The sequence below is a fragment of the Stegodyphus dumicola genome, chromosome 6, assembly GCF_044657685.1.
Source record: "Stegodyphus dumicola isolate Sdum_Otavi_A_Nest chromosome 6, ASM4465768v1".
In the NCBI taxonomy this organism is placed as follows: domain Eukaryota; kingdom Metazoa; phylum Arthropoda; class Arachnida; order Araneae; family Eresidae; genus Stegodyphus; species Stegodyphus dumicola.
In genome coordinates, this window is record NC_140773.1 from 135,721,628 (window position 1) to 135,847,115 (window position 125,488).

General features: G+C 33.9%; 1 protein-coding gene across 2 annotated transcripts; it reads left to right on the forward strand.

The window, feature by feature from the left end:
- Nucleotides 1–4,511: 4,511 nt before the first annotated feature.
- Nucleotides 4,512–112,791, forward strand: Tsen54 (tRNA splicing endonuclease subunit 54). Of its 2 annotated transcripts, XM_085818908.1 has the most exons (9): nucleotides 4,512–4,699; nucleotides 37,849–38,013; nucleotides 64,125–64,188; nucleotides 81,338–81,421; nucleotides 82,055–82,197; nucleotides 99,462–101,584; nucleotides 106,928–106,997; nucleotides 107,279–107,389; nucleotides 112,543–112,791. In XM_085818908.1, exons 1-9 carry the CDS (start codon nucleotides 4,638–4,640, stop codon nucleotides 112,703–112,705), a joined length of 2,985 nt encoding a protein of 994 aa, XP_085675034.1. In that variant the 5' UTR covers nucleotides 4,512–4,637; the 3' UTR covers nucleotides 112,706–112,791. The 2 variants fall into 2 exon arrangements, with proteins under 2 accessions (XP_085675034.1, XP_085675035.1); XM_085818909.1 differs by lacking the exon at nucleotides 37,849–38,013.
- The last annotated feature ends 12,697 nt before the right edge of the window (nucleotides 112,792–125,488 follow it).

Sequence of the window (125,488 nt, forward strand, 5' to 3'; positions counted from 1 at the left end):
ATTTTAGATGAAAGAAAAGTACTTATCTTAAAATTCCAGGCTTTTGGAGTATATCCTTACATTGTCCGCTGTTTTATCTCGTCAACATCGGAGCCGAAATTCTTAAGAATGATATAGGTATTGTAGAAAAAACACTATTTCAGAGTAATTTAATTGATAATCACCAAGGGAAAAGGAAATTTTTTTCACTTTTTTACGGAGCGTTGCGAACGTGCAACCGCTTGCCTCGGTGATCGCAGCGTCCTCGGTTGTCAGAAGAACTCAATTTTTTAGTTTGAAAACTAACAGTCTCTTAAGAAAAAGTTACAGAAATTATAATTACTTATGTCAAAGTAAGAAAAGATATATTTATAATTCATTTAAATCTTTTATTAAAGGGATAGTAATAATCAATTACTCAAGTATATGTTAAAATCTAAAATAAACCTAAAACTTATAAATGTAATAATTACTTAACATGATTAAATTTCAAAATATAATACCTAACTATGTTACTTCTGATTAACATTTCTTACATGATAAAATATTTCTCAGATTGAATTTTTCTTTAAAACTTAAATACATATTTTGAATATAATGCCGCTCATGATATGTTCCCATATACAGTGGCTCCCAAAAGTGTTCGTACACTTGCGATTTTCATTAAAATAAGGCTCTATCAATTAATTAAAAGTAAACTTTCTGAATGAGATTTTAATAATAAGATCTATAATCTATTCGCACAAAATTATATGAAACATTTTAAAAATATAGCGAAACTTTATTTTTAAATAATTAATATTCAAAATATGACAAACATATTATTTCACAAAAATCTTCGTACACTTCTAAAAAATCTTGACATAATAGTAAATATTTTCATTTTTCATTAAATTAACATTAAGTAGGATAACCTTTAGCATCCACAACAGCTTTTAAACGTCTGGGAATAGATTTTACCAGTTTTTTTGTAACTTCTGTATAAATGTTCATTTATTCTTCCATTATGACTGTTTTGAAAAGCTTTTCGTTTTGATGTCGTGTTTCCGTACTCTAACCTCCAGTTCTTTCCAAATTTGTTCTATGGGGTTTAAATCTGGCGACTGAGTTTGTGTTTTCAAAACCTGTGGACAATTATAGAGACACCACAGGCGAACGTTGAGCTTAGGATCGTTATCATGATTAAAAATAAAGTTGTTTCCAATACCCAAATTTTGGGCTGATAATTTTAAATTGTCTCTTAAAATATTTAAATAAAGAGAATGATTAATTATGCCATCAAGAAATACCAAATTAGATAGTCCTGATGCTGCCATGCACCCCCACACAAGAACACCTCCACCACCATGCTTAAATGTTCCAATTAAGTTATTAGAATGAAGTTCCTCATTTTTTCTTCTCCATACAGTTATTCGACCATCAGAACCAAAAATACTAAATCGTCAGCAAATAGAGCATTATTCCAGTACGTTTCGGGTGTATTTATCATTGACTTTTCGAATGAAAGCCTAAGCTTTCTGTTTTTCTCACTAACAAAAAAATTTTTGCGGGCAGAACGGCCATGTAATCCAGCTTTTCTGAGAACTCGTCGAACAGTTTCAAGTGAAATAGAAGTAGAAAACTTTGCATTAAATTCTGCAGAAACTTTTACAGCGCTTAAACGTGGGTTACCACTAGTATGCTTACCACTAACTAGTATGGTGAAAAATTATCAGTTTTCGAGTGCTGTTTGTAATTTCTTTACGACTGCGACTCCTTTTTCAATAATAAATAGAATATTATGAAGTAAACAATAAAAAATTAAAGCAAATGATTTTTTAAATGCCACCACAATGCAAAAATTTTAAAAAAGCGGCGAACGATAATTCTGATTTTGATTTTATCTAAAAATATTTCAGTGTACGAAGACTTTTGTGAGATAAAATGTTTGCCATTTTTTGATTATTAATTTCTTAAAAATAAAATTTCGCTATATTTAAAAAATATTTCATGTAATTTTGTTACGAATAGATTATAGATCTTATTATTAAAATCTCATTCAGAAAGTTTACTTTTAATTAATGGATAGAGCCCTATTTCAATAAAAATCATAAGTGTAGGAACACTTTTCGGAGCCACTGTATATATATATATATATAAAGGAAAATATATCTCATTTAGTAAGTGTCTGTATATGTTACAAACTAGACAACAGAAGCAAAGGAAGATGAAAATGAGTTAAATAAAAACTGTTAAAATGAATAAATTATTAACTTTTATACATCCACTTGATGCTTTATAAGAAACAATACATATCTTAACAGAATTATTTAATAGGTAAATATATACATGTTATAGTTACAGAGTTATTAATACTGAACTATATAGGGTAAACTAAGAATAGTCATTATTAAATTAGGAAAAAATTATTATTATTTTATTGTTCACTTTCAACCAGATATTATCATTATTAAATATCATGGTTTACTAAATCGCAAAAATGTTCAGGAAAGATGTAATAACACAGGTGCTGAGACATGAGCATTCCATAAGTCGAAAAAAAAAAAGCACTTCTGCCTATATTGCTATCATATCATATAAGCTCATGTTCAGCTGAAGGAGATTTTTTCCCCCGTATATACTTAATATATATCTTTATTATAATGCGACCACGCTAACCATATGCAGTGCTAGTAACTGCCAATAGCTCGACACCATAAAAAAAGCACCATAAGTACACTCTGTTGAAAAATAAACCGCCATTTTTCTGTATTTAATACCCCCACTAATCACATATAAAGTTTACTGCTTGAGTAATTATGTTTGACACATGCACAATTACATATAAGCCGCCATTACGAAATATCGGCGATCAAGTATCACGCTAGTAAATACGACATATCATCACGATAGTTCGTCCATCTCTGCGCAAGCGCTAGCCACACAATTTCGCCAAGACCTGATAAATCGCCAAATTTAGTCGCGAGTTGCGTTTCCTACGAAGGAAGTAAAAATACGCTTCCCGGCGAGTTTTAGCTGCCCGTTGAAAATCGTCTTGACCTGATGTTGAATTTATTTAGGCTGTGACTATTCATCCGACGTTTCATATTCGACTTTAGCCGATCTCATGTTCTTAAAATGTGCTCTCCTATCACAACACCTTCTGTTAGTCTGTTACTTTTGAGTAACAACTCAGAGGTCACTTTCCGCCCGATTTGAATCGCAACCATCATAACAGCTGAGTGAAAAATATCCAAGTCGTTTAAATGTTTTCCTCCACTTTTTCCGATTAGCATGTTTCACTTCATGAAAAGCCCGCGACTTGAACTACATTCTGAAATGACATGGAGAAACTAAATGCTGTGCGTTGATAAAGACGCGAGTTGTAGTCCGAAATAATAATGGTTTTCAAGTGTCTATTTTAATGTAACAGAGTATAGATAGTTGCCACCTACATATTCTTCGAGATGATATAGGCTCTAGCCTTTTTCTTCGAGAGGGTGAGGTCGATTAGGATTAGACAGCAATCGCTACCCTGATCGCACATCAGAAGTGGGAAAATGGCTTTGAAGTATCTATTCAAAAGTAACATGTTATAATGCAGTCTCATGATACAGTAAGAAAAGAAGGTTAGCACTTTCTTCACAAGATATTTTTCTGATAAAGGTATTATTTATATAGTGATCTACAGGGAAATGTTTCCAGGACAGCGAACACCGACCTGAATTTCCCATAATAGAATATACCATTTTATCATCCCAAAAAACATTATGTTGTGAGTATTTTTTCGAAATCGAAATCGAGTCAAAGGCTAGGCGGCAATTAGTAGCCAACCGCTACTTTAACCGTCTCTGTTGGTAAATTGCCCTAAGGCGTTAGTACTTAAGTTTTTAATTAAGGCGATTTACGCCGCGTCAACTAGGCGAAACTTGTCAAATTTTGTGAAATGTAGGTGGGGTTGAGGGAGATGATTGGCAGGAGCCTGTCACGTGGGTGGTCACCCACCCAAGTTCAGACTCCGAGCAAAGCAGCTTATGCGTGCAATGAGAAATATTGGATATATTAATAATTATCACGTTTTGAAACAGGTTATCCAGATTGGAATAATTAAACTAATATCGCGATCTAAATGAAGACAAATGGCACAACTAAGTGCAACAGATTAGCTAAACAAAATATTCAAATTCATCCTTGCTGTAAAACACAGATTGGACAGTGGTAGTCACCCTCCCGTGAACTGCCCACAGCCAATGCATCTTGAAATAAGAGTATTTTTTAAAAACTATACATTTTAAATATCAGACTGGCTTGCTTTAAATCCTAGTAGATGAAGTGTTTATTTATTTAGCTGGAATAATGCAAACGATTCTATATTTACAGAAATTAAAAATAATGTTTATATATTCATATCTCATTCTTTTTCTCATCAGTAAATTACATTCAATTAATAAAAATTGCATGTTATTTCCAATTTTTTCTTGTACTTTCTTTCTTGCAATCATTTGACAATATCAATAATGAAAGCATTGCTATTTACTCTCTTCATATGGCAACTAGGCCTTTTACGCCATTCTGCAATTGCGAGTTGTTTATTGTTATTAGTAAAGGCCAAAATTTTTTTAACGTTTAGTTAAGTGTTACGAAGTACAGTTTAAAACTTCAGATATTTGAAGGTAGATATGGAACCTGTCAAAGAGAATCAAGATGAATCTGGTATTAGAATTGTTGCACCGTACCTAACGTAAGTTTTTAAAGAAGTTAAACGAAAACCAGTGTAAAAATATAGTAAATGTTATAATGTTTCTTCTTAAACTTTGAGTAAACGGAACGAATTATGACTTTCTAAGTAGGAAGCTTTGATTTCTGTTCGTTGATACTTATAGCAGTTTTTCTTTTGTGATTTTCCTTATCAACTGTATGCCGAAATAGTACTATGTCGAACTGCAAATAAACCTTAAAAAGTATACGGTGCAGCCTTGGCGCGACTTTAAAAATTATCGCCAACACCAAAAATGATCCAAAAAACGTCTATATATATATTATACACACATAGTATATATACTATGTTTAACTGTATATTTTCTTTGAATGACCCGTTAACTACTCATCGTATATGTCCCGTTTTTACTGCTCATCATAAAGTCGCCAAAAGTAGCCAAATCCTGTGTGCACCGGATACTAGGATTAAACCAAAATTTATAAACAATTCGATATTACTTAAATTGGTGCTTATGAGAGTTATATTGCGTTAGATTTCTATTTATTAAACATTTTGTTGTGGGTTTTACGGTTTCAGCTACTGTCATTTTTATTTCAGTTGCTTTGTGTTATAATCTGTGTCATTGTTTCCGAAACTTTCGCTGCTTACAGGAAATGTATTCAGATTTAAGATAGATTTTTGAATTTTTAATTAATTCATAATCAATTTTAACTGCTCTAGAGTAGGTAATGTTAATTAATATCTCAACTATTTGAAATTTGATTTTGGTAATATATTGATAAATATTTTTATATGGTATATACTGGCTTTTTTTTATAATCTGAGTATTCTGATGTCGGGACTGGATTCCTATATTCATATATGCATGTAGACCCACACATATATGCATGTGCATACATACATATATGAATCCCATACCAATAGTAGAAGAGTACAGTCCATTGGTTTGTCATGAATTTTAATTTACTAAAATATTCTAGATAATGGGCACTTTCTGATTAAGCCCAGCCTTCCATAAAGAATTGACTGTCGTAAGTAACTAATTTTTCGCCAGCCTGAGATGCGAAAGACAAGAATCATTTTCAAAAATGGTGGCACAATAAAAATTACTTAAAACAGAAAAAAAAAAAAAAAAACTAAAATTACTTAAATAATAAAACACTTTTCTTTTTGTACTCTTTTCATCATGTACACACCAATATGTTTTAGCTTCAGAGAACAACAGAGAATTGCAGAAGCTTGGCAAACCTAAGTTGCAAAAGATAACTGCCATTTTTAAAAATGGTGTCAAACTAAGAATTACTGAATATTCCACGGTATAATCTGCACTTTTAATGTAAAAAATAAGATTGAAATTTGTGGATGTGCGTTGTAAACCAGATTTTAAAATGATTAAAAATAAGTATAAAATCAGCATACAAAAGTTAGATTTTTACATGTACTTAAATGCTGTTTTAAAAGAAATGACATATACCTTATGAACTTAAAAATTTTTCTTTATCGGATAAGGTATAAAACTCTTCATGTTCATTCATCTTCCATTTTATCTTCAGGTACATCATCGAATTCTGTTTTGTCTTCACCAGCTCTGTTACTCTGATCCATAAATAAAGAATTATCATCTGTTCTATCTTTCACCAACACCTAACATCCACACTGCAGCACGATTTTCATTTTCTTTCACAAACTGAATGACTTTGCATTTGAAACCAGCACTGTGCTTTTTCATTTGACAGGAGCCACATTTACTTTTAAAAGTGCACTACAACTAGATCAACTGTATTGCAGTTAAAGGAAATGTGAATTGCTAAAGCTTTCAATGTTCACTTCAGAATCACAACTTCAAATGACTACAGAATGACTTTATCCATGTACACATCAACTGATTTTTCACTAAAAAGTCAAAGAAAATTGCCCAAAATCCAGTTCTTACTCTTGTTAAAAGTGCCAAACAAATAAGTGGGTGATTCTGCACTTTACTGGGCGAAAATATAGAAAAGACAAAGTCAAGGGTTAAATTCATCAATTCTAATGAGAATGCACTAGCGAAGTAAAGCTCTGCGGTTTATACGATTTCTGAGTAAGCTATTCGTACGAATTGAAATATTTCTTGCATTTAAACTTGCATTCCAAATTAAGATTTAACTTGAAATTAATGTAGATAATTACTGAGAGAATTAGATTTTTGTAGCATAGTTTACGCGAGATGAGATCACTTGGGATCACGTGATGTGAAATGGCGAATCAGGATGTTGTACCATGAAAGCAAAATAAATTCTTAAATTAATGTCTTTTTACAAATTTATCGTCTTTATCTATTGTCTTTCTACAAAATATTAAAATGTTTATGCCTTCGAAATAAAAATTTCTTAGAACTAACATTATTAACATTTTTTATGTGTATACTGTGTGTTGCAGCCAACAAAGTCTGCTTCCTGAGATTTGCGCCGGCGAAACAGAAAAGTAACAATGAAAGTTTAAAAAAATAAAATATGCATATATTTCCACAATAATATTGTATCTTCGAAATCTATTGCAGGCTATTTAATCATCCGGTCAGTTTTATATTTTATTTTCCGGATTCTTTTATGCACATAATTTCTACTAATAAGTTTAAGAGGTTATTTTTATTCTTTTTCTCTTGTTTAAGTGCAAAAAAAGTTTTCATGTAGGTAACCAAAGAAATGTAATTCTGAATTACATAACTGCAGGGAAACAAGATTTGTAACAAGCGCTTCTATGGCTTTGTAGCCTTGGCTACTAATTTTTAAAATTAATTTATGATTAGGAACAGCATGAATTATAAACAAATAGCTAAGTTTATTGCATTTTATTTTCCATCTATCGAAATACGACGCTACGAGCAACGTTTTGAAACCAAAACCTAGCAATCATAAATCAGAACTAGTCGCCATTCAGCATAAAAGAAATATAAATATAAATATGAACTACTTGTTGCCATTCAGCATAAAAGAAATATAAATATGAATATTAGCAAAATATTAAAGTTAATTTTATAAAATAATTAAACACATGAACAAATATATGAAATAAAAAATAATTATTTCTCATGCGATAACTGGGCCACTACACTACTCCCCCACCAGTAACTAAGTTACATTACGAAGATGGTGAAATAGCTAGTAACTAGTATTGCAGTGTTAACCACTATCAGAATAATTTAGAGTCAATCCTGGAATCTAACAGGTAAACGTATAGTTCTGCCTGTGCGAGAATGTTTTTGATTCACATCCGAATTTGGGTCCGGTGTCTGCAAATTAGTGTAGTCAGGTTGTATCATCTGAGAATTTTCCTCAGCTAAAATATATGCTGGTTTCAAGCGATCCAGGGATACATTAACATGTTTTCCTTTTATGCTAATAGCAAAATATTTGTCCTTGCGATCAATAACAAGAAATGGTCCTTCATGAGGAGGTTTCAGAGGTTTTTTTACCCAGTCTATTCGCTGAAACACATGAGAACAATTTTTTTATTTAAATTTATGTACAAAAATCCGTTCAGATGAATTTTCACAAGTGAGTCTCGGTCCAAGAACTTCCATCTGTTTCTGGAGTTTTAGCAAAAGTCTCTGATGCTGTTTGGCTACTTGGTTTGCTTAAAAACTCTCCAGGAAGTCTTAGACTCTTGACCATAAACTACTTGCGCAATAGAATGATTTGTATCTTCTTGAACAGCAGTACGCAAACCCAAAAGTACTGTTGGTAATGTGTCCGTCCAACATATGTTGTTGTGGGCTTTTAATGCTGTTTTTAATGTTCGATGAATGCGCTCAACTTTGGCATTACACGAAGGGTGGTAGGCAGTAGTGTGTTGTAAATTGATGCCACAGATTTTGGACAAAGCTCGTAATGTATCACTTTTAAATTGGGATCCACGATCACTAATGAATTTACTTGGCGTTCCGAAACGCGCAATCCAGTGGCTATAAAAGGCTCTTGCGACGTTCTCAGCAGAAATATTTTCTTAAGGAATTGCTTCCATAAAATTCGAAAATTTATCTATGCAAGTAAGACAATAAATATTCCCTTTAGATGGGGGAAGGGGTCCAATGAGATCAATATGGATGACACAAAATCTTCCTGGTACTACTTCAAACTCACCTAATTTTGTTTTGGTATGCCGACTGATTTTAGCTTTTTGGCAAGGAATGCAGGTTCTTGTCCACAACTGTACATCGTTTTAATGTTAGGCCAAATGAATTTTGATGTCATTTATTTCATAGTCGATTTTATTCCTGGATGTGATAAACCATGAATTCGCTAAAAGACGTGTTTTCTGAAAGCTTGAGGAATATACGGCCGAATATGTTTAGTTGATGTATCACACCACAAATATTTCCCTGAAGGTAGAGAACATTGCTTTAAATTTAAGGAAGTAGTGGTTTGCAAACTCTTCAGTTCTTCATCTTGAGTTTGTTCATCAGCTATTTTATCATAATCTATCGATGAAATTTCATTAACTCTAGATAATGTATCCGCCACAATATTATTCTCACCTTTTACATATTTGATATCAGTGGAAAACTGGGAGATTTATTGAAGTTGGCGAGCCTGTCTAGGTGCTGCTTTGTTAAGTTTTTGACGAAAGGCGAATATTAAGGGCTTGTGATCTGTGTAAATTGTAAATACTCTTCCTTCTAGATAATGCTTAAAGTATCTAACTGAAAGATATATGCTTAATAGTTCTGTATCATAGGTGCTATATTTTTGCTGAGTATCATTTAATTTTTTAGAAAAAAATGCTATTGGCTTTCCACGAGGAGTTTTCGTATTGTTGCAACACGGAGCCAATCGCCGTATCTGAAGCATCTGTAAATAACGCCAGAGATGGCTCAGAATTAGGAAAAGACAACAGTGCCGTGTTCACCAGGTCATTCTTGCAATTTTCAAACTGTTTTTCAGCTTCTTCAGTCCATTCGATTTTACGTTTGTCCCTCTTTTTAGCTCCCTTAAGATACGCACACAACAATGCTTGATTCTTTGCTGCTTCCTTTATACATACCTGCCAACCTCTAAAGATAAAAATTCAGAAGATTTCTCCCCCAAATTCAGAAGATTTCTCCAAAATTCAGAAGAACACGAAGAATTAATATCATGCTTTGATATTAAAAAAATAACAATTTATACAAATAGGAAAAAGAAAATTGTACTTGCATTAGTAAATCTCAATTAAGTAGTAACTAAAAAATTTATTAGGAAACATAAAACAAGAACTTAATGTTACACAAAAAAATTATTGCAATGAATTTAGAGTGCATTTTTTGGCTTCAGCCAAAAATTCTTTGGAAAATTTCCTGTCATAACAATTAGTTTCCTCATAACATTTAGCAATTAAAATGTTTTCTAGAGTTTTTGGTGAAATTGAAGAACGAAACATAGTTTTGTTTTTCTTCACAACACTGAAGACTCTCTCGCACTCAGCATTACTGTGTGGAATTACAGCTGCAGCTTTTTCTGCTGCCAAATTATATAAGTGGCATGGGCATCCAATAACAATTAATTCATTTTGTTCTTTTTTGAGGAAAGAGGCTACACCCTTTTTGTCACCCATTATGACATGAGCATTATCTGCACCAAATGAAATGCAGTTTGATATTGGGATGTTAAGTTGTTTCAACTCATTAATTACCAAGGAGGCAATATTTTCCCCCGTAGCGTTGTAAGGATCTTAAGTTTTACTAACGTTTATTTTATTTTAAATCTTTACTATCACTTCTTATTTTCTACTTCCGGCCAGAATTATAAGCGTGAAGGAGTTTATGCAAAGTTGTCTGGCGATCGCCAAGTATTTAAGTGTGGCCTTTTTGCCAAGCAGAAGAGAGGAAGCAGTGAGTTCGAAGCAGGCCGCTTACCTTAGAAGTTACGCAGTTGCTATTTGCCTTCCAGGCCAGAGGTTTTAATCCTCTTGATAAATTAAACGTATTGTAGTGTTCACAGTCTCTGTGCTACATACGCTTCCTGTTATTATAAGGCCAATCTTATTCTAAAGTTAAATTAGAGTTTAGTTTTATTTTGATATCTTTTACGTTAGACCCCGAGTGGAGGGTCATTGTATTCCGAAGTACGAAAGTCATGGTATATAAAGAAAAATAAAGGGTTTTGTATACCCTTCGTCTGTATCCTGTCTACTTACTACAATTAGTGAACATAGCTTTAGTAAGCTCTCTGTTCTAGTCAGGTCATTGTATGTTTCCGAAGAAGGTTAGAAGAAACTTTGAACCTGATAGTGGCGCCCGACGAAGAATAACCATGGCCGAGTTTCAAGAAGAACCTGTGCTGCCTGCAGAAACGGCTCAGAATCCAGAAATGCCAGCTGCCGCCCTGGAAGGATTTGGGTACATCGTCCAGACCATGCGCGCTTCGATGAAACCAGAAGCAACGTTTAATGGAAACTCACAGGTAACCAGTTTTTTGGAAAAAAATTGGATGACCACTTCATGCTCTACCCCGTGCACGAGTTTCAAAAAGTTACCTTAGCTACCAGCGCTTTGAGGGGCCAAGCGCTTAACTGGTTCAAATGTATCGGCAAAAGTCTCTTGGGTCAAGCAGGAAGTCCCACCTATACTTACGAAAATTTCAAGACTGCCCTACTAAAAGCCTTCCCTGTTGTAAGGGATCGTGCGAAATTAGAAACAGAACTTTTCAGTATATATCAACAAAGAATGGAAAACCTCTCGAGCTTTATTTTAAGAAAAATTCACGTTTTCAAGCTCTTGTATGGAAACCGTCCGGATCCTGAAATAATTCAAGTGATTTTGCCGAGGTTACTACCCCAAGTGCAAGACTTTATTGAATTACGAAATCCGACTACACTGGAAAAGTTATTTGAGCTAGCAATGCAGTTTGAAAGTAGAAGAACGGCGGACGTCGAAAGAAGACGCCAATATCAACAGCGAAACCAATTTGGTACGCCAAGACTACAGCAAACTCAAGCACATGGCTACGGAGAAAAAGCGAATCAGTGGGCAAGGAAACCCGAGCATTCAAAAACAGCCGGCGAACGTCGACAGTTCAATAGCAACCCAGGAAAAAAGTCTCAAGGCCAGTGGAGAAAGAAGGAAAGCACCGAAAGGAAAAATAATTTAAACTAAAACGGATTTCTGCTGACGAGAGGGTGCGGAAATCCGAAGGCCACGAAAACCCCTCTTCCTACAAGTTAAATACAGTAATGGTGAAAAATTTAACTCTTCCGAAGATTGAAGTCTTGGTAAATAATATCCCGGCCACCGCACTCCTGGATACCGGCGCGCAGTGTTCCTGTGTGGCAGAAGTCTTTTTTAGAAAGTATTTTCGCAAATACCGCATATATAATGCGGATAATACAACAGTATTAGCGGCGCAAGGAGAACAATGTAAGTGCGTAGGTAAAGTACCTTTGTACATCCGTATCAAGGACGAACAAGTAAAGGTGATGTTTTTTATAGTAAAGAATTTGCAAGCAAATTTAATCCTAGGAATAGACTTTCTTTCAGACGCACAAGCTACACTGGATTTTAATGCAGCGTCCCTTAAGCTGACGATGAAACCAGTGCATGTAGAAAAGGTTGAACCGCCAAGGTTAAATCTTGACCACCTGCCTAATGACGAGCAAGATAGAATCCGACAAGTGGTAAGTGAATTTGCTTCCTTATTTAGTGATATTCCAGGATTTACTCAGGTTACTAACCATAGTATTGACACCGGAGATGCATTGCCGGTTCGTCAAAAACCATACCGGTATGATAAGAATAAGGAAAAAATTATAGAATGGCATATTACCGATATGCTACGTAAAAAGATCATAACGCCTATCTCAAGTAGTTATGCTAGTCCGGTGGTTTTATGTAAGAAAAATAATGATTATCCTTTGGAGCATCCAAAAAGGTGGAGATTCGCTATTGATTACCGTAAATTAAATTCCATAACGAAATATCCGGTATATCCGTTACCGATCATAGAAGAAATTTTAAGGAACATAAAATCAACCAAATTTATGACGACTTTAGACTTAACGAATGGTTATTTTCAAATAGGGGTCAGGCCTGAGGACGTGCCTAAGACTGCTTTTATAACCAAGTCTGGCACTTATGCATTTTTGCGAATGCCGTTTGGCCTTTCAGGCGCCCCAGCAACATTTCAGCGATGCATGGACATTGTGTTAAGACCTGTTCTTGGAAAGTCCACATTTATCTATTTAGATGATATCATTATTACTAGTGGTAATCTCGACCAACATATACAGGATTTAAGACAGGTGTTTTCTTTATTAAATGAGGCCGGTCTAAAAGTTAATGTCGAAAAGTGCAAATTTGCAGCCCCTGAATTAAAATATTTAGGTTACAAAATATCGCAAAAAGGGATCGAGACAGATGAATCAAAAATAATCGCTGTACAAAAGTATCCGACTCCAAACACGGCAAAGAAGCTCTCTTCTTTTCTAGGACTTTGTTCATATTATAGGTCCTTTGTAAAAGATTTTGCGGCTATCGCTGAGCCATTGTTAAAATTAAAAAGGAAAAAGGCAAGATTCTCGTGGACTACCGAAGCCAATAGTGCTTTCGAAAAATTAAAACAAGCATTAACGCAAGCCCCTGTGTTGAAATTTCCTGAAAAGGATGAAAATTTAGAAATTTCAGCAGATGCTTCGGATTATGCGGTAGGAGCGGTACTTTCGCAAAATCAGCAGCCCGTGGCATTTTTTAGCCGAACTTTAAATCAAACACAAAGAAACTATTCCGCGACCGAGAGAGAGGCACTTGCAGTTCTGTTAGCAGTGCAAAAGTTCCGAGTCTATTTTGGAAAGGCGCCGATAACAGTATATTCTGATCATGCGGCGGTAACTAGATTGTACCCAGGGAAAAATTTATGCCCAAGGTTAATAAGATGGGCACTCAAGCTGCAAGAATATAATCTGGTAATCAAGCATACCCCCGGAAAGGAAAATATCGTAGCAGATGCCCTATCACGAATTAAATTAGACGAACAGGGTAATACCGTAAAAGTTGCAATGCTGACAGCGTGTACAATAAATTCCCGAGAAACTGTAATAACCGAACTGGGTAAGGATCCTGAGTTTGGAAGTATTTATGAGTATTTGAAGGATCCTGAAAATTTTAGCCACCAAGATATTGTGGCGATAAGAAATAGGGCGGCCCATTACGAACTAATAGATGGTCTATTATTCTACACAAAAACTACGAATTCCAACAACGAATTTCGACCTGTTATCCCAGCTAGTCTTAGATTAAATATCCTGCAAGAGCTCCATGACAGCCCTTTAGCTTCTCATGCTGGTATTCGAAAAACTATCCAACGCGTACGCGAGGCAGTCTACTTTCCTGAACTGCAAAAGTTAACAAGGGCGTATGTCCAGTCCTGCCCAACATGTCAAGCCGTTAATTATATTAATTTCCGCCCGGCCGGGTTTCTAAATAGTATTAAATCCGAATTTCCAAATGAAATAATCGGCATCGATTTATTGGGCCCTTTCCCAAAAAGTCAGTTAAATAAAAATCGCTATCTCCTTGTTATGGTTGATCATTTTAGTAAATGGACCGAAATTGTTCCCTTAAAACGAGCCTCCGAGAAATTAGTTACTGATTCTATTTTAAATAAATATATTTTAAAATACGGGGCGCCCCTAAAAGTTATATCGGATAATGGTCCTCAATTTGTAAGTAATATATTTGAAGACATGTGTCAAAAACTGGGCATACGTCATTTAAAAATGGTCCCGTATCGGCCGCAATCAAATATAGCGGAACGGGTCAACAGAAATATAGTGAAAATTATCCGTAGTTATGTTAAAAATTTTCATAAAAGCTGGGATAACTATGTCAATGAATTTGCTTTCGCCCTTAGGACCGCAAAACATGATACAACAGGCAAAACTCCTGCTGAGTTATTTCTAGGCAGAAAGGTTATAACACCGTTAGATAAACTATTTTATGTGCAACAAAGAGCCCCAGAATTTAAAATGGGTGATATAGAAAAACTAATAAAAGAAGCAAAAAAGAATACGGAAGTAGCACAAAGAAAACAGAAGTTATACTATGATCTGAAACGACGGGGAGTAACTTATAAAGTAGGGGATGAAGTTTTAAAAATTAAGCATTCACTTTCTTCAGCACCAGAAGATAAAACTGCCAAATTTTTTCCACGCTTTGAAGGACCATATGTTATAGAAAAAGAAATGGTGAAACCTGTTCCACAAATATGGATCAAATTAAACCCTACTTCGATCGTAATAAAATGAAAATCTTTTCAGGTCTTTTGCAGGATCCGGTACGGCAGACACCGCAGGTACAAGTTCCAGAGGTGGGAAAACGACAAGTACAAGGGCAAGCCAATGAGAGACAGAAGCAAGTGAAAAGAAAATTGCCCCGCGGAAAAACTGAAGGTAAAAAAAAAAAGAAGCCGTTCCACCGTCCAGAAAACAGAGTTCACAAATATCCCCAGAATGAAGAAGGGAGAAGGACGACGTATGTGGAAAGGACCAGGAGAAAGGACGGCAACTATAACCCGGCTGTGAAACGGAAGATTGACTCATCCGACAGAACTCTCCACAGCAAAAGTCGCCGAACTGCGGAAGGGCCATCAGCGGCGGAGGAAAAAGTACAAGAAAAATTTGAACGGCCAACAACGAGGTCCAAGCAGGATCACGACAGAAGTTTCCCGGTTCCACCAAGACCAGCTGCCTTCAAACAGCCAAGACCACAAGCAGATGACAGAAGGAAGATGTTCAAGGGTGGCCGTAGTGGTGAAAAACGGAAGCTTCCAGAGGAAAGCACTGAAGGGCGAGCCCGTACAAGAAGGAGGATCAACCAAGCTACTATCAGCTATACCTTTAAAGACTGGGCCCAGAAAAGGATGTCTGAATATTACAAAGATAAGTAAAATTTTATGTTACTTTACAAACTTAAGTTAATCTTTCATTCTTACTGCAAGTGGCAGATTTCAAGAAGTTTTACCTCATGCGAGGTCTACCTTTATCGCCAAAAGGGCGAGAAATGAGTTGTGACCGATTTTCTTATTATGTTTTTCAATTACTCGCGCGTAAAACTAAAGTTGATGTATAATAGCGTTGTGTAAAGACTTAAATATTGTAAAAAGTTATTGTATAAATTTTATTTAAAACATTCTAGCAAGAAAGAAGTTTTAGTCTGAAAGACTTTTTGAAATGTAGTATTATTTCAATGTAGAAAGAATTGGCACTTGCTTTGAAAAGAATAGAAGTTAACAATGTACTACTAATGTATGCTTTCAAATGTGTAAAATTAACGGCATGTTGATATGTTCTTGTATACATGTGAACTGTTATTTTGAATGTTAAGAAATACCGTGATATGGTAAAAGTGAAAGTAATGTTAAAAATTTGTTATTCGTGTGACTGTAAAGATTAAATCATGGTGAATATGTGTTAAAGGTTGAATGATGTAGTTAGGCTCTCTGACGCTACACTTTAGAGTTAGCCACTTTCAGAATAGTACCTCAGGGTCTAGAGTTGAAATTAGGGTGTGTTAAGAGGTCTCGTATGTTGAATTTTAACACGTTAGTGTTTTGATTGTAGGAGGAAGTGTGGCATACGTAGACAGAAACACATTCGTGGTTGGTGTTCTTTTACAACACATGTCAGAGAGCACGGGGAGAGATAATTAAAATAGTCATGAATGAAATAAGAATGTTAAGAAAAGTGTATTCTATATGTTATTTGCAATGTCATTCTGTAACATTTCATTAAACTAGTTTTCCTTCCAGATCTCTGGAAGGAACCAGAATTGAATAAAGCTCCTGTTTAGATGCAGTACAGATGAAAAAGAAAAAAAAGATTGTTGTATATCCCGGGAGCTGCTATTGTAACAAATTTCTTTCTTTTAAATTTTCTAGTTTCTAGCTAAGTTATGATTGTAAAAGGTTGGCCTCGCGTTAGTTTTTAGAGTTAAAAGTTTTCAACAAGGTCGTTTTAGACCTCAGTTTCAAACAAATTAACTCTGGCGGGAAGTATGTAAGGATCTTAAGTTTTACTAACGTTTATTTTATTTTAAATCTTTACTATCACTTCTTATTTTCTACTTCCGGCCACAATTATAAGCGTGAAGGAGTTTATGCAAAGTTGTCTGGCGATCGCCAAGTATTTAAGTGTGGCCTTTTTGCCAAGCAGAAGAGAGGAAGCAGTGAGTTCGAAGCAGGCCGCTTACCTTAGAAGTTACGCAGTTGCTATTTGCCTTCCAGGCCAGAGGTTTTAATCCTCTTGATAAATTAAACGTATTGTAGTGTTCACAGTCTCTGTGCTACATACGCTTCCTGTTATTATAAGGCCAATCTTATTCTAAAGTTAAATTAGAGTTTAGTTTTATTTTGATATCTTTTACGTTAGACCCCGAGTGGAGGGTCATTGTATTCCGAAGTACGGAAGTCATGGTATATAAAGAAAAATAAAGGGTTTTGTATACCCTTCGTCTGTATCCTGTCTACTTACTACAATTAGTGAACATAGCTTTAGTAAGCTCTCTGTTCTAGTCAGGTCATTGTATGTTTCCGAAGAAGGTAAGAAGAAACATTGAACCTGATAGCGTCTCCATTTAACAATGGGAGATGCAAAAGATGAGTTTTCATTTCATTAGAAACATCACAGAAATATGTGACAACGATGGGGTAAAGCTTCCAATCGCTGTCGTTGCTGCCATTGATTGACACCGAAAATGCTGAATTCTGGAGTGCAGCTATCGTTTTACTTTGTGCATCGCAGGCAATTTCGTTCACAATAGAAGATGTTTTCGTGCGAGCACAAGCGTATTTCTGAGCAATCTTGGAGTTGGAAAACATCCGTCTGAAAAGTTGACCGGCGTGATCAGCAGTGCTTAGCGGCACGTTGTGTTCCATGAGGAATGCAGTAAACAAACACTCTGCCAAAATGACATCGGCATCCGAATTCGTAGCCGAATTTGAAAAAAAAATCATACACTTTCTTTGACATTGTCGAAGCCGAAGCATTAACATTATGCTTTTTAGACTTAACATGCTTTACAAAGTCTCTTCTTCCACCGTGACTTATTATGAAGTCACACATGCACACGTTGCAAAATGCATAGTTATTTCCTTTGAAGGATTCTTTAATTGTTGGAAATTCGGCTTGGTAGGCAGGCCGAAAATATTGAGAATACGTTTTTTTTTTTTAACTCATTTCATAACAAATGACTTATTAAGAAAATTCGTAGCATGTGCAAACAAACAAAAAAAAAAAAAAAAACAGAATGCGACAATCCACTGTTACTTGCTGAGTCCGAGCTGAGTAATTCCCTTGCTGCTGAAGCGAACGCGAAAAAAATAATCTGGCGCCCACAAAGAAAAGAGTGGGAGAAACAAGTTCAGCGCATTGGATTGGCTGGTTAAGTGGCGAGTTGGGAGAAACTGCAGGTTATTGGATTCGAAGTAGTTGGTAGTTGGCGGTAAAACACGATGCAATTGCCGAAAATCGCTGAATTGGCAAAAAATTCTAAAATTTCAACAAAAATCACTAAAAACACTTGAAAAAGAAAAAGAATCGTAAAAAATGGATTACGATCCTAAAATCATAAAAACAAACGCATTTTCGTAAAAATTACGAAAAATTCGTAAAAGTTGGCTGGTATGTTTATATAACGACGATAAAAGTTAAGTATTTCAAGAAAAGTTCTAAGTTCATGAATTGTTTCTGGTCGTTTGTAGTTAGTAATAGCTTGAATTCTTTCTGGCAAAGGACGGGAACCCTTAGGTGTAATTTGGTAGCCTAGAAACTCAATTTGTGGAACAGCAAATACAGATTTGGAAACATTAATTCTTAACCGAAATGTATGTAATCTTTCGAAAACTAATTTAAGGTGATTTTCGTGTTCTTCATGGGTACTGGATGCAATGAGTATATCGTCTAAATAGGGAAAAACAAATTCTAATCCTCTAAAGACTTCGTGAATAAATCGTTGGAACGTTGCAGTAGCATTTTTTAAACCGAAACTCATTACATTAAATTCGTATAAGCCGAAAGGAGTGATGATGGCCGTTTTACATTTGTCTTCTTCTGCAATGGGAATTTGAAAATGAGCTTTCAATAAATCAATTTTAGAAAAAATATTTGTACCTCTTAAAATATGATGAAAATCTTCATTGCGAAGAATTGGGTACCGATCGGATATCGTCTGCGCATTCAGTTGTCGGTAGTCCCCGCAAACACGATATGAACCATCCTTTTTCGTAACAAGGTGCAAGAGGCTTGCCCACTGGGAGTTTGATGGACGAATTATTCCATTGTCAAGCATAAATTAAATTCCTCTTTAGCTATAGCTAAGCGTTTTGGATCGAGCTGTCGTGCCTTTGAATAAACGGGTTGACCATCAGTCGTAATAAAATGTGTAACACCATGTTTAATTTGTGTAGGAAAAAGGTTAGGTTTAGAAATTTCGGGATATTTCGACACTAAATCGAAAATTTTTATGGATTTATTTAATGTGGTTACTGAGTAATCAGTGGAAATAGCAGCGATATCACATTGGACACAAAGCTGTGTTACACCATCAATTAATTTGTTCTTATTTACATCGATAAGCAATTTATATTTATGTAGAAATTCAGCTACTAAAATACCTTTCATGACATCGGCAATTATGAATGGAAATTGAAAATCACGACGTAATCCCAAATCAAGAGTTAGCGTTTTTATTCCATATGTGGAAATATCTGTGCCATTAGCTGTATACAGTTTGTATTCAGTTTTACATTTATTCTGTGAAGTAGCAGGAATTATGCTTACGTCAGCTCCGCTATCAATAAGAAAGTGCAAATTTGATCTTCGATCCCGAACGAATAAACGAAATTTGCGACAATCCTTCATATTTTCTGCAGAAGCGTTTGCCGCTGAACCTACTGCAGATTCGAGTTTTCCTGGTTTTTGGAATCGTTTTTTACCCAAGCGCACGGAGGCTGGCATTTCTCTGGAATACATTTTGCTCCAAATCGAAAATGATAATAACAATCTTTGCCAGTAGGGTCATATCGTTTACGAGACCAGCTTCGAGATTGTGAACGTGAATTACGTAAATCCGAGTCCCTGCGTGTTGAGTGAATGGATATTTGATCAATTTTGTGTTCGAGAGAGGTAATTTTTTGCAACAAATTATTTGCGGGAACGGAAGGAGCATTAGCACTAAATACTTCTGGTTTCCGATTCATATCACTAATTTTATCTGCCATAGACGCTAACTTGGTTACATCTTCATCACTAACTAATGATATATTTTTTATTGAGTCAGGTAGCTTCTCCAGCCATAAAGTTTTGATTAGATTTTCAGACACATCTGTAGTAGCAACTGATCTCAACTTCTGCAAAAGTTGGCTTGGTTTCATGTCTCTAAGTTCGATACCAGTAATCAAACGTTTAATCCGTACATTTTCACTTTCTTTGAATAAATGTAATAACCTGATTTTAGCATACGAATATTTTATGGCACTATCGTTCGTTACAATGTCCCAATATTTCCGACGAACTTAGGTTCAAGCTGTGAAACTAAATAATTAAATTTTATTTCTTCTAAAACGATATTTCTAATTCTGAACTGAGCTTCAACTTGAAAAAAACCATATTTGCGGTTTATCAGTCCAAAAAGGAGGTATTTTTACACTCACCTTATGAAGCTCCGATGACTGCATCGTATCTTTCATAGCAGTTTCAGAAGAGTCATTTGTTGACATTTCAAAAATTAATCAGGGTCACCACGATGTAGCCTTGGCCACTAATGTTTAAAATTAATTTATGATTAGGAACAGCATGAATTATAAAAAAATAGCTAAGTTTATTGCATTTTATTTTCCAGCTATCGAATTGCGACGCTACGAGCAACGTTTTGAAACCAAAACCTAGCAATCATGAATCAGAACTAGTTGCCATTCAGCATAAAAGAAATATAAATATGAATATTAACAAAATATTGAAGTTAATTTTATAAAATAATTAAACACGTGAACAAATATATGAAATAAAAAATAATTATTTCTCATGCAATAAGTGGGCCACTACAGCTTTTCACGATGTTATGCAATTGTTTAAATTTCAGAAAGCTACCAATCAAATAGAATAGGATAAGGTTATTTTAATCTGTCTGGATTTGTTCATGAAAAGTTAAATCCTAAAATATTATTTTGGGGCAATTTTAACATTGTCTATAACAGTGGTTTCGAACTGGCGGCCCGCGAAGAAATTTGATGCGGTCGGCGAATGTATTTCAGTTATGCATTTATTGCAAATTCAGAGATGCAAAGATTTCTATGTTTTACTTAATTGAAGTTTTAGTTTATTTTACATTCATTACTATTAAACATGAACATGAATAACACGTCAGAAAATATCTTATTCAACAATTTGAAGATACAACTTTAATAAACTTTTATTTTTATTTATTTATTTATTTTTTTGTGTGAAAAAATAAAGAAATGGTCATGTTTTGGCTAATGGTTTAGATTTTTTACTGATATACCCAACTTTTAATTCACAAAATCCTCTGTATAAAGAAATCAATGAAATATGTTTGACGTAGAAAAACAGCAGTGCAGTCAAAAGTCGTTAATTCGGACACCCATAATCCGGACCTCAAAGCTACAAACTTTCTGCGCATCTCGACGCATGCACATAGGCGTTTACGCATGCGCATAAGACCTTTACGGCCGCACATGTGTGTGTGCGCATAATACGTTTACGCATGCGCGTTTAATGTATAACAGACGGTATAAGCTAAAATTATCTAATTATCAATTTCAGTTAATGTTGCAGATTGCGTTGTTCCTTAATCTTCAAGTTCGACCTGGCTTATTATTTTTTGCAGACTGTTAGAGCAATTTTATAAAAGTAAGCTTGAACTTTTGATTATGTCAAATAGAATTTCCGATGCTAGAGCTCCCAAAGGATCCACAAAGCGAAAGTATGTTTCGATGTCCATCAAACAAAAAGTGGAATTGCTGCAAAAAATGGATAAAGGCATATCCTGTTTCTTTAACCATTCCGAAATCTGTTTATCAATATCACGCTGCTCTGCGGCGGGGGTGGCGGAAGCCGCGGCACACAATGAATTAGAAGTTTATCTGTCAGCACTATCCTTATCTTCAGGGCAGATGTTTTTATTTTATTTGGCTTAGAATTCCTTACTAAATGTAGTATTTCATCTCGATGTACTCCGTCTTTGATATGATTTAAATCAAATTCCTCATTATAATTCGCTTCTGATAGTGAAGAAAGTGACACAGAGGTTATTGAAAACGAAAAAATTTCGATTGACAAATTACTTGGTATTCTCGACACAGCAATTATAGGACTTGAACAGCGGAACTTTGTATCTGAATAAGAAATTATGTCTGTTTATAGGGTACAACTCTGATATACGCCCTAATTTCACCAAATGTGGCGATATGTGTTCTGTGCTGGTTTTTGGTGCGATTGCGTGTTGTATGGCAACCCTGTTGACGTTGAAAAATCTTTCGCTGGAGTTCGTTGGTTCCCGTCATGCTTTGTGTCTGAGAAGCTAGGGGGGAAAGATTTAATGGTAAAAGTTGTTGAATTGAAGTTCGGCATAAGGAAATATCGTCGTGGCCATCCTGTTAAGAGTCAATGGGTATTTGGAGGTGTGGAAAGAAGGTATGGGAGATTATTTTTAGTGGCTGTGAGGATAGAAGTAGGGATTTGTGATTATTTGTTATTTTATTTATGAACCATAGTATGAATTTTCTGGATAGTGTGTCTGGCTGTCATATAAATATGATAGTGATTACGTGGCGGTATGAAATTGGTGTTTCTGCTGTTCGAAAAAGCATTAATGGTAAGTGCATTTTATTTTATTCTTGTTCTTATTTTGTAGAATGTTATGTTCATTGTTTTTTTAGTATGAATTTCTGTCGTTATTGTTGTTCTTTTGAATTGTTTGAAATTTATTTTAGTTATTTTGTTGATTAGTGTGTACCGTCTAAATAGTGCAATTCGTAGATGTTTTTTAAAGTTGAAACAGAATGTTGTGTACATGGTATTCTTTGAAATTTATTGTTATGTTAATTTATTAAAGTGAGGTGTGCAGTTTGTAGATTTGTTCATTGCTTACATTGGGCCATTCGTAGATGTTTTTTTAAGTTAAAACATGTCGCTGTGTACGTGGATTCTTGTCAAATATTTTTGGTTAGAAACTTTACGTTTTTGCTATCTAAATTTTTAGCTTAAATCATGTGTTTAAAACGTAGTTTTTGCCTGTACGAAAACCGCGTTTTTGGAGACATTTTAGGCTTAAAAGTTCGAAATGTAGACAAAAAATTTAGATAGTAATATGGCTGCGTGAAGTTTCTCGCCAAAAATGTTTATCAAGAAATTTGGCAATTTCAGGCCGCATATCAGAGTAGTTCCGTTTATAGAATTAAAGAGAAAGTATTATCACATAAAACGAAGCAACTGAAAGAACTTACATTGAAAGAAATGTTGGTACTTTTCCGTTTCGTCGGCGCAAATCTCGCCAAGCAGACTTTATTGGCGACAACGTACAGTATACACATAAAAAATATTTAAAAAAATGTTAGTTCTAAGAATTTTTTATTTTGAAGGCATAAACATTTTAATATCGCTTAAAATTTTATAAAAAGCCAATAAATGAAGACAATAAATTTGTAAAAAGACATTAATTTAAGAATTTACTATGCTTTCATGGTTCAACATCCCGATTCGCCAGTTCATATCACGTGACCCAAGTGATCTCATCTCATGTAAACTACTCTACAAAAATCTAATGCTCTTAGTAATTATCTACATTAATTTCAAGTTAAATCTTAATTTGGAACACAAGTTTATATGCAAGAAATATTTCAATTCGTACGAATAGCTTACTCAGAAATTATGTAAAACCGCAGTGCTTTACTTCGCTAATGCATTCTCATTAGAATTGATGAATTTAACCCTTGACTTTACCTTTTCTATATTTTCGGCTTCGGGTAAGCGCTGTGATTGCATCCTAATTGACTTAATTATCGAAAATAGCCTTAGACATAAAACTGTACTATCTGATAAAAATCCTATGTAATTATATGCCAGTATTGAAAGAAACAATCAATCTGATAAGAAAAAGCTGCGACTTGTTTCGAAAATGAGGTGTAAAAGGTTACCAACGAGAATATTCCGTTTGGCATCGTTTGTACCATTATTGGCGACTTTATCGCTTGCGCCGGCATAACGGAAAAGTACCGAAATGTTTAATAAAGTAAGCAAATAAATATTAAGCTTTTTTAAAAAAAATTTTGATACCCTTTAGATCATAATTGTTCTTTATTTCATAAATTACAGTTTCATATTTTTAATTTTATAATTTCTGCATGCCATCTTACCAGATTTAAATTGATGATCTATAATCTGGAAAAATCGATAATCCGGAATCGCCGATGTCCCGACGAGTCCGGATTAACGACTTTTGACTGTATAATGTTTGTTTAGTATTTTATATTAACGCATTAGCATTTCAAAGTCCTATTACCTTTTTATTGCATTTTCAATAATTATATTTGAATGAAAATTTGATTATGAGGGGTTAAAAAACTTCTTTTATGATATACTGTGTCTTTCAGTGTTTGAAGGGTAAAATTGTTGTAAACTGGTAGTTCGTCTCAGAGTCAAGCCATGGCTAACAGTCTTCCCTCTCCTTAAGCAAATAGAACAGGAGTGCTTTTGATATTCTGAATAATCCTAATCGTATTTATACGTGTGGACATAATTAGAAAAAAGGCATTTGGTTAGATTAAACAATAAATTAAAAAAATATATATAATTAATAAATTAAATATATATATATATATATATATATATTCATATTAAAAGTACAATTAATTTATTTAGAAATTAATTCTTGTTTATTATGGCTAGACTTCCATATATTTAAATATTAAGTAGATAATTAAAAACATTTTCATTCTAATTAGAAATTATGTCAAAATACGAGCAAAAAGGTAGAAAAAGAGCATATTTTATTCTATAAAAATAAATCATTTTATTCTGATTAGAAGTGTAATTAATTTATTCAAGTCTATAATTAAAAATTTTTAATTAATTTATTTAGAAATTAATTATATGTAAATGCACATGGGATAATGTGAACCATAAGTACGGGAAAGGAACATATTTTCTAATTTTCTTGTATGAAAATAAAATTATCTTATTCTAATTACAAGAGTAATAAATTTATATTTATTTAGAAAATAATTAAACAGCGAATTCAAAACGTCTACTGACAAAGTCATGCGATCATCAACACAAAGATTTAACTGTAAAGTCACGACACCCAACGCAAAGTATCAATCATGTAGAAAAAAAATATCCCTTTGCTTTTTCCCTCCCTATCTTACTTAACATCTGGGCTAGCAACCTAAACACTCTTCCGTTTGGCACCTATCGCCCAAGTTGGCGAACACAATTTCTGGAACCTCGCCAGAGTATCCCCAAACAATAAATAATTGCAGAAATTGGCATTGATGCAAAAATTTTAATCCATAAAATTTTATTATTTACAAATTACAAATTCATGGAATGCAAATTTTAGTGCTGGGTTGCTGCTGCTACAAATGCTACTGTTGAACAAAATTTTGTTTTTCTGAAGAAATGCATTGTTTTCATTTTCATCAGGCACAAACGTCACAGTTCCATTATGATTCCTTGCAAGAAAAAAAGGAAATGCACATGGTGCAACAAAGATTGCAGCTGCTTACTTGCTGTGCATGTGTACATGCAGTGGTTGTCTTGTAAATATATTTTGGTTATCTCGTGAGTTGCCTGTTTTAGTGACATAGTTTGTGTGGATTTGCCTGGTTAATTCTATTCAGGTTTTGCAGATAGTCTGAAAGTTCCAGAACATGTGATTGTGAAGTTAATAAAATAGAAAAAAAAAGCTTGTTGCCAAATTTTTTATATTTTTCTTTTGTAATGACCTTCTCAGAAATGTTTCTGCATTGGCATGAAACACGCAGCTACCTATCAGCACATGGATGAGAAACAAGCAGTTACCTATCTGTGCATGCACAAGAAACAGAGAAAACGCAAGAAAGAAAATGAACGGTTGTTTGAATTGGAGAAATTAAAATTGCAACCTAGTAGTATTGCTAGTAGAGCGAAATGTATTATGGTATTTTCTTCTGTGGATGCAGAAATTCATAAGTTAGAACTGAACAAGTTAGTTTCTAATTTTTATCCTAAAACAGCCAACATGGTTTATTTCCGGACTTGTTTGAAAGGCAGTTAACCTTTCTGAAGCTAACGGTTTCAAAATGGGTAGTCTATTTTGTTGGTCATCTGCCAACTGGTGTTGCAAAACTAAATGCAAAAGAATCTTTTGGCAATGCCCAGGATTACCAGAAAAATAAACAAATTCAGTTAGAGTATATTTAAGCTTGCCCCTTAAATGATCACTTGTTTCATTTATTGCAAGTTGTTGTTTCATTTATGGTAACCTGAGTAGTTGAATGTTATGGAAACCCTATTATGACGTCAGGGGCTAGAGGGGGGCAAGGGGGGACATCTGTCCCCGGGCGCAGAATCCAAGGGGCGCTAAACTGATGTTACGACATTGTAGAATTACATGTTTTCCATCCTTGGCAAGCAGTAGGGGGCACGAAATCTTCAGTTGTCCCTGGGCGCTGAAAACCCTAGCTACGACTCTGTATAACGTAATTGGTTGCATGACTGCAGTGAATTTGAATGATGGGAAAATATTTGTAAGGGCTTGTGTGTTGGATGTTGATTAGGAAGTATATTGGTTATTTTGTGGTTTACACGATAAAATGGCTGAATGTGGTAAGATTAATTAGAATTTCTGTACGATTTGGAACGAAAAGGAAAAAAGCATTAATTGACTGGTGTATAAATGATGGTTTACTTAGTAGCCATTACAAGTGTCTTGTTTGTACAAAGGAAATGTGTATGGTCAAACGTTGGAAGATATCGGCACAACGTAGGTTATTTTTTACTCTTCGTTTTGTGAATTTGTGTGGTGACGCCACTATACAGATTCTAGTTCAGATAATTTTAGGAAGCTTCTGAATGCTGTTAAGGAATTTTGTTTGATTGAAGACATGGGAATTTCTAAATAAGGTAAATAGATATTCCCTTTGTGTAGTGCTAAGATGAATTTTCTTCTTTATGTTATTTCATTGTTTGATTTAAAATGTAGTTTATTGAGATTATATATTTTTTGTTTGGCTGTAGTGTAGAATTGGCTGCTCCTTTGACTTTTAAAGTGAAAATAGTAGATTGTTGTGTACATGGACAAAGTCCAGGGAGTGCGCAATGCCATGTTTGTGCAATTCTCTGAAAATAGGTTGAAGAATTGCACAAACTCAGTGTCCATATACCCCCCCAATCGCCAATTTTCACCAGGGAGCACTTGTAAATGTATTTTTACCACAAATTCTGTTAGAGGACTTCCCCTCAGGGGGCTCACTTTTGTGAGTATGGGTGTGGCAATCCCGAGGTACCCTAGCCCTTCAGGGGATCATCTTCTTGGTGAGACGGGTGTCACGATCCTGGAGCCCCAGTGATCTATCCTCTTTTCCGTCTCCTCTCCTCTTTGCTGGAACTTTTCCCTTCTCTTCTCCCTCGTGGTTTCTCTCTACGGAGTTTGGGGCTCGTCACGAGAGACTGGGACAGCCCTTGTGTCTAGTCTTCGAGTGGCGAGAAAACTGCCCACGTGTTTGCCGTGCGTGGAGACCCGTGTCGCTGGAAAGGAGGGTCCTGGTAGTTGAGGGGTGAGGTACTGTCCCCAACACACTGCTTTGGCCTCTGCTTCAGCTAAACGGGAGGCACCTTAGTCGTCCTCACGGGTGTCAATCGGCTGGTCACTAGTCCTTGTGTCAGTGGCTTGGGGTCAAGCTCTCGGGAGTACCTGCTTTCGGGAAAGCCGACTGTGGGGCTTCAGTTTGCGTATAGGTCCGGCTAGCCCTAACACAGGAATCTGTGTTCCCTTGTTGGGCTCCGTGGTGGGCGGGGCCGTCGGACCCGAATCATTTTTTCTTTCACTATGGCTTCTTCACATATATACCTAATTAAAGATTTCGAGGTCACTCCCGTCACTCAACCTAGTTCTGAAAGGTCTACTACTAAACCAGTAACTCAACCTAGTTCTGAAACGTCTACTGCTAAACCAGTCGCTCAACCTAGTTCTGAAACATCTACTGCTAAACCAGCCACTCAACCTACTTCTGAAAAGTCTACTGCAAAAAAATTACGCACAGATACAAATGAAAAAAATCATAACAATAGCCCCCGTTTCCTAGTCATTTCTAGTCCTTCTGGCGAGCTGCATAAGATGTCTCCTTTCATAATAAATAAATATATTCATTCTTGTATTGGTGAGCCGAGAAATATAAAGCGTCTCCGCTCCGGAGACTTCCTTATTGATACAATCTCAGCCACCCAGTCTGCTTCTTTACTACAAATAACTAAACTTGGGCAAGCGAATGTCACTGTAACAGCACATAAGATACTGAATTATTGTCGTGGCGTAATATCGGAATTCGACCTTCTGTATGTTCCTGAAGAAGAGATCGCTTCCGAGCTATCCGACCAAAATGTCTGCGGTGCTAGGCGGATCAAGATGCGTAAGGAAGGTAAGTTGATCGATATGAAACACGTGATCCTTACCTTCAGCACGCCTGATCTGCCTAAGAATATTAAGGCTGGATATTTAAATTGTCCTGTAAGACCTTATATTCCGAACCCTATGCGATGCTTCCAATGCCAGCATTTCGGCCATTCTAAGACGTCTTGTCGTGGCAGCCTCACATGCGCCCGATGCTCACAGATTGGCCACGATTCTGAAAATTGTACCACTGCGCCTCTTTGTATAAATTGCAAGGGTGAGCACCCAGCATTTTCATGCCTCTGCCCAAAATGGAAATTGGAAAAAGAAGTGCAGACTGCAAAGGTTATGAGGAACATCTCATATGCCGAAGCCAGAAGATTAGTCCAAAGCACACAGCTACGACCAAATACATCTTACGCCAATGCTCTTAAAAGATCTCGCTCTGTTGCTACCCAAACATCAGTTAGTATGCAGACGCCACCAAACAAAACTCAACAGACTACAAACAACAAGAAGAAAGAAAACCCAACCCATACAGTACAAAATAAAGAAATAGTAATTCAAAGCAAACCCAAAACTACCACACGAAAAGAAACAAATAAAAATAGAAGTTCCAGCAATAGCGCTCTTGATGGAATGGTTTCTGAATCTGCGGATTCAGACAGTATGGAAGTAGAAGAGGGTCTGAAAGTTCCCAAGCATCTACTTCCACGAAAAACCAAACAAGAGCACAGAAAGAACAAAAACTATTCATAATGGCCACCCTCGTATCATGGAACTGTCGCGGTTTCCACCGAAATCTGCTCGATATCAAAGCTATAATCAATGTTCATCAACCTTTATGCTTCGCAATACAGGAAACAAATCTAAAACCGGAACAACAAGCAAAACTTCGGAGGTTTTCTTTCGTCAGGAAAGATAACATTGCAGGTGAGCGTGCCAGTGGAGGTGTAGGTCTCCTCACCTCACTGGATTATCAGACAAATGTGCTTTCTTTGACGACATCCCTCCAAGTTGTCGCTACTCAAACAAATTTTGATATTGTTGTTACAGTCGTTTCTCTGTATTTGCCTCCAAATGAGCATATTGATCAGCAAGATTTAAATGGTCTTTTAGAGCAGCTCCCTGAGCCTTTCATCATAATAGGAGATTTTAACGGCCATAGTCCGCTCTGGGGTAGTAAGGATACTAATTGCCGAGGAAGACAAATTGAGCAGATGATCGAAGATCATAGCCTTTGTCTCCTCAATAATGGGCAAGATACTTACTTCCATGAGCCTTCAAAAACATTCCATGCTCTCGACCTTGCCATCTGTTCACCATCTCTGTTGCCTTTTTGCACTTTTAATGTGGGTAAAGATCTTTACAACAGTGATCATTATCCCATTCTTGTGTCTCTTGCACGAAGAGGAGCAAACCCCATGTCGAGATCCCCTCGATTCATACTGGACAGGGCAGACTGGGAAATCTTCTCTTCCATTGCAGAGCTCACAGATGAAATGGTAGAAGATGCGCATATCGATGACGCTGTTGAAGCTGTTACTAATACTATTATTCAGGCAGCTATGCTCTTCATTCCTAGAACATCAGGAAAACTACTAAAATATTCAAAACCATGGTGGAATCGCGACTGTCATGATGCACTGAAAAAACAGAAAAAAGCATGGGGTATTTTTCGTAGATATCCTACTCTGCGAAACCTCATAGCCTTTAAAAGAGCCAAAGCAAATGCACGAAAAGTAAGAAGGCAGAGCCAGAGGGATTCCTGGATTTCATATGTGTCGTCAATAACATCCTCCACGCCTAGCAAGCGGGTTTGGGAAAGAGTTCGAAAAGCATGCGGCATATATAAAGACCACTCACTTTCCTTTTTGGAAAAAGATGGCCGAGTGATTAGCTCCATAGAAGAAATTGCGAATACTATCGGTGAGACATTTGCTGCCGTTTCTTCCAGCAGAAACTATTCACCTGCATTTCTCTCTATCAAGCAGCACTCTGAAATAAATCCCATTGCATTCAACTTGTCCAAATCTGAGACTTACAATAGAGCATTTACTATGCTGGAATTAAAGAGAGCTTTATTGCAGACACATAGGTCTTCTCCTGGTCTTGATGGCGTGAATTACGAAATGCTAAAACATCTGTCCTATAAGTCACTGACTGCCCTCCTCACTCCTTACAATAGAGTGTGGAAGGAGCGTATTTTTCCCAGTGCGTGGAGGAGAGCTGTGGTAATTCCTATTGCTAAGCCAGGGAAAGATCCAAGGAATCCATCGAACTATCGGCCAATTGCCCTTACGAGTTGCGTATGCAAACTGTTTGAAAAGATGGTAAACAGCCGCCTAGTCTACTTCTTGGAAAAGAATGATATTATATCGCCTTATCAGAGCGGTTTTCGAAAGGGAAGAACAACTGTAGATAACATGCTCCTCTTAGAGACATCTATTCGAAAAGCATTTGTCAGAAGAAGCCACCTTGTCTCGATATTCTTCGATATTGAAAAAGCTTATGATAAGGCATGGAGATACGGTATACTCCGGGATCTTCACGAGAGTGGCTTGCGCGGCAACCTACCAATTTTCATTCAAAATTTCTTGAAGACTAGAACTTTTCAAGTAAGAATTGGCTCTGTTTTTTCAGATGTTTTTGAACAGGAAGAGGGTGTGCCACAAGGCTGTGTGCTCAGTGTAACCCTGTTTAGTTTAAAAATAAACTCTGTACTAAAAGAACTTCCTCCCACCATCTTGGGATCTCTATATGTTGATGATCTGCAGATTAGCTGTCGAGGAGCAGACATGAGATACGTACAGAGGCAATTGCAGATGGCTCTGAATAAGATCCAAGAATGGTCAAACAAACAGGGATTTACTTTTTCCAAACAGAAAACTGTGTGTGTTCACTTTTGTAGGAAGCGAGGTCTCCATCCTGAGCCTGAGTTATATCTGAATGGTACAATTATTCCAGTTACGCCCGAAGTAAAATTTCTAGGAGTGACGTTCGACCGAAAATTGACTTTCCTTTCTCATGTTTTAAACATGAGAAAGAAGTGTCTAAGAACACTAAATATTTTAAAAGGTGTTGGCGAACACCTCCTGGGGTGCAGAGCGTTGCTCCATGCTTCGCATTTACAGAGCGCTCGTCCGCTCTAAACTGGACTATGGCTCAGTTGTTTATGGATCCGCTCGGCCATCAGTGTTGTTAAAACTGGATCCTGTTCACCATCAAGCTCTGCGCATTTGTTCAGGAGCTTTCAGGACCTCTCCCGTCCAGAGCCTGTACATTGACTGTAACGAACCGTCACTTTATCTGAGGCGTGAGCAAATGTCCCTCTTGCAATATTTTAATATTCTATCCCAACCTGAACATCCCAATAAACTGTGCTTACTCGATGATGCGTGTAACGTTTTATTTGAAACGCGTCCATCCTGCGTTTCTACTTTTCCTTTAAGAGTTCGCCCTGTCATTGAGGAAATTCCACCTTGGGAAAATCCACGGATTCAGCTTCTTGATGTTTTCAAACATCACGTGAAGGCGAGCACTAACGAGATCGTTTACAGACAACTCTTTGCTGAGCACAGGCAGAAATATAGCAGTTACTATCCGATTTACACAGATGGATCAAAGTCAAATGATCATGTCGGGATGGCTTTTGTATTTGAAGATTACATTGAGGGCAGATGCCTGCACCATGCTTGCTCAGTCATAACATCTGAATTAACTGCAATATATTATGGTCTTTTGTACATATCGAAGCTCTGCCACAAAAAGTTCATAGTTTATACAGACTCGTATAGTGCTCTGAAATCTTTGGAAGCTTTTCCCAACACTCAGAATCCTGTGGTAGTCGATGTTCTCAAAATTCATATAAACTTAACGATTCGAGGATATGAAGTCCTGTACTGCTGGGTTCCTGGACATGCTGGAATAAAGGGAAATGAGCTTGCAGATATCGCAGCCAAATCTACTGTTCAACTGTCTAGTCGCCTTATCCCTTTTAGAGATATCTGCTGTGTCATCAAGGGAAAGGTCCGAAAAAAATGGCAACAAATTTGGGATGTTCAGCTTCAAAACAAGTTAAGACAAGTAAAACCTAGAATTGAGCATTGGGAATCTACCAAAAATCGTAAGGAGGACGTTCTTTTGGCTCGCCTCAGAATTGGTCACACTAGAGTGACACATAGCTACCTTTTAAAAGCTGAGAATGAGCCTGTTTGTTCAAATTGTAATGTTTGTCTATCTGTCCGTCATATTTTAATTGAGTGTCCCTGTTTTAACAGTCTTCGTCAGAAATATTTTAATAGCTGTGACTTACCTCTCGACCGTTTAATCGGAAGAGAGGTCAATTGTAATTTATTTTATTATTTAAAAGAGACTGACTTTTATTACAAAATGTAATTTGTTTTGAAGACTGTATCTTGAATTTTAATGTGTGCTTTTAACTTGTGTTAATATGACTTCATCCTCTGGATTTGATACATTTTCCTACTTGTTTTTATTTATTGAATTTTAATGTCATCAATTGTAATCATCCCATCTTGTGTTTGGCGCGGTATAATCATTTTTGGTTTTTGCGCCATAATCACTCACTCACTCACTCTGTTAGAGGACTTAAAACTGAATGATGAAAAATTTTGACAACTATTTACCCAATGTAGGAAAAATCCAGAAAATACAGAGAGACTATTTTGACTTGCAAAACTGTTTCGATGGGTAGCTTAAATAATAAAAAGTCACAACATTTGACTTGTGGTAAAGTGAAGTATCTTGGTCACTGGATTACTGGTGAAGGTGTAGAAATTGATCCAAGAAAAACCTCTGCTATACAGAAGATGCTGGTTCTAAGAAACATGAAACAAGTACAGTCTTTCTTGTAGACCTGTTCGTGATATAGAAGATTCATACTGAAATTTTCAGAAATAACCAGACGTCTAAATCTTAACTAAGAACATAAGTTGGATATGGGGACCAGAGGAAGAAAATTCATTCTTACATTAAAACTACAACTTGTTAGCCTGTCCATCTTAAAGCAAAATGATGCAACAAAACCTTACATTACATTACATTTGGATGGATGTTAGTAACTATGCTTTGGGTGCTGTGCTATTTTAAGGAAAAGTTTCAGAAGAAAATCTAATAGAATATGCTAGCTGTTTGTTGTCAGCCACTGAAAGAAATTACTCTACAAGAGAACATGAAGCCCTTGATGTTGTATATGCCATGAATAAATTCTCTGGCTATATTGATAGTCAAGAGATTACTATGGCATCTGATCACTAGCTATTGAAATGGATTTTAAGCTTAAAGTCACCAGCTATTGAAGACTTGCTAGGTGGCTATTGGGTAGACTTGCTAGGTAGGCTATGCAGTTACAGTCATATAATTTGAAGATGGAATTGGAAGAGGCCGTTCTGCTGCTGGTTCCTCGTCGAGAGAGAGAGGGTAACTGTAACAAATAAAAAAACTGCATAACTTTTGTATTTATTTTTACATTCCTGTTATATAGTACTACTGTTTTATGTTTGCATGCCTAAGCTGACTTTTATAATTTTTTCTGATTTATCACATTCGCCTCCAAGGCTGATATGATCGATCTGTTCATGCATGTCAAGGTCCTATCTGCAATTTTATATTTTAAAATTATTTTATTATTGTAATAGAGAAGTAAATAAGTGGTAAATAAATAAATTATTATGCCAACTCTAAAAGTATGGTATATGAAATAATATTTTTGCACCTTGGGCTAGTCACAAGAAATCTTGGAACTAGATAAATAATAGAGTATCTGCTACTTATTAAAATCACTTCCATTCCAAACATATTTGAGTTTATTAAGTGACTAAGTTTTAATAGATGGTGATTCATGCAATGCAGACAGTGATATCAGTTTTAAACTTTTCAAGTAAAGTAACAACTAACAGTTAATTTAATAATTAATCCTAAAATAATAATTAAAAATTAGTTCTAAAATTAAGCTGTTTATGCAATTTTGAAAGTCTCTTTTTAATTACTAAATACTTTTATTACTGCATTCTTGAGAAAGTTTTATCTTTTACAAACAACTATTCTATTAGTGTTTGTTTCAGATTGTTCAACAAATTTTTTAATTGAATTTTTTTAGTTTTATAAAACTGCTGGTAACTTTTTTGACCAGCACCTTTCAGTTCAAGAGTTTGTCTTCGAATTTATAGTGCTTTTATAGATTTGATTCATGTTGGTTGATCATAACTTTTTTTCTGTATTACTTTCGTTGTCAGTTTTGCATTTCTTTTAACACTTTCAGTTTTTGCACTATTTTTGTAAATTGACACATAAATGAATCTTCATAACTTTCCTCACTGATGTCTCAAACATTAGCTATAGCTTTCAGCTCCTCTAAGGCTTCTTTTACATTAAAATCACATTTTTTAAAACAGATTTAAATGATTTTTTAAGAGAACTTCCTGCATTGATTATAATATGCATGACTTCGATCAGTCAAAGTGCATTTTCACAAAATTCTATTCTGTGCATCATTTTCTGAACATCTTTTCGGTGATGACATTTGAAAATTTTTATAATACCCTGCTCAAAAGACTGAATGTTAAATGTTATATTTGTGGGAAGTGACACTAATGTTTTTCAAAGAGAGGTCAGAGGTATGTATGCGGCATACTTACCTAATTAGTAAACTTGTATTTACTCAATTTCAGTTTGTTTCTCCATTTCAAGAGAAAAACAGTAAAAATTACTGTCATCCTCGAGTTCTTGCTATGGTAAAATTAGAGGTAAATTTTTGATACTTTTCAAAAATCAAGATTTTATGCTTTTGTCAATAACCACTGCTGCCTTTGTATTTTTTAGGTCCACACTGTGCAATAATAGTACAGCAACTCATTCCTTCCTATTTGGGGAAACTGTGAAACTATGCAAATAATGTAAGTTATTTGAGAGATTTTCGTGGGCTTATTGTTAAGCGCGTAATAGGAAAAGCCTTTGATGTCACCAGTCGACTTTACTCCTCAGAAACTACTCTGAACTGCCTCTCAGCAAGAAGAGAAAGGTCTAACGTATCAATTATACGGCCAATTCTGTAGTACACATCTCTGGCCTGAGCTTCAGCCTCAAGTACAGACTTGCAAAAACAAACTTCAAGTAATATAGAATAAGATTCTGGGAAAAATTGTAAATCCCCATTATCTGATTAGAAACAGACTTATCCATGATAACTTGAAAATCTACTCTTTCTAAACTTAATGAGCATGTCTTCAACACTGAACTTAGCTGGGATTCTGAAATTTTTTCAGAATAATCCCCTTAAATGCCATATTGCGGAAGATAATTTTGGTCAGGCCGTTTACTACCAACATGCTTAGATACCACAGTTTTGTAACTTAGCTTGGATTTCTGACTTGCACTTATTTTCTTGCATGGCATGACTTGTCGCTTATCATTTTGCATATGATTGGCAGTCTTGCAGTACAGGAGACAGTGGTCTCTTCCCTCATTTACCTCACTTTATTGATAATTCTCAGAGTTTCATCTGCTGGCTCATCAAAAGTCATGGGCTGTCAGAGGCTTAATTTTCTTATATAGCTTAGGCCACATAAACAACTTTATAATCCATATCCATGTAACTCACTCCTTCATTTTCTAAACAGCTGCTGCTTCACTTTTAAGTTCTACTGTGTGTTCTTATAATGTTTTGTAACACTGTCCAGTTCCGTCTGTATTTTAAGTTTCATGTAGATTATCCGTTAGCAGTCTAGGTAAGACATCTTTTATCCATTAATCAGCTGCATTATGATTTGCCTCTTCTTTCTCACCATGCAGTTTACAATGAACAATGTTGTATTTTTCTTCCTCTTATTTGTGAGCTATCTGTCAGTTGATACAAAACTCTCTCCTAGCATTTAGCAAATTAATAAAATAAGCTCTAAAAATAGATTAGTTTTATAGTTTTAGTTTCATTGCTTAAAGCTTTTCAAGAAAAGCAGTTTCAGCATCTCTTGATTTTTTATTCTTTCTGCACTTGAGACATTTGCATTTTTTTTAGTAATTCTTCATTAATTACAATTCCTTGTTAAATTAAATTTCACAGTGCTGTTTAAGAAACTCCCTTTTTAAATGTAGCATTTCTTTGACTGCAGTTACTAAGAACATCAACATCTTGTGACAATTTAGCCTTTTCTGTCAGACAAGTTTTTCACTTGGATTTTTGGCATATTGCAAGTTAAGGACACAACAAATTTAAAAAAAAAAAAAAAATGCTTCTTCCAGTGATTCATTCAAATTTCAGAACTTAACATTTCCATATAGCATAAAGAATACCCTTTGTTTGCTTGTTGATTTACTTTCATTACAAGCATGACCAATGCTTTCTTTGGTTTGTTTTCAGCCTGCAGTTATCACTTCCTTTTCACTCAAAGTTAGTTAAGTCCAGTAATGTTAAAAAGCATTTCATGAACTTTTTCTTTAATTCTGTGGAACATAATATATCAATCCCAAAGGGGAAAATTTGAATGTAGAAACATTAAATAAGGGATACAGAAGTTGCATTTCTATCTCCTAGTAGCTGGTATTAGAGAAGGATTCTCCACTCATATACAATGCTTATAGAGAATTGCTTTGTCAGACTTAAGGTAAGAAAATTCATTATTTCCCTTTGAAGTCTAACCTTTTAATGCAAACAAAATGGGAAAACAGTGTTTCATGTGTACAGAAACCTGAGAAGGGCCAAATTAACCATTAATTTTAAATAAGCCCTGTGCTTATGACATCAAAAAAGTGGAACATCATGAAAACATGCTTAGAGACTCAGGGGAGAGAGCACCATAAAAATTCCCTATTGCCATCTTACCATGAAATGTGTGGTGCAACTAAACCAAGACTGAGAGAGAAGGAATGAGTAAAAATGTGTACAGAGGTACCAAATTCTTGTAAGTGCTTAGAGCCTATTAATCTTCATCCGATCCTGGACCAGGAGATAGGAAAATTTTTGTCAAACCCATTTTAATGCAGCATTACATACCTGAATAGTAAAGCCACGTTCCTCAATACATTAACTGGATGACCTATAAAAAGCTTTGATAGTTAAAAGTAGGATATTTTGCTACCGAAGAATCAGTCTTTTGCTAATCTGATGTTTAAAAGTTGTGGAGTTGAATTTAGTGAATGTTAGTATATATTTCATTTTGGTTGCTGGAAAATTAAACATAATAAACAATAAGCTGTATGCACTGTACATCACATGCAATATGTTTTTTTCAATTAGGTCATCAATGAGTCGCTGAAAATGAATTTGAACAGTTCATTTATAACATTTCCTAAGTGAATAAATAAAAAAATTATTGCATTTTAAGTATTTAGTTATTGTTTCAATGTTTTGAGAAATAACATCCATTTCAGTACAAAAGTCTTATTTAATCCTTTCCTGTGCACCAAACACCTAAACATTGCATGCATTTTCTGTGGCAGTACTCGTACCAAACGTGTTAATCAAGTATTTTTATTATTAAGTGTTTTTTTTTTATTTATCTTTATTTATTTTTTATTTTTTTTTTTCTTTCCTCTCCCACAGGGCTTCAGAGCTGGTTTCTCTGAGAACATCTAAAGATGACCAGGTTCAAAATATATGTGGCCAAAAATTTTATGGTCAGACTAAAACGTGGTTAGAAGAAAAAGCATTGCAGTGTGCAGTTGAGAATTATAAAGATGTTTTGGGAAAGAAAAGGGCCTCAAGAATGTAAGTAACTTGTTCATTATTGCAACCACTGTATAAAAAATATGCTTACAGTTTTAAGAAATTCATCTTGAAACTGATACATACAGTTAAGACTAGAAGGTATTTGTATGCGTAAATTTTGCATTGTGACATGCAAATGGTAGAAAAGTATGGAAGAAAGATCTGCTACAATTTGCTTCAAATCATTAGGGACAAATAGTAAATATGGTATACAGCAGATCTGCTTCTCTTCATAAAAATTTAATTGTTGTTTATGCACCTGCAGTGGTTGAAAGATTTAGACTTCCAGGCAAAATATATAAACTAATTGAAGATAAGTGTAGGAAAATAATATTTTTTCTAATTTAAAATATTGAAGTTTTTTTATTGAATTTTCTGTGTAATAGAAAACGTATAGGGAAATTTTTAAAAATGCTTTCTGTTAGTATTGTTGTGGTATGCTGTCAAATGCTAGTTTTTTAATTATTATTTATTTTTAATAAAGAAGTTGTAGAGTCCAGTGAATGAACTTCTGGCTGTATATTGGAGTAGCAGAAAACTACACAGGAGAAGAGTTAACTTACCCTTTATTAACTCTTTAAAATTTACAATGCGTCAATTCGACGCTAAGAAACTTTGCCTCTACATGGGGGGTAAGTCAGATAATTGAAACTAAAAGTTTAAATATTAACAAGTGATAAAACTAGACTACAGGGCTCAGCGAGATCTCGTAACTTCAACCCCCTCCTAAGTTAGTGGCAGCAAAGCAATGCAATTAACCCACTTGAACCAGCAATAACCAAATGTACCACAGTTAGGCTCTAGATGGCAGCTAGAGCCTAACTCTCTCTTTCTCTTACTGAAACTCAGCTTTTAACTACTTCCTTCAAAATAGAAAGTTTGCATTCTTCGCGCACGCTACAGCATTTAACTATTCTGGCACTGACAGTTAGGGGAATGAAGGTTTATGGGAAAGTTTCAAATAAAACTTAAAATTATTAGTTACAATAAATATAAATCCCTACAGTTACCAATGCCAGAATTTAGAAGACTTGGATAAAGTGTCCTTAAAGACCTGTTACAAACTGTTAAATTCTAGAAAAAACAGCCCTGAGCCCCGTTTACATACAAGAACTAAACTTTGATTTAATTACAATACAAATAATTTGTTTTCATCTACATTTTTCGTTGTAGAATCCATCGTTCTTGATCATTAGGGCAATCAGTCTTGTCCTTCCAGTCCCCTGTAAGGAATAGCTATAAATACATGTTTCTAAAAGTATAATAAATAACACTTTATATTTACAAGCTTTGTATCTTTTATCAAGTTTTTAACACTTTATCAAGTTTCTAATCTTTTGTCAAATTTCTAAATTTAATGTAATTTTCTCAAGTTTACCGAACATTGCAGTTTTTAAAGGACCCAAGTATTCACCCACATTCATGCTTAATTTTAGCTTAATCCCTTTTTGGCTCTCCACATTATGTGGTGCAAAAACGCAAGTGCTTTATGTCAAAGTGAACAAACTCTCCACCTAAACACTATTACACATACCAACCTTATAAGACACTCCCTAATTAAAATTCTTAAATTCTCCATGAGCTAATAAATATGAAAATTGACTGGAATGTTAGTGAAGAGCCCTACAAAACACATTCACACAATAGTAAATTTTTCCCACATTCGGGTGTTTGAAACATGCAAGCTTTCGCTCGGAAACATATGATTTAATGTGACTAAAATTTCCTCACTTCAAGATTTTCTTACATTTAACTTTTATACTTCAAGATTTTCTTACATTAACTTCTAATATATTAACTTTTAAACTTATTTCAAAACTTTTCACACTGAATAATTATTCTAATTTCTTTAGAATTTAAACATTCATTTACAGTATAATTTATCTTAGCACAATAGATATTTTCACATTTTACAATCACATACTTTTTTAGCATACTAAGATTAAAATGAGAGAAAGAATGTTACTTGACTTCTTTCTTCCCGCCAAAAGGGCAAACCTAAAACGAATTTTCATTAACAATTACAATTTCATTAACAAGTACTAATATGAAGTTGCTTGTATACGGCCAGAACGTTTGGCGTGTTAATATAACTAGTCTTTCGACAAACAAAACCGGAACTACTCATTCTTTGTATTAACATTACATTTCTACAATACATTTTAGTTTTGTGCTTTCACCAAATAAACTGAACCAGCTTTAGTGCTCCACAGAGGCAATTGACTTGAACATGGAACTTCGTACTAAAAGATTAGCGTGTAATTTTACAGACAGAAAGGATTTATTGAAAATTCACTTATCTTTGTGTTTTATTGACTGGTACTCCATCATGCGCTTCCTGCAGAACTGACTCCATCTTAAGTTTTCACTGTCGCAATTTTCATTCTCTGTTTTCTGTCCAGTGGTTGGAATCGGTCTTGACGTTTTTCTCCCCTATGCATCGGTTTGTTAGTGTGGAATGGTGGTGGCTCCTGCTTTTTTCATTTGTTGGCTGGAACGTTGATTCTTGGAACGTACGTTGTTGACGACTGTTGCATGGACACTCTTCGTTGCTTTGGGCTGTGTTGAGAGCCTCGGCCGGTCTCTTTGTTCTATCCAGCGGAGGTCTTGTCATTCTTTCAGTCAACCTCATCTTCGCTGTATTCTGGTGTTGTCTACTGTGAGAGCTTGTCATGGCATGGCCATCCTTGTTCTTCTCTGGGGTCTTTCTTCTGGAAGATTCTGTATTCTTAAATTTCTCCCTCGCTGGAGCTTCCATCTGTCTTGGCGTTCTTTTCTGGGGTACACTTCGAGTTGTTTCCGGCCTTATCATTTCGTCGGTTCTTTTCTTTTTCTCAGGGGATGGAAGCGCTGCTGGGACCAAAACCGCTGTTGTTACTGCTGCCTCTTCTGTCTTGGAAGCCTGCAAAAAACTATTTAGAATATCAAAATATTTTCTGTCGTAATACTTCTTTAATTGATCTGGACTGGCCTTTATTCTTTTGCCTGAATTTGAAGTAATATAAATTACTGCCCCGATGATCTGTTGCACGGTATAGGCACCTTCAAACTTATGTGCAAACTTAGATACAAAATTTTCTTTAGCGCACTAGACAGGGTGAAATTCCTTTTCAGAACCTTATCCCTCCACTTTGAAATCTGCTTCACAGTGTTTACTATCGTAATATATTTTTTGATGTTCTCTTGCTACATCTGAATTCTTTAACTCTTAATCAATTAGTTTTTGAATGTTCGCCTGCTTAAATTGAGGCTCCCGTTCTTAGATGAAAAATAATTTATCGAGTGGGATCAAAATCTTTCTACCCAGAAATAATTCAGCAGCCGTTTTTCCCATAGTGTCATGTTTGACAGTTCTTAAAGCATATGCTAGTTTGTCGATGCAGCCATCCCAGTGCGTATGATAATTATTTACATAACTTCTAATTATTTTAACTATATTCTTATTCGCTATATATTTCCACCATGTTAGATTGTGGCCTACAAGGGACCATTTTCATATGCCATCCCTTTACATAAATCCTAGAAAATTTGACTTACAAACTGCATACCAATATCACTTATTACTTTTAATGGTGCACTGTATAAACTGAACTAACTTTAACTTTATCTCTATACTATTATATTTTAAGATATATCTATGCAAAAACGCATCTACGTCTAATTTAGCCGATGCTCACTTTAATGGAATTATTTCTATCTATTTAGAGAAATGGTGAGCAATTACTAAAAGATATCGATTTTTTTTTAACTCACTTTGTGGAAAAGTGCCAAGAATTTCATTAGGAAAAGTCACGCGAATACTATTTAGGTACCCAGCTCGGCTATAATTAACATCGTTAATTAACTGACATAATTTACAGGACCTGACATAAACAGTTACTACACTCTGTAGTTGTGGAAAATACACCACCTTGTGTACCCTATGCACCATTTTCCTTACTCCAAGGGGGCCAGCGGGCAAGGCGTCATGCAATTCTTGCAAAATGCTTAGCTGTATTCGGGCTGGGATGACTGGCCTGTATTCGAAGTTTTCATTCATAGACTTAGTATAAAACAGCAAATTATCTGCAATCTCATAATTTTGTGCTGTATTTCTAATTGCGGCAAGGTTTGGATGTTCGAAATTATCTGATTCCTTTAAATAAGCAAAGATATTACCGAATTCTGTATCCTTAATCAATTCAGAAAGGATAGTTTCTCGGGGAATCTATAACATAAGACGTCAAAATTGCGCATTTTACTTGATCCCCATTGTCATCTATCTTGATTCTTGATAGTACGTCAGCCACGGTATTTTCTTTGCCTGAAGTAGTCTTAATTATTAAGTTGTACTCTTGTAACTTTAAGGCCCATCTAATTAGTTTAGGAGTTAAATTCTTTCCCGAATATAGTCTACCTATGACTGCATGGTCTGAATATACAGTGACGGGCGTTTTTCTGAAATACACCCGGAACTTCTGAACTGCCATTAACGTGGCTAATGTTTCTTGTTCGGTCACAGTATAATTACATTGCTTGGTGTTAAAGTTTTACTAAATAATGCCAGGGGATGCTGATTTTGCTTTAACACCGCACCCATGGTATAATCTGAGGCGTTGGCCGCAATCTCCAAGTTATCATCGCCTTCCAAAAACTTTAATACCAGTACATTAATTAAAGCTGATTTCAGTTGTTCAAAGGTGTTTGCCTTAGCTGTCCACACAAACTTTGATGTTTTCCGTTTTAACACTAGCAAAGGTTCTACAATATTAGCGAAGTTTTGAATAAACGTACTGTAGTACGAGCATATTCCAAGAAAAGATGACAGCTTCTTTCCGTATTTGGCGGAGTGTAATTTTTAATAGCTTTAATCTTGGAATCCTCAGTCTCGATGCCTTTAGCTGAAATTTTGTATGCTAGATATCTTCTCTGTACTATACGCTAGTTCTCTGGTTACAAACTTACATTTTGCTGCATTTACGGTTAATCCCGCTTCCTTCAATAATGAAAAAAACTTCGGGAAGGTCTTTTATATTTTTGTGAAAGTATTGCTTGTTATGATGATATCATCTAAATAAATTAAAGTGGATTTCTCAAGGACAGGACGTAAAATAATATCCATGGCACGTTGAAAAGTTGAGGCTGCTCCCACATAATCCGAAAGGCATACCTAAAAACACATAAGTCCCTGTATCACATAAATGTCTGTTTTAGTGATAAAGGCAGTTTTATTTACGTCTTCAGGTTTCATGGCTATTTGAAAATATCCTGAAGTAAGATCGAGAGTAGTCATAAATTTTGTAGATTTTATTTTCCTAATAATCTTCTCAAGGGTAAACCAGAAATTTAGTTAAAACTATTAAGTTTTCTATAATCAATAGCAAAGCGATATGCTTTGGGATCTGTAGGGGGCAAATTGTTCTTTCTCCTGCAGTGCACAACAGAGCTTGCATATTCACTATTTATGGGAAGTATAATTTTATTTTTTAATATCTCTTGTATGTGTTGCTCAATGATGGCCTCTTTCTCTTTGTCGTACTTGTGCGGTTTCACTTTACAAGGTTCATTTGATTTTAATTCAATAGAATGAGTTTACTATCTGGGTGTTTCCTGGCTTATCAGAAAATAACGAAGAATATTTACTTACGATTTCTTGCAGCTTGGCTCTTTCATCTTGCTTTAAATGTAGGAGATCGATTTCTGGAATTTTTCAGTAGCTTCCACCACTTTTGACCCCATGTCCAATGTAATAGAGTTACTTAAAAGTCAATTCTGGTGTTTGACACCTTCAGGAATATAGTTCCCAGGATTAATTTGTTCTGCAAGTTTTTCACCGCGTAAAATAGAACGTTAAGGTTTTCGTCCTTAACTTGCACATTAAGTGATAGTCTCCCGATACATTCACACACTTTCCCTTGAGCAGTTATTATTTCTATTGTGTTATTTTTAAATAATCTTACTTTTCTAAAATATCTTTAATAAAAATTTTGATTTAGGAAGCTCCCTTCTGCTCTGATATCCACGAGTGCTTCTACGGGAATATTATTTAAAAGAAATTTTAAAATTCCCAGGTCATTTTTCACGACCGCAGTCTTTAAATACATTTTAGAGGGATTTTCCGATGCCCAAGGAGTCTGAACCCTCAAATTCTCAAACCCTTCTATTCGTTTAAAGCCGTTTTTCTTTCTGCTGTTTTCTGGGTACGCTGACGAGTTTTGACGTCATCCCTATCATTGATGCTTGTTGACGGCTTGGGTGAAAAACGGTTTCCTCCATTGTTTTTATTTCTTTCTGAGGCTGGCTGGAAACTGCCGATTAAATCGCTGTGCCGGAAATCTTGATTCTTCTTCTATCCGCCGATTCTGAAACTTTACGATTAATTCAAATAATTCTTGCAGCATTCGAGGATTTCGGAATTCCACGAAGTCCTGAGCGGAGGGTAATAATCTTGGCAGTTTGATTTCAATAATTTCAGTGTCAGGTTTCCTACCGTATAGCATGTTCACTAGCTTGAGTTTTCGTAGGATAAATTCAGTTAGTTCTTCAACCCTCCATTGATAAAAGCTATATAATTCAGGTTCAAGCTTGGCACGATCTTTAACTATTGGGAGCACGTTTAGGAGTGCCCCTTTGAATTTCTCGAATATATAGATGAATGACCCAACTTCGCCAAATAGGAATTTCCCAGTTCCTTTCCACCAAGCCACCGCCTGTCCTCGGAGGGCACTTGAGGCAATAGCCATTTTTTGCCTTTTTGGTACTGGATACAAATGGAAGTGCGTCTCAAGGGCTTCCAGAAATGAGATGACGGAAGTTTTTCCATCGAATACCACTGTAGGTTTAATTGCGGCCCTCATTGTTTGTATTAGGAAGCCAAATCTCTCTAACGGGGGGAGGTCACCATTGGGTCTGCCGCTTCTGAGCCTTGTAGAGATATTTCTTCGTTGGCCATTTTCTTGTTGGTTCGTATTAATTTGGGCACCAATGTAGAGTCCAGTGTATGAACTTCTGTCTGTATATTGGAATAGCAGGAAACTACACAGGAAAAGGGTTCACGTACCCTTTATTAACTCTTTAAAATTTACAATGTGTCAATTCGATGCTAACAAACTACGCCTCTACTTGGGCAGTAAATGAAAGTCAGATAATTGAAAGTAAAAGTTGAAATATTAACAAGTGATAAAACTAGTCTACAGGGCTTAGCGAGATCCCGTAACTTCAACCCCCTTTTAACTAGTGGCAGCAAAGCAATGCAATTAAGCCGCTTAAACCAGCAATGAGCAAATGTACCTATGGCAGAGACAGCAGCTAGAGCGTAATTCTCTCTTTCTCCTACCAAAACTTAGCTTTTAACTACTTCCTTCGAAGTAGAAAATTTGTATTCGTTCACGCGCACTACAACATTGAACTGTTCTGGCACTGACAATTGGGGGAATGAAGGCTTATAAGAAAGTTTCAAATAAAACTTAAAATTATTAGTTAAAATAATTATAAATCTCTACAAAGTTATATTATATTTAAGTATACTCTGTGCCCTTCTTGTTGATTGTAAAATCCTTGGGAAAACACATTTATTTTTAAAGCTCTGGAAAGTCACTGGCATGATACTTCAAACTTTTATATTTACTTTTGTATTTTCTTAACTTTCTTAATTTAATAAAACTTTTGTATTTTCTTAAATATTCTCATCCCTATGAAGAACTCAGTTCTGACAATTTTGTGGATTACCCAAAAATGTTTATTTGGCTGTATCTGTACGGCATATTAAGTACTGTTGTTTTTATAAATATGTATTATTAAATAATGAATCATCTGTGTATATATGTGTATACATATACAGTCAAAAGTCGTTAATCCGGACTCGTCGGGACTTCGGCGATTCCGGATTATCGATTTTTCCGGATTATAGATCATTAGTTTAAATCTCGTAAGATGGCATGCAGAAATTCTAAAATTAAAAATATGAAACCGTAATTTATGAAATAAAGAACAATTATGATCTAAAGGGTATCAAAATTTGCAAAAAGAAAAAGCTTAATATTTATTTGTTTACTTTATTAAACATTTCTTTCAATGTAAGTTGTTTAAGTTTTGCTTCGTTTCATGTGATAATACTTTCTCTTTAATTCTATTAAACAGACATAATTTCTTGTTCAGTTACAAAGTTCCGCCGTTCAAGTCCTATAATTGCTGTGTCGAGAACACCGACTAATTTGTCAATCGAAATTTTTTTGTTTTCAATAACCTCTGTCACTTTTCTTCGCTCGGAAGCGAATTATAATGACGAGGAACTTGTTTTAAATCATATCAAAGACGGAGCATATCGAGATGAAATACTACATTTGGTAAGGAATTATAAGCCAAATAAAATAAAAACATCTGCGCTGAAGATAAGGATAGTGCTGACAAATCAACTTCCAATTCATTACGCGCCCGCGGTGGAGCAGCGTGAAATTGATAAACAGATTTCGGATTTCAAAACATACTTTCGCTTTAGATCCTTTACATATTAACAAATATATATCGGAAATTCTATTTGATATAATCGAAAGTTTAAGCTTACTTTTATAAAATTGCTCTTACAGTCTGCAAAAAATAATAAGCCGGATGCAATTCAAAAATTAAAGAACAACGCAATCATCAACATTAACTGAAATAGATAATTATTTAGCTTATACGTCCATTATACATAAAATGCGCACGCGAAAACGTATTCTGCACTTGCGCACACTCATATGCGCAGTCGTAAAAGGTCTTACGCGCACGCGTGAACGCCTCTGCGCATGTGTCAACGCGGCGCATGCGCAGAAAGTTTTTAGTTTTGATGTCCGGATTATAGATCATTCCGAATTATGGGTGTCCGAATTAACGACTTTTGACTGTATATAATATGTGACTGTTTCTCAAATTGTGAAAAAAATGGCAACACATAGAGCCACTAAATTTTGAACGTGTGTGGTGCCCAACCTAAACATGTGCACTTTAAACACTGAATTTTGATTTTGTTCCTTTTTTTTTTTTTTTTTTTTTTTACTTGTATGAAGTGAAGAAAGTATTGTAATTGAGAAAAATTTTAGGTAGCATATTTAAAAAAAAAAAAAAAAAAAACCGTTCTAACCGCTATCGAAAGCTAATTTAAAGATGTTTTTGTGTGACATATGTACATAAGGACAGAATAAAGAACTCTTTCCCCCCCCTCCAAAACTCACTTGCAACATGGACATAAAATGGCTTCAGAAGAGTTTTTTTTTTTCATTACGTCTGTACGCACATACATATCTCTCATAACTCAAAAATGAGTATCCTCAGAACTTTGAAATTTTGTGTATAGAACTGCTATAACATGTAGATATGCAGCTCCCTTTTTGGTTGCAATCAGCTGAACCAAAAGTATATAGATATATATACATAATCACTCTGTTACTCAACTCCATGAGCTTATTTTGGCTAATCTTTGGAATATGGTAACAGGTAGTTTGGCGACATTTTGGAGGCGATAAAGGTTACTACCTAGGACTTTGGGAATAATGTGAGAAATACTCGGTTCCAATTACGCATTATTTTGTGTGAGGGAAATGAGAGATCATGAGATATGTCATGTGACATTAATGGACGAATTACAGTTCTTTAATCGGAAAAGGAGGTAAAATTTGGAAAAATATCTGTAGTACTATATTATTTTGTATTAAACTTCATTGTGTGTTGTGTGAAAAAGTGTTGATTAATTTTTGGATTGCATGGCGCTATCTAAAGTGAATTGTAAATTTTTAATGTGTTTATCTGATAATTCAAAAGAATTGGTTGAATGGTGTATGAGTGTAGGATTAATTGCGGATAAGTATGAATGTCCAACATGTGGAAATGAAATGAGATTGTGTGAAAAAAAGGATATTACAGATAAGTTTGAATGGCGGTGCAAGAAATCTGGTGAAAATGGACATTTTGTGAAACGGAGTGTAAGGAAGGGTACATGGTTTGCTGAAAGTCATTTGAGTATGGGGGAAATTTTATTAATTTCTTATTAGTGGGTGAATAGAATGCCAATTGACTACTGGATTATTTAATCTATAAGAAAAGTTTATCCGCCACGTAATCAAGATTCTGAAGAAGATTAGGTAAGTTAGTGTTTTTAATTATTTGAGGATATTATTTTTATGCATTGTTCTAAATGTAAGGAGTAAATAAAGTAATATAGTATTATTGGAAAATTGTTATTAGCAATGATTTAGTTTAAAGTAATTAGGATTGTAAGCTAATTTTTATTAATTTAATGTATGTGCTTATTTATATTTTAAGTAGTGTTTTTTAATTTAATTATATTTTAATTAAATGATAGTTATTTTGTGAATTATATATTTGTAGGAATTTGGTATATGTTTCAGTGGAAGTAAACGTGCATGACAATAATTTAAGTATTTGCAACCATTTTTAATGTTTGCGTTATGAATTTGTTGGTGACGTTTATAATAGATAATTTAGAGGTAAAAGTTTTTGGATATTTTATTTATTTTATACGTGCAAATGTTCATTCTTGGAAAGGGTATATACTTTTTCGCGATCAGGTAATTTGATATATGTTCTTTTTACCGGATTTAAAGATTCACAAAATTTTCATGCATTTTCGTTAAATTTTTCTATTTTGTGAGAAAAAAGCAGTGTCCATGGATATAGTGAAGAGTGTGCGCAATGCCATTTTTGTGCAATTCTGGGATTTTTTTTAAGTAAAAATAAGTTGATGCGTACATGGTTTATGTGTATATGCGATTCTGAAAAACACGGGAAGAAGTTCGCGATTCTACGCTTTTTCCCAATTTGGCAGTTAATGTTTGTCATCATTAAGCAGTTTTGTTCCATAAAATTTCTAGCTTAAGTGTAATTCGGATAGCAGATTGTTGGAAAAAGTGTTCAGTAAATAAAAAGAAAAGAAACATGTCTTTACTTCGTGAAGACAAAATGGCGGCGGAAAAAAAAATAGAAGGTTGCTGTAGCAGAGTTGGTTGCCAAAAGATCGCTAAGTTACCATAAACCTAGATTAACCCTTATTTTTTTTATTCTTATATGTGGGTAAATTGTGCTTTTTTTGCTTTAAAAATGATTGAATTATGTTGTTCTTATTTTTCAGCGAAAGATTTTATGCCTTTAGTTAATCTTTGTGCAATAGTTGTAGAATTATCAACAATTGAAAAGTTGTTTAAGTGTGGCTAAGCGTAATTTTTTTACCATAGCAGCCATACTTGTTTACATTTGAAACTAGCAGAATAGTGAATTTAGTTTTTGCACATTCAGTGTCTTTTTGCCAAGCAGGACCAAAAGTAAAAGTTTTGTGCACTGAAAAATCTGCTTTCTTGCCCGCTGACTGAATTGCATGTTTTTGCATAGAAAGTCTGATTTTAATTGTAAAAATTGTTTTCTGTCTTAATTGTATTTGTTGTTTTTTGTTTTCTGTATTTTATAATTTTAAATGAAGATGTTTTGAGTTTTTATGTATTTTTGCTTTGCTGCGAGGTGAGAACTGAATTAATTGAATGAGAAATATATCTCTAATGAAATTTGGGAAAATAAGTTTAAATGAAATTCAGCAGAAAATGCATATAATTTAATATTCCGTACAAGGAAATCATGTGGTGTACACATCAGATTTTTACTTATGTGATGTTTTGTGCAAATTGGAAAAATTTTTGAGTAACAAACTCAGTGATTTAAATGAAATGTGTTGCTATTGCCTCTAATCAAATTTCACATGCTAGTGTTACCATTAGGTAATTTAACTTTTCTTTCGAATTTAATCTCTGTTATTGTTTAATAAAGTAACAGGCTTAAAAAACAATAAATGCTGTTTGTCACCTCTTATGTTAATTACTAGTTGTTGGCTTTTGTTATCCTTATGCAAATTTTGATCGGAGGTCAATCGGCGGTAAGCTAACGTGGTTGCCGCTGATGTCAAGATCTGTGGGTTGGCCGAGTATTATATATATATGTACGCCGGTATCGGCGAAGCTGTGTATTATGAGTTAACATTATGCTAATCTTCTTTCCCTCAAATAGTTTTAAATGTAAAGGCTACAGTGATAACTTATTTTATTTTAATTTATGGAATAAAGCATGAATTTTATTTAGATTAGTCTTAGCTTTATTTAAGGGAAGTAAAATATGCTTTGCCTTTATCGCCACTGCCAACAGGGTTATAGGCCCAGTGCCAACAGCTAACCTGTTACCCAGTTCAACTCAGCATTAAAGGAATGTAGATGAAGAGGGTTGTTATCCACGAAAAGAAGCTGACCTGTCTTAGAAGTTTGTTCAAGTTGTTGTGCTCACACGTAGTTGAAGATGTCATTACTACCTGAAGGTTTTGAGCATGTAAACCATGACAACTGGGATCGAAGGAAAGTTGATATGAAAATGCTGTTACTGGATAGAAATTGTTAGAGCTTCATAGAGGACAAAGAAGAAGAATTAGATGAAAGTGCAACAAGGCGTGAAAAGCAGGAATTCACATTGAGAGAGAATAGAGCCTTCACTACATTATATTATGGAATTAAAACTGAGTTCAGGCCGATGATACAAGAATGCTCAAGTGATAAAGAAGCATGGGAAGTTCTGCAGAAGCAATTCGAACCCAAAACAAGAGCAAGGATAATTCAATTACTGGATGAATTTTTTAGCATTATATATACCTCAAATGAAGAAATAGGATTATTCATCGCGAGGATAAGAATGACTGCAAAGAAGTTGGCTGAAGCTGGACACAACTTGACAGATCTTTTTAAAGGATTTCAGGCAATAAGGAGATTACCCCAGGAATACTCCGGCATTGTACAGTTGATCTATAGGTGAAAGGACGAAGATTTTACACTGGAAAGAATTGCTGAAGAACTGGTAAGGAAAGAAAGCCGACTTCGCCAGGTAAATGCCGATTTAGACGACAGCAAGGTAAGCATGTTTAATACTATTAGTTCAAATGCAGGGAAAGATAGAATTGAAAAGGAAACTAAATCTAAGAAAAAAATGGGGAATATGAGAATAGGACCTTGTTTCAGATGTCATAAATTTGGACACTTAATCGCTCAATGTAAAGAAAATGTAAGTAAAAATCAGAAGTTTAAAATCGACGATAAAAATGGACAGTTTAAAGATAAAAAATTAATGTTAATAGAAAATTATGTAACAACTGCCTATAAAGGAGGTAACGCAGATAAATTTAATTGTGTCATAGATACTGCAGCTACAACTCATTTCTGTAATAATAGAAGTTTAATGAGAAATTGTGAAGAAATAAACGATATACATATGTCTTTAGCTGTAGGAAATTGTGAAAGTAAAGTACTAGGAAAGGGTACCGTCAAATTTGCAGTAAAAGTAGGCAATCGAATAACTTGGATCGAGTTAGATAATGTGTTATATAATCCAAATCTGAGAAGAAATTTACTATCGGGAGTAAGGTTAGAAAAGGCAGGTGCTCATTTTGTGATTTCAAAAGGGAAAATGTAGAAATACTTTAATAGTTGGGGTAGATTATGCTACGCTAAATGATATGACAGACTTTATCATGTGAAACCATTTAGATATGCAGCAGATAAAAAGGAAGCTGGTTACGGTACAGAAATTAGAAAGTTAAATAAAGTAGACAATGTGATGCTATGGCATCAGAGATTTAGCCACGTAAATTTTGATTATATTAAGAGTACTAGTAACGATCAAAGCGTGAAAGAGTTACCAGAAATTGAAAAACCAATGGACAGGTGTGAACCGTGTATTATTGCTAAATCTAATAGAATAACTTTTAAAACTGTTCCGAAGAGATCGGATAAACGATTGCAGTTGGTTTATTTAGACGTTTGTGGCCCACTCCCAGTTCCATCTAAGGGTGGGAGTAAATTTTTCCTTGCTATTCTGGATGACTATAGTAGATTAGTAACAGTGTATTGTATGAAAAATTAAAATGAATTGTTCTACAACTTTAAGAATTATCATAAGCAAATGGAAAGACTGACGAATAGAAAATTAATAAGTATAGGCACCGATAACGGTGGGGAATTCTGTAACAGGCAATTCGAAGAGCACTTAGCCGAAAATGGAATTAGTGTTGAACGCACAAACGCGTACACCCCAGAAGAGAACAGTGTGTGTGAACGTTTTAACCGAACGGCATTAGACACAATTAAAGCTATGCTTAATGATGGTAAAATGGGAAAAGAATGGTGGGTGGAAGCTCTTGGCTGTTTCGTACATATGTGGAACAGAGTATGTCATAAAAGCAACCGAACCCCTTATGAAATGTTCCTAAATAGAAAACCCAGTGTTGTTTATTTTAAAATATTTGGTTGTAAAGCCTTTGTTGGCGTGCCAAAACAGATTACAAATAAATTACAAATGAGGTGCAAAGAAGGAATCATGGTAGGATATGTGAAGGAAACTAGGGTTTATAGGATATAGCTACCAGAAGAACGCAGATTAATAGAAACTTGTAATGTGAAGTTTGATGAAAAACAGAATGCAGCAAATGGCATCCTGGAACAGAAATCAAAAACTAAGTTTAAAAGACTAGAGGAATCTGAGCTATCAGCAGAATTAGATGAAGAACAGGAAACTTCTAGAGAAGAAATAAAGTTGTCAGATGACAAAAGCAAAGCAGTTAAAAGGCCAGACGGAACACATACAGACATATATTATTATGTAGAGGGAACAGAATCCATTTTAGATCCTATAATGATATTGAAAAGTATTGTGAGGCAAGAAATATTAAATTTGAAAAAGATGAGTTTGGTTTTAGTGAAAAAAATGAATACCCGGGGAAAGTTAATTTTGTAGAACAGGATACTAGCTCTATGTCTGAAGAGGCAAATTCCGTAGAAATTGTTATCTCACAAAATTTTAAAGAAGCATGAAAATCAGTAAATGCCGAAGAATGGGATAAGACAGTGAAAGAAGAAATTGACACAATGAAGAAAAGAAAGGTTTGGGAATTAGTCGAAAAGCCAGGAAATAAAACTATGCTAGGAAACAAATGGGTCTATACGCTAAAAAGAAATGAAAAGAATGAAGTGGTTAGATACAAAGCACGTTTAGTAGCACAGGGATTCAGGCAGAAAAGAGGTGAAGATTTTGATGACGTTTACAGTCCTGTAGTAAATTTTTCAATCATAAGAATATTTTTTACTATCCTGGTATGTTTATATGGATGGACTAATTGTCATGTCAGTTAGATGGACTAATTGTCATGTCAGTTAGAATGCATATTTATATGCAAACCTAAATGAGAAAATATATATGACCCAACCAGAGGGAGTTATTGAAGAGAAAATAAAGTGTGTTTATTACACAAAGCCATTTATGGTCTACATTAAAGTGGCCGTGAAGGGTTTTGTGAATTTGAAAGTACTTTAGAAAATCTACATTTTAAGAAAATCTACATTTAATCTACATTACTACATTTTTTTAAATCTACATAAGAAAATACAATGGTGTAATTGTGTTTATAAGGGTTCAAATGTAATTCTTTTGTTATATGTAGATGATATTGTGATTTTTATTAAAGATCAATATAGTATAGATAAAGTAATTTCACAGCTGAGTAAGTTTTTTGATCTTAAAGTATTAGGCAAAACTAAAACCTTACTTGGAATTGAATTCTTAGAGAATGAGAATGGGGTTTTTATACATCAGCAAAAATGAAGAAATTTTTGAAAAATTTAAACATTTCCAGATACCAATAACTTCACTTCCTATAGCTAAAGGCACTATTCTTACAAAATTAGATTGTCCATCTACAAGTGCACAAATTGCGGAAATGCATACATTACCCTTTAGAAATCTGTTGGGATGTTTAGTTTTTGTAGCTAATAGGACAAGGCCTGATATTACATATGCAGTGAATATCTTATCACAATTTCAGGTGAATCCTGGAATTAGGCATTGGGAAGCATTGCTGAAATTGCTTGGTTATCTCAATAGTACTAAATTATATAAGTTAAACTTATCGAAGATTAAACATCTAAATTTATATTGTTATTCAGATGCTGATTATGCAAGTTATAGGGATGACTGTGTGTCCATGGGAGGATTTATATTATATTTAGATGAAGTACCGGTAATCTGGAAAATTTTAAAACAAAAATGTGTAAGTTTATCAACCATGGAAGTGGAGTATATCGTCTTATCGGGGGCAGCGAAGGAATTAATGTGGACGAAAAATGTCTTACAAGATGAAATTTTAAAGTTTAATTTAAGCGAATGTAAACTATTTTGTGATAACAAGTCAGCCACTGATTTTTCTAGATCGCCAATAGAAAATCACCGAACTAAGCACGTAGACATAAAATATCACTTTATTAGAAGACTAGTAAATGAAAGAGTGTTGGACCTTGAATTTATCACCAGTAAATTAAATATTGCGGACTTATTTACAAAAGCGGCGACTACTGTTAATTTAAGGAAGTTTTGTTTAGATGTTTTCAGTGTTTAAAGACAATAAGTGTTTTCATATAATAGAATTGAACTATGAACTTCTCTGTAATTCTGTCTAAGTTTTGTTTTTGTATTTGCATGAGGAGAAGGGGGCTGTTTGTTGGCTTTAGTTTTCCTTATGCAAATTTTGATCGGAGGTCAATTGGCGGTAAGCTAACGTGGTTGCCGCTGATTGGCGGATGATGTCAAGTTCGGAGGGTTGGCCGAGTATTATACATATGTACGCCGGTATCGGCGAATGTGTGTATTATGAGTTGGCATTATGCTAGTCTTCTTTCCCTCAAATGGTTTTAAATTTAAAGGTTACAGTGATAATTTATTTTATTTTAATTTATGGAATAAAGCATGAATTTTATTTAGATTAGTCTTAGCTTTATCTAAGAGAAGCAAAATATGCTTTGTCTTTATCGTCACTGCGAACACTAGTTGCACTTGTGAGAAACATTATCTTAAACTGTATCTTAACAGTAAAATTGTTATCTGTTTTTTCTTGGCTCAAGGCACAAGTGACTATTAGTAATAGAAAGAAGTATTGAAGCATTTTATTTTTAAAAAAAGGGAAGGAAGTGAAGTAAAAAAAAATATGGCTAATATTTACAGTTGCTGGATATTGTTCAGGGAAAAGGCAGTTAAAGCACATATGTCCACTTGTACTTAAACACATGTGTGGTTTGTGCATGCATGACTTGACCATTGTTGCATATTATTTGAAAATATGCCCAAATCGTCAATTCTACTGAATTTTGAAATAGAGAGTTGCAGATAATTAAAAAGTACCATTTTTATATATTTAGAAATGAAATGATGTCATTTTCATTAAAAAAATAAACAATATGCATATAAAAGAAATTTCAGTACTTTCTAACTATCTGTGTTCCTACAAAAAGTTGTGAACTCTGTGGCAATTTTGTGAAAAGTATTTATACGATTTGTCTGGCTTGTAGGTAGATATTAGTCTGTTCATAAATAATGAGAATAATTTTATGAAACGAGGGAAAGTATATGGCTCTTCAATGAAGTACTATTAAATGGTTAAATAAAAAGCATGTAAATCTATATGTAGGGTATACATATGAATGGGTTGGCTGTCATTGCATACCTACTTTAAAACACATCAAAACAAGGCAGTGTTACTAAATGTTAATATAGAAAGTATAGATAATCAGAAAGAAACAAAATTTGTGAAATTTCTTTGTTTGCCCTCTTCATATGGTTGCAAATTGTATAAATTCATATTTGACATTCTTAAGTGTAGTTTATTTATAACTTGTTTTCTGTCTTTGAGGGTTTAAAGAAGCATTAATCTGAAAGATTGTATGGTATTTTCATACATTCCCTTCCAAAAACTTGTCTGCTGACTAATTTTTCACGAAGTAAACATGAGAAAGGCAACAGCCATTTGTAAGAATTCCTTGAATGAGCAGTTGATCAGTAAAATTAAAAAGGGAAGAAATATCCCTAATAAATGCCACCCTTTGTCAAGAAATCCCCCCCCCCTGGCCTGTTCTCCCCATGGGCACAGGGAAAAGTTTCTGCTTAAAAAAAAATCATCACGTACAAACTTGGTATTGCACTGGCCATCATCATGATGACTTAGGAACAGTTGATATACTAATTTGGACCCTCACAGCTACCATAACAGTAACATCGGAAATAAATAAAAGGGAGACACGTTTGGCATACTGCTTTCTTTTTCTTCATCCAGCAAGCTCTGCAGTTTTATAATGTTTCATGCAAGGAAAAAATTGTGCTCATGGTGAAAACTATCACTGATTCAAAAATAGATAATCTAACCTGGAATGTGGAAATCTGTATTTACTGAAATGCATATCTGCTGTGTGCTCGTGCATGCCTCGGTTGCCACATGCACACATTTTGATAATTCATAGATTGCCACATTTCTGTTTTGATGATATAATGCATCACTTTACAAATAATTTTTCACAAGGAGGGCTATGGATAATCAAAATGAATGAATTTTATTAATATAAATAAATGAAATTTTTAGTGTTCATTGTGACGTTGAAGATGCAGCTAATTTTTAAAAAAAGTGTTGTGTATCATAGATTTCAGCTTTTTTTATTTAAAGATTTCAAAATATTATCATGCATATTCTAATACTTTATAAGCAAAATAATTCATTTCATTAATTCTGAATGCTAATGATCAACAAAATTTTCAACTTTAAGGAATAAAAAAGTTTGCTTAAGCTATTGTTCCTAGGTCCATTAGTGTAAGTGGGGGAATTAAGGATTTTTAGAATACTATAAAGTGTTTTGGGTATCCCTTTTTACATTTTCACAAGTGTTTTGGCAGCTAAAACATTTTTGTTGCCATTTGCATTTACTTTTGTTTTCCTGTGTTGCTTGTTTTGTGTAATTTTTGCATGTTAATTTTTTCTGAAATTTTTAATTTAAACTTTTAATAGTGATTAGCATAAGTAAGTATAATTTTAAGAATTTTCCACTGACGGATCCAAAAATCTATGGCTGCTTTTCAGAACATTGGTGTCCTTCCTTAGGCAAAAACTTGGTGTAATGGCCATATGACAAAGTCAAGTTCAAGTAAGGAAAATATTTGTCTGTGTAAGCATAAGAAGATACTATCAGAAATCTGATCTTAAAGAATTGTTGTAAAAGTAATAGTATGATTGTGTTATGATTCATTTACACTTTGTTTTGAAATGGTGCATATTGAATTCCGGGGAGAACTCTTTATATCACCAAAAAATGAATTGGTTTAATTATCTGTGTGAAATTGCTTGCATTCTGATTCTTGTCTCAGAATATATATTTATCAAGTTTAAGAACAAAAAAAGGATTTGTTTCTGTAAGAACTTTTTGAGAGCCACTGTCATAAAAACTGAAGAATGGCTTATGTTGTTAAAAATTTCAAATATGCTTGCCTTCATTTGCAATTCATCTTTATTCATCATTATAAAGCATAGAAAACAGAAGTACAGTAAAAGCTAGACTATCTGACGTTGAGCTAACCAGAAAGTCAAGTAACTTGAATATTTTCGAATTTAATAAACTTTCTTTTAATGAAAAATTAAGCAAATGAGAAATTTCTATAACATATAAGCTCCGTGTACATACAGTGCTCTTTGGAGAGAAAAGGGTAGTCAAAAGTCGTTAATCCGGACTCGTCGGGACTTCGGCGATTCCGGATTATCGATTTTTCCGGATTATAGATCATCAGTTTAAATCTCGTAAGATGGCATGCAGAAATTCTAAAATTAAAAATATGAAACGTAATTTATGAAATAAAGAACAATTATGATCTAAAGGGTATCAAAATTTGCAAAAAGAAAAAGCTTAATATTTATTTGTTTACTTTATTAAACATTTCTTTCAATGTAAGTTGTTTAAGTTTTGCTTCGTTTCATATGATAATACTTTCTCTTTAATTCTATTAAACAGACATAATTTCTTGTTCAGTTACAAAGTTCCGCTATTCAAGTCCTATAACTGCTGTGTCTAGAACACCGATTAATTTGTCAATCGAAATTTTTTCGTTTTCAATAACCTCTGTCACTTTCTTCGCTATCGAAAGCGAATTTTAATGACGAGGAACTTGTTTTAAATCATATCAAAGACGGAGCATATCGAGATGAAATACTACATTTGGTAAGGAATTATAAGCCAAATAAAATAAAAACATCTGCGCTGAAGATAAGGATAGTGTTGACAGATCAACTTCCAATTCATTACGCGTCCGCTGCGGCGATCCCCCCACCGAGCAGCGTGAAATTGATAAACAGATTTCGGATTTCAAAACATACTTTCGCTTTAGATCCTTTACATATTAACAAATATATATCGGAAATTCTATTTGATATAATCGAAAGTTTAAGCTTACTTTTATAAAATTGCTCTTACAGTCTGCAAAAAATAATAAGCCGGATCCAATTCGAAAATTAAGGAACCACGCAATCATCAACATTAACTGAAATAGATAATTAGATAATTTTAGCTTATACGTCCATTATACATAAAACGCGCACGCGAAAACGTATTCTGCACTTGCGCACACTCATATGCGCAGTCGTAAAAGGTCTTACGCGCACGCGTCAACGCGGCGCATGCGCAGAAAGTTTTTAGTTTTGAGGTCCGGATTATAGATCATTCCGAATTATGGGTGTCCGAATTAACGACTTTTGACTGTATAAAGCAATTTCGCCTTCAGGACAGGTTCTGAAGTACATTGTCTTCCATCCCTTAAACTGTCAGCCACTGTGAGCAATGATGTCACAAACGTGAATTTGATTAGCAGATTTCTAATGTTTGTTTACATCATTTTTGACATTGTTTACTTTTGTTCTAGGACACTCTCAGAGTTTAACTCTTTAATTAATTAAAATACACCTAAGTTAAATTAAAATGCAATTTATATACGAGACCAAATAGTTAAAACAAAGAGAAATCATGTATGCTGCTGAATAGTTTTAAATAAAATGTTTTATGTCTATTAAAATTTCAAACTTTGCTTTTTGAAGAAATTAATAAAAGAACAAATTACTGTTATTAATATTAATTATAAATGTTTTAATATTGATTATAAGTATTTTAGAAAAATATTATAATTAATTCATGTATTAAAATTGTTTTGAATGCATTTTACAAAGATTTTAAATAAAAGTTTGTAATTTATGTTTATATTAACCAATTGAAAATAGCACTATGTTTTATTATATGTATTGAAATTCATTAATAAAATATTTAAGAAATTTGAAATGATTTAATGACCACTAGACAGATTACATTCTTTAAATTGCGTTTTGTCAATTATCCTTTTACTTATGCGCATTTTTTTGATAAATCCTTTTACTTAAAGTACTAAAACTTATGCAGATATGGACTAAATTATTTAATATTTTTACTGCTTATTTAAAATTATATACTATATAGAAACAAGGAGGGTTTTGCAAAATACTGAAAAGAAGAATTATTTGAAGTGAAAATGTGATTGAGATCATACAGGCAAAAGTCGTTAATTCGGACACCCATAATCCGGAATGATCTATAATCCGGACCTCAAAGCTAAAAACTTTCTGCGCATGTACCGAGTTGGCACATGCGCACAGGCGTTTTACGCGTGCGCGTAATACCTTGACTACTGTGCATACGCATGTGCGCAAGTGCAGAATACGTTTTCGCCTGCGTGTTTAATGTATAACGGACGGTGTATGCTAAAATTATCTAATTATCTATTTCAGTTAACGTTAATGATTGCATTGTTCCTTAATCTTCGAATTGGATCCCGCTTATTATTTTTTGCAGACTGTAAGAGCAATTTTATAAAAGTAAACTTTCGATTATGTCAAATAGAATTTCCGATGCTGGAACTTCCAAAGGATCTAGAAAACGAAAGTATGGTTCGATGTCCAACAAACAAAAAGTGGAATTGCTGCAAAAAATGGATAAAGACATGAAGAATGTGACAGAGAGGTTAGTGAAAACAAAAAAATTTCGATTGACAAGTTAGTCGGTATTCTCGGCACAGCAATTAACGGGACTTGAACAGCAGAACTTTGTAACTGAACAAGAAATTATGTCTGTTTATAGAATTAAAGAGAAAGTATTATCACATAAAACGAAGCAACTTAAACAACTTACATTGAAAGAAATGTTTAATAAAGTAAACAAATAAATATTAAGCTTTTTTTTGTAAATTTTGATACCCTTTAGATCATAATTGTTCTTTATTTCATAAGTTACGGTTTCATATTTTTAATTGTATAATTTCTGCATGCCATCTTACGAGATTTAAAGTGATGATCGATAATCCGGAATCGCCGAAGTCCCAACGAGTCCGGATTAACGACTTTTGACTGTATTTGTTTTAAAGTTTTTACATAAAAATGTGTTGTTATTTTTTTCTCAGAAACTAATTCATTAATTGCGAAATCAGTCTTTAAAGTTACTAAGAACACTCTAAATAAAATAAAAAATTTGGAGGAAAAACTTTGAAAATTGTAGGGGGAGAAAGCCATTTTAATTGTTAAATTTTTCTTCAAAAAACGTAAATTAAAAAAATTACTGGCAAAAAGTTTATATTCAGCTTAAAATCATTTTGTCTTACAAAAGTTTATTTTCTGCTTAAAATCATTTCGTCTTACAAAACCATTTAATAATATTCATAAAAAGTAAATGAAAGTTCTTAAAAAAGTCTTTCAAGGGGTACCGAGTGCCGATATGGATGTCTGAGCGCGTTAACTTTAGTTTTAATTTGAACAGCATTTCTGAAATACCTAGCATCAGATAACCTTGTCTGTACGTACGTAAATTTCCGTATCTCCTTCGATTTCGTCTTTTTTTTTTTTTTTTTTTTTTTTTTTTTTTTTGTTTATGATGATATGGTATCCCTAGGCATCTAGCAACACGATTGTTTAGCTGACAGTCCAAATGAGCAGTTAGTTTCACATCAGCCATTTTGTTTACTAAAATTAAGTGAACTGCACAATCATGCAGTGCAGTATGGGAAATCTCCTCATTAGCCCTGCTACAGAGAGATAAAAGCATTCTACCAAATTCTACCTCCAATTCTAAGAGGCAGTTAAGGCTTGTTCGTTGTGTGAATGGGGCACTGGTTTTTGGCCACCGATCTAATCTGCTTTTGGGAATGGAGCTCTAGAATGTGAACACAATTAATGCAACTCCCTTTCAGAAAAGGTTGATTCCCCCCCCTCTCACCACGGTATCTATTCTAAGAAGAGGGAACATGTCAGAAACTCATTAAAGGCATTTAAGTCTCTCTACTGTGAAAATTACTAGTTACTAGTATAGTCAACCATTTTCAACGAACAATTGCCAGTGGAATCTAACACCGGTAATGGATAAGTATGATGCCACAACACAATCATAAAGGTCTTTATCTTGTTTAATGTCAACTCTTTTCATTCTTGATAAGCCAATTTATTTATTTTTTTTTTTTAAAGAATAGTGCAAGTTGATTGCTATTTATCTGCTTTTCCATCACATTTTGAAAGAAATATTAAAATGAGGAACTTGCATTCAACAGAAAACCATGCTGTATACAGTACAAAGTCTGAAATCTGGACTCGTCAGATTTGAGCTGGGATTCAGTATATGATTTCTGCGAGTCAACTGCACATTCACTTTCTCTAATTATTAAAGCTAAAGAGTAGCAGAGTGTAAGAACGGGAGAGATTCAAGGTATAGGAAAGTAGAAATGAAGATATCTTATTAGATTCTCAAATGTTACTATGTATTCTTATCGGAATGTAGGTTTCTTTTTAAAGAAATATTATTGTGATTGGTAGTTACTGTAGTTTATCCACGGCTACATTTCATTTGTTATGATCTTACTATAATTGTATCCTTTGGAAATTAATTATTTGCATAATTTTTTCCTCTCGAGTTTTGGATGATAAAGTTAGTTAAAAAAGGGGTAATACAGTACAAAGTCCGGATTCCGGACTCGTCGGGACTTTGGTGATTCCGGATGTGGGATTTTTCGGGATATTAGATCATCAATTTAAATCTGTTAAGATGGCATGCAGAAATTATACAATTAAAAATATGAAATTGTAATTTATGAAATGTGAGTCGTTTAAGTTGCTTCTTTTTTTTTTTTTTTTTTTTTGCCATACTCTTGTTATTTAATTTCTAATATATATAAAAAAAGAGTTTAGACATCATTGCATGAGTTGTTACTGAAGCTGTCATGTATTGATAAACACGCGGTGATAAAAGCAATATGTAATAAATAATGACTCGCCAGGTTGGGGTCAGGGATATAACAGGTGAATGTTTCAGTTTGAGATGTATGCCAAGCAGACACTCAGCTACGGAGCCAAGTTATTAATCTCACAAATTTATGCTTATGTGATTGTTTTTCCATAATGAGGTATTTTATTTAGTGCCTAAGTGAAATTAAGAATCAGAATTTTTAAGTGAAAATCTCCACATTTTTTATTATGGAAGGAAATATCAAATGTGCATGCGTAAAGCATTAAAAAAAAAAAAAAAAATTGTGGCTTTGAGGTCCGGATTTTAGATCATTCCGAATAATGGACGTCTAGATTTCGGACCTCGTACTGTAGTTATTTTCAAAATTACAGATCCTAGCATCAAGAAAAGTGTATGTTAAATGGTCAGAGTAATGCAACTTTATTTAAAAGCAGATAAGCATGATGATGCAGTTCGAAAAATTATGACAAGCGATTTTTAAGTATTTTATATGTTATATCCTGAATTTGTATCTGTTGATTATCTAACTAAATAAAGAGCGATCTTTCTCTTCAAACTTCTGCGTAAATGGTTATTACAAGTTTGGTATCATCTAATATTCAGATAAAGGTTTTTGCTTTCATATGAATAAGTTGGCCTTTTTAAAATTTATTGTTCCTGAGATCTCTCATAATTGAAAAGCATTTTTTTTTATATGCTTAACTATCCAGAATTTTCGTGTAACTGGCATCTACCTTTTTTTAGCTTTATGGATAGTCAGAAACATTACCAATATAACTGGAGATAAATGGAAAGTTTCCATTTTCAGTATTAATTCGTATTTAAGAAAAATAAAAATAAGCTGATGTTTATGTGTACATTAAATATTGGTTGAAGCACAATGCTACCTAAAATAAGATGTCTCATTTTTTGAAGGCAGCTCCAATGTTGTCATTAAGACTAATTAAAAAAAAAAAAAAAAAAAGAGAGGCACTAGTAAAATAAAATATTTATTGCAACCGCAGGATAAAAAAATTTTTTTTTTCTTTTATAAAGAACAGCATTTATCAAATAGATTTGTGTAACTACTTGCTTCATCATCAAATTTTCTTAGTCTAGCATTCATTAGAATAATAGCTAAATATATAAATAAAAAAAGGGGGAAATCTTTTACATTAGAGCTATACCGTACAATATATATGCATATATAAAGCATAAAAAGAAATAATTTTAAGGAAACACAACTTCTCGGTTGATATAGTTTATATAATCAGTTAATATATTTTCTTAAAAAATTTTGGTATTTAAATGTTATTCAGTTGATTGTTAAACTGTCGTCAAACATTGCATTTGGACAAGTGTGGTGCAACGATACACTCATTACATATGTGCTTTCGTTTAATGTAACACTAATTTTTCTTGATAAGCTATTGTGAATGAGAGTTATAAATTAACCATTAGAACTGTATTTTTCCCTTGCATTTTTGTTGGGAGGGGAATTTTTTAAAATTAAGGGCTTGCCTTCTACAGAATAGCAAGCAGTGGATTATTTTCAAAGTTATTCAAAGATCCCATCATGGGGGAAAAAAAAAAAAAAATGATGGATATGCTATGGCCAACAGAACAGTTACATGCTAGAAGTTTGTACTCATAGTGTTCTAAACAAAGCTTCCAGTAAAATTGAAGAGCCTAACAAAATAGTAGAAATCAGCGAAAGCAATTTTACGAAGTGTAAAAATATAGCGTGTCGAATACTAAATGTTTATTAAATAAAGAAGTGTCACTTCATTCACAATTTTGCAGAAATAATCAGTGCAACTTTGGTGAGATCTCTGACAGATTTTATGGTTGATGGTAACCAAATTTGACAGTTGATGAATTAATTACTAAGTACCAAATTTTTTTAATAATTGTCTTTTATATTATACATTGATTGATAATGCAATATGTAGATGTGTATTTTTTTTAATATAGTTGTGATCTTATGCAAGCTGAATGGAATGAAGAGCTAGGTGTTGCATTTACCTCTAAATTAAAGGCAAGTATTATTTAATAAATAATGTAAACATTATATAGAGATCATGTGAAAACATTTATTCACAATTAGCAGCTTCGCAGCCAGCCTTCGTCTGGCTTTTAAATGTACCGGAAAAATGGCTGAAGGGAACACCAAACATTAAATTTAAAAACTGCATAGAATTTTACTCTGCAGAACAATTTCATAAAAAAAAAAAAAAAAAAAAAAAAAAAAAAAAAATTATTATGTACAGTCAAAAGTCGTTAATCTGGACTCGTCGGGACTTCGGCGATTCCGGATTATAGATCTTCAGTTTAAATCTGGTAATATGGCATGCAGATTTTATAAAATTAAAAATATGAAACCGTAATTTATGAAATAAAGAACAATTATGATCTAAAGGGTATCAAAATTTATGAAAAAAAAAAAGCTTAATATTTATTTGTTTACTTTACTTTCTTCGCTATCGGAAGCGAATTATAATGACGAGGAATTTGATTTAAATCATATCAAAGATGGAGTACATCGAGATGAAATACATTTAGTAAGGAATTATAAGCCAAATAAGATAAAAACATCTGCCCTGAAGATAAGGATAGTGCTGACAGATCAACTTCCAATTCATTGCGCGCCGTGGCGTCCCCCTGCCGCAGAGCAGCGTGAAATTGATAAACAGATTTCGGAATGGTTAGATAAACAAAGGATATGCCTTTATCCATTTTTTGCAGCAATTCCACTTTTTGTTTGATGGACTTCGAAACATACTTTCGCTTTGTAGATCCTTTACATATTAGTGAATATATATCAGAAATTCTATTTGACATAATCGAAAGTTCAAACTTACTTTTATGAAATTGCTCTAACAGTCTGCAAAAAATAATAGGCCGGATCCAATTCGAAGATTAAGAAACAACGCAATCTGCAACATTAACTGAATTAGATAATTTTAGCTTAGCTCATACCATCCGATATACATTAAACATGCATGCGTAAACGTATTTTGGGCATGCGCACATGCATATTCGCAGTTGTAAAGGTATTACGCGCATGCTTCAACACGACGCATGCGCAGAACGTTTGTAGCTTTGAGGTCCGGATTATAGATCATTCCGGATTATGGATATCCGAATCAAATGGTATAAAGGAGGTTAAGAATTTTGTTTCATAAAAAAATCACTCAAAACTTTTCAATATCTTAAAAGCAGTGAAATGAGCAATAAATAACGTAAAAGAATACAAAAAACAAAAAATTCTGAAAAGCAAAGTATAATGAATGATATTTTATCTTACATTTTCAAGAGAAAAAAATTACAATGAAATAAGCTATATCCTTTAATACAAATATTAATTATCCTAATAAAAAAATTAACCAACATTCCGTTGAAGGAAAAAAATCATGCAGAACTTTTCAATATCTTACAGACAGTGAAATAAGCAAAAAATAACATGAATGAAACTCAAAAAACAAAAAATTCCGCGCACATTTTTACTCTGCCAAACAATTTTATCAAAAAAAAAAAAAAAAAAGTCAATAAAAATGTATTATATATATATAAAAAAAAGACAATGAAATATGCCAATCTCTTAAAAACAGTGACATAAGAAATAAGAAATATGATGAAAAATTGTTGCCAAACCCATATTTCTAAAAGACTGAAACTATTCAAAATGATGTGATTTCATCAAAAATCTATCAACAACAATCAGAAAGGAAAATTGTTGTTGCCAAAATCACATTTCTAAAGATGTGAGAAGTGTACTCGGAAGCTTCATTTAAAAAAAATTTTAAAAATACAAAATATTATCATTTTTCCAAAATTCTTTTTGTAAAAGCAGTCGCAAGGATGAAAGTTTAACGTGTCCAAAAATCAAAGAAAAATGAACTGTACCTTTTTAAAAATAAACTTTTTTAGAAAAAATCCCTTTGAAAAGGTGTTAAGCTCCCTTTGTTAAATAAATTCATATTTAATCGATTTATTGAAACACGAAATTTATTTTAAGTTCGTAAAATAGCTAAGTACCTACATTTCATGACAATGTGAAAATGGAGTGTGTACAGTAAAGTACGCTGAATGAAATGGAGTGTGTACAGTACGCTTTCCTATAGCCCATTGTGTCTCAAAATGACGCGATTTCGTAAAATAAAAAAATTCGAATTTCGAAAAAATCGCTTCGAGGTGCACTGGCTCTTGTCTAGATGCACCTATGTACCAAATTTCGTAGCAGTGGGTCTATTAGCTTACGCGCTGCACGAACGAAAGACACACACACAGACAGACTCTTTCTTGTATTATATGTAGAGAAGAGATGAAAAAATTCAAAATTCTCTTCCCCATTTAAAGGAAAGAAGATATGAAGTATTCTCTCTTATTCTTTCTTGGTACTGTTGAATGTAATCATGTTTGTTTGCTATTTTGATAGTGATAATATTAAAAGATTAAAAAAAATTAGAAAAAAAACAATACATATTAATACAGTGTTTTAATTAGTGGAAAAATCATTATTACCACTCTTAGATTCAGGAAGTGATTTTTATTATTGCCGCATGCCAAATTTTCTCATATATAAAAAGAGTAAGTGAGCTTAGAATAAATATTATTAATATTGATGATAAAAAATTATTTGATATAATTAACAATTGTTACGAATGAATTTTTAACCTCTGACATCGCACAGAAAAAGGCTAGATTACAATGAATGATCTCCGTAGCAAAATGCTCATCAAAAGTTGGCCTTTCATAAAAGTTATTGTAGTGGAATGGTCATGTTAACAAGTATCGACTGTAACATTATCAGCATGCTGACGTAGAATAATAAGGCATAGATATTAGAAAATTAAAAGCAATAGATGAAAATCAATGTTATTCATAAACACTGTATGTTTTCGTGGGAAATGAAGAGCTTCAGCAGGATGTTATTAAAAATATCAAATAATTCATGTTCTTGCAAGATATTAATTGCTTTGGAAACTTTTTGTGCATGAATAATTATGATATGTGAAACATTAATCCAAATAAGAATATTATCTGGGATATTCTCAGAAAGTGTAAAGCCTTTTTAGGAGTTTTCCATAAATGTTGTTTCTTAAGTTTTTGTATAAATGTTTGCATTAGAGATGTTTTATGTATGCTTATGTCTAATCAAAGCCATGCCAAGTGTTGGCCGAATAAGATACTTATAAAAGGTAAGAAATATGAGGAGGAGCCAAGTTAAATTGCAGTTAATTATGATGATTAGTGAAAAAGAAAAATTAAACCAAAGCATTCATAAAGCATGTAATTTTCAAATTTCCCTTAGATTGGAATGTGTAAGCGTGATTCTTGTTTTGAATCCTGTAATAAAACAAGAAGACCATTATGTTTTTTATTTTTTAAATTTCAAGGAATAAAAAACTGAAACAAATTTTGCAAATACAGAAATTGACAGCATTTGCAAATATAGAAATTTTGCAAACTATAGAAATTGACAGCAACAGATTATCAAGAATCGAATGTATGACTTTTCAATAATAGGTTCAATTTGCTTATCATTAACATATTGGAGCACATGAAAAGAATGCATTTTCCTTTCAAATTCACTATTTTAGAAATGCTAAATATTAATGAAATTTATTTCATTCTTTAAAATTGATTGCATGTGCAAAGCTAATATTAAAAGTTTGACATTTCTAGATCTGTGACAATTATAATGAAAAATATTCTAAGATAGAAATATAAATTTTGTTAGCAATATGGAAACTTTTTGTTTCTGTAAATTAGATATTTTCTCATCAGTAATATTCAGACTTTAAAAAATTGTAAGATAAAATTATTTAAAGGCCAAATATTTATTCTGTAGTACTTGTTTTTTAGAGTTACCTGGGATTTTCTTTACATAAATTAATTAGCCAGATTTCTAATAAGTCAATTCAGCACAACGAGATAACTTTAAATTCTAAATAATCTATTTGAGAATTTCCCTATGTGTTGCTCAGACATTTATGTTAAGTTAAAGTCAAGAAGCTTAAGTATTTTATAATTTTACATTTTACTTACATGTAGTTTTTGCCTTATGTCATACATTCTATTCTGAATTTTAGAGAATCTTCTTTCACAATATTTTATAGAAACATATCGGAGATTATATTTTTCATGTGATAATTAAAAGACGTATTTTGCATTTTGTTGTTTTCCATTATTTACGTCATTAGCTTTTAGATGCTAAATACTAAATAACTTAAAATTGTGAAATGCAACAATACACCCGCATTCATCTCCTCTCACCCATTAACATTTTCCTACTTTGAATATTTGGAAGTTAATAGAAATCTTCAGACACAGAAATTATCTTAAGGCAAGGAAAATGGCCAGATCTATTGTCGGTATAATTTTGGGATGCACAGATGAAGGTAATTAAAGATTTTTCCTCCTGAATTGCATTTCAAAAAGCAAAAATAGTTAGGGTTTTTGTAATGTCCTTTAAAATTTGAACTATTTGGGTGTTGCAGATTTATACGCATATAAACAGAAATGTAAACCCTGAAGTAGATAATTGGAAGCAGTTCAGTTTAAAATGAGATATTCCTAGAAACCCATGATGAAAATAAAAAAAAAACTTAGGCCATGCTATTGCAATTTTGAGAAAAGTATGAAAGGGGCTCTACAAAATCAGTTACGCCTAACATTGGGTTGTAACCCATTTTGTAGGTGAGTTTTCATCTGCCGGCATTAGTTAAAACAGTTAAGAGACGTTGTAGGCTTGGGCCAATGTTTAAGAAAATAAGGCTGCAGAGACCTTTTTCGAACAATAGTAACTTCATAACGGTATACAGTTTCCACACAATTTTTTTTTTAATATTTCTCTTGTTCTGATTAAATTTTTTAAATATGTATTATTTCTTGAAGCTTTAAAAATTCATTCAAGCATCTCTCATCACAAACTTTAAAAATAGACTTCAATTTCAAATTATTATTGTTATTTTCATTGGTAAGAGATCTCTTAGATTTTGAAGTTAAAAACCTCACTTAGGTTCATGCATATTTCATTTTAGCATTTTATACTGAATATTAATTTGCACTAAAGAAATTTCAGTTATTAGTTTAATTGCATTAAAAGCAATAAAATATTTCTTTGTATATTCTGATGTGTCACATTTAGTTGCATAGTTGTTAAATTGTGAATAATTCTAGTTTATGTTCTAGTATGTGTGGTCATATCATGCTGCACAACATTTCCAGCAGCTATTGGGGTAATTTACCCCATTCCTTTGTCAATGCACAGATGAAGGTGTCCATGTTTATTGGGAAGTCATTGTCGACCAGCAACATTTCTTCCTAAAGCATACCAAACATTTTCCATGAGATTCAGGTCTGACAGATGAAGGTGTCCATGTTTATTGGGAGGTCATTGTCGACCAGCAACATTTCTTCCTAAAGCATACTATTTGGGTCTCGTCCCAAATAACACACACTAAATAAATTCGCTGGTTCGATTCTTTATTAATTCTCATAATTAATTACAATCACTCATTAACTCATAGCTGTGACCAACCCTCTTACACCGTTGATGGCGATTCTCAAACTCTTCTGATCATCACATTACAGATGCGCATGCGTGGATTACATTACAGATGCGCAGGTGCGAACATGCCGCCCCGCGTTGCAATGCTTAGCATTCAACTATTGTAATTAAGATATAGCATAAAAAAATTAAACAAATATATCATAAACAATTTTGAATAAGTACTATTACATAAAAATCATTATTATAATTATACATTTACCATATACATTAGCGTACAACTCAAAGCAATACAATATAACATTTCAGTTACATAATGACATTTTATGTGAAACACATTCAATACTGTACAATAACTATAAAGACAATACTCATTTTTGTATTGGTAAGACACATAATTTGGTAATTGGTCGTTTGAAAGTTCCAGTTTGAGTTTTTACATTACACACGCGAACCTTTCCATCTTTACCATAAAATACTTCTATTATACGACCAACCGCCCAATTACAACAAGGCAAATTATCTTTAATTAAGACCATGTCTCCAACTTGTATATTGTTTTTAGAACTTTGCCATTTAGATCGATTTTGTAAATGACTTAAATAATTGGAGTTCCATTTTTTCCAGATAATTTGTACTAATCTTGTAATCTGTTGCCACAATTTTAACCTGTTAATGTTAACTTCCGTGATATCTGGCTCAGGGATCGAATTAATTGCTCTACCAATTAAAAAATGCCCAGGTGTTAGAACCTCTAAATCATCAATGTCCGAAGACAAGGGTGTCAATGGTCGGGAATTTAAAATTCCTTCAATCTGAATCATAATTGTTAAAAATTGTTCAAATGTCAATTTTGCATTACCTACGACATGTTTGAAATGGTACTTAAAAGATTTAACTCCAGCCTCCCAAAGGCCTCCAAAATTAAGTGCTCTGGGAGGGAGAAATTTCCATTCGATATTCTCAGAACTCAAATAACCAGCTAAAAGCTCATCTTGTTCTTTCACTAGTTTGTTTAACCTCTTTAATTCTGCATTTGCACCTACAAAATTTGTAGCGTTATCACTAAATAGTGTTAAACTTTTACCTCTTCGTGCAAAGAAACGTTTCAAGGTAGCTATTAATGCTTCAGATGTTAGGTCTGTTATAAGCTCTAAATGAATGGCCTTAGTAACCATACAAATGAATATACACACATAAACTTTCTGATATATACCTTTTCTCTGGTTTTTGTACTTAATTAAGAATGGGCCACAGAGGTCAACTCCAGTACAATTGAATGTAAGATTAGCTGTGATTCTTTCCTTGGGTAAATCACCCATGATTTGCTGAGCTACAATGGGATTGGCTTTAAAACATATTATACAATTTTTTACAATTTTTCTACAAACATTTCTACCACTTACAATCCAAAATTTTTGTCTTACATGATATAACAAAGATTGAGGACCCACATGCAAATATTTTAAATGATAGTAATTAACTATTAACTCTGTTAATTTATGTTTAGAAGGCAGAATAATAGGAAATTTTTTCTCATAAGTTAAATTGCTATTTTTTAATCTACCTCCAACTCTCAACAGTCCATTACTGTCAATGAAAGGGTTAAGACTTTTTATAGAACTATTTCTTGGAACAATACCTGATTTTTTAAGATCATTTATCTCATTTATAAAATACTCACCCTGTACTAATTTTATTAAAGTTTCTTCAGCTGCTCTCAATTCTCCCACTTGTAAATTACCTACCTGCTTTTGTTCTTGCTTACAATTCTTGTAAAACCTAAAACAAAAACTTATAATACGAATTAATTTTAAATACTTATTACTGCAATTCAATAAATCATTAATAAAATTATTCACATTCAGATTTAAACGTGTAGATAGTTCGGAATCAGCAAAGTTTTTAAGTTCATTACTGTCCTTTTCAGTAATTGCTGCAGGTATAACTCTTATAGGGTACTCATCCTTCATTAAGAAGTCAGGCCCGTTCCACCACAGTTGACTTAGTTGCAGTGTTTTGGCAGACACACCTCTAGATATGAGATCTGATGGGTTTTCTTCAGAAGCGATATGATGCCACTGTGCTATTTCAGTCAGATCCTGTATCTTTGAAATCCGGTTTGCGACAAATGTCTTGAGCAGATGTGGCTCTTTGCTGATCCATGACAGCACAATCATAGAATCGGTCCAAAGGTGAATAGCAGTAAGCTCCAATTTTAATGATGATTTCACTCGATGCATCAGTTTAGCTAATAGCACTGCTGCGCAAAGCTCAAGTCTTGGGATTGTAGTCTTCTTTAGGGGTGAGACACGCGATTTACTGCATACCAACCTCACTGATGTATGGTTTGTTGCTGATGTTGCTTTACAGTAGATAACTGCTCCATAGGCGGCCTCTGAGGCATCACAGAAACCATGTAATTCAATCTTGATTCTATCCGGTAATAAAATACATCTAGGCACTTCAATGTTGTTAATTAGCTGCAAGGTAGTGGAGAATTCTTTCCATTCTTTAGCCTCCTTTTCTGGCAAAACATCATTCCAGCTCAATTTCAACAGCCATAATTTCTGCATAAATATTTTTGCTACAATTATAACTGGAGAAATTATACCCAATGGGTCAAAGATGCGAGATATGACGGATAACACTTGCCGTTTCGTAACCTTTACATTGTCTTTGATTTTAACGTTGAAGCTGAAACAATCTCCTTTTGACTTCCATAAAATACCTAATGCTTTAGATTCTTCTGATTTACCAAAGGGATATGTTTTGTCGTTTGTTTGACACAGTTCAGTAGCATTACTACACCACTTATGGAGTAACATACCTCCACTCTTCAAAATGCCTATTAACTGATTTTGAAGTTCTAACGCAGAACTTAGCGACTCAGCTGCAGATAGAATATCGTCCATGTACATGTCTTTTCTCAGTACAGGTGCTGCTAAAGGAAATTTATCTCCTTCGTCCTTTGACAGCTGTACAAGTGTTCTCATTGCTAAAAATGGTGCACTCACAGTTCCATAGGTAACGGTAGTTAGCTCAAAGTTTTTAACTGGCTTATCAATGCCTTCTTTCCTTTTCTTCCACTGATCTGGATGGATAGAAATAGCTCGATACATCTTTTGTATATCAGCAGTGAAAGCAAAAATATATTTCCTGAATCTCAGCATAATTGAGAATAAATCATCTTGTATCACACCTCCATTATACTGTATAGAATTTAGAGAGTTTCCTTTGGTTGTCAAAGAAGAAGCGTTAAATACTACTCTCAAGGGAGTCGACTTACTTTTCTCTTCTCCCCTATATACTCCAATATGAGGAATGTAATATGAACCTCGTTCCTCCTCGCTTTCACTCACCTCAACCATATGTCGTAACTGTTGATATTCTTTTAAAAAATCTGAATATAATTCTAAATATTCGGGATTCTTTACTAAGCGTTTCCATAAGGAATTTAATTTACTCGTTGCAATTTGTTTAGAACTTCCTAAAATGTCCGGATCCTCCTTTAATGGCATTTTAACAACGTACCTACCGGTTTTATCTCGTGTATAATTTTCTATGAAATGTTTCTCACAAATTAAAAATTCTTTGTTTTTGGGTTTATCAGTTTCAATATTTTCTAATTCCCAAAATGTTCTAAGAGTTTTATCTAAGTTGTCTTCTTCCTTTATCAACCCACAATGAACCCTGTTTTCAGTCTCTGTTGGAATACTTCCAGACACGATAAAACCAAAAACTGTATCTTGAAAAATAAGATTAGGATTATTCATTCGAATTTGACTCGGTTTCAAAAGTTCATAAAAAACTCCCGCTCCCAACAACATATCTACCCTTTCTGGAACATTAAATCCTTCATCTGATAATTTTAAATTAGGAAGATCTTGCACTGAAATTTTAATTTTGCGCGAAGGTGTTAAATCAGCAGTTATTTTTGGAATTACTAAAAAGTCCAAATTCTTTATAAAAGTTCCTTCTTTATTGCATATCGAAGCATTAATTTTATGCTTTATTGTTAAAGTAGCATCATTTATTCCCGAAACAGAAATGTTTGTTTTTTCTTTCTCTAACTGCAAATGCTCAATAAGATTCTGTGTCAAAAAGTTTGACATACTGCCCCTGTCCAGCAAACACTTCACTCTGTGTTTTTTTCCCTCGTTATCAATTAGAAAACATACGACTGTTGAAAGCAGAACTGTACTCTGTTTATTCGAATAATTGCTAATAAATGCCTTTTGAACGAACTCCTGCATTAACATTCAAGGTCGATGAGTCATCTCGTTTGAGAACCTTGCAGTCAGATACATTTGTTTTGTTTTTATTTTGTTCCCATGAAGAACATTCTTTCTCCTTTACGATATTATTTACTTTCGGAAAGTGAATAGTTTTGTGGTGCCGTTTTTGACAAAAACAAGAATATTATATTTCGATGGGCAATTTGATACTGAATGCATATGTAGACAGTTAAAACATAATTTATTAGATTTCACAACCTGTACTCTTTCTTGTACCGGTAATTTTAAATACGATGGGCATTTTGCCAAACCGTGATTCTCGTGCCATAAAATACAGTTCTCTGTTTTAACATCTGATAAAAACACTTTAGCTACACTTTTTGAGCTATTATACTTACGATTAACATGAGAATTCTCAGTAAGAGGTTTTCCTCGTGACGTGAAATATAAATCTATTTCTTTACCTAACTCACTAGGTGAAAACCATGAATCACCTTGCCTCACTGCAATGTGAGAAGCTGTTCCCGCATCCAAAGATTGGTATAACCTATCTAAAACTATTAGTTGTTTGAGGGTCTCGAAGTCAGTTACCTTCCTTAATTTTAAATAATAATCCCATGCAGTTACTAAGCGTGAAGCAAACTGCACATGAGTTTCATGTGGTTGTTTAACAGTTTTTCTGAAGTTTTCTAAACACGAATATGGTGTTGGCTGAAACTCCTTCAGAACTACTTCTTTTACTTTTTCATAATTCGCGATCTCCTTATCATGTAAATAGGTTATTATATTCGAAGCTTTGTCTCCTAACAGATTTAACAGAATTTCAGCTTTATAGTCCTCCGAAACATTTTTTGTAATAAACGCTCGTTCTAATGAGGAAAAGAAAAATCCCCAACTCTCAGGCCGTATAGGAATTTTTACAGTTAAGGTTCTGATACTTTTTATTAATTGATCTGGTGACTCTGATTTTGTTTCGGTTTCACTTACACCACCAAGTTTAGTTTCTGCTTTAAGCTTAGCCAACTCTAACTCATTCTTTGATCTCTCAAGTTTTAATTTTTCTAACTCGACAAGTTTTTGCTCTTCCTGTTTTCTATTTTCGATAATAGAGTTTGCTATCTCTTTTACTAAATCTTGTTTAGTTTTAAAAATTTCACTATTCTCAATAACATCAGTCAAATCTGCTATAGTCATTTTTTCGTCAACATTTAGATTTATTTCTAAGGCAATAAGCCTTAAATCTTCTTTTTTAGCACCCTTAAATAACATTGTTATTTATAACAGAACAAGCACAGAAAGTACAGAATTAACAAGAGAGGAATCACTTACCTCTGCAGTGATTCACTTTTGATGAATATCCGTATCCAAAATCAGCGATATTCGTTGAAAAGAACAAGCTTGGAATACTGGTAAACACAAACACTCCTGTGTTCTCAAAAACGAAACACTACTTATTCATGCACAAACTCACACTCCAGTCGACTACGACCAGATATGTTTGGGTCTCGTCCCAAATAACACACACTAAATAAATTCGCTGGTTCGATTCTTTATTAATTCTCATAATTAATTACAATCACTCATTAACTCATAGCTGTGACCAGCCCTCTTACACCGTCAATGGCGATTCTCAAACTCTTCTGATCATCACATTACAGATGCGCATGCGTGGATTACATTACAGATGCGCAGGCGCGAACACATACCAAACATTTTCCATGAGATTCAGGTCTGAGATCTGGCCTTATGAGATCAACATCTCATAAGGCCAGCATATTCCCACTCCCTAGACACTCCTGGACAGTGACTGTTCCTTGATGACATGTTGCATTGTTGTCCATGAAAACAAATTTATCACAGACAGCATCATGGAACATGCAAACATGAGACATCAAAACATCATTAATGTATTGTTGGCCAGTCATAGTCCCAGTTGAAAGCACATAGAGCAACATGGGGCCATTGATAATGATCCCAGTCCATACCATGATACTACATGTAGGATATTCTGCTCCTTTCCTGTATGTTTGCCGGACGATATCCAGCATCACTCTCACATCAGATGAACTGACATCTACAGTCCGATGACAGACTGAACCTAATCTCATCTGAGAATAGTACATAAGCCGAGTTGTCTTCCTTCAATTGCAGTGCTGGTGAAAACCATTGAAAACAAGCAGAATGGTGACGTTTAGACAATGGAGTGCACACAACAGGATTGCTAGGGTATAGTTCTCCATGATGCAAATGTCTGGCAACAGTTTTTCAGGAAACTCGCTTGCCAGTAGCAGCAAGTAACTGATTTGCTATCTCAGTAACTCTGGTGTGCCGGTTCCTTTTTGTCGATAGCACCATGTACCTATCTTTTGCAGGCGTCATACTGTGAACACAACCTCCCCCCCCATGACATTTGCTACACATTCCATTTGTTTGAAATTATTTCCAGAGTCATAAAACAATACTGTGGCTAATATAAAACACCCTAGTAACATCTGCCATCTTTCGCTCTTTTTCAATCTCACCAAGAATACGCCTAAGTGATATCAGGAAGGCATACTGAAAATTGGAAGTTCGTCAAGTGATTTTTTCTCGTTAAATTTTGCTTTTGAACAACAGTGGTTAATACTCTTTAAATCCTTTATATCTGTTATCGGCACTTTCGTGTCACGAACAACTTTGGCAATCCAGAATTTACATATGCACATGTCTTAACTGTATCCCGCACTTATGCTAATTTTACATTTTCCTGCCTTCCATTTTGTGGTTGCTATCACGCTACTGTCAACTGCCGTTAGCAGTTGTCCTCCAGTGTGGGGAAAGCTCAGGTACTGGTCTTGCTTCAACCTGTACCACCTCTCTTTTTGATGAATATGGTTAATTTAGATATGACAGGGAATGTAATGACAGTGCAAATTTCTAATACCATTTGCATCTAATGTTGAATAACATAGTGATTCTTGAATTATTTATATATTTCAAATATATGAAAAAGCATAGAAATCTCATAATAATGTCTGATAGTGTATTTGGAATATAACTTTGATTTTTAATCTTTCCTACAGTAAACTTAAATAATTTAAAATAAATAATGAATAACATAAGTTCCTAAAGGAGAAGGGTCCTAATTAAGTTATTAAATCTCAGTAGTAAAAGCCAGTTACAACAAACTACTACTTCTAACATTAGCCACTACTACTATTTCTCATATCTGTTGCATATTATAAAACTACTGTGTACGCTTGTATAGTGTCCGCACTCATGTAATGTCCGCACCCCAACTTTACAGATGAAATTCATGTAAAAAACAAAGTGACTCGCACAATGTCCGCACCCCAAAAACTAAAGAATTTCTTACTTTAAAAAACAATTTTTTTAACAATGCCTTTTCACGTTTAGTCAATAAACATCTTTAAAGAAAGAATATGCATTTATTTTATCTTTGGTCGGCACCGGAATTGAAAGCACAGACTTTCCTTGCATTCTGGTGCAGCTGTTATTCAGTCATAACATTGGCACTAGCAATCCACTCGGCAGACGCAATAATAAATGAAGGAAGTCCAAACTAGTTTTCATCACACTGGCTTCCGGGAAATACTGTTTTGTAATGAAATTACTTTCCCCTTCTTCCTCATTGAAGCATTCGCATATTTCAAACTTTCTCTTTTCTATCATAGTATGATTTGGAATTTGTGGTAGTTAGCAAGTAGTGGACTTGAAATGAGGAAATACAGCAGCTTTTAAATTGAAAATCGTAGAATTTGCTCAGGAAAATGGGAAAAGAACAGCAACAAGAGTATATAAGGTAGATGAAAAGTGTGTGCACAGTTGGAGCAAGCGGCGTGATAAACTGGTGGCAACGGACAAAACAAGGCGGGGGTTTCGTGGTTCGAAATATAAGTTTCCGAACTTGGAAAAAGAAAAGTAGCTGCATATGTTCGTGATGCTGCTTAAGCACAGTAACACGGGAAATGTGCCAAATAAGATGCTTGCTGAGGCACAAAAAGAAGACATTCCTACATCGCAATTCAAGGCGAGTGAAGGCTGGGTGTGACGAATGATGAAACAAAATAGATTTTCAAGAACAGATTTTTTTAAAAAATAATGTGTGCAAAATATCAAAAGAACCAGCATTTATTTAATTTGCATAAAAGTAAATATTAAATTCCAAGTGTTGGTTATTATTGTCTATATTGTGCTCCTGTGGAAACTAATACACACTGAGTGTTGGTAGGGTAATTTATGTTATATTTGTGGATGGGAGAAAGTGAGTTTATGAAGTTAGCTATTAGACAACTTTTTTTTTTAAGTAATAAAAGTATCAAATTTAAATTTGATACTTTTATTACTTATGTCATTTTTTTTTTTCCACTTAGAACTTAATTTGGCTTTTTGAAATGAAATTTACACCCAAAATTACTCACGAGAAAAAGTGCGACATTTGAACGACCTGTGTAATGGTCGCACCTGCATTTTAATGATGTAATATTAGTGAAAAAGCGTGGACATTACATGAGCGTGTACGGTATATGAAGATTATAAATATCTGAAAAATTACAACTGCAAAGAGTATGAATTAATTTGTATTTTCATTGAAGAATAGCTCTCAGCAAACCACTATAGTAATAAAAACTCAGTTATTGTTAATAAAAATAAAATTTTAAAATTTGATATGTAATTAATAATGCAAATTTAATTCATTATGCTTTCATTTGGAGGTGGGAGTAGTTAAAGCTCAACTTTTTAATCCTTAATAGCAATTTTGAGGCAGGTTTCTAAAGAGAAATGAAGGTTTCTGTTATGCACTGAAATAGCAGAAATTAATAATAAGTTAAAAATTTTTGAGAATTATAGCTTTTCAAATTTATTTGGATTTCCTTCAGTGATTTTGATTAAATATTTAATTTTTATAGGTTATATTAGTGCAAATAAAAATTTCATTTTTAGTAAAATCATAAGATGTGCATACATGTGCAATGCTCATAACCTGCCATCAGAATACGAGCATCAGGGTCTTAATCTGAAGGATATATATATATGAAACACTTTTATATAAAAAGATTCATTTTTTATATTACAAGGCATTAAAGTATAAAATTAAAAAGAGATGTTGATTAAAATTTTTGCTAAACAGAGAGGAAGGAGAAGCTTGACTGGAATAAGCAAAGGATTGGAAGAAACTGAAGTACTTTTATTCATTCGTAGAGCAGAATCAGTAAACTCTCTATTCTCCCATGAACATAATATTTAATCACAAACAACATGTAAATTGAACTTTAGTAATTGTATTATATTACCTCATAAACAATTATTGTAAACAAATATTTTCACCCCACAGAGCAGAGAAGCTCAGTGCTGCCATCTATTCGGGAGGTACTTTCATGGTTTTTTAACAGTCAACTTTTGATCATCAGTTTTTATTGAAATGAAGTAAATATATAAGGGTTCAACATGTGTATGTCATATATTTGCAGGTTTTGATTTTTTTGCACCTTCTAATATATGAATCTTAAAACATGAGACCTTTGAACAGTATAACCCACAGAGCAGAGAAGCCCAATGCTGTCATCTATTGGTGAGGTACCCTCAGTATGGGCACTGGTATAATTTATATATTAGTTTTAAAATCATTTAAACAATCAACTTTTAACTATCAGTTTTGATTGAAATGCAGTAAATATATAAGATTCAGCATGCATGTAGCATATATCAGCAGATTTTGAATTCCCCCCTCTAATACAATTTAGGAAACTTCAAACACAAGACCTTTGTGTGAGGTACATTAATTTGATAACTGCAAAATATTGAGCATTCATAGGGTAATGTTGCAAAAAGTCAGGGGGAAACATTAGAATTTCAAGATAACAGTTTTGGGGGTTAAGAAAGTAAGCATTTTTTTACAAGGTTAAAAAATTGACAAACATCCGCTGTATTTATACCAGTTCCCATGAAAGGAATGAGCATAGAACTGGTTGCATGGGCATTGAGGGGTTTTTTCTTTTTCTGTTACTAATTTTTTTTTTTTTTTTTTTTTTTTTGTCACACATACTGATGCAACATGAAATAGTCATTTAATCTCCCAATATTTTAGATACTTTTGAACTCTGAGTTTTAAAGAACTACTATATATGTTGAGGCAATGCAGGATAGTACAGACCTATTTCATCAGCATTATAAATGTTTTCAGGAAAGTACTTCATAGGCAGTTTACACCATTCATTTGAAAGCCATGTTCTCGCTGCAGGTTAAATTGGTATCTTCTCCCCCCCCCACTACATTTCTGTTGGTTGATCCAGCCAATAGAAATGTTGCTGGAAAATTATTTTTTCTTGTTTAAGTTAATTCTTGAGCTTTCTGCTTCATCAGTGCATCACTGATTGTCACATCTTTTACAAGTGCTTTGGTAAACTAAACCCTTAGTGCTTTCTCATTATTGTAATTTTCCGCATTACATATTCATTCACGGTTTAACTTTAATTTTATTTTGATTTTCAAAAAATATCTTCATAGTTCTTAATAATCTTGTATCAGAGGGGTTAAGAAATATTTAACTTTATGGAACCATTCCGTTGACTGATTTTTGGGAGTAGGTCATAGTGATCTGATATATCAGCTTAGATCTTTATATTATATTCCTTAGATCTTTGTACCTTTTATTAGTCTCCATAATTTTAAAATGATCAAAAGAGAGTAAAAGTGATTATAAATGGTAAAAGTAAGTAAAAGGGGTTAAATATAATAAAAAATGAGCACTTCCTAAACAGAACTTTTATAAAAATATAAATCACAAAACACAGAGAAGAAACTTTTTTTTTTAGTTCTTAAATGCAAGGCATGCTTCTAAGAATAGGGACATGTATCTGATCGCCCTCAAAATCATTAGAGTTATTCAAAATCTATGCCAAACTAAAACTAATTTTTAATGGTTCACTAATACCAAAACTAAGCTGTTTGGCAACTTAATCCCATATTTGGCAATATTTCTGTGTCATTTGGTAATTTTTATGATCTGTTTTGATTTTATTTGATGACTTTAATTCAGTGTAAAAAAAATCATTGTACTATAATGTTTTGAATTTATTAACTGATGATCACAATAAGCAATCTCTTTTTCCTATTTTCATATGTGAATGCGCATAGTAACACTATGGTACTTTTCAGGATCATTGTTAACTTTTATTTTGCAATAAAAATACATCTAAGCATAGTTATTTCAAAACTATTTTCAAAACATTATTTTTAGATGATTTATATTTATTTGCGAATTAACTTTGAATAACAGTAAATATGAATTCTAGGAAATTTGAGCAGATCCTTCTGCAAATTTCATCTCTGTGCTGAAATATGTTTGAATACAAAGATAAGAGAATAATTAATGTAACAAGTATCACTGAAAATATATATATATCCTTTTTTTTTTTTTTTTTCTAATGTAGGGAAAATTTGTGCAACATATGGGGCGAAATATGAACAGCAAAATAGCATTATGTCCAGAAGAATGTATCTTTCTGCTAGAAAATGTAAGTATTTTTATGAGAAAAAATTATGATCCTTTCTTTTCTGATGTAATCATATCTATTATTAAATTGTGAAGAATATGTAAGTATGTATATTCCCTGCATTGCGAAATAACGGCAGTTCCAAAGAGCCATCAAATTTTGAACACTCAGTTCTGCACTCGAACAGCCTGAATTTTGAATTTCAATTTTTATTTATTTCATATTTCGTCCAAATTTAATTAACTTTTGATTAAAAACTGTGATATAAAAGCTTAAAGCTTGACTCTGCAAAAAGATATGTTTCAGATTTAATCATCAAACTTAGTTATTTAAAACAAATGTGTTGCCACTGCCCAAATTAAAATATTGTTATCTTCCATGTGCCAGAGTACTGCTATTCACAAAGTGCTAAGATGTTTAATTTTTCGTATAGTCTTACTCTGTTATTGATTAACAAAACTCAGCAATTTCAAAGTAATAAAGGCAATTCTTTATTTCTATAATTATTAATTACTGCCAAATTCATTAAAATTATTATATATTTTTTTCTTTTTATAATAACTGCTTCTGGTGGCTAGCCGTGCAATTTGCTAGTTAGAGACATATTTGTAGCAGAAATATTAGGTATGATTTTTTTTCACCTTGTTTTAACAGGGATTCCTGGAAATCAAGCGTAATGAAATGCCAATGAGTACTGAAGAAGCCTATGCGATGATACTTAAAGGAAGGTGTGAAAAATACCAAGTATATTCCTTTCTCTCCCAGTTGGGTTTTTTAGTTGTACCCCATCAAACGCAGTAAGTTGCATATATTTTATTATTATTAACATAAATTATAACACAAGGAGGAAAAATGTCTTATTTTTCCAGAAATAATTCAGATATGTAGTTAATTTTTCTCGTTTTTTTAAAGCTTAAAGTTATTCAACTCTTTTTAGTATAATTGCTGCCAGCATCAGAGCATTTCTTCAGAAAGTGAAACCATTACTGTTATTACTTCTAACCAAGATGTTCTTTTTATATAGAGCCTTAGAAATCAGTTTGGCTCAAGCATTATCAGGGTTTGTACGGTCTTTAAGAGTTCTTAAAGGTCCTTAGTTTTTTTTGGAATCGATTTTTAGTCCTTAAAAGTCTTTAATTTCGGCCAAAATTGGCAGAAGGTCCTTAATTTTAATCATCTGAAATTTCTGTCTGTTTTTATGGGTTCGTGGGTTATAATTTGTTCCTATTTCCAGTATAAATGGTGGGATACTCGAGTTTCTGAGTAAGAATGAAACATAAATAAGCATTTTGAAATTATTTCATTTTTTCTAATCTCTTGACTTTTCACTAGACACAATATGGAAAATATCAAAAATGCTTCTAATCTTATCATATGAACATTTTTTATTAATAAAGAAATTGAAAACCAACAATTTAAAAGATTCATCGTACATATCTTAATGCATCATACACAGGGCTGGCGCTAGGCATTTGCCACCTGATGCAATCTCTGTAGATCCTAAATTCTGCTGTCTGGTGCCTTTCTAAATTCTGTTTCCAATGCCTGTTCTAAATTTCAAAAGTTTTCCATTTCTAGATTTTGTTGCTCGGTGTGTCACTAAATTCTAAAAATTATGCCGCACCAGCACTGTAACCAGACCTCACCATATATATTTCATATTAATAAAGAAATGAGCAGTTTTTTATATACATTCTAAATGCATTTAACTTTTTTAGAATAACGCAAATCTTTAATTAAATCAAAAAATTCTAAAATGAAAAGGAAACGTGGAAGAATGAAACTGAATTCATAAAGGGAAAGAAAATTATTCTTCAAGGATATGTACAGTTATTATTATGTAAATTACTCAGTTGTTTATTTCAGCCTTTACTATAATTTCCCATTTCTATTTCCTAACTAGAATGCAAATCACATAGACAGTTTTTAAACTGAGGTTTTGGGAGTGCAAGACAAGAATGTGCTTTTGACCTCCACTTGCTCCCTACATTACTTCCTGCCAGCTCTGATAATTTATATTTATTCATCTTTGCATTACCGCTGCCGACATTTGAATTTGTTATGACAACAGAGTTACTGAGCCAGCTTAAATTAAAATTAAATTGTATTATAAGGTATTTCTCCAGTCTTCTTAGCATGCCTTTGTAGTGTAGTGGTCAGCACGCTGGGGGCATATTCAGAGGCCCGTGGTTCGAGTCCCAATGAGGGCATTGCTCATTTTTCATCCCTCTTGCTTACCTAATGTCTCTACCGTATAGTCTTTGACCACTAGTCCACATTTTTAGTTTGAAATTGACTCCTCTTGTTTACTTGCATCACCATGAGCTGTAATTGATTTTGTTAGCATAAGAACCTGCCTTTATGTTTTAAGTCTTTTTCAAATAAGAGACTTATTTGAACCTTTGTAGTTACTTTCAGTCATAGCGATGATTTGCTTCATATCTGTCAAGGGGGTTGAAACTTAACTTTTACTAGATCAAGTAAACTGTCATAGGTGCACTTGGAGAGGTTGACAAGTTAGGACATAGAGTATGCAGAAACTAGTGACAATATTTGTTTGCGTATTGACACAAATTTCTAATTGTTAGAAAAGATGCTTAACATGTTGAGTGCCACGCGTATTTCTTAGGCAATCCTGTTCAGGCCACATGCGCTGCTTAAAAGTGCTGGTATTGTAGGGTCAGGAGTAATGGCCAGAATAAAGACTAAGAGAGTTGTCATATTTGTAACAGCAGTAATGGAGAACCGTTTTTATATTTACCGTGTTTCAATGAAATCCATTAATCCTGTAATGAATCAAAATTAAGTAAATTTTAAATAAATTTTCAGCGGCGGTCGACGCAACCTAAATGTAAAGTCGAGTGTCACAGATGGCTGACGTGGCCTAAATAGAAAGTCGAGTGTCAGCCACAGATGGCTGAAGCGGCCTATACGGAAAGTCTAGTGTCAGCCACAAATGGCTGACGTGGCACTCAACGTGTTAAAGAGAAGGAAATCAATATAAATTAGCCAAAATATCTGGGAAGGCCTCAAATTAAAAAGATGCATAATATTTTGTTGAGTGCAGTTGCTATAAAAGATAAATGTTTTGTAGCTTTAAATGTGTAATTTTCCTCTATCGTTTAAGAATTAATGTCATAAATTACATATATTTTAATTGTGAAATTTTATTAGACTGTGATTTTAACAGGGCTTTTTTAACAGATATTGTTAAAAAATGAATAAAATTTATTTAATAGTGACCATGGAAATCCATAATGACTAAGGTTATCTAACTACCTAATTTAATTACTTGTAATTAACTGCTTAGCCTTAAAAATTATCTCTGCATATTTAAGCGAGATATTGCCTTTCATTAATCCTTACCGTGGTCACAAGATAAAACACAAAAATTAAAAAATTGATGTAAAATTTATTTTTCATCAATGTAAAACTTATTATAAAACATCTAGTGAGACTTAAAATAATACAAAACAACTTATCACCTGTAGTGCTTTAGTGGCTTATTGGAACCTTAAAATATATTAACTGGGTTAAAACCTTTGGAACTATATATGAAGCTACGACACTAACTGCGTCAGACAGACCCAGACTAACTTTCAAAACCTCCCCAACCGTGCCTACATCAGGCCTTTCAGGTTTGCTCTGATCAGCGGGTCTGTGCCTATGGAAGTAGCAGCAGTGACAACAGCCAGTCTTTTGTTATGAATAATGCTGATTATGATTTCACTTTTTATTTTAACCTATGCTGCTTGAAATAAAATCTACCATCTATTTACTAAACCTCTAGATTGAGTATGTGACAAAATGAGACATAAAAAAAAAAAAAAAAAAAAAAAATCACCATAAAGCTAACTGTTAATAAAATGTAAATAAAATGTCTCTTTTCTTCTTTTAAAGGTGCCCAACTATTATAAATGTAAAATATTTAACACTACTTGATAAATTTCATAAAGTTTATTTTATTCTCAAACTTATTAATAATTATGTTACTTAATTTCCGTGTGTAGAAATGTGTACGAACTCTGTTTATGTTTTTCTTCTGACTTGACACTGGCCGACTTCTGGATTATTTGTGCTATAACTTGTTCTTAAAAAGTAAGATGATAATTTAGGGCAATCCAGAAATACCTACCATATTTACTTTAAAATAAAACCCACTTTATATTTTGGGATAAATTTTAAGAAAACAAAATGTACGTGAAGATTTATTTTGTCTTGGGCTAATTTTGAAAAAAAAAAAAAAAAAATGCTAGTTTTTTTTTTCCCTCTCTTTTGTCAGAATTCGTTTGAAGTAATGTTAGCTGGGACCCAAGAACATTGTTAGTGATGCATTGTTATTTTATTCGTTTTCAGACATACCATTGGTCAGTAAAGTTGATGCATGCCGAACTTGAAATAGCTTAGTTAGACATAGTTATTTATAACAAAAATCAGCATTATATTTTCAAATTTTTACAGGACTAGTTTCGACGGTTTTACCAAACTGTCATCTTCGCCTGCAAAAGCGCAAATGAACGAGATAAGATATAGCGATCTTATTTAATCACCATATCTTATCTCGTTCATTAGCACTTTTGCAGCCGAGGATGATGGTTTGGTAAAACCGTCGAAACTAGCCCTGTAAAAATTTGAAAATATAAATCTGTTTTTTGTTGTTTGACTTCTAAATTAATACTTTTTCAGCTTGTTATTGTATCTTAATTAAACCAAAACCTATTGAACTTTACCTGACTAAATTCTAAGCAACACATTGTTACGTTTTTCTTTTCTGACACCAGTTGTTGCATTATTTTCTTCCTTCACGTTCGTACAGGGCTCGTAGATTTGGAGTGAATAACGGCGACACTTGATGAAATATCAAAACACACTTTATTATTTAACATAATTAACCAGGACAGCTCCAAAACATGTTTTTACAGTCGTCAATGAACTACTATAAACACGCTGACACGATCAGCGACACATTCTCTAGGTTATCAGGCTATCACGGTGGAGACAGCTTCACGGCAAAGCACTACAGTACAGCTCCTGACTCTACTTGGTCGTTCTCGGAACTCCACGTACTCTCGAAACTCTCCACGCTACAACTTGTGATGCACTCAACGACACACAGAGCACAGCTTCCGACTCTTCGGTTCAGTCGTTCCCGGAGCTCAACACATTCTCTCGACGATGCACTAACAGCGATACACTACGAGAATCTTTCCGTGCACTCGGCGACCCACTCGGCACTCGTTGCCCCGCTGTCAACTCGATTGACTCGCTAGACGAGACACCAACTCGATACTAACTCACTGATACGCAGTCGCCTGGACCTCCGACCTAAGGTTCTACACCAATCAGAGTTACATGTCCATGCGACAGAAAAGAATCTACCATCCACCGCCAACAGCATTCACTGAATCAATGATAGTAATATTACAATGCTAAATTGACAATGTCACCTATACAATAATTGTTACATAATAATCCGTATGAAAAATAAATATGCGATCAATTAATATTTACATTGTCATGGATAGGATCTATGTTGTGGAGAGTGGAACTTATATATTAACCAGTTTTTAAACCTATGTCTTCTTCAATACGTTATAACTTCATGTTCTTATCAGTTAAACACCTAATGATGTGTGTCCGTATTATTTTTTCAGTTATATACAGAGTAAGCTAGTCACATCAGTTCAGGCAGTTGATAGTTCCATAGCCCAAAGTATATGATGTTGTGTAGGCTATTGTATGTTCACTTTTGTTGAGTTCATCGTTCAAGTAAATACTACTTGTCCACTTCGATACATCATAACTTCGTGTCCTTAACAGTTTGCACACCTCATTATGTGTGTCCATAGCAATTTGCACACTGTGTCGCAATTATCCACAAGGCAATCACGAAATTGCAATTGGGAAGTTCATTGTAATATGTACGCTATTTTACTATGATCCACAGAAGCAAATGTTTTGTAAATAATGACTTGGCTACCAGATGATAAAAAAAGAAGGAAACTAATTCTTAAATTTTTCAATACAATTCTAAATTGTGCAAAACTACAGATTTATTAAACAGTTCCAGTCAATACAAATTGACTGGTATTCCAACAATATAAAGCACATATTCTAAAATAAAACGTCTAATGGAAAACAGGAACTAATTCCTAATTAAAATAGACATAAAATACACAATTATTCAGCACATATTATATACCAATCATCATACCATAAAAATGCACATGTTTCAAATGCTGCAACTAATTTTTTATTACAGTTAGAATATTTACCAATCAAACATACTACAAATGTACATGTTAAAAAAAAAAACTGCAACTAATATTTTTTCATGTCAGTTAAAATAATAAATTTCTATTATACAATTATAAATAGCACAAATAAACAATTTCAATCTATACAAATTGACAGGTATTCCTACAACATAAGAACACATATTCAAATATAGCTAATCATTTTTGTAAAATGGCTATAATAGTGCCCAATTTCTTCAAATAATTAAAAATATCTACAGGAAAACAGGAACCAATTCCCAATTGTAACAATCATGAAATACCAAAAATTATTCAGTACATATTACAATCAATTATACCATATAAATGCACATGTTTCAAATGCTGCAACTAATTTTTCATTACAGTTAGTATAGTTATCAGTCCATCATACTATATAAATGCACGTTTCAAATACTGCAACCAATTTTTCATTACAGTTAGTATATTCCAATTTGCCAGCTAATAAAATAAATTCGCTCTAAGTTGAATTGGCTGTAATAGTTCACAATGCTTAAAATAGTTAATCTACTGGAAAACAGAAACTTATACCCAATTGTAATGAACATGATATACAGAAGTTATTCTGTACAAGGCTGTTATAATTCCAGATCGTATAAAAAGCTACAAAACATCCTCAGATGTTTATTCTTATATGCAAATACAAAACACTGAACTCTCTATCAAATATAGAAGAGACATTTACCAATTCTATCAAAACTCAATAGACCTAAATATTTCATACATTTAATTATAACTCTAATAACAAGGAAGCATTATAACCCACAAAATAATTAGATACAGTTCTAAATTCCTGTTCTTACTGAAAATGCAGATATTCTAAGAACTGTAATGAACTTTTTTTTTTTTTTACACAGTCAGAATATTACAGTTTACCAGCTAAAAATAATTGTAATTAACTTACAAAAATGCAAAAATAATACAATAATAACAAAATGGCAAAAAAAATAATAAAAAAGAATAAAATAACAAAAAAATTCATAATTAAAGGCTATAATACGAGGGCCATCCAGGAAGTAGATTACGTTTCCGTCTGTGTCCGCTAGGGGCGGGGCTAGCGCGGCCATCTTGGGGTCAGAGCGTTGCGCAGCTCAGTCTGCATCTAGCCGTGCTAGTGAGAGGTTCGTGCTGTGCTCCGTTCAGATACTGTGACGGTTTGAAATGTCTGCGTTAATTGAAAATCCCGCGAGCTGCGAGGTGCGCTCAGTAATAAGGTTTCTGACTGCAAAAAACTGTAAACCGATAGAAATCTATCGGCAGCTTCGTGAAGTGTATGGGGACAACATTATCACTGAAGGTGGAGTGCGTCAGTGGGTCATAAGATTTCAAAATGGCCGAACCAATGTTCACGACGAAGATCGAAGTGGGAGACCCAGCATAGTGACCGCCGAACTTCTCGAAAAAGTCGATGCTAAAGTCCGTGAAAATCGAAATTTCACAATAACGGAACTTTCTTTGAGTTTTCCACAAATTTCGCGAAGTTTGTTGCACGAAATCATCAGCGAAAAGCTTGGTTACCACAAGTTTTGTGCAAGATGGATTCCAAAAATCTTGACAGAGGACCACAAAAATCAGCGAATGGCTGCAGCGTTGAACTTTTTGGACGCTTACCATAAGGATGGTGACTCTTTACTCGATCGCATCGTTACTGGTGACGAAACATGGGTGAAACATGTGAACTGTGAAACGAAATTGCAATCAATGCGTTTTGATGACGACGCACAGCTGCAAGAAGAGGTAACGAAGTGGTTGAAGGCGCAGGCGGCCGAATTTTTCGACGAAGGAATTTCCAAGCTCGTACATCGCTACGATAAATGCCTTAATTTGTATGGTGACTATGTAGAAAAGTAGTATTTGAGTGTGGCTTTCATCTGTATATAATAAAATTTGTTTCCTATACTTTGTTTATTTTTTTATTCCAAAACGTAATCTACTTTCTGGATAGCCCTCGTATTAACATACAAACAGACAATTCCCAAATGCAGAACTTATTCCCATGTGGAAGTGCAGAGCACATCCAGTACTTAATAGTCTTAAATATTCTATGCATTGAAGTTAAACACACAATTATCATTACAACATGTCAAATGGGAAGAGGGGGAATTTAAAAGGCTACCCATAGTGCAAATATTATGCGAAGGTTGTTGGAAACTTATACATCTGATTGCAAATATTAAAAATTTGAGTTAATCTGTGCTGAAGAATTTGTCATTTTAATAGTGTTTTAGTCCATTCACTCCAATATAAGACTGATGGTCCTTGTAGGTGAAATTCAGCGGTGAGTGGTCAAGAAAAAGAAAAATGGTTTGGAGACCCAATACTTCCACAGTGACATTTGTCATCTTCCTTAAGATGAAATCGGAATAAAAACGACGGAAAGGGACCGTGTCCCATGAGAAAAGTTGACAGTGCTGCTGTTGAAACCAAAAATGTTTCCAAGACCTTTGGCAAAAATTTTAAAGTTTTTCTTAATATAAGAAAATGGTAAAGGCAATGAATATTGAGGAAGATTATTCCCTCTTACCACTTCTTTTGCCAACTGGTCTGCCAACTCATTGCCATAAATCCCCCTATGAGCGGGAACGCAGCTCAGTAAGAGTCTAGAAGGGGCAGGAAGGTTAAGAAGAAGGATTTTTATCTCTGCTACTATTGTATTTCTTGAATTTTCCCCCCTTTATGGTCTCCAGACTAGAAAGTGAATCACTGTAAATTTCCCCTTGTGATGGAAATTGACTTGAAAGATGTACTGCTTTTTTTAATGAAAGTAGTTCAGCTTGAAAAATAGAGTTCGGCTGGCCTCAGTCTTCGATGCCGTGAATGCATTGGTTTGCCATTTTGAATTACACATAGTCCACATCCTGTTCCTTGTTCCAAATGAGATCCATCTGTGTAAATCTGGAAGTGACTTTTTGACTCATTTGAGAAGGTTGTCCTTATTGCACATGAAATGTCATTTTGTGCTGGATGACACAGAAGTTCTGTGCTCCTAGTTTCATAACTAAAAGGATCGTATGAAATATTCCATAGTTTACTCTCTAGAGGAAGACACAAAACTCGAGCCAGCACCACTTCCCTTTCTGCTGTTGAGTCCAACGGAGGAATGCCGGACAAGACCTGCAAAGCATCATTGGAAGTTGTTCTGTAACTTCGACTGATCATTAGAAGAAAAGATCTTTGAATAGAAATTAAGAGTCGTTTCTCATGCCTCGTGAGAGAGTAAGCCCATATTGCTGAACAATATAAGATTATTCTTTCTATTACAGTCAAGTACCATATTTTTAAAATCCACGATGAGATATCCCAATTCTTACTAGTTGTTCGTTTCATGTGAATTGTCAGTGACATTACTTTTGTTCTGATTGCCTTCAAGTGAGTCGTCCAAGAAAGATTTGGAGTCAATAATAAGACCTAGGTACCTCAAGCTTCCTACAAATTTAATAGATTTGCCTTGCAATTTTAAAGGTGGTTTGTGTTTGAGGGGTTTAGATGTCCCTATCAACATTGCTTGAGTTTTATTGGTAGAAATAATCACTTTGTGCCTTCGTGCCCAGTTTGCTATGATATCCAGATAAGCTTGAGCCGCAGAAGAAATACCCGATTTACCTTTAACAATTAGCATAAAATCATCTGCAAAAGCTATGAGTTTACAGTCTGATTTTCCATCAAACTGTCGCAAAAGAGAGTCAGCTACTATCGTCCACAAAATTGGACCGAGACAAGATCCCTGAGGATACCCTTTTTGTAATTCATGATCATATTTTCCTGAATCTAAAGTCACTTGGATATGACGATCTTGCAGATAACTTCGAATGAGGTAAATGATATCTACTGGACACTCCACGGTGACCAGAGCATCTATTATATCCGGCCACCACAGGGAGTCAAAAGCTCCTTGTATATCGCTGCTGATCAAAATCGAGTGCAAATGCTCGTTTCTATTCGATTGTAGTGACGAAATCAGGTTGTAGTTTGCATGCTCTGTAGAGCGCCCTTTTTGAAATCCATATTGTGATGGATGTAGTATACTATTTTTCTGTAAATAACATTGCAGATGCCCTAAAATTACCCTCTCCAAGAGCTTACCTAAAGCTGGTATTAAACAAATTGTTCGGTAGGATTGCGGTCTAGGTGGATCTTAGTGCTGTTTTAAGAAAAGTATGACTTCTGCTCTTTTTGATTCTTTCGGAATGTATCGGAGTTGCCAGCAGGTTTGGACATATGCGATGATCAAGTCCGGTGCAATATTGAACAACAGTCGAACAACAACATTATCTAGGCCGTCTGGTCCGGGAGCCTTCTTTAAATTTAGGTGATTAATAATGCGTTTTAATTCCAGAAAATTTGGTAGAGATTCTGGGAAAGAGAAAGAAGAAGCATGGTTATTAAATTTAAAACGTAACTCTCGCTGCATTGAATATCAGCATACCAGCAGGGTTTATATAGCTTTTGGCTGGTGTTTGAGAACATTCTGAGCTAAATCGGTAAGAATTCGTTTCAGAAGGTTCTCCATCCGTCCATGGCCTATTGCCAATTTTTGTCGTCAAATGGGCAATTTCTCTCCAAATGTGGCAACCCTAAAACTGCTTTGCGGGGAAGCTATCTCACCGCGCCTGTACATTTCGTAACAATATCAAAAACGCAAGAGCATTTTTCTCCGCTGATAACTAGTATGCTGAAAATATCCAAACATAATTTTTATCACCAAATTTAACCCCTTCATGATAAATGTATGAGTAAATTTTTTCAAAACTTTTTAGACAGAAATATAGTATTTATTGAATGTAGTAAAGATTAAGTTTTTATAAAAATTTAAATAATGATTTATAAGCATTTTTGCAAAGTGTACTCAAAAGTTTGGAATTCTACTCAAGTATTATACAAGGTGTGTTCGAAAAGTTTGGCCATTGGTTTCATAATTAAAAAACCGCGCCGGTAAGGATCTTGCACTCATGCAGACGCAGTAAGAGAAATGTCATCTAGAGTCATCTAACGGCCATTTTACGACAGATAAGAGGAAGCGCACGCTATGAGCAGTTTAACACATTCAGTGTGAGAAAGATTGTGAGTGTGACATGGAGCAACGCATAAAGTTTTGCTTCAAGTTAGGCAAAACAGCGACGGAGACACATGACATGTTAGTGAAAGTTTACGGTCAGGAAGCAGTGAGTAAAAAGTGTGTTTTTGAGTGATTTAAACGCTTTACAGATGGAAAGGAGGATTTCAAAGATAAGCCACGGTCGGGGCGCCCTACAACAAGCACAACTCCAGACAATGTGGAACCAGTTTGATGGATGCTTGCGGCAGATCGACGACTATCTTTAAGAATGATAGCTGGCGAATTGCAGATAAGCCTAGACAGTGTGAGTACCATTGTGCGCAAACGTTTGCATAAACATAAGATATGCGCCCGATTTGTACCGCACTCGCTCTCAGACGAGCAAAAGCAATACCGGATGGAAACCTCTGGAGATTTTATCGACATGTGTGACCGGAATCCGCAATTCTTGGAGACAATAATTACAGGGGATGAGTCGTGGTCAATACGATCCGGAGACCAAGCGGCAATCCATGGCATGGTGTTCAACGTCGTCACCCCCTCCCAAAAAAAGTTGTTTGTCACAATCTAAGATCAAGACATTGTTGATCGTCTTTATCGACAGTAAGGGTTTGATCCATCGTGAATTTGTACCTGCAGCTACAATTGTCAATGCGGAATACTATGAGGGGTTTTTGAAACGGCTGCTGCTACGCATACGCCGGATTCGGCCACAGTATCGGAATGGACAGTGGAATCTGCTCCATGACAATGCCCGGGCGCACACTGCGATCCATGTAACCCAATTCCATGACAGGCACCGGGTTCCAGTTTTGGATCACCCTCCATATTCTCCAGATCTGGCTCCCGCGGACTTCTTCCTGTTTCCCCACCTCAAAGGAGTTCTGAAAGGCCAACACTTTTCCGACATTACTAAGATCCAACAATGTGTGACAAAGGTGCTTCGAGCCATACCGAAAGAAGCGTTTGCAGACAGTTTCCAACAATTGTACACTCAATGTCAAAAGTGTATTGTTGCTAATGGTGAATACTTTGAAGGCCAGTAAAGCTTATTTTGCTTGTTTCTCTTGTTTCCTTTTTTTTTATGGTAAAATTCACCGAACTTTTCGAACACACCTTCTATGTTTTTATTATATGTTCAACTTGTTAATAAAATTTTAAATTAAAAAAATGTGTAACTAGAAATTTTGTTAATCTGATTCGTGTGATGCCATATTCATCCTACACCCCGAATCGAGAGAAGATTTTTTTTATCTTTTTCTAATGTTCCTTACTTTATAAGGTATTTCTTCCACTTCCTTAGCGTGCCTTCGTGGTGTAACGGTAGCACGCTGGGCCGTTATCCAGAGGTCCATGGTTCGATTCCCGGTGCAGGCGGTTGCATATTTTTCATCTTTTCTGCTTCCAATTAACCTAATGACTCTACAAGTAGCGCCTAAACTAAAAGGGTTGTGGATGATGATTCTCCACACCCAGGATTTGGCGACTAGGTCCCCTAAAACCCTAGTCTTTAAAAAGGGGAGTATATTAGGTATTTCTCTCACTTCCCTAGCATGCCTTCGTTGTGTAAGGGTAGCTCACTGGGCCGGTATCCAGAGGTCCGTGGTTCGATTCCCGGTGAAGGCGGTTGCATATTTTTCATCTTTTCTGCTTCCAATTAACCTAATGACTCTACAACTTTCTGGCCAGTATTGAGTAAGTTTTGATTAAACATGTTGAAATTCAGTTTTAATAAATTAAGACTATTACAATAAATTTCTGACTTTAATTAAAAACTTTTTAAAAAATTCTAAATTAAAACTAATTTTATTTCAAAAACATTTTTAATTTTTTACAATCCTTAATAATTTGCAACCATTTTTTCACATTACATTACAGTTAGCATTTTTACAATTTTTTACACATTTTACATTACTAAAAGTTTACAGAATAGGTTTTTAAAATAATAGACAAATAGCAGCTTAGCACTCAACTTTGCCTTATATTAGCACCCTCTATTTAAAAAATTAGAAGAAACACATTACTTAGTTTGACATGCTGCTGAACTCTCTAAATACAAATATAGTTGGTAAGTTAAATTAAGACTTTTTATTTGCCTTTTTAGTATTATGTATGTATTTTTTATAAATAGTATCTAGTTTCTTTTGATTTATTTGCATAATTTGTGCCGGGGAACTTTTTTGTAGGTAAGAGTATCTAAATTACTTCTATACTATTTTTCGATATACTAAATTACTTCTATACTATACTAAATTACTTCTATACTATTTACGATTTCTAAAAAATTTGGTTTTATACTTTTAATTGACTTTAATATCTTTACTTGCTAATTTCTCTAAATTCCACTTATTTAAATTTCTTTTTAGTAATTCACAACATTAGGTTTTACTTTTGGTTTTGAATTTTCCTTTTACCCTTGCCTACATGGATGACAAAACACGAATTGAATAATTGAAGAGTTAGGTTTGGAGGCAACTTCCTCTTGATAAGTCTGTCTCCTGCCTGCTCAACTTATGCATTTTTATAAATTTTTAGGTTTAAAAAATTTATTGGAATTATATATTATACATTTATTATATATTCATAAATTTTGATAATTGTACTTGATTTACATATGCTCTCAGAATTTAAATGATATTGTAGATTAGTTCACAGCAATAATTAATCATTTATTTGTAATTCAATTTCATTTAAAATTTAATTAACTTAAAATTTGCTTTTTACAAATAAAGAATGTTTTTTAAAATTCATGTATATATATACACATAAGCACAGAGGGATATGAAATATCTTAAGCATATATTATAGCTTTTATTTTTATTATTAAAATGTTATAATAAAAATTTGAAACAAACCAAAGAAAAGTTTAAAAAAAATGGTTCTGTACCAGAACCATAATATATGGTATTGGAGTAAGGTAACGAGATTTTCTGGAGGGCAAAGCGGGACGCAGGGATCCAAATTTGGATGGTGTGGGAGAGGGCAGAAGCCCTCTGTAGGAAAAAATATGGAGAGCAAAATTTTTAGTGAAGTCACATTGTCCTGTAAAGAATTACCCATCATTTGCGAATTAGGGTGTGTGTTAAACAGACTCTACTATTGAAAGAAAAAGTAGAATTTATCCATATCTCAGACAATCAATTATTAAATCAACAATCGAGGACTTTGGGATCTGGACTGAGACAAATCAGATGCACTTTTAGTAGTAAGAGTAAAAGCAAACAAATTATTTTAAAAAAAAAGCAGTTGGAAAATAAAAGTTTGTAACTTCCTACCTACCTTTACCTTACTGCTTAAATGTGTCCATCCAGCACATGACGCCGCCAATGTATTAATTCGATGCGGATGATGGGCCTTCATGATCAGCCACTGACCTAGAAGGATCATCCTGTGTAGGTGCTCCATAGACATATTTCATTAACGAATGAATGCTTCTAAGAAGTTTAGGCTCTTGTAGAAGTCTTTCATAAACTTCATCACAGGAACTGTCAAACTCGAAATTGAACTTCACCCTTAACATTGCTTGTAGTTTTTCCAGTTTTAACTGCATTTTTTCAGTTGTCCATATGATATTAATAGACGAGAAAACTCTTTCGCTGGCGGCGTTTGTCCCTGGAAGACACAACAAAAACTCTACAGTTTTCTGCATTTGTGTATATAGTATGTTTTTATCTTTGAAATGACGAACATTTTCAGCCCTTCGGCAGTCGAGACTAGTTTTCTGACAATTCCAATCTGCAATCTTTTGTAGTGAAGTAAATCATCGATGTCAACTTTCAGAATCTTCCACCCAAAAAGTTGCACGTTCTTTGTACTTTTTCCCATGATGGTGGCTCCTTTAATGCAATGTAACTGAATGCATTTAGATCTTCAAATTGATCAACCCTATCTTTCAGATATCCAGCACAGTTGTCGTAAAAATTTACAATGGTTCTTATAATGTCATTTTTTCTCGCCAATCCTTCCACTTCTAATTGGGTAATCAGCATACGTACTTCATTTGGCAAAATGTTTTTTGCGCTTCTCTCAGTGCACATATGTATTAAATCATCCAGTTCAGAAGATACTTCCAATGCTGTTACAGTATGTGCTTCTATGTGAAGAATTGCCTCTTGAAACACTGCAGCGATATTATGTATAAAATAGAGCCACAGTTCAGCACAGGGATTCTCAAAAAAGATTAGGGTGAGCGAAAAATTTGATGAGCGATTCTCAAAAAAGATTAGATGCGGATTAGGGTGAGGCACTTCCCTTCTGACAAAAAAAAAAAAAAAAAAAACACGATTTTAGTGCAGGAAACAATTTTAAAACTCTCTCTACTGCAGGCATCAGTGATAACCATCTAGTTTTCCCATATCCTAAAATATGCTGGTACTCTACACAGGCAAAGTCGCAAAATTCTTTGAATGACTCAAACGAACAGTATAGAAATAGCAATAATAATAAATTTTTATAAGAACTGCTTCCATATCAATTTGCAAGCAATCTCCTGCTGTTTGGATTGTGTTGTGGACGATATGAGCAGCACAACCAGCCGCTAGCAGTTTCGTCTCAAGGGCATCTTGTAATATTGCAAAAACGTTATTTCTACCTCTTCTTTTTAATCCCCGAAATTCGTGTTAGCGTTGTCTGTGCAGAAGCCAACAACCTTTATTGTTAGACCATGCCGTTGTAATGCATTTACAAGCAAATTGCAATATGTCTATGCTGTTCTCCAGAAAGAGATTGCATGTCCAGGATTTTAACTTTCACACCTGACAGTGGCACAGAATATCTCACTTTCACAGGAAATAGCTTGACATCCTTATGGTTCGACGCGAATGTAGACACTGTCACAAATTCGCGACATTTAATTTTCCCTTGACTTGGTTCGTTACATATGGACAAATTACACTCACGACGATAGCTTCACAATTTGTTCGTGCACAAGTGAATTTTGTATTAAAACACTATTGTATTAATTTGGAAGTACAGTCCATCGACCTAAAGCTGTGGTTGTGATAAATCGTGTGATACGCAAAGTTATCTTCTGTAGCAGTCAAACGAACTTCCTTTTCACCTAACTCTTCTTGAAAAATAGTTCGTAATTGTACCTGACAATGCCGACAATTTCAAGGCGTTTTTGTGGTGATCCATATTCAAATGCTTCATTATATCTCCATGCCCACTATGAACGACGGAGAAATATGATCCACATTTGTCGCACCTCACGTTACTATCGGTGTTGCTTCTAACCCTCTTTATGAATGGAAACTCGCCTTGTAATTCCTCACATTGAATTTCGACTTTCGTTTTGGCATGACTGATGCTTCATGGAGATTCGGGTAATGTCACTCACATGAGGAAAAAAATAAATAACCACTGAAACACAACAATCGTGCACACAAACCACCTTAGTCAAAGAACATCTATGTAAAAAAGAAAAGGTTCTATAGAACATGATGTAAATCAGTTTGCTATTATGACACTGGAGCGGAAGGAAAATTTGCCAAGGAATTTGGGGATGGAACCTGGTGGCGAGAATTTTCCCATCCGCGATGTGTACAGCTAATTGAGGAACATGGTGTTAAGAAGAAACATTCTTTTACAAAATGTTTCTTTGACTTTTCGTAATAATTTAAACTCGGATTTTCGCACTTTTTTTTTTTTTTTTTTGTGTGTGTGTGTGTGTGTGTGTGCTCAAAATAACTAATTCATTAATTAATTTACTTGCGCGAAAAAATATTTTCTTTTCCTTTAAAGTTTAAAGAAATTTAAAACTATATTCATTATATGGACTGATAAACGTGGCCTTAGCTACCAATGCAGTCGCTGCCTGCTTTGAGTGATGGCATCATAGCTTTATGGGAAGCAAGCATCAGCGAGGTGTCACCAATGCACCGTGGTGCCCAATTCAAGTTAATTTTCCTTGTTCCACTTGTATGGTGCGATTATCTCGCGAGAAAACACTATGTGTTCCGGCTCTCTGATGTAATATCGATGCGAAACACGGCGATGGAAGCTCTGAACTAATGAGCCCTGGCTGGGCGTAGAGGCGAAGGTAGACAAGAGATCGTGACCATTGTCATGCAAGAAGCAGCAGTTCTGTTGCATTTCATTTGATTGGTCCACGAAGCCTGCAGGTAGGTGTGCTCTGTCATGTGATGAGAAGTCATCTGAGTCACCTACTATTAGTCAAGTTAATTGACATTAAGAGTCACTTTTGCAGAAAAGCAGGACAAACAGGCATCCCACCGGGACAAGCGAGGGACCACGGGACATGAAGTCTGAAAACTGTCCCGCCTAAATCGGGACGTCTGGTGACCTTACATTGGAGACATCTTTTAATAATTACAATAATGTTAAGATGACTGTTGTTTTTACCATGAGAAAGTCTTGAAAAATGCTGTATATCATTCTCTGAGTACATTTAATTCTATGTGCTTATGCAGCGTCTTGATCAAAGATCAGTTTTTATGTTTATATAGCATTTGTGCCCATAGAAGCAAAAAATCTTCTTAGGAGGTTTTTAAAATGTGTGTGACCTCAGAATATAGAAAAGTTTTAAATTAAGTGCTGTGCTCATTTCCTGCTCATAGTTTGGGATCATTTGTATGTTATTTAATCATTTAAAATTATTTAAGTAAACTGCTTATAACTGATGTATTAATCACTGTTTTCACTGTGCTTAGCTACGTTTATATTTTTCTAAAGTAGGTTTTTTTTATAGGTTAGGTGTTACAATATATGAAAAAAGAATGAATTTAGACAAACTAAAACTAAAGAAACGTAAGTCAAGTGCTAAGTTACCTGAGGAACCAGAAGAGAAAAGATTAACTTTTACTGGTGCCCTAGTTGATAATGCAGAAACAAATAAAATATCACATGTTCCAGAACAACTTGAAGACAGCACTGTATCAAGTGATTGCCAGTTTGTGAAAGCAAATGATGAAGCAGTTTCTTCTCCAATCTCTGAGAACAGAGTCAGTATAAACAATGTTGAATCAAATCAAGGAATTTCTGCTGTAGCAGATGACGCTACAGAACCTAGTACCAAGATCAATTTAAATGTTTCAACTACATCTGAAACTTCTGTAGTGCATGATATTGGTGAGTCCATTTCAAATGATTCTGCAAAGGAATGCCCAAGTCCTTTAAATTTTGAAGAACGATCATGTTCGGTGAATATTGATGTAACAAACTCTGCTAATTCAAAATTGAATATTGATACTGCTGAATTATCTTCCCAAAATACAGAAATTTCATGTGAAGCTGTAGAAAAATCAGTTGATAATCACCTTGCTCCGGCTGATATTTCTATAGACAATTCTGCCATGTTACAAGATTTTCAAAATGGTACAGAAAGCAGCACTAGCATTGAAATTCAGGGAGGAGATGATTACACAGATGATAGCTCTGAGGCTTCTAGTTCTCTTGAAAGTGTTGAAAGTGATCTAGATTCTAGAGATCCTGAAACTAGGGAGCATATTCCTATAAGTGAAAAAGGGGACGATGATGTGACACTGATTGAGGTTAAGAAAAAAGAGACAAAACCACTAGCAGTAATAGACTTATTATCAGATGATGATGAAGATGAAACAACTGCTGCTGATGAAAATGAGGAAAGTGATGATGATATCCAAATCGTCAAGGTATGTTCTGGTTCATCTGCCTCTATTCCAACATCTTCAAATAGAGAGAGGAAATTTTATGCATTCAAACAAGAAAGGAAACCTCTACCTGAAAGCCAAAGCAGTAAGCTTTCACCATGCCGAATAACACTTCAATATCCAGATTATTATAAAAAAGATGTAGTTTGTGTTCCACGCCCACCTCCACATTGCCTTCCTTTTCGTGTTCTTCCTGCTAAAGAAGCTTATGTTTTAAATCTGAGAAAAGAATGTACTCAACAGTCAGGAGGTAGACTCTGGAACAGCTATAGAGATCTACAAGAATATCAGCGTTCTAGACGCCAAAATAGAAATTCGGCACAAATACATGAAAATAGGCGATTTGGAAATTGGCAAAATCGTAGTCCTCCCAGGGAACACAAATGGGAGCTTAATCATATAGGTCAGTCTAATTCTCCAGATCGATTTAGAACTTCTCGAGATTTCAGTTACGGACGTCAGAGGAATCCAGAGTTTAATTCATTTGGATCAGGTAGAAATAACCACCATGATCATTCTCCATATCCTACCAATAATTCTGGCAATTCATTAATATCTCCTAGACCTCATGATATAAATTTAAGAATGCAGCACAGCCAGTTTTTTCAGTCTATGCTGGCTAACAATAATGCTCTTGTAAATAACTTTCCTCCCCGTTTGCAAAATCTGTCATCGCTGGACACTGCTGATTTTATGTCTGAATTGCAAAGAACTGTGTATAATGCTGCAACAAATTTGGTATCTTCCATGTTGAGTGAAAGTCATAATCAAAGCAGCTTGCCCGAATATGGTACTTATCGTCAAGAGAGGCGGAATTTTTATTATGACCAGAATCCTCCAAATGCTCTGAATCGATTATCATCATCATTTGTTCAGGAAGGACTCATACATCGTGGGAATGAAGTGCAGAATTGGCCTTCTTCCATACAAAATAATAGACGTTTTTTCAGGGATAATGGTCCACGAAACTATTCTCATAGAGGCAGGCCATTTCCATGTCTTTATCGTAGCTTTAGCAATAAAAGTTCATGGAATGACATAAAGGCAGCAGTAGATGGGCAGAATGGAGGAACTGATGAAGGCAATAGTAATGATATTGAAGAAGTACCCATTTATGAAAACGAAGTACTCTGGTGTAGAAACATTTGTCCTCTTGTTAGAGCAGGTTCAAAATACACTGCATGTAAGTTATTTCATTATTGTTATGCATAATTATGCTAGAAAAATGTCTTATATTTTGTATTATTTTTATTTCTATTCTCTTGTTTTATTTTTGGGTGATGATAAGAAAATTGCTTTAGAATTGAAATTTGAATATGTTGCAACTGAGTATATTTCCACATATTGCTGAAAAGATGTAGTTTGATTAATCTTCTAACTATTTAACATTTATCTTGATTTGAAATGTGTTGCCCCCAAATAAAATAATACATATGGTTAATGAATATTTTTGTCATTTTACAGCAGAAGTAATAAAAAAAGAATTTAGGAATTAGGGAGAAAAAATTCTCTGTTATTTTTGGAATAGAATTTATTAAACTTTCTGATTAGGGAAGAAGGCGGCAGTGATATTTGAAATTAAGCATTTCTAGAAATTTGATTAGCATTCATTTATACACCGAAGAGCCATTAAAGTATGACCACCCTGTTAATAATGTGTAAGACCACCTGTAGCTCTCGAAGCTGCCTGCACTCGGTGTGACGTTGACTCCACGAGGAGCTGAGGTATCCGGTACCAAGTGTTCACCTACTGGTCCTGCAATTCCCACACATTGCGAGGGATGGCTAAACGGCATGGCAATACGAATTTGATTTTCCAGGTGGGACCACAAATGCTTTATTAGATTAATGTCAGATGAGTTTGGAGGCCAAGACCTGACTTGAAAGTCACTGGAATGTTCCTCGAACCACTCCCTGATGATTTGACCTTTATGACATAGTACATTATCCCCTGCCTGAAATACTGTTGTCATTAATAGGTGAACCTGGTCTGCAATGATGTTCACATAGCGCACATATGTCAGCAATTCTTGTATGAGGATTATGGGTCGTAATGTGTTCCATGAAAACATTGGCCACACCATAATACCCCGCCACCGGCTTGTCTCTGTCCATCTGGGAACCAGGGTTTCATTTCGAAATTAGAGTATTAGTACATGCCCATCGATGTTATGGATTAGGAAGTGTGATTCGTTGGACCATGCAACTTTCTTCCATTCTTCTAATGTCCAATTCTGATGTTTCTTGGCCCATTGCAGACGCAGCTGGCGATGATGTGCCGTCAGTGCAGCGGCATGCTTCAGCTTCCAACTGCATAGGCTCATATGCAGCAATGTGCATTGCACAGTGTTTTGAAAAACACTTCTGGGTCGCTACTGTTGTAGCTGGTGGTAATTTCGGACTGTTGTAGCTCTTCAGTCACGCTGAACAGTGTGTAGCAACCTCCGTTCTCCTCTGGAATCAGTGTGTCATTGAAGACACACTGCTGGGCCGGCTACTTGTCGTTTCACCATCCATACATATTTAATAAATTTTGTCTTCTTCCTTGTATATAATTAATAAACTTTCTGCTTTTATAATTAATAAACGTATTTTTCATATTACGCACATCAGAAACTAGTTTTTTCTAATTTTCATTGATTTTAAATGATTGTCTGTATGAAATCTATTCATCTTACTCACATTTATAACTAATAAACATATTTGACGCATCAGAAGATACAGTCATTTTGTCGCTTTTCATCGATTTTACGACTTAAAGAAAATGTGAAGTTTCTAATACAAACATTCCATTCCACCAAATTATAAACAGGCACCAGTTTTAACCTTTGTTTTCCATTTTTTTAAGATAATTACATGTGCATGTGCTCAGAACAACTACATGTGAGCAGCCCACTAAATCAAATTTGCTTCTAATATTGATGTTCCAGCCGCCGAACCATAACAATTTGACTGTTATCGAATTTGATAAATCTTCTGCTTCTCTTATTATGTCTCTAATCATGCTATCTTTGGAAAGACAATGCATAGCTGCTTTGTATACTCCAACATCAGCCGCGCACGTGCAGTGGTTTTGTTCTTGGGTGAGCGCATTGCTATAGATCGGTGATTGCCAAACCATCGATTGCGAGCTGCTAGTAGCTGGTGGGGAGATTTTTGGTAGATCGCGTAAATGCTTCAGTTGGCTAACTTTGATTTCTTCAGTGACCTGACACATACAACAACTGCTTGTTTCTCCAGCATATCTGCAATTGTTAGCTTCATCTCATAGTTGATTGCATACACGTGAGGTTGTGCACGTTATGTTTTTTGTGTGTATATTAGACATTTACAGACTTAGTTTGATTTACTCATTGGTACCAAGCTTTGTTGGTTTGTGGTAACAGTGGCGTTTTCAAGCAAAATGTAAAATCTTATCGCTTTCATTCAGAATGGGAAATCGGTTACTTCTTTACCCAGGTATAGAACAAATGTGTATGTTAACTATGCTGTGCAAGTATTCGTAAGAAAGTAATGAATTCAGGAAACACTTCCAAGATTTCAATTGTTTGTCAAATTGCCTTTTATAAAGATTAATGCTGAAGACTTCTCTGCTTGTGTTATGGAGCATATTGAGTTTTAAGAAGATAATTCTGCAGTGGATTTGGAACTGATTGATTTTCAAGATGATGTATCTGTAAACTCGCTTTCTTAAAGCTTTGAATATATATATGGCCTCTTCTTCCTAAAGAAAAATACCCAATTTTAATCCAGGTTTCTCTCAGAGTGGAGGCAATATTTTTGTCTACATTATCCGTGCGAGATTTCTTTTTTGAGTATGAAATGTATTAAAAATAAGTACAGAAACAAACTCACTGATGAACACTTTGGACAACTGTATTCGAATGGCAGCCACTACCTACTCTCCCAACACTAAAAGCTTATTGATGACAAAAAAATAAAAAAAGAGTTCCACCCTTCTCAGTAAATTTAATAAGTCCAGTAAAAAATCTGTCATTACGTTTGCTATTTATTAGTAACTAGACTTCAATTTCTTTCTTATGTACAATTAAGTTTCAGTTTCTTTTTAAGATGTCCAGTTTAATTAAAATTGATTTTATATTTACTAGAAATGTAAGTTTATAGGCAGCAAACAAATGTAAGATTTTTTTTTCAAATTGGTTCTTTTGGTTGGTAGTTCACAGTAGGATTTAAAAATTGTACTCAGACATTTCATAAGTTTGGCGAATACTGTTATAGATGGAGGGTGGTCATAATGTAACGGCTGTTCTGTGTATATTTTGTCTCTAATATAAAATCCAGTTATTTTTAATTCTCCTTAACTGGCTAAAAAGAATGTTTCTGAAAAAAAAAAAAAAAAAAAAAAGTAAGGGTTTTCCCCACCTTCACCCCCCAAATTATTATTTCTAAAGAACACATTCTTAATATAAATTACTCAGTAATAAATACAATCTGCCTACTCATTCTTGATAACATTTGAGTCTTTTCTATGTCTACGTAACAATTAATTTTGATGAAAGAATAAGAGCAAGAGGCATTATGTTGTCATATGGGTAGTGAGAGAGAGAATTTGATGTGCTCTAGATAAAAACCCAATTCAGATTAATTTAGGGCCAGTTTAGCTTCATTTCTATTCATTAAGTTTAAATTTGAAATTATTATTGGTTGGAGTATTATGTATGTGTCTGCATCATTGGCATTATATAAGTATCATGTGAGGAAGATTAATTTTGAAATGATGCAGTTTAGAGAGATTTATTATTAACATTCACAATTTTTAGGATTAAAAGAAGAAATAACCAGATTAAAAAAATGAGAATTGAGAAATTATTGCAAAATAAAGTTACTATTTTGGTTAATATATTTTTTATCTTATGATATATATGCATATACTTATATGCGCGTACCTTTAGCCTTACATACCTTATTGCAAACTGCCTGTGTAAGTAAGTACGTGGACAGTTTGCAGTAAAGTATTGACTTGTATCCAGAGTGAAGGAAATCAGGTTCCCTGCCCCCTTAACAATCCCGACAAACTAATTTTCAGTACTGTGCTCTTGTTGTTGCTTTAGAGTTTGCATGTAGAGGGTATATGAATTTTTACAACAGTTTAAGTTATCTGTTAATTTTTTGATCAAGTTGGCAAATTTGATGACATACTTTTATTTTTAGAAGTGAAAATTTTAGATTTTGATTATTGTTATTAAACTACATTTAAATCTTATCTATGAGCTATGTTTATGAGTGTCAGTTGACTGTATTTGTATTTGTTATCCAGTTCATTCTTTTTTGCTTACCCACTTGTGCACTACAACCAAATTAATGAAAACTTCAGACCTATTAAATGCATGTAAAGGTTTCTAATATTATTTGTAGCATATTTCTATAGTTATAAATATAAATTGTTGCTTTTTGATTAGCACTCTATAAAAGGTTTAAAGTTAAGATTATCTAAAATGCCTTTTTTAAAATCCTGATGCTGGGCTATCATTCTCAACACCAGGTTTATAAAAGATTTTCTGTGTTTCATTATAGACTTATTCTTGAAGAATATTGAATAATTGAGGCAACTAATAGTCAGTTCGCTAAATCTATATAAATGCTAGTATTCAGGTCTGTGCCTTATCCTGATGGTTGAGCTGGCTGAGTGCATGAAATTTATTATGGTTTTATTCATGTGTAAAACAAATATGGCCCAGTTTCCGTAGATAGTCCTCCATGAAAACATCCCTGATCATAGGAGACAGTCCTAGGGTGCTATGACTTAATTAAACAATTCCGTCTCATACATAGCAGTGAGTGTTGAATTTATGTTAAGAGAAACAAAACTATGTTGACACATAGTTTAAACAACATGATATTTTATGTTCTAGAGGAAAGAATTTTTGCCAGCCTAAGATTTTATATTTGCTGATGCCATCTCTAAACATTAAATGAAATGCCGTTTAAGAATTGATTGCTTAAAAAGAATATTCTTTAAACCAGGAACTAGAATTTTTTTTAATCATTTTTATTTTCCTGATTATTATTATTATTATTATTTGTTAAACATAGAAAATGCTGTGGTTCGCAAAACAAATATTTATTACTGAGATATGCAGAGTAATACGCAGAGTTACATGCAAGCAGAATAATACTAAGTACAAGCAATAGCACAGATAAATAAGTACAGGCAGAATAATACTAAGTACAAGCAATAGCACAGATAAATAAGTACAGGCAGAATAATACTAAGGCAAGCAGACTAACAGAATAATACTAAGCAGCGATAAGTGGTTACAAAGGTTATATATATAACTTTACAACAGATCATGGTTTAACAAATCATAAACAAGACACAATAACTAACCAATCAAAAGTAACATACAGAATGAAATTTAAGTTTCAGAATAACTCGGACCTGGCTGAAAGCTAATGAATGTTTCGGACTTGAGAGAAAGCTATACTTCCTTTTAACCAGTAAGAATGCGATTACAAATATCTCAACATTATTATTATTATTATTATTATTATTTCTTTTTTAAAGCTGAAGTCATGAAAATGCTGGGAGTGACCCAAATGGCCAAGATGCTTGATAAAGGAAACAAAAATGAAAAGTAATACTTTTTCAGTAATAAATTTTGTGTTATATATATATTTTTTTAAATCCCATATTCTGTGAATTAAATACTGAATCAAATTATTTTGCTTCACTGTAATCTTGAGTTTCATACTGCTGTTTCGTAAGAATATAACTTTATGTTTGCATAATGTAAATCAATAATAATTATTTCTGTTCTGTAAGATGTTATGATGTTGTTATTTTTTTTTATATTTATAAAGTTGTATTTTCTTTTTGATGCAAAATTTAATATTTAATTATTGCATTTTGTTTCAGATATTTTCCAGCTACTCCTTCTTTAGAAATTTCTTTTGATGTGTATTTACCTGGCACTAACTACAGAAAGACATGTCCAGAAATTCCGAAGTACAGAATTATTGTTGTCAAGTGAGTGTGTTTTTGTTTTCTGTATATAAAATATTAAAAACAGTCTATATAAATGTTAATAAGTTGTCTGTATATAAAATATGAAAAAGTTATCAGAGCTAATTGTTAAAACTTATTCTGTGTGTGCGTGTATATTGGGAAAAAATTGATACTTACACATTGCTCCTTCAGCTGGTTTTCAACAAATTCAAAGTTGTCTACTATTGAACCATGAAAGCTGTCTTTGTCATTCATGCAGAGTTCTGAAGGAATTTATTTCTTTTCATTTAATAACAACGTAATTCTATCAGTATTTGATCTGCATTATTTTTGCCCTTCATTAAAGGCTTCCATGAATTTCTACTGTTTAGTTAGACTCACCAGTTTTACTAAAAGCTTTGTTTAGAGTGATATGAGTACATACTTCCTTCAGGTAATAGTTCCAGTTATTATCAATTTACCAGCCATATTCAGTTGAGCATATCATGTGCTTTGAAAATAATCCGTTATTTGCTGTTCTGTAGAAAGCAGGTACCAAATTTTAATGCCTCCCCCCCAGAATACAAACAAAAATTATATATATAAGTGGGCAAGACACCAGAATTTTACTATTGGTCATACAGATATAGTGCTGCTCCAATAACTGTGCAGTTCCACACGAGATTTGAGAGACAACATCCATACACCATTGAGAGGGCTTCTAGCCTAAGGTAATCAAGTGCTTTCTCAGTAGGAAGGAAGAGGGAAAAAAACCTTTGGCCACTGCCAACCATTTTTTATAGCATACTCACATTTTACAGATACATTAATTAGATTGTTTTCTATTATATAAAAATACATCTTTTCATTTATTTGCTAAAGTTTGAAGTAAGTTTTGAATATATGGACTATAGTTTTGTAATTATAAACACAATAGTAACAATACTAAACATGTTACCAGTAAGTACAAATACCAGTTCACATCATGCCATACACAGTACATACTATCATACTGAATCATTATTACAGTAATATGCTAATATAGTAAAATCATGATCCAAGTTCAACGATTGTGCACAATTCAAATGCATTATTGGAATGATTCGAGTGCAGATCTTTCATATCATCAGATTTTCAGTGATAATGCTGTGCACTATCATCTTATCGATGCCAATTTCATCTGCGACCATGCAAACACTTAACTCCTTATCTTAATTCAGTACTTCATACACACGTTTCAGATTATGGTCGGTTTTTGATGTCGAAGGGCGTCCAGTGTGGGGCTCGTCCTCTACATGCTCTCGGCCATCTGCGAATTGTGCCAATTAAAAATTGCAGTTTTTGACATGCTTTCATCCTTGAACACTTGGTGAATCATGGCCAACAACTCTGTATTTGATTTCCTCAGTACAACACAAAATTTGATGGTGTATCGCTGTTCAGTTGTTCTTGCATTCTAAGCTTGCACCAAGTCACTCGACGGGTGTCCACTAAAAACATGATTTACCCTGAACGAATGTTCACTGGTAACAGGTGTTTGTTACATCTTGAAGGTCACACCCTCCAACATTCTGAAGACTGTAAAAGCCAGGGTGGTCCATGCCACCAAAGTTGGCAATTTCTTACGTTAGCAATAATAGTTCCTCGTGATATGAGGTCGGCCAGGTTGTCTTTCCCACGGCAATAATGGCAATTAATGCTTTCAGTTAGTTTCTGAATTTCATAATTTCTGTTCTTGATGAAAAGTTTAAATCTTTTGGGAGATCCTCAATTCCAAAAATTAGTTATTTGAGAATGGAAGGGAATTACTTGTAATTTGAACATTTTGTGATTTTATTGCTCAATCTGGCAGACCAAAGTGTGACCATGAATTCCAATCTAAGAAGTGTAAGTGATTTCAGAGTTGCAACTCTACTCTTCGAAGCAACAAAAATTGCTTGAAAATTTCCATTTTTCTAACCTATTCTCAGGTATACCACACATCCATAAGCTTTCAGACTAGCATCAGAAAAGCTACGGAGTTCTATTTGTTTCACATTTACATTTAATATTCCCTCTAAATAATAACGGGAAATCCTGAGGTGGTTCAGTTCTTTAATTTCCCCCCCCCCGGGCTTTCCATTTATAACTAAGGTGACAGTTCATTGTCCCAGTCAATTTTGGCAGACTAGATTTCCTGAATTAGATACTTTATTATTATGGTGAAAGGGCTATAAAATCTGACAGGATTAAAAATACAGCCCGTGGTTTGTAATAGAAAAGGTTTTGAGTTAATTGATGAGGATATAAAGTTTGTTAAGTTTTGAGTATCAAAATAAAAATATCATTATTCATATCCCAGTTAATTCCTAACACTTTGATCAGGACAACTTCAGGAGATTCTTGTATCGAAAATTCTTTGTGATGCCAAATGTCACTCTTCTTTTGAATTAGAATACCACTTATGTAGTGACATCCGAGCTTCGTTGAAAATGTTTCTAAACTTATTTTCAAGGCTTGTTCTAAATTTTGTTTACCACCAATAATATCATCAACGTACCGGCAGTTGTTTAAGAGTTCTCCTGTTTCATGATATATTTCCGAATATTTCTTAAGGTGATGCTTAATGGTAGCAGCAGAAAGGGACTAGATTTTACTTCGAACAAAATTCCTGTAAATCTAAAGGTTTTCAAATTATCATTGCTATCATCAGGATATCATCTTTCCAAAAAAAAAAACATGTAACATCCCTGTGTAATGTCAGCTGTAAAGACTATCGAATTTTGTCTAAATTTTATCAGTAAATCAAAAATATCAGGATATGAGTTTGGACCAGTATATAAACAGTCGTTTAAAGAAAGCATATTTGTTTTGTGGGCTGAAGCATCATAAACTGTTCGTAGTCTATCATTAGACTAGTTTATCATTAGTTCTAAGTCTATATGCTTGTTGCTCTGTCATTTCTGATGACTGCCGTATGAGGTCAATAAAATAGTGTCTTATCATTTCGATTTTCTTCCTGGACTGGTTCAATAATATGTTTTAACTCGTAATCCTTTAAAACTTATGTATATTGAACAAACAAACGGTTATCAATTTTAAATTTGTTACTTAATTTCTTAAATATTTCAAGTACTATATTACTATTATCTTCCATTAAATGTTTTGAGTTTGGTTTCCACGATAATCTTACTTGGTATCTGCCATTCTTTTACTTGATATCGGATTCGAAAAATTTCATAATTTCTAAATCAACAGTTTTGTTGTTTTGAATGTCACTTTCTAAATCTAAGTTTTCTACCTTCCAAAACTCTTGTAATTGATCTAATATCAAGTTTTCATTTATTATTACTTTCATAGTTAAAACACTAGATTCATTATTTACTTTACCCTGAAAACACCACCCAAATAAAGATTCTGTGGCTACTACACTTCTTGAAATTCTTTAAATTTTACCTGTAATTTTAGAATAGCAGAAATCTACCCCTATGAGAATATCAATCTTGTCACTTTGTCTACAACAGTCAGCTAATTGCAACTTATGTAAAACTTTATTTTCCTTAGCAAAGTTCAAATCTGGAGGGGAGATAATTGGTATTGGAGATATTTTCAGTTTCTAGAAGTACAAAACCTATACAAAGATTGGGATTGCTAACATTTTCTAGTTTTGCTTTAATAACATTAAAGGTTTTTTTTCTAATGCAGTTTTATCTCCAAATGAGTAAACAGAAGGTGATTCTTTTCTAACAATCGGAAGAATCATTTTACTAGATACATCTTTAGTTATAAAAGATTTCATTGAGCCATTATCAACAAGAATTTTGACATTTTCACATTTATCATTATTCTGAGTAAATGCAGAAGCAATTTTTAATAATATTTTATTACATCTACTTTCATCAGAATTATATGACAAAATAACAAAAATAACATTGGAATCCAATGTTTTCTTTTCAAGCTTATCACTATCTTTTTTCTGATGAAATGGCTTTCGAGTATTTATTACAGAAGCTACAGTTTACTTTTTGTTTGCAGTCTTTAATTCTATGCTTTCAACCCAACCTGGGGGGGGGGGGACCGCTTTGCTTTTTTAAAATCTTTTTTTTTTTTTTTTTCCCTTTTCCTCATTTAAAGTTTCGATGGTCAGTACGAGCATAGATTTCGCTCTATTAGCCATCTGTGAATGGTCATGATGAACACTTGTGTGCGGGTCGCACGTCTGATAGTTGATAGCAATAATTCAGGCTCTGTGACAGCTGATCTCACAATCACTCTCTCCTCCTGATCTGTTGTGGCCGTAGGTCTACTGCTTCCATCATGACGCTGAAATTTGTCATTGTCCACCTGTTCTTGCCAGCATCTTCTAATCGCTACATCATTTCGACTCATATGATGAGCGATTCTCCGATTTGCCCAACCTGCCTCTTTCAATCCAATTACCTCTTTCAAACAGTTGCTCATAATGAGCTCGAATCCTGCTTTCAAAGGAATTGGATAATTCCTTCGTGGTACGTCAATTTTTTTTTTTTTTTTTTTTTTTTGTTACAGAGTGTATATAATAGGAAATGAGCATATAGAAGCATGCAACTCATTTTGTTTTGAACTTCTGTCTATAAAATCAAGAATTCAGTTTATAATTACATTAAACATAGTTAATTAGGATTTTACCATCAAAAACAATATATTTTTGTATTTTTCCGATATGTCAAGATAACCCTACTTGATAATACTGATTTATACTGTGAGAATACCGTGTTGGAAATATCATTAAATAATTAAAACACTGCAAATGTGCATTATGTTACTGGCAGGTAGATGTATCAGCATTCAAATTCACATGTATCAGCATTAAAATTCTTGATAACTGAATGATTGTTAGCAGCCTTTGAATGTTTCTTCATAATTGGTGTGGTCTTTGGGAATAAAGGAATGCAGGTAGAGAAAATGTGTAAGATTATGAAAGACAGATTTTGACTAATGTTGATATACATATGAATTATGATTTTAGAATTAAGAACAAATAAAAAATACTTTGAAATAAGCTGTTAAGGGAAATATTAAGCAATGATTTTTTTTTTTTTTTAATTGACCCTTTTTAAAAGATTTGAAGATTGGCTCAAATCGTTTGAATATAGTGTTTGATTTGTTGATTTTTCATTAATAATTTGTTGTGTATCTTTTTTTTTTTTTTTTTTTTTCCCTGCTCCTACTTTCAGAGCAACGGACTCAATTCCAAAATACTCAGAACTCGTTTTACTGCAAAGAAAATGGAATGATAATGCCTCTCTACAAATAGCAGTTGTGGATAATGGTGACATAAATTTTTACTCTTTTAATAATATTTGTTTACCCAACATGGAATCCTCTGTACCTGTTTGAACCAGTGTAATCCTTGTACATACATTGTCATCAATATGTAACTCATAATGTATATATGCTCTTGTAAATATATTTACCAAAGGAAATCTTGTTTCTTTACTTATAACTTGCAAGCCATTAATATTGCATTTCATATACATAATATAATCTTACATCATTTAGAAAAATAAAATGTAGGAAATTCCAGTTTATAAATGATAAATGAACTATGTTTGAAACATTTAACAGCAGAACAGTTAGTGTTGTAAGGTGCTGTATACTATAAATGAACTAAGTCAGCATGTGCAATTACATTGTGATAACTTATATATATTATTTCCTTATGTGGAATTACCATCCATCAGAAACAAACATCTCGACATTAATACTTTTTGCATCTTTCTATGACTGCTGTTTGTGATTACAAATAATATAAAATGGAGATTCTGGTGTTTCTGTTACATAGCATGACTAATTATAAAAATAGTCTCTTTCTATCATTCTTCAAAAATCTTCATTTGTAATTTTCTGTATTAAGCATTTTCTTTCATTTTAAAAATGTAAAATTCAGCTTTTATACTTGATTAGTTGAAGATAAATTATTGCACAGAAGAGATTACATGATCATATTAGCAGTTCTGGACAAGGAAAATCCGTGAAGATAGAAAACATAATTCCATTTCAGAAAACTAATTTGGGTTTCAAAATAGCGATATTCAGTTTCAAAAACTGAAAAGTGATGCATGACGAAAATAGATATCATTAGACATTAGAAGTCGTGCTTACCATGCAGGCTTTTGCGCTGAGCATAAAACCAGTCACTCTGACCTAGCTGCTGACTGATTTGTCAGATGGATATAACATTCTTTGATAAAATTATTGTAAACTGTGGGGAAAAAAAAAAAAAAAAAAGATGTCCCATTTTACTGGGCCGATTGACAAATCCAAATTGCTTTTTCATGTCTCGAAAGCACGACTTAAGATATATATTAGATTTATATATAGCATCAGAAACCCCTGAGTTGTAGTGATTGTTGGAAGATCTTACAAAGGCTATTTGAACACTTCTGGAAGAGATGGAATAGTGAGTATCTAGGTTACAGCAGAGACCTAAGTGGTACAAGTTGCAACAATATCTGAAAGTTGGGGATATGATCCTCATTAAGAATGAGAATCTACCTCCACTACACTGGAAATTAGGTAGAATTTTTAAAGTGTGTCCTTGTCTGGATGACAGAGTTCAAGTGGTGAGTTTACGCACGTCCAATGGTGAAGTAAAGAGACCTATAGCAAAGCTATGTCCTTTGCCATTTAATTCATGATATTAGAGACTTCAATTTTTACTTTTCAGGTCTATTCAGTTTTGATAATTTACAGTTTATTTAAAACCACTTGAGACTTCAAGGCTGGGGGTATGTTTGTTGTAGTTATGCAAATTATATTTCTAGTCGTTGAGTTGAGTTGAGGAGCAGTGCAGATGCAAATTTATTAGGGTTTTTAAGTGTGTGTTTGGAGCTTCAGGGTTGCTGGGAATTACTGGAGTTCTAACGTTGCAGAGTTTCTTTGAGGTGCGCTTCTGAAGCTAGAGTTTTGCCGTGTTCTGTCGCCATTCCTCAGCCAACGTGATGTTTGAAAAACCAATAAAGAGATTCGGTCAAGATTATAATTCTGAAGTTACTAATGTTCTGCTAAGATAATCACGAGTCAGTTTACAGGCCACTTTTCTTGAACTGCAGAACACGCGATATCTATTGCAGATCGTTTCACATCTATATACATATCTAAAAATAGCTGCAATTATTTTTTAAATTGAAACTAATACATGGTTATAAATTTGAATCTTCTATTGTAACAGGATGAGTTGCAAACATATTATCACTTAAATAGATATGTTAATTTTCTGTATGTAGCTGTGCCAGTGATGCAAATTGTATCTGTCGCACAGATGCAATTCACTTAAATTAGTAAATGCTTTTAACCTGGTCGTCTGTTTCTTGATGCACATATGTATCTATGGATCATTTTGCCTATAACAAGGTGACACATAATGACCAGCACAGACTAAATTACATTGGTAATTTGTTAATGAATATTGTTAAAAAATCTCCATTTCATACCATAAACACATTCACTATTTCCTGTAACCAAATGTTTCACTGATGTTGGGAAATCATAAATGACAAAAGAAAAATATATTAATATTGTCAACATTATTTGTGTTAATTTGTCTTTTAACACCCAGTAAAAGAAGAAAATATTGCTTAAACTCTTACCATTTGCTCTAATCTTTACATATAATAAAAGGAAGAGTCTGTCTGTGAGTGTGTGTCTTTCTTTCGTGCTGCGCATAAGCTAATAGATACAGGGCTATGAAATTTGGTACATACGGTGCATCTAAATAAGAGCCAGTTCACCTCAAAGCAATTTTTTCAAAATTTGAATGAGTTTTTTTTTTTTTTTTTTTTTTTTTTTTTTATATTTTAGGCTTTTTGGTGAAATCCCCTCAAATCAATAATTCTGCCTCATTGCTGACATCAGCACTGTTGCCACTCAAAAAAATGAGAGCCATAATTCTGTGCAGTTTTTTAATTTAATGTTTCCCTTAGATATTGTACGTTTGGCGAGAGTTGGCAACAGGCAGTTTGTTAATTTATTTATTAGGATAATTAATATTTGTATTAAGGAATATTGCTTAGTACATTGTAATACATTTTTATTGAATTTTATTTTTTTTTATTCCAAAGGGGCTTTGTTCTTGAGAGAGTATTGTTTTCGTTCTGCATGGAATCACTCTGAATGTCCGTTTCACTTTTCAAACTGTTGCCACCAAATATTATCTCCCTGTATTATATTTGAAGAAATTAAATAATGAAGAATCTGCATAAATGTATGTATGTTTGTCACATTATGATAAAACAACGGTACCTAAAATTTTGAGTGACGTAATCCTACTACGAATATAGTCCCAAATTTGAAATTTGTTTTATTATTGATTTCGTATTTTGTAAAACTGTAATGAATTTGATTTCAAAGCGAGTAATGGCAACGTTGTACAGAAAAAAGCATTTCCATCTCCAGCATGTGAGACTCTGTATTGGAAATTTTAAAAATATGCTCAATTTAAATTATTTTGCGATATTGCTGTTGAATTGAATTTTATGGTTTAAGTGCGAAGAACATGATATTTAATAAATAAACACACAAAATTTTAAGAAAACTCCCCTTTGGACATAATTTAAAATCTAAAACCTTTCAGATTTATTTATTTATTTATTGAAATAATGTTGTTCTGCAGAATAAAATTCTGTGTCGTTGTTAAATTTAATGTTTAGTGTTCCCTTTAGGCATTTTTCCAGGATGTTTAAAAGCCAGACGAAGGCTGGCCATATATAAATTTCTTCAAATATGGTGCTGAATGGGCAGATTTCATATTAGAATATTTTAAGCACAGCTGTCTCCAAAGTACTGTCTTTTATTATTTGGATCTTACTCTCGCTCATAGACTGTTCAAAGCATTTTTAGGATTCTTATTTTGATGGCCTTTTCACAGTATCTTTCAGATAAAATTAGCCGAGTATAGTGTTCTAACTCCAAATTAATCTTTATAACTCTGTTTCTTTAAAAAATTTTAATTCACATTTTAATTGAAAAATAATCTTTATTAAAACTCTTAGAAAGCATAGGCAGTTTTTAAGAACAAAATTGAATAATCATTTTATTGCCATTCCAAAACAGCAAAATACAAATAAAATGATATTAACCATTATTTAAAATTTCTATACAAATTCAAGCCACAACAATACTCCCTTCCTAGTAACTAAATTACAAGAGATCATATACCTTAAAAACACACTATTTATCATAGATAAAATGAAATAGATATATATAAACATATTATAGATGTATGTAAATGCTAATCCTGAAATCGTACAGGGGGGTTTATTGACCATCCTATATACGACTGTTTTGCAGGAAGCTTTTGAATTTTAGGAGATTTGACAGGTTGTCTTATTGATGCTGTTGATTGCCTCGTAAGTAACATCTAGTATTTGGAAGGAATATGCAGGCTTTAATCTATCAATGGACACTGTAACATCTTTGTAGTTGATTTTTTGCAGTGAAATAGTTTTCTTTTATGTCAACCACTTGAAAAGAACCATCATAAGGAGGTTCTAATTGATTTTTAACTTTATCTTTGCGAATAAACACATGTGGTGCTATTTTCAAGTCTTTAGGTACGAATATTTTTTGACATAGTTATCAGATACTGTTCTTTGTCCAATTTGCTCCATAGTTTTTTTTAGCTGCTTGACAAAAATATCAGGTGGTGTAGGTCTTGTGCTATCTTGGAAAAATTCTCCAGGTAGTCGTATATTTTGTCCATAAACCATTTGAGCAATGATGTATGCAGAGTCTTCTTGCATAGCTGTGCATAGGTCAAGAAGAACAGTTGGAAGTGTTTCACTCCAGGCCAGATTTGTGTGCATACCTGCCAACTTGTACGAATTTTTCGTAATTTTTACGAAAATGCATTTGTCTTTACGATTTTACGATTGTAATCCATTTTTTACGATTTTTTTCCTTTTTCAAGTGTTTTTAGTGATTTTTGTCGAAATTTTAGAATTTTTCGCCAATTGCATCGTGTTTTACCGCCAACTACCGACTACTTCGAATCCAGTAACATGCGGTTTCTCCCAACTCGCCGCTAAACCAGCCAATCCAATGCGCTGAACTTGTGGAATTACTCAGCTCGGATTCAGCGAGCGTGGATTGTCGCATTCTGTTTTTTTTTTTTTTTTTTTTCCCCCCACGTGCTACAAATTTTCTTAATACGTCGTTGTTGCGAAATGAGTTCAAAAAAACCGTATTCTCAATATTTTCGGCTGCCTACAAAGCCGAATTTCCAACAATTAAAGAATCCTTCAAAGGAAATAACTGCATTTTGCAATGTGTACGTGTGTGACTTCATAATAAGTCACGGTGGGAGAAGCGACATTGTGAAGCATGTTAAGTCTAAAAAGCATGAAGTTAATGCTTCGGCTTTGACAACGTCAAAGAAAGTGGATGATTTTTTTTTTTTTTCAAATTCGCCTACGAATTCGGATGCCGATGTCATTTTGGCAGAGTGTTTGTTTACTGCATTCCTCATCGAACACAGCGTGCCGCTAAGCGCTGCGCCGGTCAACTTTTCAGACGGATGTTTCCCAACTCCAAAATTGCTCAGAAATATCAAACCAGGGAACTTGTAAATTCTTTGAAAGATCATGAGAGAAAAGAATTTTTTCAATGTGTTAGAAAGTACTTTTCCTCAGCCTGTAAGGAAGTTGTAAGGACATTGTAAGGAAGTTTCCTTTGCAAAATGAAGTTCTTTTAAATGCTGAAGTGAAGGCAAATTTGAAACAAATTGAAAATTCATCTTTTGAAAAGATTCGTTTTTTTTATTGATAAATTTCCATTTTAGTTAACAATTAAAGAAAATGAATGCCATAATGATGCTTTAGATGAACTACAGAACCAATTTTCTGCTGCACAGTTTGAAGACTTTGCCAGTTCTGGAGAAGATAGACTTGATGTCCTCGTTGGTACCTTAAAAAGAATAAAAAGAGCTGATGGAACACCAAAATTTGATAGACTAGCAAGAGTTTTATGTGCTATTCTCGTAATTCCACACAGTAATGCTGAGTGTGAGAGAGTCTTCAGTGTTGTGAAGAAAAACAAAACTATGTTTCGTTCTTCAATTTCACCAAAAACTCTAGAAAACATTTTAATTGCTAAATGTTATGAGGAAACTAATTGTTTCCAAAGAATTTTTGGCTAAAGCCAAAAAATGCTCTCTAAATTCATTGCAATAATTTTCTTTGTGTAACATTAAGTTCTTGTTTTATGTTTCCTAATAAATTTTTTAGTTAGTACCTAATTGAGATTTACTAATGTAAGTACAATTTTCTTTTTTCTATTTGTATAATTTTTTATTATTATTATTATTATTATTATCAAAGCATGATATTAATTCTTCGTGTTCTTCTGAATTTTGGAGAAATCTTCTGAATTTTTATCTTTAGAGGTTGGCAGGTATGTGTGTGCCATAAGTGCGATCTTGAGAGATCCATGGAGGCGCTCAACCTTTTCATTTGCTTGGGGATGGTAAGCCGTTATATGTTGCAATTTTATTCCACACATTTTATATAGGTTGTTAAACAACTCTGAACTAAACTGCTCCACGATCTGTGACTAGGCAACTTGGTGTACCAAATCTTGAAATTCAGTTAAAATAAAATGCTTTGGCAACTGTGTCTGCTGAAATGTTGTTAAGCAGAATCACTTCCATCCAGTTAGAGTACCAGTTAATATAAGTGAGACAGTAAATATTCCCATTTGATGGTAGTAGGGGTCCAAATGAGATCAATATGCACATCACAAAATCTTTCTGAAGGCAATTGAAAATCACCATGGATACTTTACTAAATAAATTTCAACGATAAGAGCTTTACAGATGACTTAATGATGGGATGGGCTGCTTTTTGCACTTGATGAAATATTTTCTTGCGATAACTGTCGGGGATATATGATCTGATATTTTTCATTGAAGTTTCACATCACAAAGATTTCCCAGAAGATAGTAGACACTGCTTGAAGTTCAGAGAAATTTTATGTCTTCAAATTTTGCAATTCTTTATGCATAATTTGTTTATCTGCAATTTTATCATAGTCCATCAGAAAAATTACTTCAATTTGAGCTAAAGTATCTGCAACAATGTTGTCTTGACCTTCTATGTGCTTGCATATCAGTTGAAAATTAAGAGATGCATTGTAAATGTCTAAGTTGATGAGGTGATGCTTTCTCTGGCTTTTGTTTAAATGCAAAGATTATGGGTTTATGATCTGTGAATATTTTAAATGTCCTTCCTTCTAAAAATTTAAAGTGTTTGATGCAGAGGTAAATTCCTAGTGACTCTCTTGCTTTTTTGCTTCGTGTAGTTTTTGGAATAAAATGCAATAGGTTTCCATCCCTTATCTTCAGATTTTGTTGAAATGCTGCTCCAATCGCTGAGTCTGAAGCATATGTATATATAATGACAGAGGTTCATGATTCGGAAATAATAAGAGTGTTATATTGACTAAATCATCTCTGCATCACTGAAATTATTCCTTAGCTTCATTTGTCTGTTGAATTTTCCATTTATCTTTTTTCCGTTTTTTTATGCATTTTTTAAGTACAGTACAAAGTCTGAAATCCGGACGTCCATTATCCGGAATGATCTAAAATTCGGACCTCAGAGCCACAAACTTTTTTTTTTTTTTTTGTATGCTTTATGCATGCACATTTGATTTTTCCTTCCATACATTCCATTAAAACATGTGGAGATTTTCACTTAAAAATTCCGATTCCTAATTTCACTTACACACTAAATAAAATATCTTGTTATGAAGAAACAATCATGTAAGCATAAATTTGTGAAATTAATAATTTGGCTCCGTAGCCAAGTATCTGCATGGCATACATCTCAAACTGAAACTGTCGCCTATTTTATATCCCTGACGCCGACTTGGCAAGCCATTATTTATTATATTTTGCTTTCATCACAGCATGTTTATCAATACATGACAGCTTCAGTAATAACTCATGGAGTGATGTCTTAACTCTTTTTACACAAAAGTCGTTAATCCGGACCTCAAAGCTACAAACTTTCTGCACATGCGTCAACGCATAATGTGTTGACGCATGCACATAGTACTTTTACGCATGTGCGTTTAATGTATAACGGACGGTATAAGCTAAGCTAAAATTATCTAATTATCTATTTCAGTTAATGTTACAAATTACGTTGTTCCTTAATCTTCGAATTGGATCTGGCTTATTATTTTTTGCAGATAGTTAGAGCAATTTTATAAAACTAAGCTTGAACTTTCGATTATGTCAAATAGAATTTCCGATGCTGGAGCTGCCAAAGAAACTACAAAGCGAAAGTATGTTTCGATGTCCATCAAACAAAAAGTGGAATTGCTGCAAAAAATGGATAAAGGCATATCCTTTGTTTCTCTAAGAATTCCGAAATCTGTTTGTCAATTTCATGCTGCTCTGCGTGGAGGGGGGGGGGACGTCGCAGCACGCAATGAATTGGAAGTTGATCTGTCAGCACTTCTTATCTTCAGGGCAGATGTTTTTATTTTATTTGGCTTATAATTCCTTACTAAATGTAATATTTTATCTCGATGTACTCTGTCTTTGATCTGATTTAAATCAAATTCCTCGTCATTATAATTCGCTTCCGATAGTAAAGAAAGCGACACAGAGGTTATTGAAAACGAAAAAATTTTGATTGACAAATCAGTCGGTATTCTCGACACAGCAATGGTAGGACTTGAACAGTGGAACTTTGTAACTGAACAAGAAATTATGTCTGTGTATAGAATTAAAAAGAAAGTATTATCACATAAAACGAAGCAACTTAAACAACTTACATTGAAAGAAATGTTTAATAAAGAAAACAAATAAATATTGAGCTGCTTTTTTTTTTTTTTTTTTTTTTTTTTTTTTTTTGTAAATTTTGATACCCTTTAGATCATAATTGTTCTTTATTTCATAAATTAAGGTTTCATATTTTTAATTTTATAATTTCTGCATGCCATATTACCAGCTTTAAACTGATGATATATAATCCGGAATCGATGAAGTCCTGACGAGTCCGGATTAAAAACTTTTGACTGTATTAGGAATTGAATAACAAGTGTATGGCAACCTTTTATGCTAACATTACGTTTGGCAATGATTATAAATTTTTAAATGCTCTTAAGAAATGTTGACGAGGAAAATTTCAACAAAAATTTCTTTTCATATACTAAAAATAGATTTTGTTAATGAAACTCATAGGCCAAACGATTATATTTAGTGCTCTTTTAATTAAGAATAACTGATATGTTATTCACCATAATCCCAGAAGCGATGGCAGAATTTAGGGAAGATGAAATTTTTTTAATTTAGAGAAGCACCGAGTGGCAAAATTAAGGGATGAGAAGTTTTTATGATTTAGGGAAAACACTGGGATTCAAAATTTAGGCGCAGTGAAAATTTAGAACTTAGGAAGGTGCTTTGTAGCAGAATTTAGGACCCGTAGAGACTGCACCAGGTGGTACCTAGCAAATGTCCCTAGATAAAGTCTTAGGTATATATGGAAGTTTATTTATTCAGGACTCGGATTAGTTTTAAGCATGTGCAAGAAATAAATGTAGGTATAGTAAATAATAAACTAATGCAACTGAGGCTTAATTCAATACACAATAGGAGCAAGACAAAATTTAGCAAAACAACTTGGCTTTCGTCACCAACCTTGTGGTACACAGCCAATAATGTATAATGGACGCTATTAAGCTAGGCTAAAATTATCTTTACTGATTCTAAGACTAATGTAACAGACTGCACTGCTCCCTAATCTTTTAATTTGATCCAGCTTATTATTTTTTGCAGACTGTTATTATTACAGCAATTTTATAAAAACTAAGCTTGAACTTCCGATTATGTGGAAAAGAGTTTCCTACTCTGTAGCTGCCAAAGGATTTGCAAAGCAAAACTATGTTTTGATGTCTATTAAACAAAAAGTGGAATTGCTGCAGAAAATGGATAAAGGCATATCCGTCTCAAAATTATGCGAGGAGTATGGCATTGGAAAGTCAACTGTATGTGACAAAGAAAAGAAAGAAAAAGGAACTTTTTGAATTTTTTGTGGAAGCAACTTAAACAACTTAATTGAAAGAAATGTTTAATAAAGTAAACAAATAAATACTAAGCTTTTCTTGTAAATTTTGATACCCTTTAGATCGTAATTGTTCTTTTTTTTTTTTATAAATTATGATTTCATACTTTTAATTGTATAATTTCTGCATGCCGTCGTACCAGATTTAAATTGATGATCTAATATCCGGAAAAATCCCTAACCCGGAATCGCCTAAGCCCCGATGAGTCCGGATCTCGGACTTTTTACTATATTGCCGATAAAACTTAATAAGGCCTAAGAATGTTCTGAGTTCGTGAATGGTTGTTGGAAGTTTGTTATTAACAATAGTTTGGAATTTGTCAGGTAAAGGTCATGATCTCTTGGTGTAATTAAATAACTTAAGAATTCTAGTTCATGTGTGCCAAAGATGGATTGAAATGTTAATGTGGAGTCCGTAGTCATTTGATCTTTCAAACACTAGCTTCAAATGGATTCTGTGTTGTTCCTCACTAGAATGTCATCTAAGTAGGGAAAAGCAAAATTTAGACCATAAAGAACTATATTTATAAATCTTTGAAACGTTGCTGGTGCATTTCTCAAACCAAAGCTCATAACATTAAATTTGTATAATCCAAAAGGAGTAGTAATAGCAGTTTTACATATGTCTTCTTCGGCAATGGGCACTTGGTAGTAGGCTTTAAATAAATCTATTTTGGAATAAATATTTATACCTTTTAAAATATGATAAAAGTCCTCAATCCTAGGAATAAGATATCTGTCAAGAACTGTTCTATCGTTCAGCTGTCTATAATAATGGGCAAAGCTTAGCTGTCTATAATCATGTATCTACTGTCTATAATCATGGACAAAGATTACCATCATTTTTCACCACCACATGAAGAGGATTTGCCCATTTAGAACTTGAGTGTCTTCTTATATTATTGTCCAACATGAATTGGAACTCTTGCTTAACTACTGCAAGCTTTTGATGATCCAACTGACTTGCTTTAGAATGCACAGGTTGACCATGTGTTGAACATTATGTTTTAAACCTGATAAGAACAAATTTGGTTTGCATAAGTCTGGGTGTTGTTTTAGAAGAGTATGAAATTTTGTCGAATGGTTTACTGTAACGATATCACTATTTTCACTCATGGAAGCAACTTCACCAGTTACCTTTAGTTGAGTTAACTCCATCAATCAGTTTCTTGCCATGCAAATCAATTATTAATTTAAATTTGTTAAGGAAATCAGCTCCTAAAATACCTTTATTAATTTTGGCTACTATAAATGCAAATTGGATTTCATGCTCAATTCCCAAATCAAGCGTTAACAGTTTTATGCCATATGTTTTGATTTCGGTGCCATTAATTGCATACAACTTGAAATCTGCGCATAGTTTGTCTTGTGCTGATGTGGGTGAAATGCTGATGTCTGCACCACTATTCACTAAGAAATGCACTTTCGATTTTTTATTTCTGATAAATTTGCAACACTCTGGAACATTATCAAAAGTAGAGTTTGCCGCCGCCTCTACTACTGCACATTGTCGTTTTCATGATTGGATGACCTATCAGTTGACCAACTACATGGCTGAGTATATTTATCCTGGTGACATTTGCTACCAAATTGGAAATGATAAAAGCAATATTTTCTTTTAGGATTAATTTTTTTCCTAGAAGTACTGCGGGACTGATGTATGTTCCTAAATCATGCTCTCTATGATGAGCAGTCATTTCGGCAATTCACTGTTCAAAGGATTGGATTTTCATTAACAGTTCTGTATTCGAGTGAAATTTTATCAGCCATGATAGCCAACTTGGGTAATTTGTTGTCACTAACAAGTATTTTATTAAGTAAGTGTTTTGGATGATCAAAACTCTGTTCATATATTTATGGACAGAGCATGATCTGTTCTACATATTTATGGACTATGGACATTTTGAGTCTGAACCTGAGGATAGAGATGAAGCTCTATCCTCTATCTAACCTAGGATAGTTCAAGCTCTACAAAACATTGATGATTTACAGCAACATCTTAAAAGGATGGAAAGCCCATAAAGGCTGTACTTAGGCATGCTGAAAAGATTTTTTATGCACTTATGAACCAAGAAGGCTACATGCTTTGCTAATTTAATGACCCAAAGCATCCAAAGACTGACCATTTCACTATAGAATTCGTCAGAAGGCAAAATATAAGAAGGAATAAAATGTCAGCGAAGTCGCTGTCTCCTAGGCTGGTGGATGGAAAAAGCCCTCAAAAACTTTCAAAGAGACTTTAAATCAAGAAATTCGCCAGAGAAGATTATGCCTGCCTCAGCAGCTATTCCAAATATAGCGATGAAAAATAATGTTTTAAGTGTTAAATGAAACTCCTTCGGTTCCCAAACCTACGAACTGTGTAGCTGATAATCAGAGGGAAAATGACCAAGTTATGGATGAACTTGATGCGCAGAAAAAAGAGAGGTTACCTCGGATCATCTGTCCTAGGCCAGATATAAAGTGGAGCAATGGCAGAAGATTATTTTCCAAACATGATGTTTGGAATTTCATTGGAATGCTGACGCGAGATAAAATCACTATTATCTTTGACTCAGCAAAATATCGAGATTGTGCTTTAGCCGTGCTGATGAAGGACGAAGTACAATTCAGTACGTTTAGAACCAAAAATGATCTCCGATTAAAGTCATAATATGAGGGCTAATGGAAGAATCGAGCGTTGAGGAAATCAAGGCGGAGCTCTGTAAAGATGGATTTCCAGTAATTAAAAGTCTCACAATTTACTAGGAAAATTAAAGATAAAGAAGAGAAGCTTCCAGTATTCTTCGTTTCTCTTAGCAGAACTGATGCTGGTAGAGGTATCTATAGGAAGAAAAGTTATTGGACTTGAAAGTGACTTTTCGTATGTATCGAAGTAATAGGACACCATGATGTTATTTTGCTGCCAAAGATATGGTCACGGACAGTTGTTCTTTAGCAGCACTCCACGATGTTTGAAGTGCAGTCAGGATCACCTGACTTACACTTGCAAGACACTTGAAAAAGGATGAAAAACCTACATGTGTGAAGTGCAAGTCGAAACATATTGCCT

What these genes read in the sequence shown, in the direction of transcription:
- Tsen54 (XM_085818908.1), top strand. Translation starts at nt 4,638, where the DNA reads ATGGAACCTGTCAAAGAGAATCAAGATGAATCTGGTATTAGAATTGTT. An exon ending in CATTTACCTCTAAATTAAAG is followed by an intron (nt 64,189 to 81,337) that starts GCAAGTATTATT and finishes TTTCTAATGTAG; the next exon opens with GGAAAATTTGTGCAACATAT. An exon ending in AAAGGAAACAAAAATGAAAA is followed by an intron (nt 106,998 to 107,278) that starts GTAATACTTTTT and finishes ATTTTGTTTCAG; the next exon opens with ATATTTTCCAGCTACTCCTT.